We start from the raw sequence: 106,052 nt of genomic DNA, 5'->3' as shown, positions 1-106,052 counted from the left end.
GTCTGCTGCTGTTGTTACTAATTTATAGCACAGGCTGTGTTTTTCCACCAGTAGTCACTGGTTTGGGGAATGTGGTGGGGGCTGCTTCCAGATATTTGCTGATTGTTGGGCTCACACATCTGACTTAGGTACTCAAAGCTGAACTTCTCACTTGAACTTTATACAGATTTTTAGTTGCATCCCAGCCGTGGCTGCTGTCTTTGACTTAGGTTGTCTATTACTAGCAAAAGGCCAGCAGTTCAGCTGGTCATTCTCTAGGCAGCTCCTCAGGGTGACAACCACACCTCTGCTGTTCGTAAGTGACTTTGTCAGAGGGTGATTGTTCACTTGCCTCTTCTGGGTCTGGGTAATTCACAGGAGCACGTTGTGCTCCATTTCCAGGTGGGTTTCAGACTCTATAGGAATGGGGACTTCCCATTACAGCTCTGCCAGTTGTTTCCAGGTGCCCCTATAATTTTATATTTGTTCAGACATGGATGAAGCTTGTTATCAAACAGCTGCACTCAAACATGTCTCTATACTGAATTATGTTGTTTTATTTAATTTTTTTCTGTTCTTTTCCTTTACTACTCCCAAAATAGACCCTCATAAGAGGGATTACTAGGAGGAAGAGGAGGCACTGTAGGATGATACATTTTGTTGATAAAGTCGGTTGACATCTGTTATCCACATTATCTGCTGGTGAAAGGGGCCAACCCACTGGAAAAACAAGTGTTACCAATGAAGAGGTGGCTTTTGACACCACAGTGCCCTGTCAGCTGAGGTGACCGAGGAGAGAGATGCCAAAACCAGGTGCCAAAAAGGGAAGGCTGACTGTGCCTCTGTGTACCTTAATGACAGGGAGATGGAAGTTATGGATGCTGTGTGATGAGCTGCTGTTTGATGATCCCCTGGGAGGCCTGGATGAAGAAAACATGGCCACGGGCACATGAACTCAGGGACTGGTGAGAATGATATAAATGGTGATACAGAAGAGTATCTTGTGATGCAGAGTGATTTTATACAACAGGTATCCTGTGATCTAAGTTGGAAGAGGTGGAATTCCTTCACTTTGTCTGTTTGCTGTCACTACTCTTAGGGGAGAATCCTTGGAGAAAAACTCTTTTAGGTGTTGGAAAGTTGTTCTCCCTCCCTAGCTGCTGACACAGGCTGCCCTCATGAAGTTTCCCTCTGGTTCTCAGATTTGTGTCACTTGTGACGGGTCTGTTCTAATGCAGGACTTGGGTGGCTACTGACAGTGCCCAGCATATGCTTTAAATGGAGGAGGTCTGTCCTGTGCCAGCAGCCCTCTGATTGGAATTTTAATCTCCTTGGGACATCAGTTTGCTCTTTCTTGGCTGAAATTCCCTGGACTTACAAACCCGAGCAGGAAAGCACTTTCAAGTATAGGGTAAGCTTAAATATGGATTGTTAGAAGATGTATCTTACCTAACAGTGTGGATGTGAGGGTTCAGAACTGGCATTCATATTTCACACTGGTGAAAGCTGCTGTTACTGCCCAATCATGGGATTCTCAGTCACTGTGAAGTGTTGAGAGAACAAGTCATCTGCATGTATCAAGGAAAATTCCCCATCTCTCTCTCAGCATGTCACATTTTGGAAAAAGGGTGAAGCACATGAAATGACCTTGTGAGAAATGAATTCATAAACAGGAAGCAGAGCTGCACTTGGACACACAAATATGGTGGCTCAAAAAGAGCCTGTGGTCTTTCTTTTAGTCATTACTGTGCAGGTGGGAACAAGGAGTGGGGAAAAGCCCATCTCCAAGTGGCTCAGTCTTCCACTATGAAGAGAGATGAGCAGATGAACATTTGAAGGTGCTCATGTGTGACTGAACAAGAGGGTACAAGAATCCCTCTCTTGTCAGGTATAACTTTGTGTACTTGCAACCCCCATCTGGTATTTGCAGCTTATTAAAGGTAAGGGAGCACACAGAAAGTTAAGCCTATGATTGTGAAATTAAACAGAAACTTAGGAACTAGAAGACCAGAGCAGGTCAGCAGCTCCTTAGGGATCACTGTTGACTGTGTTGAAACATGGTGCATTCCCAGTACTTGAAAAAGATTTCAGGTGCCTCAGCACAGGTTATCAGAAACCTAACCCCTTTTAAAAGCAAACTTGGTGGGAACCATGCAGCACTGCTCTGTAGTAGGGTTGAAATACAGCAATCTTTTCACTGTTTGCATTTCACACAGCCATGTCAGGAGATTGTGCAACTTTTGGACCACCTTTCCCAGTAACAGGGAAAAGGTAAAATATTTATTCTCATTTATTCTGGTAAAATGAATGAAAAAATTACATTGTATGTTTCCATAAGATTGGACTAAAATGTAGGTATTTCAGTGTTGCTGATCCTCATGTTCATCTTCTAGGACTGCAACCTGTAGTGGAAGAGGACAGAAAATTACCATGAATGGAAAGAAGAAAAAACAAGAAGAAATCCCAGCTTCACCTTTGTACAGTTGTTAAAACCAAACTCAGTAATTATGTCCGTATTCTTTGCAAGTGTTGTGTGAGGCAATGATTCCTACAGACTGCCTTTTGCTCTTGGAAGGGAACAACAACGTGAGACAGAGTTCTTACATGGCCTTCAACTAGATTAGGGGTTTGCTTTTATTGCACAAATTGAACGGCATAAAAATCATAACCACACATGCAGGATGGACAGTCTGCTTAGGAATAGTGGAGACTTTCGTGGGCAGCTTCCTGTGTGGTATTTAATTCTGAGTATGTTAAGGGAATATTTTTGAAGTGTTTTAAATATTCATGTGAAATAACTAAGGAAATATGATGAGATAGGACTAAGTTTGGTTAGGTGATGCTTGATCAGTGATTTTTGCTTGTTGGTCTCTGCTAGGAGGTGTGGCAAATTTGTGATCAAGTTTAATATTGCAGGGAAGTTTCTAGGTCTCAGTAGAGAGAATCACTGGCTCTGCTGGTAACCACCTGGGAAAGGTGATAGAAATGTAGAAGGTTCTTAGGGTGCCTCTGTAGTGACTTGACTGCTTGTGTTTCTGTTCTGGATGGCTGAACAAGACTATTTAACCAATTACAGGATTTAACCTCGGAGTGCTGGTGTTCCATGTTTTGTGAGACTAAACCAACCAATCCAGAGTTCCTTGACATGTCTGAGATGGATATGGTTTTGAGTCCACGAGACTTTGAGCAGAGGAGTGTTCAAAGAGGCATTAGGTACAGTTGTTTGGGTAGCATGGGGTAGCTGCAGCCATCTTAGGATAGGAATTCTCAGTCAGTTCACAAAAGGACACTGTCAGAAGAGAAGGGAGGGTTGGCTGTGGTGACAGCAACTATGATCAGCTGGATTAGACATGTGGGAGGAGAATACTGTGTAGTTTACTTCTGTCCCTTTGTGCTTGTCATGGAAGGTGACCCTGATCAGAATTTCTCTTGGGACTGGGGGTGTCTGACTACACTGTGAACTGACTGGGTATTTCTCTTCCATTTCTCTTCATGTTTCAACATAAAGTGAGAGAAGTTTATAGTCTAAACTGCCTTCATGATGAGCTCCAGGCTGTAAATCCCTAAGGTGGAAGGCATTAAACCAGTTGTTTTTCTAGACTATAATTGTGTGTTACTCTGGGGGTAAAATTCCACACTAGAAAAGGCAAGAAGATATTTAAACAGGAAAAAAAATCTGCTCTGGGCAGTCCTAGAGCAGATGCAGCAGTCAGAGGTACATGTCTGTGAAGCTTTTGAGAACTGACTGATGTGGTCACTTTTTCTCCAGAGGGGAAGAAATGAGATGCAGCTGGATTTTTTTTTCCTGATTGGTTAGATAACATGGCAGGCTTACAGATGTTTTAGTTGAAAGAAAAAGATGATGTCAGTGTTACACATATGAAGCCAACAGGGACTGTTCAGCTGAGGAGAGACATCCTTAGTGTTCCTGTTTATGAACTGTCATCATCAATTGCACTGTAGAGTGCCTGAGCTCATGGGGGTGAGTGGAACACCAGCTTAATGTTAAACATGTTGACTGGTGGTTTGTGAGAAATTCCCAATAAGGCTTTCTTCTTGTCAGGGAAGACTTAACCATTCTAAGACAGTCTTAGAAAACATGCAGAGGAGGGCTACAAAGATGGTGAAGGGCCTTGGGGAGGAAGCCTTGTGAGGAGTGGCTGAGGTCACTTGGTCTGTTCAGCCTGGAGGAGACCAAGGGGAGACCTCATTGCAGCCTTCAACATCCTCATGGGGAAGAGGAGGGGCAGACACTGATCTCTCTGTTGACCACTGACAGGACTCAGAGCAATGGCCTGAAGTTGTGTCAGGGAAGAGTTAGGATATCAGGAAAAGGTTCTTCACCCAGAGGGTGGCTGGGCACTGAACAGGCTCCCCAGGGAAGTGGCCACAGCACCAAGCCTGACAGAGTTGAAGGAGTGTTTGGACAATGCTGTCAGACACATGGCGTGATTCTCAGGATGTCCTCTGCAGGGCCAGGAGTTGGGACTGATCCTTGTGAGTCCCTTCCAACTCAGGATATTCTGTGATTCTTCATATAGGCTTCTACATATGGATTCTGTAAGGCTACAGAAATGTGCAGTATGAGTGTGTGCAGAGGGTTGTGTGTATTTGAACTTGTCACATTGAGGCTGCCCTATCTGTAAGACTCCGTCCCTTATTAGACTTGCTGTCAGTGTCAACGGGTCACCAGTAAGATACGGTTTTAGAAAGTGAAAGGTTTTAGAGAGGCTGATTTATTAGGGCTTAATTGTAGTAAATCCAGGTGCCAAGAGGCTCAAGGATTTGTTTAATGTGGAGATGGTAAGAGAAGGATTTGGGACAGGACTGAAGAGGCTCTGGTGTGAGTGCCTCCACCGGGCTGAGCAGTCGTAATAACCTGCAGTTCCCTTGTAGTGAGTGCTTTGGTCAATGCCATCCAGTGTTTCCCTTCTGTTGTCACAGTTACCAGATCAGTGAGATAGGTCAGCTTTGTTCAGGATGCTGCTGATGAAGTGAAGAGTGGGCAAAACAACTGTACTTTAATTTGCAGCTGGTGTCACTGCATCCAGTACTTACACTAACTACAAAGGCTTTCGTGGGAGTGTGATCCGTAACCGTGGCTTGGGGCTTGTAGGAACTTCCTGGACTGCTGCTGCCATCCCTCCCTGGGGGTATCCTTCTGGGCGGCGCTCATAAATGGCACTGGATAACACAGGTGGAATTCCGTGTTAAGGATCTTGACCATTTGGGTACATTTCTTTAAGTAAAATAACATGTGGAGGTGGGAATGAATTCTGGAAGTAAGGGTGTGAAACATCTTGAATCTGGACTAGGGCCCTAAGCTCAAAGATTAAAGGAACATGTAAAATATGGGGGGAAGGGCACACATTTTGGAGGCTGGTCTGCAACTGTGTCTGAGTGAGTGGGAACAGAACAGCAGCTGGTTTTGCTGCTATGCCACTAGTCCTGTCTAGTTCAGCTCTGCAATTATAGGCATGAAAGGTGTCTTTGGGTCAATGCAAAGTAAATCTGTGGAGTTTCAACATCACATCCAGAGCATATAAAGCCTCAGAGGTGTTGCTGTTAGCTATTATTCTGGTCAGGCTCAGAGTATCCTGAAGTTCTTTCTTTGGTAAGGGTAGTCCTTACTGTGAATGAAGTTTCTAGCATATTTGGCTGTAGCTTGCCTTGCTATTTTAAAAGTTTCCAGAGGACCCTTTCTCCCAGACTTCTAAGTGTAAATTTGATTAAATGTCAAACAGAACTTCACCTGGAGCACAGGGGAAATAGAAATAATAGCTGTTGACTTGGCTCTTTTCTTTTACTGTACTGCTGTTGTCAAACAACTGAAAAGCCCACTGAACCCACAGAGGGTCATTTCTGACAGCATTCGTGCACCTCTGTGCTTGCATCTTTGCTGCTGCAGGATTGTCCCATTTGCCTGTGTAGTGTCAGGATGATACCTCATTTTGTTGGTCAAGAGGTTGTGCCACCAGGTTCTACCACAATCTCAAAAATGTAATAACATATTTTTATGAGGGGTGGTGGGAAAGAGTTCTTATTGTGTTCATTTATTTTTTAAAAGCAACATCTTTCTGCTGTTCTTTCTTTCCCCACTTCTCACACCACGTTATTCTGATGTAAAATGCATTTGGCATCAGAATCCTAAGTTGTTCATTTGTTGTGCTTTTGAAAACAGCCACTTGTGTATTTCTGAGAAGGACAGTAAGGCTTGCTACTGCAATAGCCTGCAATGGAAACAATGCTTGAGGCTCCCAACAGGAGATGATCCCCAGGGTCGATGCTATGAGGCGTGTGTGAGAAATAGGACAACAAAGGATATTTGCTTTCACAGGCAGGAGAAGAGTTTCAGTTTCTGTCAATATTTCAATATCATGGGAAACTTCTTCAAGGCCACTAGTGTTCTCCTTTCCAATCAGCATGGCAAAGATCTCTATCTCCAGTTCAACCTGCAGGCCTGCTGCCACCTAGGAGAGACAGAGAATGACTCACAGGTAAGGTACAAGTTTCATACATGGTCCCCTCCAGCAGTCCTTGGAGCTGGTGGTTGATGCCCCAAGCCTGTCAGTGTTAGAGGCATTTGGACAGTGTCCTTAACTATGCTTTAACTTTTGAAGTGGTCAGGCAGTTGGACTATTTCCAAATGAAATAAGATATTCTATTCTGTTCTAAAAAGGACATAAAGGTAGGGAGGTACAAAAAGGGCAGATGTGAGGAGGAAACAAGAGAATGGAAATGATTCTAGCCATCTAGATGGATTTCTGCATGGCCTTTGACACAGTCCCCCACACCATCCTTCTCTCTCAACTGAGGCCTTTAAAGATCCCTTCCAACCCACACTATTCTATGATTTTAAGTACTGAGTTGTGGCTAAGGCTCTGGACTAGGAGGTTTGATTTGCATTCTGGCAGTGCCTCTCTGCACAAGTCATTGCATCTTGATTCCATGCATTGGCAAGATATTGCCTGGTATTACATGGATGCTGTGCAGACAGTGGCCAGCACTTTAGTCAGACATAACAGGTGAAAAGAGAGACTGAACAAAGGCAGAAAGCACGAAAGCTTCCTATTTAATGGGATGATTTAATGTACTATGGTGCTTTGCTAGATAAAAAACTTAGGGTGGAGAACAGCTGGAAGCAGAAGAGGAAAGGATTGAGGCAATAGTTTACTAGGTTCAAATCCTGAAGGTATCAGGACAGGAAGTTAAGTCTAGGCATAAGACAGAGCAGATATAACAAACATTCTAAGCAGAAGGGAAAACTCAGAGGGGTAGAACAATCCTGTTAGCTTTGAAAAAGCTCTCTATAACCTCACTGCTTGACCTGCTGCTTTCCACTGAACATTTTTATCCCTCTGCATTCTGGCACAGGCTGAGGCTGCAGTGCATGGGGTGCTTAGCTGAAGGTGGCAGAGGGACAGTGGAAGACAGCATCGCTTCAAGTAACTTTAAACAAAACTGTTTACCCTGGCAGCTCTATTCCCTGACAGCTGTTGTCCCAGAAGGTGGCCTAGCTAGACTGAGGGCCAGCTGAGTCTAGAAAAAACCCCAAAAGCTCTCCTGTGTAACCTACAGGTCCTGGTGTGTACATCACTCTCAGTCCTGTGTGTGGAGGTGGCTGCTTCACCCGAAACCTGTCAGAAAGAGAAGAGAATCAGTTTGCCAGAAACTGTTTCAGACAGGAGAAATCACATCTAGGAAGCAGGCTGCCTGCTCTTCCTCTGCTTTTTTAAATGACAGCAGAATTTCTTAGCTCATCCTTTCCATCGTAATGTACAAGTTGGACTACAGCAGTATTCCTGGGCTTCTCTGCAAGGCTCAGGTTTCTAACAAAAAACCCCAAAGGAGCAGATGAATGGGCTAGAGTAAGCCTTCAAAGAGCTTGTTGACACTGCTTGGTCCTTACAACGGAATGTGAAACAGCAGCATTTTAAACCTGCACATTCAAACAGCTTCTTGGCAAACACCTGTGTGTTGCAGACCCAAAATCCATAACAATCTTTGTTTAATGTCCTTTGATATGATTTTATTGCAAGAAGGCATGATACTGGTATGAATTTTGTGCAAATAATCTTTAACTAAATGGTACCAACTAAAGGAGAAATTTTGCTTCCTCGTTTCTTACTGATTGTTTTACATTTGAGATTCAGTCCTTTTGTGAATTCAGCTTCCTACTGTTCAGATTTTTAAGGATCATTAGATCAGATATGACCTTTACTTTAGCATCGCTCTGGAACTGATCCTGTGGATTTCATTCCTCCCTGAACAAGTTTACCAGCACGCCCTTCTGGTGCAAGGCAGTAGAAGAGGCATTCCTAGGATATGGCTCTATCTTATGGAAAGCTCTGGCAGACCTATAAGGTGGCTGTCAGAATTCCTGTGCTTTCTCTGGAGTGGTGGCTCCACAGAAACTGTACTTGATTTTTGTCAGGATCTATTTGGAGAGATAAAAACCAGGGTACTAAGAATTCAAACTAACCTTGAGAAGTTCACACCAACATTCTTCATGACTACTGTGGTTGTATAGGTGCAGCCTGCCTTTAGCACTCCGAATGTCACCCTGGGTGGGATGAGATGGAAGCTGGTAAGATCCTGTCTTGTTGCAACAGAAGATATGCTGACCTTTCCTGAGGCCGGATCTTCTATCTGTGCAAACAAAATATGAGACGAAGAGAAAGTTGGTGGCCATTAAGTCAGGCAGAGAATTACTTAACTTATATTTGACCTCTGTCCACTCACCCTGAAGAATTACAAAAAGACATCCTAATCTGAGTAAAAAACTGAAGCAGCACATTGAATACTGCCTGAAAATTTATACTGGTTTGAGTTTTCAGATGTATTAAGCCATTGAAGTGCCTCAGGGAAAACGAGGGAAGCTCTGCTCTTTTGGAAACAGAGCTTTCATGTAGGTGCCTGATGCAGAATGAGATTTTCCTAGCAGTTGAGAGGAAAGGTACTTCTAGACTTGCCAGTAAACATAAATAAATTGCAACAGCCATGTTGCAATCTGTAAACAGATTCAAAATACCTTCCAGTATTGCTCCAGGATGAAGGTTTTATGGAAAAGAGATGACTCAGAGGATATGAATATTGACAAGAAAGATGTTATTTTTACCTTTTTGTTTGGTATGGTGTTTGGTTTTTTTCCCTGAAGGTATGATGGTAATATTACTTTCTCTTTTCTTGTCTGTCCTGTAACATCCACCATCAGACTTGGAACTTTATGTTGAACGGGCATCTCTTCTGCTCTTGCTGTCACATCTAGATCTGGAAGGGAAAGATTCCCAAAAGCATGAAAAAGTGACAGGTGGATTTAAATTTGTATTGCAAATATTGTGCCAAAAGTTATAAAAAAGATATACCAAGCTGCTGCAACTACATTTTGGAAGGCAGTGTACCTGTCGTGCCGCTGGAACCATCATCCTGTTTGGAAGGATCCTGCAGCGCAAGGCCAGATGAAAATGATGAATCACTTGTGGAATCAAGAAATTCAGCTGCTCAAGGGAAAATGATGGAATACTGAGTCAGGCGTTTCTTATGATCACCATCATTTCCATAAACACGTGAAACAAAGCCTTATTGTCTTTGGCACTTTAATTTAAGCTGTCTACATAACCATGAGAGGCTGGGAAAATTTCGTATGTGGCATTTTGCTCTACAGGGCCACAGAGGTATCAAAAATGCCTGTTGTATGATTAGTCATTTCTTGTTCTCTGGCTAACTAAACTATAAACCATAAAGGACTAAAAGACAATCCAGCACAGGTCTTATGGTGATTGAAAATGAGGAAATATGGGAAGTAGTGGGAGTCTGATAAAGTCCCAGAAAGGACTGTTTTCCTGATACGAATCTTTGATGTGTATGACTTTCAATCTCACTCTGTGATTTCAGTAACTTGTTGGGGCTGCATTTAAACAGAACTGAAGTATTCCTCTCAGTTCTGTAAAGCTCAAGCCTAAGGTAATGATTCCCTCTTTCACTGCTTCCTGTCACGGAGTCACTCCTTTCCTCCTATAGTCTCCAGTCTATCCTCAGCCTGCATGTTTCTTATTCCATATTGCTTTTGCACCAGTTCCTGCTTACCACTGAGTTTCATAATGAAATCTCCCTTATTTTTCCTACAGTCATACTAGATATTTTCTAAACTTGGCTCATCCACCCCTAACTATTATTTATTCCACTCAAGCTTTTCTTGAGCATTTTTCATCTATCCACTCCTCATTCATAGGCCAGTTCTTCAGCTTGGCATCCAAAGCTGATGGTTCTTCTGTATTCAGTGATGCCTGCAAGGGCTTATTCCTCCTGAAGAAGATACAAAACCAGTGCCAGACAGTTGATTACCTCCACTGGGTTCTCTTTTCATCCACAGAGGGCAAGTCAAACTTCCTTCTTTTTGAAGTGGAGGAAGTTCCTTGTACATTGCTTCCAAATCAGGAAACTAGAGAAAAGGAAGAAAGAGGGCTTAGGTTTCCCAACTAAACACTAGGGAAAACAGCCAGCAGACACCCTCCTCCCACTGCAAAGAAAGAAAGGAAAAAAATGTAAAAAAAGGAATGCAAAGGAAACAAATAAGCAGAACCTAAATGGTGACTATAAAAGGGATAAGAATAGTTACATGAGATTACAACCTACATTTCTGAGTAGGCTTTAGGCATTTACAGCATTTACCAGGTGAGATTACAGTAGGAAGCCCCCAAGATCATCTCTTAATTAGGAATGTTAGTTTTATTTATTCTCTTTCTAATAAACAGGGAGAGGGGTTTGAGGGGTAAGTAAAAAAGATCTGAGGTTGAGCTTTGCTCTGAATCCTCTCCAGAGTTTATGAAAGGAATTTTACAGAGTTTGTACTCAGTGAACATATACCATCTTCAAGATATGCTTCCTTTACATGGGCATACAATTTCCAGTATTAATTCTGCCACGGCTGTCTTTTGTAATGGTTTGTTGAGATAAACAGAGGCTGAGATATAAACCCAAAATTGTCTTTAGGAGTATGGGAGATACTAGCTGGTCTAAACAAAGCTCATCCAGTTTATGGCCACATTACCTCGTCTTGGAAAAAGCCCTTGCTGAATTCAGATTCAAAATATGGAGCAAATATTCTGTTTTTTATTGCTGCAAACGTAGTCTTCTGTTCATCCAGTTCTTTCCTAGGGATGTTTTTCACATTGTTGGTAAGGAAAAGAAAGAAAAAAAGCACTACAACCGAGTTTACCCTGCTTTTCAGTATAATGCATTAAGAAATGGAATTGGTAAAGGTAAGTGGCATTTTTTCCCTGGTTCATCACATGGAGTAATATTCTCATAACTGGCAGTTTTCTTAGAGGTGGATTGAGACTTGACTGATCAGAATGCACATGGACAGTGAGTTGCCTGCCATGAGGAGCTCCTCCTCAGAACATGCTTCATTTCTCTAAACCTCATGGAACCTGTCTGGGACTGCCACTGGTGCCTTTCCCACCTTCCAACAAACATTTCAAACTAAGAATTGGCATTCCAGATGCATTGCAAAAATTTTGAACACAAAACTCATCTAATTTCCTTATTTTATCCTAGAAAGACTTGACAGCTCTCTGGATACAGAAGAAGCTGTTCAGGCTTCTGAAGGTAAGGCTCACCAGAGTAAAGATAAGTCATGTTTTAGCTTGATTTAGCCCAGTTTTACACTACTAGAGTTTCACTGACTTGCAGGGTCTAACATCAGCTATGAAATTACCACTTCTGATCATACTAAGAGTTTTAACACTGGTTTTAGAGCCAGAATTGCACATGATGTTCTTGGATGCTGGCTGCTCAGATTTATATATTTAAAGTAATTTTTAAAATAGGATGCAAAACAGTGTGAAATGATATATTAAAATATAACTCTGAAACTCTGACAGGCTTTTTGATCTCATGCAAGTCAGAACATAATTAAGAAGCAATGTGGAAAGCCTCATGTGGAGCATTGCATCCACTTTGGAGCTGTCTGAGGCACAAAAGGGCCACAAAAATGATCAAGGGTTTGGAAGACCTTTCTGGTGAGGAGAGGCTGAGAGAGCTGGGACAATTTTGCCTAGAGAAGCTTTGAAGCACCACCATGTGACATGTGTCTGAAGTTCTATTTGAAAAAAGCAGCTTTTATTTATGGAATACCTGAATTTTAACCTAAAGCATCAACATTTGAAAATATTAATGTACAGTGTTTTCCACACTAATGGCAGAACCAGAAATGAAACAACAGGGCTTCTGATTTCAGCTTTGTTTTGCATACTGTAAGATAACAGTAAATAATTCCCCTCCCCAACAAAACCCAACAGCTGTTGGGTTTTTGGGAAAAAAACCAAAAACAAACCAAAAAAAAAAAACTAAGAAAGAGAATCAAACAATTTATTCAGCATTTCTGTTGAGCAGAAAATACCCATTATTTGCAGGCAAGCCACTAGACTATCACCCAAGACCTGGTGAAATCAACAAAATTCTTTACAAAAGTAGATTAAGCTGCCTCATAGAAGAACTTGATCCTACTATTATTATTACCTGGTCTGTTCTAGTTTGCTTTGCCACTTGGATGTTTGTGTTTCTCCTTCTAGACTGAATCACCCAGAACAAAAAAAGAGAGAATAATGGGAATGAGAAAACAAGTAGTCTTCTATAAATACAAAAATATTTACAAGATAACCTTGGAAAGAAAATGCTTTTATGAGAGTATGTTATGCAAACTCCTCAGGTGACTCCTGACTCGGACTTGTATGGTTTGCACAGAATTGTTTGCTCATACCTGCATTTTTATTAGATCACTAAAGCCAAGAAACATCCAAAATCCTTTCCCAACAAAATCTGCATTATCTTTCAGGTAAGAAAGGGAGGCATAGAGGGACAAAATAATACAGGACAAGATAGTAAAACACTGCCATATGTGTCTAGAGATCCAGGTCCCAGTCCCTAATGGCAGTCAGTAAAGCACAGTGCCTCCCCTGTGGCAAAGGCTTCCCCCTTTGTGTTATTTCCATTTGCACCAGCCCTCGCTGCTCTGTCCTACCTCTGCTGCTGCTCCTCTCTTTGTGCAGCCTTTGGGTGAGCCCGGGCAGAAGGAGCCACTGCCTTTTCATACAGCTCACTCACACGGGCTGCAAGGGGAAGGGTATTACTGAATGGGTGTGCTCTGCTAAGCAGTGCTAGGTGTTAGGAAGAAAAAAACGTCAGAAGACATATTTTTAATGCACCTTTCTGCCACTTTATGGAAACCTAATGGAGTCTTTGTTACTGTGAGGGAAAAGGCAGAAAGAACTTCTTTCCAAAATCAAGATCAGAACATAAACAGATAAGAAATTGAATTCAGTACTGAAAGGACAAGAAGCAGATTAAGTTCACATTCCCACCCCGTATTTCCTGCCATATCCTTACGTTCTTTCAAGATACAAATACCTGTGAATAGGAAAAGTTGCTGACATTCAGCCACTTTCTAACTGGAGTGCTCTGAGGTCTCTATCTACAGCTGAAGAAAATAACATGGGCTTTCAGAGACCCTTATTACATTTAACTTGCTTAAGCTTGCTTGTGCTTAATTGAGGCTGTGAAGCAGCCATAATCAACATTTTCATGGAAGAAACTACTAGTTCAATATGTATCATGGAGAAATGCCAGTCTTTCCACATTTAATATTGTGACCAGCTCTGGGGCTTTATTAAAGAGTTGCCCTGTCCTCTGACATATTTTATAAAGTGTGTTGTTTACTTTATACCTTGAAGCTAAATCATGGGTCCAAAGAAATTTCCTTGGCTGAAAACAATTTTCTGTGGCAAAATTTAGGAGATGTGAGTATTTGAGAGATATGATCCTACAGACTATGACAGTATCTCTTAGTGTTTTGGGAATTACTTAAGTTCAAACTTCAAAATGTTTGGGGTTTTTTTCCTGTCAGCTTTTTCACCATAAAATATGATTTTATTTTTCAGCTTTTTCTATTTTTATCTATTTCAAAGAGCTTTTCTTTCCCACTATCTTCTTCATTAGAAATATTACATTAAAATTGAAACGCCAATTAAAAGGAAACTGTTCAGCAAGCATTTGCTGCAGCAGTTTCTGTTTGCACAGTATGAGGTTTATTGACAAGTAGAAATACTCTTGACAAGGCATAAAGGGCAGAAAAATAACACTTTAAAGATGAGCATCACTATGGGATGGAATGTAATGAGCTTTTCTACAGAAAAAAGCTTATGAGTTTTTATAAAGAAACAGACATATTAATTTTTCTTTGTACATATTGAAAACATTAATAAATGTTAATAAATAGCTTGTGAAAACTTTAACAGAAATTTGTGATACATTGTTCCATCTTTTCCCTTAGGTAGGTGAATGTAACCCCAACATGTGATGGTTTGAGATTAGTTATGAAGTGTAATAAATAACCAGGATTTACTTAATGGCTTTGAAAATCTTGTCTGCAAAGTTGTTACTTGCATAAAAGTAGCTGAGTATTGTCACAGTTCTTATACCTAGAAAAACTCATACATGTGGAAATGTGAGTCAAAATGTCAAATACACATGGCTAAATCCAGGAATTATTTTCAGAGGTACTGGATCATTGATGCTGACAAGTTCTAATCATCTGTGTGAATCACACAGAAGCATGTACATAGCAGATAGATGATTTCACCTTTATATTCCCTCTTTAAAAATATTACAATAGTTTTAAACTTATTATGATATTTTAGATTTTAAAAACATAGATATTCAATTTTTATTACCTCTATCACTGAGCTTTTCAGTTGACTTCTCCCAGTCAGGGAAGGACTGCAATGAAGAAGGAATAACTGTGACTACGTGAGAAATAAAATTCATTACAACAGCATCATGGTCAAAGGATTTATATTGTAAACAAGTGCTATCTTGTTATCCCCATTCTTGTAGTCACATTGTCAGGTATTTCAGTGTGTTAGAACACATAAGCTGGGAAAAAAAGAAGTACAATTTCCCTGTTCTGCACAGGTATTTGTTTCCTTCTTGGTGACCCACTTCACAGATAGCTTTGTATCTTATATAGTTACTTTTAATTAGCTCAACTAAGCGAATTCCTTCTGCAAAAATTTTGAACAAGATATACTTGTATTGTATCAAACTTATATTGCTAACAAGTCAAATGGGAAATGTGTTCAACAATTTGCAGGCTTTGTTACTGAGGAGATCTCATGTGGCTGGCTTACAGTAAAGTGAATGAGGGTTAAGAGGCTCTAAAGTGTTTCTTTTATTCTCGTGCTGTCTCTGATGCAGTTAACTGGAAATCAGAGTTCCTGTGCGCAGGCAGTCCAGTTGTAACAGAGCTATTGGAGACTTGGGAGCAGTGTGACACTGATTCCTGGGTCACAGCAGGTGCACACTGAGACTGCTGCTCACAAAAGAGTTGTCCAGTGTGAAATCTGTAACTGCAGAGGTAGCCAGGACAATCAACAGTAATTAGTCACCAGACAAGTTCACTGGATCTGTGCAGCATGTGAGCTTCAGCACCTGGGTCTCACTGAAATAAATAAATGTTTACCTTGAGGATAGATGCAGATAGATCATTTCTTTGTCCTTTCCAGAAAAGCTGTGGTCCTCTTCTCCTATTTACCCACCTTTCCCATTACCTATTCCTCTCCTTTTTCTTTTTGTGCTCTAATAACCCATGAAAATTTATAGATTATATTAAAAAAATGCTGCTTAGCAGTAATAACAATATTTCTCCAGACTGTTTTTGTATTATCCCAAAAGCAAGGTTTCAATTCTTACTATGGAGGTTGCTGTGGTTGAAATAAAAGTCTCTCATGTGCAATGACAACAGACTGGAAACATTTTCATCCTGATGTTGGGGGATACTTAAAAAAGCAAATTACTGGAAAGTAATTTTGGTCTGTGTGTTTGGGAACATATCATTCAGAAGAGCCAAACTCTTGAACTGTTTTGAGCATTGCTTCTCCTACTGGCAGCAGTGCCCAGCTGAATTCAGACCAGCTGAAGGCTGAGCATGGCTCTGCTCTACCATTAATCTACACCAGAGCTGGCACTGTGCTACTCTGACATTTGCTGGTTTATTAATGCAGAATGTGTTTCAAGGCTCACACTTCCAATGCAATACAAGGATTTTGTTGAAAGAAGTAGTTAAAATTTTGATTTTTTTCTTACTCTCATGAGTTTAAGGAGACTTGCAGCACTCTCCTTTTCCTCTTCTGTTCTTGGTTCTTTCACATCTATCTCTTCCAGCTCATTTTCCTGCTTTAAGATGTTGTCTATATATTCCTGGTGAAACAATGACAAAGAACAAGAAAGATGCAGATGTAGGGTTAAAATAGATATTTACATTGACATAATCATATCAACTGCTACAGAAAAGAACACTTTGATTTTCCCACATTTCTTTGGATGGAAAAAAGGGTTTTAAACACACGGGGTTTCCATCCATCATTTGGATGGAAAAAAGGGTTTTAAACACACCACTCTGCCAGAAAGCTACATGCAGTACAGAACTTCACTAACAGACAGGTTTGCAGAAACAATCTGTTTCCAGTGCCAGTTCTTTTTCACTTCTTTGTATCTCTTTAATCTGATAGGAGATGGAGAAAGGAAGAATAATATTTTCTTTAGATCTTGATTTTGCTCTGACAAAGTGAAGGTGTGGCTAAAGATTTAAGATACTTTGTTCTGCAAAAAGAATTAAATAAATATTGATTTCTGAGCAATGAGAGTATTTTCATTGTACATTAATGCAATTATTACAACTGTTTTTTCAGTGCTAATAATTGCAGTTCTTCCTTCCCAGTGTAACAAACAGCATTTATCTTTCTCTAAAAATCAACAATAGATCTGGGTGATGGAGAGACTTCCCTTGCCATTTTGGTGTGGAACTTTTCCTATAGTGTTGCCTTTGAAAGATCAGTATGCTAATGAAAGAATAATTGTTATACATTTATAGACAGAAGAACTGGTAATGTTTTATTCTGATGGACTCACATATCCCAGACATGTCTGGGCTGGACAGCTGTCAGTGTTTTTCTATTGCAAGCATGTTTACTTTGAAATGTAATGTGGGAAAAAAAATAAATTATATAAGTGGCTACAATATGCTACTAGCGTCACAAATTTCATATAATGTTAACTTTCAAATTCAGTCTGTAATGCCATTATCAAAATAGGTTAAATGAATAAATTGCAGGACACATATTTTTTTTCTCTAATTCTTAAGTAACAATGGGGTTTTGACTTGAAAATCTTCTAAGAGCATCTTCACGATGTGAATTAAATAAATGAATGCTTTACACCAACACTGAGAAGGGCAAAGCTGCTCACTTCTGGATTCCATCTCAGAACACTGGCACAGGAGGTCTAGCTTGTACCCAGCTATGAAGTCACTAATGAGGGATGGCCACAGACTTTGTCAGAAGGCTACACAGCTATTTCCTAGACATTGACAGAGTAACAAAACTCAGACTGGAACCTGGCAATGTTCTACACTGATTTATGAAAACAAATATATAACCATGACCAGAGAGTGTCTCAAGTGACCAGTTAACTGTAGAATTATGGTGAGCTAGAAATTCTTGTTCAGCTTTATGGATTTAAATTCTTAATACTTTGGAAAGCAAAACAAACCCTAAGCAAAATAAAAGCAAAGTAACAGATATCAATATTGGCAGCAAGGAAATTATTTGTTAGAGTACTGTCTGTGATATATACTGGACTGGATCTCATGTATTTGCTCAGAAAACTAGGTTTCATAAGAGGTAAGTAAAACAATTTAACTTTTTCAGCAAAACACAGCACCTGTCTATATATGAAATAATTATTCTTCAAGTGTAGTAGAATTCTTTTTCTCAGGTACATACTACACATTTATCATACTCAATTTGTCTATTTGTCTGTTCTCTATTGCATACTGGAAGAATGAATAAAAGTGGTTGAAATACCTTGAGGGAAAGCTGCAGTTTTTCTCTCAGTTCATCACAGAGTGGCTTATACTGGAACAGTTGGCGGATTTGCAGTTTTTTGGGACATTTTCGCACAGGGCCTGGCGAGGGTGCTGCTCCAATGCTGAGACCCTTCCAAACATACCCTCTGGTCTCAGGCTGACCTGTGATCTCCCCCTGAACAGAGAGGAGCAAACAAAAAGGGCAAGAGGCTACTTACATTACCAAAAAATCCAGCTACTGGCAATGTGTCTCAGATGAAAAGCATGTTCTCTCCTTATGGAATCACAAACCTAGACAACAAAGCCAGTAGATTCCTGGGAGCAATTTATCTATCCTAAACCATCTTCATTTGGTAAGATAAACTCCCCTTAAAATTGCTATATCCCCTCACTAAGTGTAAAAGAATGGGACCATACATTCCCTTACACAGCCTACCCTTTGCTCTGTCTGCTTAATAAACCAAATTTGACATTCACATTGTTCAGAGCTTCATTTCCCCACAGAGACCAACATCTATTGCTTTAAAATGAAAGAGTTTTGAAACAATTATACCTCAGGAGGAGAAGATTCTTTCTGAGCCTCTGACTGAAGACATGGAGGAACAATACTCTCTGGCTCTTTCTTCATCACCCAGGGGGATGCTTCAGCCATAGGGCGGAGGGTGGTAATACTTGAAACACCTGGGTTAAAGACACATTTTGCTAAGAATCAGTTCAAATTTAAAAAATTAATGGACAAGTGTCTCAGACCTACAGAAAAAGCCACTTACCTATCTACAAAAAATCTTATTACTAACAGCTAGAACTCCATGTATCCATGGCTACAGATAGTATCAGATCATTGAGTTGATTATAGAATAGTTGTACAAGTCCAGATTACTCAGCCCATTTTTAACAATAAGCTGCTTATGCTACTTGCTTTTATTCTTGGTTAGCAGCTCAGTTGTATAGTGTGGGGAGTAGCCCAAACAAGGAAGAGCAGAGCATTGACCCATGTGTACTGAATACTAATCTCAGAAGTAGTACAACATATTCAGCACACACATAATTCTTCACTGTATTTTATACTTCATACTCTGATCACCGGATGGATTCCATTAGAGATGATTTATTTGTATTGTTTGCATAAATTTTAATGTTCTTCAAAATATTTTTTACAGCCCAACCCAAAAATTACTTAATCTACTATGATTTACCCCACAGGCGACCTTCAAAATGGAAATCACCACTGAGGTACTTTGTCACAATGATATAAAATTGTGAAGCCTTGTTGTCAGGGCAAATAGAGCCAGTATTGTGAAAGGTGGAGCAGGAAGTCTGGAAAATCAGATGTGCTACTATTACAAATGATAGATGGTTGTAAGTAAATTTGCTTGATTGGGATTTTGATGGGATATGTATCTTTTCATCTTCTGCATTTTTCTTGCTCTCTCTATGTCCCTTCTTTTTTCTTTTTCCCATGGCAGAATTATTTCATTTGATTTCTGCAATGGGGAACCAGTCATTTGTGTGAACAGAAGTACATTTAAAAATGTGCCACACCTTGTAAGAGTAGTAAGTGTGAAAGCTGTTTTACATCATATGCTTATGACATAAACCTATGAGAAATATGTCTTAGGATTTTATGGCTTGAAGCAAACCTCCCTTATCATCCCCTCATATCCAGGGGAACCATACTTTCCTCTCTTTTATAGATTTTTTTTTGTTAGCATCCACCTGTTACCACAGTGTCTTTTATAGAAACACAGCATCTCCAACTAACTTTACAATGACAACCAACAATTCCAGGATGTAACTTTTTGCATTGCTACTACAAGGTGCTTGGTATCATGTAGTGCTGGCTATTCCAGTCATGTTTTTTCAGTTTTTTAATATGTATCCTTTCCAGCAGACAGGCTAAGGGTCAACATCAGGGCATCACTGTCCTCACTGCTACACCATTAATGGAGACTGTGATACATTCAATTTTTAAAATTATAAACATAAAGAATATATTTATTTGGTAACCACCTTTATTTGTGTGACTGAGAGTGGACAGAGATATGCCATCTGTTTGCTCACTTACCCCTTAACAGCGTCCTTCAGTTAATTCTCTGCTTCCCAGAGTTTTCCCCCAAACTCCTTTCTTTCACTTCTAGAAGTGTGGCCCCTTATTTCCAAGGCTAAACACATTTCCTGCCCAAATAAGAGTTTTGAAACTTCGCAATTCTTTTTATCAGTAGTCTGTCAGAAAAGAAAAGTTTTCTACCTGGCTGTTCTTCTACACGATCCTGCAAGACTGCAGTGGCAGGATCCCTGCAGGCCTCAGCCAAAAACCTGTTTACATCCTTTTTTCGCAGGAGCTCCGTTCCAGAACCATCCGCAGAGATGACGAAAAACCTGCACAGCCAAACACAGACATGGGGCTGTGTCAAGAAAGCAGAACTCCAACGTGATGGCATCAAATGTGCAAGCACAGAGTATTGTGAGTGACCAAAGGGAGCACCAAGTTATGAACCCTGTACAAATGCTGTGTAGTAGAGAAACAAAAGTGTTAACCTGTGAGTGCAATGCAGTTTACCTGGGGGCATGCTCATTATAGGTGATGGGTTTGTTAACCTCATCTGCTGCTGGGCTGTCCTCCCTGCCATCAGAGCCGGTGCTGGGAATGCACACATCTGTGCTGCCATCAGCCAGGACCTACAGCAGAAATGATGTGAAATTACTTGAGTTAAAAGATCCTTTTAAAACAGTGACTTGCTGGTTTAACTTTAAAATAACCTAGCCCAGTGAAAGAGATAGAAAAAAACATTTCATGCTGATCAACTGGAAACTCAGAGGAAAAAGAAATAAAGAGGAAAACTGAAAAGACAGTAAAACCACCAAAACATTTCTAGAAAGACATACTGAATCATAAATATTAATATCACATGCTGATATTTAATAAATGCTCAAGGACTGTTAACAAAGATACTCACTCACTGGTCAAGCCAGGTAACTGTTTACTCAAGACAGACATTGATGCATACCTACTGAGTGCACTTCCACAGTATTTGCCTTCTTGAGAATACTATGTGCTTATCAACTAATGTGACATTGACATATTCAAACAAGATAACTAACAACGACCTAAATAGGAATAATAATGCCTTTTTCAAGATACAGTTTAAATAAGGATGATTCAAAAGACAGTCCATGAACTGAATCTGACACACCCAGTTTTTAATCCTCACTTGCAGAGCTGATTTTTTGCTATAGTACAAATCATGCTAATTAAGGGAACTTTATGGGTGAGGTAAACTGTACACCATGTGTTCTGTTTCAGTCTCTAAAAAGGGATAAATATTAAAAAAAAAGGATATCCATCACTTAGTCAACAAGATATCAGAGACCTCATTCTGGCTACTTTAAATATTAAATGTTACAATTTGAGTTTTAGAGAAGTTTATAAGATAAAATTAGAATGCAAAAACTAATTTTCTTTCATATATTTTACCTTGAAAGTATTTCCTTCAGGATCGGTCATCTCACAAATAGTGCTGGAAGTGTGTTTCATAATGTATCTCCCTGCTTGTTTCTCTTCCTTGCTCATGAAATCATAAACTTCATGGCTATAAACTACTGAACAATCTTCATCAAAGAAAAGAAAGCCTCCCTTGCTGGGTAAAACCTATGACAGCAAAAAGGGAAGAGATTCAGTCCTCAAAGGTGAAAACTTTAAAAGTACTCTGAAAATGAAGAACAGATACAAATCAAGAGGACAGCTTTTAGACATTCAATATGAATCATCCAGTTTAGGGGAATCAAAGGGAGAGAAACAAGGAAGATGATGTCCAAGAGGTAGGCTGATCTGAGTCTTTGTAATATTTAACTTCAGGAAATTTAAGACTGTGATTTAAATATACTTTACATTTGTGAGTAAGTATCTAAACATTGGCTAAACACTGACTATGAAAGAGATGGAATAATAGGATTATTGAAGACTATAGAGAAGGGCGAGGTGAGAGCTGCAAATGGCAGGGGACTTGGAATACAAAGACTAAATGTCACTGTCACAAATTAAAAATAATTCCCACCTGATATGTTCCCTGTGGCTTTGCTAGAATAGATGTCCCATCTCCAAAGGTAGTATAACAAGTACCATTCTTACAATTTGTTATAACAGTAGCAAACTCAGGATTCTCTACTCGTGTACCTTTCAGCGTTTTTCTGGCTCCTGAGGGTTCATCTAAGAATTAATAGAGCAATGAGACAGGAGCAGATGAATCACAGAAATGTCTTAGGATTCAATTTGCTTTTTCACTCATAGTGCTGGATCTTTATCTCCTCAGAGCAAGACCTTCATAAACTTCACAGCATCCTTTACCACATCTTTTAATGTTATGTAAACAATATGCAACCTTTGAAGTTCTGGACTGTGAATTCAATATAGGAAAACCCAGCAGCAAAAAATATCTGTAACCATCTGTTGGTGGCCAGGAAAGTACACTGTAATGTACCAAGTATGGTACTAACCATAATGATCTGGATATTTGTAATATACATTTGGATCACTGAAATTCTGTGTGCTTGTAATACAAGCTCTAAAATGTGAAGAAATTCCAATTCAGCGACACAAATCTTGGAAAACAAATGAAACAAAGATGTTAATCTGGTTATTGCCTTTCCATTGAAGAGACAGATCAGTTCAAGGGATTTTGACTTTTAAAATCCCACAGGGAGATATTCCTGAATGTTTTCTGCTAACACAATAATAGACTTTTCCTACACTGTGTTTGAACAGTCCAGACACCCACACAGTAAATGTCCCTTTCATTTTAATTAAGGAGGACAGGACTTGCAAATGAAGCAGTCATACAGAATACAACACCAGCCAGAAGAATCACAGACAACCTTTAGCCCCACTTATTTCAGGCAAATATAAGTTTCACTTTTCTCAGCAGGACAATTTCCACAGCCATATTCAGGTGTTCAGTATCTCCAAGGTTGGTGAGTCCATGGCTTCACTGGGGAATATAAGGATGCCTTGGTCCTTACACACCTCTTCAGTTAGAACTCAAAGCAGCTTCCTTGTTATTGTTAGGGCAGGTTGAGAGAGGGCAATGAACACACTAAAACTCTGGCACTGTGGTCTCATGGCAAAGGAGGACCATACAGGTATGAAAGAAGGAAATTTAATTACTTGCAACAGTGTAATTTTTGCACCGAATATACTGCTGAAAGAAAGCAAACAAACTAAGCCTAGACAGCACTAGTGGATCTGTTATCTAGGCTACTGGTATAAACCACCTTTAGTATATATTTTGACAACTTTCTGTTTCACAAGATATGTCAAGTACAAGAAAAATAAGTGCTCCCCTTTTGATGTTACCTGTTGTTTCCACACTAGCCTCTCGTACAGAAAGGTGTCCACATTTTTCATAAAATGTTGTGATCCTGGTACCATCAGCATGCTCTACTATTCTGTTACCATGCGGCTTCTCAACAATTATCACTTCATCTTCTCGTACAGTCATAATCTGGAAGAATGAAGGGCTTCTCATCAATATTGGCACTGGGATACTTGTGACAGCAGCAACAACAACGTAAGGCATCAGCACTGAAGCTCCAAAGAAGCTTGACTACCATATTTTCATCTGCTTCAGAGGCAGAGGAGTCACATTTTCTTGAAAACCCAAATCTACTGCATTTCTAACAGTGCAATAACACAACCTGTAGGATGTTCTCAAAGAACAAATCCTACAACTTATGTGATGGCAGCCCTGTCTCAGCTTATAGACAGTGCTATAGTAAGACAAAAGCAGTAATACCGTTCCATCAACCGGGCTAATGGCCTGATACATTAAGAGTGGCTTCAGATCCATTCTTGTTGCACCCTCTGTGCCCACTCGGATGCCTAATGGAGTTGTTGTTATCCAGGTTCCTGCCTTTGGTTGTGCAGAACTGGCCTTTTCAAACTCTTCACCCTTGCGTGAATGTAACAGAGTGCTCTTGTTACTGCCTCTTCCTGCAAAGACAAAAATTTCTTATATTCTCTAAGGCAAAAGACAAAGCCAGTAAAGTGCAGAGTTTGTGAACATTGCTTTTGACAGAATTTCAAAATGAACTATTTAACAGGCTAGAAGAAAATGACAGCTCCTGCTACTCGAAGACATGCTCCTGAACTAGCTTTATCTGAGGTGCTTCCTTACAGAAAAAGTAAATAGCATGCTGGTGCCATCATTCCTATGGTGCATCAGAAGAAAAGGATGAAGATCTCATTATGAAAGGCAGTTAGAGAGATCCTATTAAAAATGTTATAGAGAACTCTTGTCTCCTATACTCAGGAAAAATAAATTAGACTAAGTGAATGCGGAAGAGAAGAGCATAGTCCAGAGAGCAGACTGAAAGACTTAGAGCAAACATCCAGCAAAAAAACAGCCCCAAAAAAGGGATAAAACTCTTGACTAGAAATAGGTCAAGAATAAGCAGAGGAGAAGAAGGGTGAGGAAGGTGAAAAAGCGATCATAAATAAAGGACAAGGAATAAAGGACATACACTGGTCACAGATACTGAGAATTCATGTTAGGAAATGTCAGAGTTTATCAGATTTGTTCTCATCTTTGTAGTTATCTAAAGGAATATCCTAGAAAAAAAGACTAGACTTGACTCAAAAAGTCTTTTTTTGAGACACTTTTCTCTTTGGCAGCAATTTTTATTCACATATTTCCAATAAACTGTATGTCAGTATGACAGGTCAGAAGTATTCTATGTACTAAGTAATCCTGACAGCGATCTCAGACTACACTCTGAGGTATGAAGTAAAAATTATTTGGTTCTTTCTCAGTCAAAAAAATACAGTAAGAATGGCTCTATTACCACCAACCACAAGTCCATACAACCAATTGATAATGACCAATAGTAGGTGCCTTGGAATACACAGAGTGAGAAACAAACACGTATCTTCTGTGAGAGAAGCATTTCTTAATACAAAGACTAAAAACTGTAAGACAAAAGTAAGGATTTAACACTACTGTAGTTACAAGGATTTCTTTTAAGTCTTCATGTTCACTCTGATACCAATGAACCTCTTACATACATTTTTAATAATTAGAATCCTACTATATTAGGAGAAAAAGAAATCTGAAGTAGGAGAGATGATTTGCTATGAAGGTAACATAGCAGTGTGTAGCAGCTGAGTACAGATAAAATTGCATTTTCACACTGTCAGAATTTTCAGACTAAAGAAATATGCTCTTTATTAAGTACTGTCAGCCCTAATAACTTCATATATGTCCAAAATACAAGAAATGTTACCTTTCTTAGTAGTGCTGTTCTCAGGTAAAAGCTCTGATTCTGCTAAGGGTTGCATTTCATCTGGAATTGTAGGTGGTGGTAAGACAGGACCAGAATCAGGGCTCATACTCACTGTGCCATCAGCAAACAGAATCTACAGAAATCAAGGACATAATAGAGGTTAAAATCAATTCAAACACCACTAGAAAGTCTTAAAAGAATGTGTCACAAATGCCATAGTTACTAAAATACTGTGGGTGATGGAGAGGAATAAAGTAAAATCTCTCAGAATGAATACAAGAAATGAAGAAGCTATCTTAAAGAGAATTAATAGAACAGACTATTTCATTACAGTGATCACCTGGTCCAACTGCCTGACCACTTTAGGGCTGACCAAGTTAAAGCATCTTGTCAATGGCATTGACCAAATGCCTCTTAAAATGCTGACAACCTTGGGGCATCAACCACCTCTCTAGCAAGCCTGTTCCAGTGTCTCACCACCGTCTTGGTAAAGAAATGCATTACTCTGTCCCACGTGTAGGATCCAACAGTTGGTTTTGCTAAATTTCATCCCATTAGTCATTGCCAGGAGTGCTATTTGCTGCAGTTCATGGATCTAATTACTGGGGACTCTTCTAATGATAGAAAGGCATTATCAAAATAAACAATAACGATTTTTCTTTGACTAAATGGTCATAGGTTAATGACGTTTTTTTGGTAGCAGTGATAATGCATCTGTATTGACATATTGATCTGTACTGAGATATTCCACATGTCTAGCACTGCTGTGAATATTTAGCCACTATGATAGTTAACAAAAAGAAATCTTGGTTATTTATCAAATTATAGCTGGCTTGTGAGATCCATTACACTCAACTCTTGACATGCATGTTCTCTATGTGTCAGATAAACTCTAGAATTACTCCAACCATCCCTGAATTAATTTATAAATACAGTACAATGTAGAAAAGAAATGGATAACATATAGAAACAACTCTTGAAATTGTTACTGTAAGGAATTAAATATCTCTTCTTTTTTGAATGCTTATCATATGCAATAAATTTCTGATGATTCACAGACAGTAAGTTAATATTAAGAAGGATGCACTCAATCTTTTTAAACAAAGACTGCTGTAAAATCATGCTAAGCACATAAGATCTACATTTTTCTATCAGAAAAGAGTATGTTGAGAATATACAGATGTACAGAAGCTAATTTCCCTGCATATTTCTGAAATGTATATATTTCTCAGGATCCTGGCTAAATGTTTTAACATCTAGTGTCATGAATAAATGTAAAGAACTTACACTAGGCATTGCGGTCTACTTAGACAGGAAAAAGAAATTCAGGAAATATGGAATTTGCCAGATCCTAAGTCAAATCAGATGACTCTTCTTTTCATCTGTTTGTTAACTACATGTAGAGTCTTAAAAAAAAAGTTGCTTGTAGATGAATTACAGTATTTGTAGAGATAGCCTATACCACCTAATTCTACCACCTAAGCCTATACCAAAATTCTAGACAACCTAAGTATGTGTAAACAAAGCAGGTACTCAGGAATATACAGACTTTTTTTCCCTGAAAATTTAGGATACATCAAGGTATCTGCAGGACTGAACTATTCAGATCTTTTCTGGATCTCATATGAGTATTTAAACTGAAAAAAAAATGTATGAATACTACCGCATTGCCAAAAATACTCAGAGCTGAACTAATCCATGCTTCAGAAGCTTAAGTTTAGGAATTCTGAACCATATTCAGCTATTTCCTAATCACAAAGTTGCCTAAAATCTTCTTGTGCCTGAAATTTTCATACTTAAATCTCCCTAAGTTCTGACTCTGAACAAAGCCAAGAGTATTTTAGTCTTGACATAGCAGCATAATTCAGCATTACTTAACTCCATCTACAAACTGTACACTTCTTGATCTCAGTAGACAAAAACAAGTTTAGGAGTAATCTCCTTCCATCACATTGAAATGTACTAAACTGTACTGCTTGCAATGAATTCTACTGAATATACCTGGGTAGATCCATCCTTCAGGTGCTTTATGACAGTTCCTTGACTAGTGATGACTCTTGATACCTCTTGTTCTGTTTGCCTTGCCAGAGGTGAATAAAGATGAGAGCTCTTTACCACTTGAGGATAACTCTGTCTAACCATAATGTCCACAGTAGGCTGCTCAGCCTGTTCACTTTTGGTGTCTTCATGCTTTATTTCACCTTCTGTAACCTGATGTTTCTCCTCTCCACTTTGCATAACCTCTTCCTCCTCTCCGTCATCTGCTTTGGCCTCACCTTCCTCTACCAGCTCTTTCCCTGCTTCAGGGGCAGTGGCTTCACCTTTCAAATCTGAAACCAAACTTTGAATTACTTAATACTGCACAGCACACATTCAAACAGTGCTACATGCCCAGCATCATGGTGTTGACAGAAGATATGCAACTTCTGCTGAGTAAGAATAACCCTCCTTGGCTGAATCTGTAATCCACAGAATAAAAGACAGACTCTGATTTTAGAGCAAAGTTCAAAACAGTCACCTACTCAGAAACTGCATCCTCTTGTGAAGGTGGCTGTCTTTTCAATTGAAAACAAGGGAAATTTGAAGATGGATTTATTATGGATGCCAAACTTTTGGAAGACTAACATCAGGTGAAAAAAAACCAAAAAAACCTGAGTTTCACCAAGTCTGGATTTCATCAAGTATAGAAACCCAAGTAATATATTCTGTCTGCTTAAGCAACTAAGTTTCTTAGATTAAATGATGGCAATGTTTTGAGTATGCTAAGGGGTATAATTATTGTAATTTTATTGAGAGACTCCATGTAAGTGTCTGTAATTGTTCTGTTCACCTCAACTACTCAGCATTTCAACTTATGCTTCTTGCAAAACCATGTATGTTTGAGAACACTGCATGTTCTTTACCTCTTACCAGATTAATCAGAGTGCATTTACTGGGCTGTACAGATTTGTTGTACATAGGTATTAAATGACATCTGTTCATGGCTGTTTTTAAAACCAACTAGATGACAACAAAATTCACATTTGTCTGCTTCAAAACCTAACGGCATAACTAAAAACCCTCAAGATTTACCACAGTTTACAATATGCAAAGATGAACCTAACACTGATTTTCAAAAACACTGGAAAAATAATTATTGCAGAATATTTGTCAGGCACAGAAGCTCTAAAGTATCATATACCCCATCAGTCTTCTAAAGGAAACCAAATGATAAGGGCAGAAAGGCTTATTGTGAGTGTTTTCTCTGTATGTACTGGATGGCATAAACCAAAGGACTTCTGTGAAATAATTCCTGTTTGAAATTGATCGCATCTTTTAGAAAAGCAATAAAAAAACCTGACTGTAAAACATCCAGTAGCAGAGACTCCATCACAGCCTTGGTTAGTTTTGTTAATCATTCTAACCATTTATGAGTGTAGCATTCTTACCAAATGAGTATAACTCAAATCTAATACAAAATCCTAGTTGTCAGTGTCAAGCCCCTGAAAATTGTAATAATTTTGTATACTGTGTTTACAAGTTATCACCAAAATTCTGTTTCCTTGTACTTCCAGGCTGGCACCAGTCACTCCTTTGACCTTTTCTTTGGCAGTTCAATGGAGTTTTGTGGTGAAATTAGCTCATTATAAGATACATCTTCTGATACTTTAATCATTCTTGACAATCTTCCCCAAATCTTTCAAATTATTAACATTTTGTCTCAGGGACTTAAGTACACATGCTTTCAAAGGATTTGCAGATATAGGTAATGTAACCATCTTCCCACTGTCACTCAACATTCCTCAATAGATATATATTTATTTATTGAATTTGCTTGTTTTTCTTTGTTATTCCAATCTACATGCATATTAAAATGATTATCCAACATGACTCCCAAGGGCTTTTTAGGGTTGGTTCTTTCTTGCCCTCAATCTTTTATGTTCAAGAACTTGTGATTCTAGATTTTATATTTGTTTGAATAAAACCATATTATTCATGTTGCAAATACTATTAAATAGACATTATGACAGAATTAGCATTCTGACATGTTAAAAACACTAGAGTCACATCTAAACCCATCAACAAAGAAATAATTTTCTTCTGTAGTCTCATCTTCTCCTAAATTCCTTACTTTGCTGTGTCTCAGGAAACACTCGAAACCTTTCCCCAAGGAAAGTTAATACAAGTCCATTTGGATAGGAAACATTCAAACTCGGAAAAGCAGGAACATCTGACATCTCTTGTGCTTGGGGAACTGGTTCTTCCTTTCCCATCTACAGAATGGAAAATTAATTAAGTTCTATTCCACATTTCAAAATAAAATAAAATAAAAAATCAGAGTTCAGATTTAGTCTTTACAGATTCCCTTTTAACAATACTTTTTTTTTAGTGCTGTCGACCACTCATATTTAACATTTTCAAGTTTATGGATTCAGAAGTGGAAACATTAGTTATTTTCTTTGATTATGCTAACTTCTTTCATTCACCTTGAAGATTCACCCTGTCAAAAACCTGTGTAACAATGGACTAGACTATGCCAGTAGTCATAAGATGAAAAAAGTTTTGGGTTGAAGACACAGGTAACAGAGAAAGAACTTGTCCTGGTACTATCTCATATTCTTGCTTTTTAGGAATAGAAATATAGGGGGGAAATGGCAGTTATTTTGCCACCTGTTTTTGAGCATAAATGATGCTGTATATTTTACAGTTAATTTACATAACATTACTGGTAAATAAGGCTACTATCAATACTCTAAGACTGTAGTCACAGAATAGGGCAGAAGTAACCCTCAGCTGTTATCTACTTCTAATGGTAAAAACAATAATCAAGTATAACCAAACTGTTAGCAAAAATTTCTAATGTAATGTATTCTAAAAATTTCCTGGGCTGGAGATTTCCTGGTAAACTATTTCAGTGTTTTACCTTGATTAACCTTACTTATTTTCCCATTGATTGACTTGAATCACTAATGCAGAAAATTACTTTGCTTCTAAATACTTCTGATGATGATACGAGCTCACATAAGAGATGATGGGATTTTCTAGGTCTTTACAGAAGGCTATTCTGCCTCTCAACTCACAGCAGGCTATTCTGTCTCTCAAGATCAAACCCAAAACAATTCCTTTAAATCCTTCCCACTGGTTAAGTTTTCTAGACTTCTAATCTTCATGATTTCCTTAAAACTTTCATTGTGCCAATTTTTTTTCTGTGGTGCAGTATCCATAACTGGACACAACACTCCAAATGAGACTCTACCACCCCTAAAAGAACAATAACTTCACATATTTAGCAGGCTATACTCCTCTGTATTCACATCTCAGTGGTCTTTGCCCTTCTCACAGGAAGATGGCATTGCTGACTTACGGATAGTTTGTGATCCATGACAACTCTCTTATCTTTATACAACTGACACTGACACAATTGTTATCCATTCTGTAGATATATATACTGATTATTTATATATATTTGCAGACTTACTAAATTGTGTCCTATTTTACAGACCACGTCCATGTGAATTTATCAAGTTGGATTTGGATTCTAATCCTGTTCTCCGAAATACTTTCAGACTTACACAGACGGGTGCTGTATGCAGTAATATGGATACTCTCTATCCAAAGTAATTCCAAACCCAACAGTTAAAAGTCTTTTGGTTTAGAAGTCATCCTGACAGATTTTTAATTACACTTTTCTATAGGCTATTTTTCTATAAGGTTAGTTTGTGCCACACAATTGCTGTATGTTTTGCTGAGTGCTGTTTGGCAACTCCCTACACCACTTTCCATGCTGAAATTAAGTAAGGAGCCCTTTTTGTGGATATGCACAGAATCTATTTTACAACAACAGCCACAGTGTTACTTCAACCACGAGATACTAAAAACTACTTCAGAACAGAAATTCAGAATCTGCTTTCCAAAGACTCATTCATCCTTTCCAAAGATCTGTACTGTGACAGAAGTACTTCAGTTAAAGGAATAAGTCACTTCCTCAAATTGCTGGTCCCTGGCTTGTTATCAGCTGGAAAGACCAAATTATAGAACAAGATTCTGCAAAACTGTCTGCACTAATTTGCTGGTTGGTTAGACTTTTGAATATGGGTTTCAGGAAGCACACAAAATTCTACTCGGTTAAACTAAAAATTTAGCAGTTCTTGTAGCTGAGATATTAATATCAGGTTGGAAGGGATCTTAAAGATTGTCAAGTTCCAACCCCCTTCCATTGACAGGGACAATTTCCACTAGATCAGGGTGCTCAAAGCCTCATCCAACCTGGCCTTGAATTCTTCCAAGGATGGGGCATCCTCAGCTTCTCTGGGCATCTGTTCCAGTGCCTCAATCACCTTCACAGTAAAGAGTTTCTCCCTAACATTTGATCTTAATCTTTCAGTTTAAAGCCGTTTCCCTGTGTCCTGTCACTCCATGCTCTGGTAAGAAGTCCCCCTCCAGCTCTCCTGTAGCCTTACTTAGGTACTGGAAGGCACACTCTAAGGTCTTTCTGGAGCATTCTCTTCTCCAGGCTGAACAACCCCAACTGTTCCAGTTTGTCTTTGCAGGGGAGGTGCTCCAGCCCCCGATCACCTGCAGTGTAACAGCTGTAACTGTAAAGCCAAAATTCACCAAAGTATGTGGGACATGGCAGACACCCTGCTTTATGTCACGGAGCCATAAACACTAAGTTCATTAACAGCTGCCACTATGTACACCTGAGAACAACTGAAAGAATAAAAAATATCCTTAAGAGCACCAAAAATTGTTAGGAATTTGTAAAGACACAGCTCAAACCCCTCTGAGAGAATATATGTTTCTTTTACAGCAGTTCATGCATTTGAATTTTTGTTTGTTTCTTTGGATTGGATATTGTCTCTTCTCTCACTTTTTTTTCTTCTTGCTGTACCAGGTCATCAGATGCTCGTTTGCTACGGTTTCCTTTGAAAGAAGCTTTGGAAGAAGCTTTTCCTGATCTTCTTCTGTCAGACTTATCTCTTTTCCCTGAAGCTGGCATCAGTGTAATAGGAGGAACAGTTGTTGGAATTATGGTTGGAAGATGAACAGAAGGGATGTTCAGAATTCTTGCTAAGACAAGACTTGTTTCATCATCTAAGGAAGGGAAAAGCAATATTTTCAATGTAATTAAGTTTCATAAATGTATATGGCCACATTTTATTTTTAAAAAAGATATTATACACTAAATTTTGCCTTAGAAATAACAACCTCAATGGAGGAGTTTGTTACTTCAGATAGAGGAACTAAATATATAAAAGTATTTAGAAAATCATTGCACAGACTGACAACTTATTAGCCTAAAAGACATCTTGAAACTATTGCTTCCCACAAGTTGTCACTTGGTCATCACCTCAAAAATAAAAAAAATATGATTTTAAAATTCTCTTTTACCTTCAGAATACTTAGAAGTGGAGACATTCTGAATCTAGTATCTAGTAAATAATCACTATGTTATGCTTTATCATGGGCTGATCTAGCCCAGAGGGACTCCAGAAATTTTGTACTACATAGGTTTATTTTGCTATAATTCTTCAGAGAAATTCTAATGATCGAGACTTGATAAGACTCTTGCAATTCTTGAAGCCAAGATGAAGTCATGCTAGGCATGTCAACAGGAAGTAGTCATGTTGCCTTTCAAATCAATTTCTTGAAAATAAAAGAAATACAAACTTACATTTTTTAAAATTATTTCAACAAACTGACATTTCACTTTCATAGAAATTTTACCTATGCCTTTCTTTTGGTTGCCCCCAAAAATGAGAACATGATATCTGAGGGTAACAATGAAAAGGAGTGGATTGTCAAGACTGAGATTGAGGGCCTTTAGAAATCTTGAGAGAGATGTGAAATTCCAGAGGACTGTCTGTTAAGGAAGGTTTCCCTCCTTTTACACACGCATTCACATGTCTAGGACTTGGAATTCTACTCTCATAGTTTTGTCAAGACATAGAGAGCAAGTGCAGAGGTTCTTTAGTATCCAGAATCAAAAGCTCTGCAGGTGCTCAAGCAGTCCCGGATTCATAAAGAGACAAGGAGATTATTTCTAACATAAATGATCTGAAGTTAACCTTTGATAATGCTGGAGAAAACAAAGAATAATTCAAAACTTGAAGAAATATTAACACTTCTTCCCCCCAAAGAAGTTGTATAAAGCTGAAAAACAACTTGAGTCTTTTTGTCACATTAGTTTCCCCTAAAAGGAGGATGAAATAGATAAAGCGTGAAAAACAGTAAGAAAAATGAGAATGATAGACTTTCCAGAAAACTATTTTGGTACTGCAGGGAAAAAGGGTAATTTGCACACAATTTAACTGATCAGTGGAGAGAAACTGCAGATTTCATGGTATATCATTCTGCATTAGGGATGGATGGCATATGAGCATCATCTACGAGAGTAGTTCTGGTCGGAATTTTTATGAGCACTTACGATACGAAGACCCACAGGAATTTGGCATAAGCAAATGATCATAGAAAAACTGCAGGCAATCAAAGAATGCCAGTTAGCAGTGCTCTAAAGCTCAACATGGCAAGAATTATTCTAATGTAGAATAGGATGATTACGGTGAATGTGAAAAAGCCTAAACATCACAGCTGACATGTAGGGTGTTTAATCAGACATGTCTCTCTTTTATGCCAAAATCCAAGTCTTTGCAGGCCACTATTGTGAATGCTCTCTTGACCCAAGTCTAAAAAGTCTTTTTTTCAGTAATTAATTTGTAAAATATATTTGAACAATTAAAACTGAGTGTAGAGTTGAATGGTTTACCACAGTCCACACAAAGATGCATTCAATTAAATGTTTTCATATTTTAAGAGCTGAAAAATGCTGGAATTATTTTCTGATCAGAGAAGGGTTTCACTTTTATCCATAAGATCGTTTCAGTGGCCTTTCAAATGTAATGGAAACAAAAAGCTCTTGGTAAAAGCAGACACTGTTTTCACTGTGGTTTTCTGAAGCAATTGCTTCCAGTTGGTGAATGTGTTTATTGAAAGGCTGAGAGAAATCCCTCATTTATCTGCACAACTGTAACCTAAAGTCCAACTCCTAAAGTAAAATGAAAGTTCCATAATCACCTATATAAGTTTACAAAAATATTATTTCTTGGAAAACCAAGAAGACTCCTCAGCAAATCACATTTTCTTTGGCTCAAATTAATTGGCTGATTTTGCTGGGCTACTTAATAACAATACTTGCACTGCTCTGTTTTCACAGTAAGCAGAAAAGCTTGGAGACCTCCCTCCATTTTGAAAACTGAATCATAGAATATTCTTGACAATGTAATCTCATTTTGAGCCTTGCAGAAAATTCCCTACCATGTAGTAACAGCTGCTGAGAAAGGCAGAATTGTATGCAACAAATTATTGGGTTAAGCAGTGTATGAAGGGAAAAAAAAAAGGAAAAAAATCCCCCTATGGTTCTCAAATATCTTATTCTATTTGCTTACTTTACCTGCTGTCTCCCCTGTAGGTCCATAATAGCTCAGGGACAGCTGGATTCCATTTTCCAAGGTGGCTGAAAAAGATCCAAACTTGCTCACAGCTTTCTTTTGATTTTTCAATTTTCCTTAAAAAAAAAAAAAAAATTAAGATAGCAACACATACCAGAACCACCTGACCTGTAAACCAATGGCTTATATGAAAAGTGGGACATCAGTGAGGATGACTAACTTAAATAGACTAAATAGGGCAGGGAAAACCAACATTCCATTCAGAGGATACTATATAATAGTCAGTTTTGTGCAATACACCGGTGGGTTTTTACAGAAATAGAATTCTAATTAGCTGTAAAAAAAGCTGTTTACTGTTTGTAAAAAAAGGTTTAATAGCAACAACTAGTGCAAAGTCTTATGGAATTTAAGCAGCAAAAGAACCTAGTTCTGGAGTTACAGATCCTTGTTTCTCAGCTCACAAAAATGTTAAACTGCCCATTTCTATTGCATGTGGCCTATGCACTAATAAAATCACTCTCCCTCACATGTTGTCACAGGGACAGGAGCTGAACTTTGATTGTTCCTGAGGGTCCCCTCCAATTCACAATATTCTATGATTCTATTTGTGTATTTTGAGGAGAAAGTAAAAGAAAGGACAAAAAAAGAAGAGAAATTAGATCCAAAGACAGTTCTGGGATTTGTAAAAATGGATCAGGAGTCAAACTCACATAGAGGTGCAGATCAAGGTGTCATGTGCTGAGTATGTCATGATGACAACCACATGAACTAGGCAAGATACATCTCCCAGACACTGGGTCCTACCTTGCCTCTACTTCAGCTGCTACTGCCTTAAAGAAATACTCTGTTGGTAAGAGAAATACTTGAGATTTCCCATATGAAGAATAACTTCTTAAAATGGTGACGAGTAGCAGAGAAGACTACAAAAGGCAGGCCAAGCTATCTCCCGAACTCATCAACATGGGACACATGCTGAGACCTTGTCTGCTCCTATTTCTTGTCTGTCAATGCAATGCTTATTGCTGAATACTACCTGTAGGGTGCTGCTTTGGAATTCTGACTGCTTTACAAGTTTACCATTGTACCATCCAGCCACTGTCAAGTATCAGAGTGGATTGATTCTTGTCTTCCCTACTGCCTTTCTATAAGGTGCTCCTGTTTACATGGGAGGAAAGCCTCGTACTTGTGCCCAGTGAATACAGCTTGTCTCAGATACTCACACACTGGTGATTGCCAGTACTATCTGGCAGGTCAGGTCAGCTGTTAGTGCAGACAAAAAAATCTTGTCTGTGGAAGGGATGCAAATTTTGTATTAAGACAACCTACAGTTACATCGCTGGTAAGCCAAGGGGAGAAGCAAAAGCAGGATGCTTTCTAACACTGATGAAGATGAAAAGAACTAATATGTCTAAGTTATCCTTTTCCAATGCTCTTCTGTTTGGTGACAGCAATTCCATAATGCTTTTGGCAAACATATACAGAAATTATTACAAACTGGCTTCCTTCTTGGAAACACTCTCGCCTGGGTTCAGAAAGGATTTAGATTCAATGATTTTTGAGTATTAACAGTGTGTCAACCAATAGAAGTTGTTGCTGGATTGCAGAAAGATCTGTTTTCAAAGCAAAGGTCTTGAGGAGGCAGTAATGCATCTGACCCATAAAAGGAGGTCCACATCAAAAGGGGAAATCTTCCCTTTCAAGGGCAGGTATTTACTGTGGTCACAATGCACAGGGTTCAGTTTTCATCTTCTTAGGCTTTCTCAGGCTACTTTAAGATCTGAATGCATCGTCCACCAAAGAAGAAAACTATTTCCTTAGGGAATGGTGATTTCCTTGCTTTGGAAAAGAGATTGGTTTGCACATGTTGACCTGCACTGTGCTTCTACATCTTGTTAAGACCTCTCTATACAGTGCTTAAGTCAGCCAATTGGATTTTTACTTTGTTTCATGGAACACTTTTTTTACTCTTGGCCATTAGTAACAATACATTTTCTGTTAGTTGATAAGTTTCGTGTTCAATTCTTAAATATGTCAAACTATTAACTCTTTATATCAGTGACATCCACCCACTGACCTGATCTAATTTGCTGTTCTTCATTAATTTCTTGCTCTTCAGCTTCTTTGAAGTTTTTCTTGGGGTCTGTGATATAAATGAAGAAATTGTGGTTGTCTTTTATGACTTTCACCTTTATGAAAGTTTCTGTAAAGAAATAGAATACTATTATTGTTTCCACTAGGCTTCAGAACTTATTTGCACCCAAATAAATGGTGCACCTGCAACTTTAATGCAGTCAAAAAAGAAAATTGCTCATAACTGGACTTAATCATGTGGTAGAAAACCAACATGACAGAATTAAGGTTATCTGAATTTAGACTAAATATTCAAAAATTTCTTGATAATTAAATCTGAGAAGAATCTGTTGCTTAGATATATTGCATTTGACTGGAAAAATAATTTGAACATTCTGGAAATATCATGCCTCAGTTCCCATTGAACAAATAAATACAAACTGTTTTTTCTGCATTTCTAGTTTTCTAGTACTTAATTTATTTGTCAACTGTTAACATATTACAGGTAACTAAAGATTTGTAGTGATAGAGACTAATATGGAATTTCTTTAACTGAATTTTTACTGCTGAGACATGAAAAAGCATTTATGGATTAAGAATTTATTCCATCAGTTAGCACTGAGTCAAAGCAAAGCACAAAGAAATAATCACTTTTTACAAACTCTATCTTCTCTACTTGAATCTGTCCTCCATCGGATGGGAAAAGATATTGAATGGTTCCTGATACTTGAATGATATCCTTCCCTGTATTGTAGCCATGGAACTGGAAAAAACAAGTTTTAAATTATCTGTAAATGAGAAAGGCAGTGCACATGAAAGAGGTAAATGAAAGATCATCAGGATCACACTGTACTGCTCAGCATCTTTTGCTTAGCTATTTAACTAATGCAATAAAACCTTGGAGCAAATATCTAGCATGCTATTGTCATATCCAAATAATTTCCCAGTTATTAACTGAAGTAACATGTTACTTGTGAAAATCATCAGGGAAACTGAAGAGTAGCAAGTAGACCACTGGGTTAAATCTCACATACAGTGTGAGAGAAAGAAAAGTTCTAATCAAGTACAAAGAGACAAAGTACAGTGCCATGGGATCACATAAAGGGCAGGTAAAGATTCAGCTTTCTACCCTTTAGGTTTTGGAATTCAGATCCTGTAAATCTAATTAGATTGCTATTCCTTCCAGAGTGCCACAAGATGGCAAAAATTACATGACTGCATTCAAATAAGTTCAGACTGAAATATCATCTGAGTTTGAAGTCTCTACTTAAGCAAATTTAGACTCAATTATATTGATGTATGCAAGTTTTGGGTGCAAGACAGACTCTGCAAATATAAGGTGGTGCAAACTGCTGAAAAATTGTTTGAACAAAACTAGTGAAGAGCTCCCTCTGTTAGTGCAACAGACAGAAAAAGGGGAGCTGCTGTCTCCATTGAACTGTCTAGACATGAGTTCCTGGGGTTGCTAGGGACATGAAGCACAATTACAGTTTAGGTTTCATGTGCCTTAATCTCCAAGGGTGAGCTGAGCTCTACGTTTCCTGTTGTGCACATGCCAATGGAATTACTTTCTGAAATATGGGAAAAACTCGTATTTTAGATTGGGCCACTTCAAGAATTAATTTTGAAAGATGAAATGTAACAAAGAGTGATTTCCAGTGTGGACAGTCAAAATTTCAACTAGGTCTAGTAGTTCCTTACTATGGAAGATGGGGCAAGTTCTTATGTTCCCCTTTCCTATCCTTGCCCCCAAAAATCTCAACATGATCAACTTATATTTGTGTTCATGTCATATTACACTAAAAAAAAAAATAATGTGGTGTAGCATAATCTTGAACATCAAGAACTGCTTTTAAAAACTTTTAGAAAAGGATCTGCTTCTAAAACAATGGAGGTAACAAGACCCAGTTAGGCTTCATTTGCCCTGAACACAAATTTCATAATAGATAATAGCTCTGCTGTAATCTCTACTCTATATATGGTTAGTGCTTTTCTAATTTGGTAATAATACAACTCCTTACCTTATAAACTTTCTCAGAACATGGTTCTGAAATGCTATGATCCTCCTCAAGTTCAGCCATGTTTTTTGACTCATTTTGAGACTTCTCTTCAGAAGGTTTTTTCTTTAATTCCTTGCTTTCTTTATCTTTTACACCCTGACCTTTCTTTTTACTTTGTAATTTTCTTGCTTTTTCTTGTTTTGCTTCCTCTTCTTTTTTTTCTTCCTCTCGTAATTGGTCCTGCTCCATCTTCCAAGCCTACATTCAACATTAGGAATTAAACACTGTGTTTATCTTTGTACTACAAGATATTTCATATGTGCACGTTGAAAAGAGTAAAAGCAAACAAAACCAAAGTAATCAAAGTTCTAAGCTAAGACACGTTTCCAAATGTGTCAAAAGTCCTTCAATATTATGCACCAAATTTTGGATGAAATTATTGATTGATTCAATCTACAACAGCAGCCATTTTTGACCACAGGAGATGAATCAGGTGATTATTCATATCTTACACAATCAGTCACAGGAGAATCATTTTGTTGAATACTTTTCCACAATGTTTACAACCAAACCACAATGCATCACAGGTATTAGTTTATTCCCCAGATGCAACTGTGAGATAAAATGATTTTATTTTTTTTACAGAAAGAGGAATGAGGTGTCGATGCCAAAATTATCAGCTTGCATCAGGAAGACATTTGAGATTTTCTGGAGTATTTAGGGCTTTGTAGTCTAAACATATGAAAACAGAAGCATTTCTGGGGAAGAAAAGGCAAGCACTGGGAGTTACAAGTCAGGTGTCAGCCTCGATTGAGCTGTGACAGTTAATCTCATTTCCTATCTACATTCCATACCAGGACTTGAATTGCACAGCATTACACATTGTGAGGACAATGAGACATACTATGTCTGTGAGAAGTCAAAAAAATGCAGGGGAACACAATATCAATAAAACTAGATTTGTGCAGATTAATGGACACTACCAATGCTAAGACCTAAACAGCTGTGTGCTTAATCCATACCTCAGCCAGAAACTTACTATGTAAACCTGGGCAAATCAATTATTCTGTAGTGAATGGTCATGGACTAAATCTATAAAATGGGATTCTCTGCCACAAGGGAACTCTGAGGTGCCATATTAACATTCCCTAATTTCAAAGAGCTGCAGACAGCGAAAAACAGTTGGGTACACAAGTACTTCCATGAATCTGGATCTTATTTTTCCATATGTTTTAAATCAGAAAACTTCAGTAAATAGTAGAATATTATCCATAACTTTCATTTCCTAGTATTGCAACTATAAATTGTTTTGGAATGCCTAGTCTAACTCCAAATAGTCTTCCCTTAAGAAAACAACACGACTCACAATAAATAAGGAATAAATTAAAGCAAATAACATACAAAAAATAAGAGCAGAAAAACTAGGAGGACTCAGTCAAGCCCATGTAAAGAACAAAGATTTACCTTCCTAAGAAAGCAGTGCTATCTAGTCCATTTCAGAAACATATATATTTTTGCCTCACCTTTAGAGAATCTTCTCTGATAATGAGACTTTCTTCATTCTTGGATTGAGACTCTGTTACATTCTCAGGTTTGGATATGCTGGCTTTGAAAAGTGAAAGGGAGAATAAGTGAGGTTATAAATATAGGAAAATAGAATGATTTTTAAAAATGGGGGAAAAAAAGATGTGCAAGTAAATAAAAATTATATTTTAAAATAGGGAAAGCATAACAGTACAATAAAGCAAACATTAAATATACTTTGAAATAAAACAGAAAGTCTGTTTAGGTTAGAAGAAACTTAGTTCACATAACTGGGGACCAAATACACTAAATAATATATCAACAACATGTGTAAAGGCTGTCTCTCTGCTTCTTGCTATTGAAGGCTTTGCTCTAGCCGTTTGTTTGTTTGTTTTTAACTGAGCCAGCACAAGCTCAATACCAGAGTCATAGACACTGCAACCTTTCAGGACAAAAAAACCTAAATAAATGCTACCTGAACCTTCAAACCTTCACTAAAGAAACACTCACCATCTCCCTCGTTCACTATTATGGCTTTATAGCATCTATGACTTATGAAGAGAGTATCTTCTATAAGTGTAGTTTTATACTATCCTTGGATACCCCATATTTACCTTCTAGAAAAGATAATTTAATGTACACTATCAGAAAGTTCTAGTTAAATTGTTTTGTATGATAAAGTAGAAATTGCAGCATCAGTGAAATTGAAATCACCCAAGGACAGCGCTGCCCATCTGCGTGTTCCAGCTAAGAGGTGATCATGTCCTTTCAGCAAGTGACCTACTCTATGAATCAGAACTGTCACAAACCACCACATGGGCAAGATTTAATTCAAGCTCCTGTGACAGCTAGAGATGTACAAATTATGATTTAGTAGGCATAACTGCACTTTCAGTTTCCAAACTATAATCAGAGGTGTTAACTGGGTTGAGGAGTAATGTTTCTATTTTTGTAAATGCTAACTGCTAGCCCAGGGTTGTTTCCAAGTGCATTCTCAAAAAAGGTAAAAAAGCAAAGGTTAAACATACACAAATGTTAATACCCTTTAAATACACAAATAGACAATTTTGACAAATATTCCTTTTCATCAGTAGGGGTTTTCAGATTTTGCTGCCTGCTGAACAGTTATTGAATGGCTTACAATTTTCACCACCCAAAATGTTGATTGTAATTCAAGTTTGCTCTGCAGTCTTGTCAATTCAAGTTTCCAGTTTTAGCTTCTAGCCCACAGCTTCTGACTTCCAGCTTTTACCCTGCCCTTTAAAAAGGAATTTTCCTGAACTTTGTTGCCAGCTTTAACTACTGCTCACCTCTCATATGTTCAGTCATCTGAACTGATTCATATTTGTATGTAATCCTTAATCTCACTACGTAAGCACAGCTATTCAAAATGCAAATTGATACTAAATGTGTCAGTTTTCAGAACAGAGGAAGATGCAGAATATATAAATATATAGATTTAACTCTAAATATATTTATATGTATATATTATATAATAGTTATATCTATTTAATAATTTATGTTATTATATCGATACTATGTATTATTTATACTTATACATTTAATTCGAAATATAAATCTATAAACATATAGATTTAATTAATTCCAAAACATATTTATGCTTATACAGATGTCAAAACAGGGTCATCCTATGAAAAAACACATGCAATTCTACTCTGAACAAACCTGTGTCTCAGCACTTAGAGTGAAAAATTAATTTCCTAGAATACAATGAAAAGATACCCACTCCTGGCTTTCTTAGTAAAGCAATTTTTTTGACAGCACTGACAAACAATTCAAGAGGGCCTTCTGCCATGGCTTTTTCCAATTGAAGACTCTATTTCCTTACCCATCTTCTCTTTTTGGTATTTTTCTTCTTCTTCTTTCACCCAATCTTCAATTGAGTTGGCCACCAGCTCAAGATAGTTCCTGAAAAGCAAAACATCCCTCTATTTAACATAATACAGTTCACTAATATGATTTCAGATCAAACAAGATCACTTGGCTTTTCAGTGTCTTATACAAGTATTATTCTACAATCCTTGAGAAAAGACTTGTATTTGACAGGATTTCTCTCATTTTTTACAGGAACTGGTACTTTTGCCTGGTTGGTATTTGCTTAGTACATGTTATATTTGGAATTTTGGTTATCCTTTCTGCAAAGAAATGTAAGAAACTTGTCTGCCAAAGAACACCTGCTCCTAAAGAAAAATCCAGGAAATCAGAAACGTCAAGGCATTCAGTTCCAAAAGGTTTAGACTCATTCTCATCCTCATCCTCACTCCTCACTGTTTTATCACTGAATAACTTATTTTCTTAGTTGCTCTTGACTGGTGTTGATTTTTAGAATGTGCTTCATTTGTTTGTTCAGAAACTGAAGTGTTATTGCACACTTGCTTGTAATACAAGCTCTTCTTTACTGGTATGACAAGAAAGGTGTTTGGAAACTCATCCAAATCCAGATGGCAGAATCAGTGTACCATAACCTGCCATGAATTAAGAATACTCACAAGTAACAATTAAGTTGAAGTGAGAACTGAATGACAAACTGATCCAGAGTTTGCTGCTGGCACCTGCAGTTGCACTGTCTCATCTTCCAAGGGTGTCTGAAATGACTGCTAAAGTAGCTCACTGTAAACAACTGCTTTCAAAAAAGGAGGAAGCCTGGGAATCTTATATGCAACTGCCCCTCAACCCCTCATTCGGAGTTTTATCACAATTCTTGAAAGTGAAATTCTTCATGTGCGCAAAATTGAAAGGAGCTTTTGAAGAATGCATCAGATTCAGTTGCTGAGTCTTCATGATATTTTGTATTTACAAGTTCAAGATGATTCAATTGTATTAAAAAACTCTGTGTGGAGTAGAGGCTTTTGGATATCAACATGTAGACAATACAATCAATGCTTGACGTCATGTCAGTTTTTAAGTTCTTATTGCAGCAATATGTTGAATGGAATTAATATGTAGGTCATGTACACAGGCTGGAATACCCAGTTCAGGTATAGCTTCAAGATATACAAGCCTCTCCCAGGTTCTGCAGTGTAGGTGCAGTCTGCTTTGGGAAACTTGCATGGAGAAACTGTTGATCATATGTATACTCAGTAGGGAGATGGTTATTCTGTTTGTATCTGAAGAAAAGCGTACAAGCTATAAAAACCTATGGTGTTGAAAACAAAAGGCAAAACTAGTCTGGAACATAGAGTTGCCAGTACTGGAATAACTTGAAGATGAATATATGTTATAAATAAAAAAGAGACTATTAGTGTGGAAAATATTTTAGGCCAATGAAATAGTCATTCAAAGTCTAAAATACACATTCTATTAATATGTATTCTGATGTCACAACTGCCAATGTCTGACTCAGAAGCATTTCTTAGAAAGGATTATTCTTTTCCAGTAACTTGTGTAATGTGTTTACTATGAAACTATAAACAAATGTCATTAAGATTAACTTTGAGCAAAATAATGATTTCGATAAGGTCTGAATTCATTTGGCTTCCTGACAGAGTGGCCACTTATTCTGACCACAATTAAAATGTGTTACATACATATTTATCATTGCAGGTACATATATCCATGCCTACAGATTCCCTTACTCAGTGGTATCCATTAGATTTCACATGCAGCCTCCTGCTGCCTACTCTTTAAGCAGTATAATTTCTGAATTTTTGGATGTTCTATATGAACTACAGGACCTGATATCCATAAAGAAGAAGGAAGGTAATTGGGATCTCCAGGAGCAAAAGCTGCTGCAATGTCAGAAATTTGATTTTCTCTTGGCATGAGAATTTGTGTAACAAGACTCACTGCAATCAAAATGAAATTATTCCGTGATTCTGTAACCAACTGATTAGCAGAAAACAGATTTATATTCCAGACAGCAACTATGAAACAACCCTACAGAGATGGTCTGTAGTCTATAAGCTTTCACAATAAAGAAGTAACAAGTGAATACAGATAGAGAACTCTTATCAGAGAGATTGTCAAACACTGCATCAATTGAGTATTTGTAACTCTTCTGTGATGAAAGTGTGATTCTTAAAGCTATACCAAAAATTAGAATGATAATAATTTTAATAAAATAAAAATCCATAAATTGTTACTAAACTCACCAGGAGTCAGTTAGTTCATACAGAGGTAAAAACAAGTAATACTCTTAATAATAAGTAGAGTTTGTGCCTTTTTCTGGTGACTCAGCAGGATCTGGAAGCTAACTGCAGGCAATAGCTTGAAGCACTCCAGGTATTTAATGAGTGTCTTCCACAGAAGTGTTATGTTGCTTGGAAACATACACTAGCAAATGTTTATGATACTTTGTCTAGAAATCTGAAATGATCTTTAGCAATAAGGCTGATTAAAGTCTGAAAATGTGCTGATTATTTTGCAGAGTATAAGCAGGTATCAATGCCACATAACAGAACAAAAAGAGGACCCACAGCTCTTCAAAAATTCTAAGTAACACATATAACAGTGATGTTGATTATATCTAGGAAACAAGAGCAAAGCCAAAACATCTTGTTCATGCCATTTTCTGTAGGAACTCTTTGCTGCTTTGAAAAAGAACCTGGTGAAATGTCAGTGAACAAAGAAGGTATGCCCCAAGCAGAAGTTATCTTTAATGTCTAAACCTTACTTCCAAGGGATGTGGAAGAGTAAGAAGTAGAAAGCACACAGTTATTTTATCCACAACTGAATTATAATGCAGATGAGAAGCATCATTTCTCCTTTGGATGCAAAATTAGCAGCTTTTGCAGGTATGAAGAGCCTTTCCCGTCTCTCAGTTGATCTTGATCTATTTCAATGAATGCCCTTTCAAGGTGAGCAGCCAATCTGTGGTTTTACAACCCCAGAGTTGAACAGTGGTTGTTTCAAGGACAAATGCTTCCTGAGGAGGTCTGGTTCCTCCCTCTGCTTCTACAGCACCAATACGCTGTTGGGATGAGGCATTACTTAGTGTATACAAACAGCAGGTGACACTTTAGATGCTCTGGGGTGTGTGACCTGCTCTCTGGTGTTTGTTCCAAAACTGTATGGGTCTCCTATGGGTCTCATGTCACATGTGTCAACTCTGCCCAGAAAACTCAAATACACCAGGCAGCTGAAGTGGCACCAACTGTTTACGTTAAGGAAACTTGAACGAGGTATTTAAAGTCAGTGTCACAAAGAAATGTAAGAATGGCTGGCAGAGTAAAGAGCTCTGGGTGCCAACAGACTTCTGTGCAACAGCCCTCGGGACCACTGACCCTATGCTTGGGTCTGGCTGAATGCAAGACCCAGCTTTACCTGAACATGTTGCTATATAAATGCAAAATCACTGACCAGACATTTAGTGGGTCTGCCCAACACAACACAAAACTGCCAGCATTTTCTCAAAAGAACTTTGAATTTCTGCTGGTAAATATCATCTGGCTGTGGTCTTAGTCACTGCTACTCACAACATCCTGTTTTCATGGTAAATTATGTAAGTCTAAATGCCTGGAAAGCTGAGATGGACCTACATGGAGTTCCTTGACTGAGAGCAAAGATACAAATTACAGCTTCAGGAAGGCACATTTTCCCTATTTAGTATTCAAATCTGTCAGAATACATATAGGTGTCAACAAAAGTTTACTATAAAAATCCCCATAATCTAATAAATGAGGCACTACACTTACAAAAGGATACCAGACAAATGGGTGGAAGGCATTTTTATACCAGATAATTTGTTTGAAATTTTATTTGATAAATCTATTTAATCCACAGAACACCAGTGTGACATAGTTAAAGATACCTCAGCTGTCTCTCCATGGCATTTTAACATTTTTACATATCAGTACATGGACAGTTATTCTATTTTCAGTCAATTATTTGGAATAGTAGTTGCATCTACATCATCATTTGTATCGCTGCTTCAGTGCAAAAATGTGTTCCAAAATAAATACCACTAACAAAAGAGCTAATAGTGGACATATCAACCACTTGCACACCTCTAATTGGTGAGCAGATATTGATAAGAAATAAAGAGGAATGTGTTATTTTGTGGAAAAAAAATTCTAATATTAACTAAGGGATTTGAACTTTTCTCAAAAAAAAAAATTCCACCTAAATCACTCAATTTATGTATGTTTAGTTGAAAAACCTGGTAAGTATAGTTAGACAGAATTACTTCTTTAACATTCTTCACCTGAAATGTCCCAAGTACAATTTCTTGATGTGGTACTCCTAATATGATTTTGTATGTATGTGTACATTATTTACATTTTTATATTTGGTGATGAGGAGTGACACTCTGCATTGTTCACACTCAACAGACTTCTTTTGATACAGCATTGTTTCTGACCTGCAGGACTTTCTTTCTCATAAATGTGTTACATAGCCATATCTTAATTTCAAAGCTTTCCCCTAAGCACACCCATGCAGGCTTTAATTGAAAATGACTGTGAATGAGACAGGGAAGATAAAATCCATTACCTGAATCCAACATTAGAGTGCAGAGCAATATTCCAAGTCTCTTGGCACAGACGATGTTGATTCATAGGATTGTGAAAAACCATTAGTAAAGAGTTATCTTGAGTATGATAAAAGGAATCAATACATCTGTATTCTTGGGATGCTGTATGAAGAACCTGAAAAGGGAAGAAATAAAGGTACATCCTCCCTGCAGATGGTAGCATATGTGCAGAGGCTACACAGCACAGCTTTGAGCAACAGGTGCTCCAGAACACTCTTCTACAAGATGTACTCAGAGCATTTGGATTCCAGCAACCTGAATTGGTCAGGTAGGTGGAAACTGAAACTGCATTGCTATTCATGTTGAGAAGAGATACCAACTATGCTCCACCTTCTGACTGACCATGAATGAAAAAGTTCAGCTACATAAAATGCAAAAAATTAAAATATTAAACAAATACTTAAACAAATATATAAATAATAAAATTTTGATAATAATAAAATTTATAATAATACATTTTAAATATTTAAAGTTTAAATAATAAAATACTTAAATAATTAGTAAATAAAACCACAATTATGATATACCAGATAAAAAGAAAACTAATTAACTTTTTTTAATCTCAGTTGAGTTTACTTGGTATTCAATTTGCTATACCACGATCTGCACATCTCTGAGCTTTGCTGTCATCTACATTACTCCATTCTGCTCTGTACTGCCCCGTCATTTTCAATATTTATATTGCCCACAGGCTGCAACTTATTTTGTAGTCATAGGTAGAAGAAAGCCTTCCTTTAAACTATTATTTTTCAGAACTATGCAACTGAAGGTTCTAGAAGGATCTCTTCCACGATCTTCCCAGGAACAGAGGTGAAGCTGATGAAGTTGGTAGAACCCAGGTCCTTCTTTCTACCCTTTTAAAAGATGTTTAAAGTGTTTCTCTTTATCCAGTCATGTGGGACTTCACCTGACTGCCATGATCTTTCTTTCAAAAGATTATTTTTGGCTGCAATAAAATGATATTTTTTATTACTTTTATTTTCCATCAGTATCTTTTTACTAAACTCACTAATTATTGATAGTTGAAGCAGTATTAGCTGCTTATGTTGCATATGAAGGGATTCCCCACACATTGAAATGCATGACCAGACTTCAAAATTGTCACACTGAAGTGGTGCTGCAAAAGTCCAGGCAGCACTTCCTTCACCCATGTATAACATGTGTCAGGCTCAAATAAGAATTACAGCCTAGGGAGCTCAAGGCAGCAAAGGAGCTAAAAATCCGCTCCTCCCAAGAGGATGCTTCCCAATTCGAGCCAACTACACTTGAACATATCTTTCAGATTTCTCATTCTGTCTTTCTGCAATGTAAGTTTTAGTTTTTAGCTTGCAAGATTTCTATAAATGATGCTTTTAGCCCTTTAAGGGTGAAATTTGGTAAACCAAATTTTCTATTTGCCCATAAAACATTCACTGCATAGACATTTGCAAAGTATGCTTTCACATCCACTGCACTGAGTCCCAAAACTGTCACAGATGATCACCCCTAAGGGCAAGGTGGTTTTGTCTCCACCACAATTTCAGCTAAGAGACTTGCTACCAAATAGGACAGCTCCAGTTTGGCCAAACCAGGAAATAAAAACCCATTACAAACTAAATTTCACATGAAGATCTGAAAAGCAGCTAAAATACAATGAGTTTTGGTAAAAATGAAAGATAAACTGAATAATTTATTGAGCAGAAAAATACTCCAAACTCCACTACTACTACTTTATTTAGCTTTCTGAGGGAGGACTGTATACGTGAGATTGTCTGTTCACAGATACCTGACGAAGAACATGTGGTGGAAAATGCTCTTCCAAACTCCAGTCTGTCAAGCAACGCCTCTGTGTCTTTTTTATTTCTTCCAAACTTGGTCCTAGACTGTAATTTTCCTGACTCACCTGAAAATACAACAAACCAAAATAATGAATATCAACATTTCAGTGTCAGTATTAAATTGACTGTAATCTTGTTGGATTAACAGACAGCACCCCATGTTGCACCACAGTTAACTGCATAATGATGCATATGTGCAGACCCATATGGCACTGTTTAATAAAAAATACAATTACTCCCAAGCAGGTTTGGTCTTGGACTTTTAATGACAAAATAATCTAAATACTTTTATTATTAGCATGTATGTCTTTGAGTTCTGTAAGCAATTATGAGTATTCAAACATATCCTATGATGTGATTTTAAAATTGCTATGTTTATTATGGGATGTATGGCAGACAGGTGATTCCGAAGATGCCAAACTACACAGTTTACTAGTGTGACATAGTTTGACAAGCTCTTTTAAACTTTCACGTTTGCATTTGATCCCTGGTATTCAGCAAAACCAGCACGGAATTATCATTAACAGCTTCACTGAAACCCATCACCTTGGAATTCAAAGGAAGTGATTTCACAGTGCTTAAAAGTTATGTCAGTATCTGCCAAACTTCACAAAATTAACATTTGCATGCAGCATTGCAAAGGAATCCCCAGTAACACAGCCTGGCATTGAGCTGTATCTTCTGTTGCCTCACGTAAAGCCTAGCTGACTCCATTTCTCACACTTGCCATATCATCATAAAGAAGATCCAATTCTACATTCAAAAGAGGATGAACCAGATCATCATCTTCATCTTCTTCATGTTCTTCATCTTCTTCATGTTCTTCATCTTCTTCATCCTCTTCATCTTCTTCATCCTCTTCATCTTCATCACTTGTTTCTTTATGCTCTGGAAATTGAAAGCAGAATTTAAAGAATTGTTCCAGAAATTTCAGCCCTACCAAGGTAGGAATAATGCAATTTCCTTAGTCTCCCTGATAGGATCGACATCAAGTTGAAGCTTCCTTTTTTCACACTTGTCCTACAAATACATGATGAGCTCTGCTACACTTCTTTACTAAGAGAGCACTTTAAAATCCAGTGACCAGTGCCAGATAATTAAGTAAAATTAAAGAGAACGAGAACAAGAAAGAGAAGAATTTATAAAACCCACTCAAATCATCCTTTCCATCTGACCCATGTTGGCCCACTAAAAATGCTCTCAGAAGTATCCTCCAGATTCAGAAACAAAGAACCATTTTTCTTCATACTTTAAAAAGCAGTCCTTTGCACAGATGACATTAAAATAAAACACAAGACCAATGGTTTTGGTATTTTTGCACGTTTTTGACAAATGTAAATTTTAAAGTTTAAATTAATTTTGTTTATGCAGATCCATAAGTTACTGACAGAATATTACTTCTGAGAATCTGATCAGTCATTCCACTGTTGCAATGAACACCTGATATGAGCAGCATCACATGATGCTCTATGATTAACTTCTACAGCCTCTTAATTGAAAAAAATAATTTCCTTTTAATAGAATTCTTTATTCCCTAAGTTAAGGCAGAGGTCACTAATATTTGATCAAAATTCACATGTACAAGAAAATTACTCTTTCTAGTGGAAAATACACCACAAAGTATTTGTTTGTAAGTGTCTTATAACCAGCTCAACTTCTAGACATACATCTTTAGGCTCTGCTTCTCTTGGAAATTACTCCTGTTTACTGACTGCCTTTAGAAAATTGAAGAAACATGAAAGCTAATGTTTTATCTTCCTGGTATTTGCTTTTGTGCTGCAGAAGTGCTGAAATGTCGTTATGCTTGTTACTGCAAAATTTAATATTGTGACTAGTATAAAAGCAAAATAAACGAACACCCAAAGACAGTCCCCTTATTCAAAAGAGAAGCACATAAGCAGAACTTATTTTTTGTCTGCTCCAGCCTTCTAAGGAAAGGATCCCATCTAAGCTGCATGCTTAGACATCTCTATTAGGAAAGCATGGCCAATATCCCAAAGTACTGCATCCACTCTGGGGTCCTCAGCACAGGAACATGTGGATCTGTTGAAGTGGGTCCAGAGAAGGCAGTGAAGGAGATTGGAGGGATGAAGAACCTCTCCTGTGAAGACAGGCTCAGAGAGTTCAGCCTGGAGAAGAGAAGGCTCTGGGGAGCCCTTCTTACTGTGGCCTTGGAAGAGGCTTCCTAGTAGGACCTGTAGTCATAGGATACAGAGTAATGGTTTTAAAGGAAAGGAGGATAGATTCAGACTAGGTGTAAGGAAGAATTTTTTATCATAAGGGTGGTGAAACTCTGGAACAGGTATCCCAGAAAGGTGGTGGATGCTCCATCCCTGGAAGCACTGGAGGTCAGACTGGACTCTGAGAAACCTGATCTAGTTGAAAATGTCTATGCTTATTGCAGGGGTGTCAGAACAGACGACCTTTAGAGGTCCCTGCCAACCTAAACAATGATTCTATGATTCTGTGATCATGAACCTAGAAGTATAATTGCTTAAACTGACCTAATTTCCACTTTTCTTGCATCCTGAAAAAATAATCACTTGTTTTTAATGTTGCTTTTTGGCCATCTCACATCTCCTTTAATCAGGCCAACAACTTTTCATTATGTTACAATCTGCAGGAGAAAATGTAGAACTTCAGAAAATTCATTCTGCATAATCTACAATTGTTAATGCTGTAGTACAAAATAGCTTTTGTCTTTATTCTAGTATTCCTACAGAGTTACTCAATGTACAGGGTATATAATACCTGAAAATTTGTTCACAAGGAAGAAAAATCACATCCCTGCAACAGCAAACGATATGGTAAGACAAATAGTGGATTCAAATTCTTCAGGAGTAATGTAAACAGAAAGCTTTTTACCAGAGCCTCTTGGAGATTTCCCACTAGGCTTCTTTTCCATAAGCAAGAGTTGTCTCAGCTGTCTTGCAAACATGGCTGGATTATCCCAAGGGATATCAGACACTTCAGAATCACCTCCAACCCTAGATCCAGAGCTCTCCAGGAAACCAGAGTCACTCAGCCCAGTTAGCTTCAGGCTTTCAAAAGTAAATACTCTGAAGGCTCTTTCTACTTCAGCCCAACTCATAAGTTCTAAAAAAGAATTACAATCATTAACTGAAAACGTCCTTACAGCTCAGCAGAAAATAAATATAAGACTATTTAAGTGTATTGTTCTTGGCAACTCTGCAAAAGCCAACAGCAATTTCCCTAATGGTACTGGATCAACTTATGTGGGCTACATTTTACTCTGCATTCGAAGTTGAATGCTTCCAAATTCCAAAATGATATGCCCATGTATTAATCCATCTTAAATGAAGTGGTTCCTACATCTGAATACCTTCTGGCTCATTAACTTTATAGAAATGACGTTGATTTTAAAATACTGAGTAGACTTTATCAGGCCAGTTAGCAACTAGCTGTTTTCAGTTGATGAAATGTTTCCATTATCTGTAACTTCTCAAAAAAGTATCAAATTTTCCTCTTCAGACAGAATTTTACACATAATTTAAAGAGAAGTATGCAAGGTAGAAAGACAGTAATAAATCCTATTTATGCTTGTATGTATCCATGTTCATATGACAATGATAATCACGCAAAGGACTGAAGTTTAAGACAGGTAGTACAATGCCCAAATCACATAAAGAATATCTTCAGTTTGACATGCTCTCTGTTCAGGGTGGTTAAGCACCTAAGCACATCATATACCTTGAGAATGTTGGATCTCTCATCTTCTGTTCAAATTAATGATCTCCTTTGATGGAAAGGAGATGATTAATTTGAAAGCAAAGGCTTTGCTAGCTAAGTTACCAGTTAGGAGGGTTTGGCAGTACAGTATGGCCCAGTGAAGATCATCAAATTCAACACCCATCAGCTGGAAGACTATAGCAATAGTGAATACTTCAATAGCTTACTTTCCAAAATGAACATACCAACAACTAGAAAAAACACAGTGAAGTGTAAATTAATCCAACACAGGGAATTCAGGATGAAAGAGCTGGGAAAGTACCTTCAAATCTTGTGCCTTATATGATGACATGAATGTAACCAAAGGGATTTGGATGTTTATATTTCTTAATAACCTAAAGCAGACTTTTGATACTACCTAAGGGTATGTAGTCTTTGGGATTGTTTCCCAGTGTATGTCATGGTGGCAAGAACACTCCAAGAAAAGGTAACTGCAGAAGTGATTATGGTTGGAGAAGTGAATGTATTCTTGTTTTGATAAAGAGACTGTTATAAAGTAGTTTCATTATCAACACCAACAGCTCACATAGAATACATTCTGAAAAGCGTGTATTGTTCCACAAAAACTGTCCACCTAAGATACAAGTTCTTTACCACCAAAAGTGAGTTGCTAAACAAACACAGTTTACATCAGTGTCTCTCTAAATGCATTCTACATTATAGGACCATAATTGCCATTTTTACAGCTGTCTTTTTTCCTCAGAATTAGTAAGTGTTTGTATGTTAGCAATTATAAATAAATAAAGTAGTTCCAAGATACTTCCAGCTCATAGTTATGCAATATTTAACACTCATATAGTCATTCCCATTATGCATGAAACTGAGTCTGAAGTTAGGGTTAACTTGTAAGTAGGCTATAATTATATATAAGCAAGCATGTGAAAATGTGAAATTCTGCAAAGGTTTTCTTTGCAGCTTAAAAATCTTGTCTCAAAATTCCTGCTATTTAAGAGGATCATCAAGCAGAAATAAAAAGAATGGAAATTATATCAATGAAAATCATTTTACCAGTAGTAAAATAATGCATGAGCTCATGAACTCTGGCCAAGCGTTTAGTGTTGTTTTCAGCTGAAGGAGGGGTGAAATGGATAAGTTCTGTAAGAGGCAGTTTATCCATCATTTCACGCTCAATCTTTCCTGGATTGAAGTTCTCCTGGATCTGGAACAAAAATCAAAGTACCAGAGTTAAAGTAAACTTTCACACTATTCACTTTCCAAAAATTATGCTCAAATAAAGAAGTCTTTCTACAGCAGAAGACATTAGTATGTTCTTAAGTCAGCTGGACATAAACTTAAATCTGAACATGTGCCCACAGTGTGGTTTTGAATCATGGTGTCAGATACTGTATGCAGAAAAACATTAGACACATAAGAGAATGACTGACAGCATAATAACAGACATTTGTTAGAAGTTATTTGCCTGTGTTAGCAAAACTTAAAAATACAGAAATATGCACTGATCTATTCAGAGTGGCAGCAGGTACCTTCCATGTATCCTTCAGCTGCTCTGTGCTACTTTTCATAGTAATGAAATCCATAAACTTATTGATCAGTCTGTGACGAGAGGCATCCCTCTATATCGAAGGATTTACTTTTTCAGACGTAGTGGTATCTTTCAATTTCATTCTTCTTAGTATTACACACTTACAGTACTTTTTTCTTCAACTGCATATTCAAAATGTTTGTCCTCTACTCTTTCCTCAAACATTGGGCTATATCATGAATTTTCTCTTCAGCAAGTATATAAAATACATCACGTGTATGTCTGCTAAGAGCATCTCTCATGTTGATTACTCAGTCCTTCCTTCTTGAATACATCCAGTGTGTCAAACTTGAGTTATTTCTGAATAGTTTTAATGAATGGTTGTCAAAGTATTCCCCAGATAATTTGTAATCCATGAAGCCAGGCAGACACACCTTTTCTATGAAATCTAGAACTGTATTATCCCTTGTATTATTCTCAGTTAATTTTTAAAGTTTAATGGTAAAACTACGCCATGCCTTTGGAAAAATTCAAGACATTCACAGTGTTTTTTTTGATTCAGAAAGTCTGGGAACTTTATTACTTTGCAATAATCCCAAACTATGCAATCTCTGAACCTTTCTGCCTTAGAATTTGGCAGTACCTTGGTTACACACTATGCTGTAACTATTTAGCTAACCTGAATACATTTCTTGTGTTCATTAATAACTGCTATGTATTTTCTTCTTCTTCTCAACATTTTATATTCAGTCTAGTCTCCACGCTAAATCACCATTAACAAGTTAGCAACTAATTTTACATAGTATCATCAGTGTTTAACAGCAAATCAACAGTTCTATAATATCGTTCATCTATGCCAAAGGCTAAATATTGTCATTAATAATGCAAATATATCACTGAAATTAGTGTGCTTGTGCTCTATTTTTGTGCTCTATATTTGCTCTGTCAGTAAGTCATTGCTTCTTACGTAAACTAAACATGTTGGTAGGTCCACCTCAGAAGAAAAAAGATCTAGGATATGCTGTCCAGTTTTGTAAAAACACCACTCCTCCCCTTCTAGTGCATTCAGCATTCATTGCCTGTGAACTTTGGAAATATGTCTATATAAACAGGTTGAACTGTACCTTCAGCAGGTGCAAGCGCTGAGCCAGGGCATCATGGTAGTTAAACAGGAGAGGGTACTGGAGGGTGACAGTCTCTTGTTCAACATATTTAAGAGAAAAGTAGTCATACAGATCCTGTTTAAAAAGAAAAGGAAGAGGTATTAAACCCCCAAAATAAGATTTGTCATTTTAGGAAATGAACGAAAGACAACACAAACCTTTTTTTCACTCATGGGAAGTGAAAGAGAAGGAAGGACAGAGATTATGTGTTCTGCAATGGCATGATGCAGCCCATCTGCCTGAGGCTCCAATGCCACCAGACTCGGTGGTGTAAGGTCTTCTTCACTTGCAATAACCTGGCAAATACAGTCTATGTTAGCTTCCATCACAATATGACTGCTACTTAACTTTACCGGAAATACCAAGCAAATCCTGCTATAAGCTAAGCACACATCCATAAATTCTGTCAGGAAAAAAAAGCCCAAACTTTTTCTACAAGTAGCAGAAGTACAATTTTCCAAGTTAGTTTCTGCACAAAACAAAAATTATGGAAAACGGAATTAAATGTTTTCCCTATTGGTTACTTTTGAAAGGATGAGAAGAAAAATATTTCTAACTTGAAATGTTAAGAATTGTTAAGGAACACAGGTAATTAAAAACTGATTGTCTGTTAGTGTTGGACTTTGAGTATTCTTACCTATTTTCAGACTAAATTACAAAAAGTAAACCCCCCAATATTACGCTGAAATTTTACTCCTAAAAGAAGGAGGATTTCCAAATCATGTTGTGTGCCTGTTCTAAATCATAGATTGTGCCTGAACTCAACAGAAGTCAGATTTGTCTAGCACTAACATTGATGCTCTTACATTAGGCTTGACCTAAGACCTTTGATTGATTAAATCAGCAAAAGTTCAGTATCAATAACGTTGCTGTAGGACATGAAAATTTGTTATTGACTTAGATAAGAAATTCCACTTTTCTCTTCATTTGATTATATTCTTCAAAATATAATAAGACTATAAAATTATAGTCTTCAAAAATTAATTATGGAATAACACTACATATATATACAGGATAAGCGCACAATATGAAAGAAAATCAAAGTCTGCAGTTTTGACTCCTTTGTATTGAACCTCCTTGCTCAGTGCCTCAATGCACAGCCTCATATTTTAGGTTTAAAGAGATGGATTTATTGACCTTTGACAATTCATTATATTAGGTCTAGGCCGAAATAGCCACGGAAACTAAAAAGAGAACATTCCCACCTGCTCCAACATGCAGCTCAGCATTAAGGGTACAGAAAAGTACTCCTCAGGAATTTGACTCAGCAAGTCATTGTAATACCTCATGTCCACCGGAAGAATAGAAGTTTCTTCATCTGCTGTATTAAGAGACAACACATTAAGATGTTTGTTCTGAAATGCCAATTTATATTCCCAGTCAGTTCTGCAAGTTTGCAGATAACAAAAAACTAGGAGGAGCTGTTGACTCTCCCAAATGTAGGGAGGCCCTGCAGAGAGACTATGACAAATTAGAGGGCTGGGCAACTATCAACCTTACGAAGCTTAAAAAGCAGAAGTGTTGGATTCTGTGTCTGGGATGAGGCAACCCTGGATGTACAGACAGAGTGAGGAATAAGACACTGGAGAGCAGCATCACAGAAGGGGACCCAGGGGTCCTGTTTGATGGGAAACTGAATTTGAGCCAGCCATGCCCTGGCAGCCAGGAGGGTCAAGCCTGTCCTGGGGTGCATCAGGCACAGCATCGCCAGCCGGGCAAGGGAGGAGGTTGTCCAGTTCTGCTTTGCACTGGGGCAGATTCACCTCAAGTCAGGGGAATTTTAGTTTGGGTAGTAGAGAAATTTTCACCCAGAGTGTGTTAGGGCACTGGAACAGGCTCCCCAGGAAAGTGGTCACAGCACCAAGCCTGAAAGTTCAAGAAGCATTTTGAAAATGGTGTCGGACACAGGGTGTGAGGTCCTGTGCAGGGCTAAGCTGGACTCTTGTGGGTCCCTTCCAACTCAGAATATCCTGTGATTCTGTGAACCTTCAGACAACATTTATTAAAAAGAGACTAACAAAGTTAGAGATCGAACAAAATTACTGTGGTCTTTTAAATCTAACTGTGACTATGAACAGATAGGAAACGTGATTTTCTAAAGAACTTCGTTATCACCACTTAGACTCTTCCACAATGCATTCACCAGGATACACAACATCTTCAATTCCCTGCACAAAACATTTTGAGGATTTGTGCTGTCAGATAAATAAATGGTTTGACAGTGAACAACTACAGATGGATGCTTTAATCCTTTAAACATACTATCTGACAAAACTACTGTTGGCAGAATTTCTTCTGGTTTCTCTTTTTTCTTTGTAGGTGTCATCTGTCGTGCTGGTGCTGGTTGTTCCTATGAGAACAAAAGTTAACATTAAAAAATTAGAAACCATAAAACAAATGAGTATTGCACAAATAGCTGGGAGAACTTAATTTCATTTAGCTTTGGTTACTCACCCTAGACTACATGCTAAACTTGGGAAAAGATAGAAAGAATGTAGTGTATGTTCTAATAAGCTACTTTCTTCTGCCCACTTAAGCTTTTGCCTACTATGAATAAAGAAATTGATCTTGCATAGAACTAATAATCTTTTATTTGACAGTTCACAGACCTGCAATATTGCATAGTAGCTTTGCTCAGGCAAATTGATATTTCAGACAAAAGAATGTATCATCAGACACTGTTTAAGAAATTTTTACACCTGTGATACTGTATGCCTGTAGAATCCTTCCAATTTCCTTATTCTATTTCCCCCATGCTCAGCTATTTTTTTCCCCATTTTTGGGGGGTTTAAAATGCTGAAGACAAAACCACAAATTTCATTCACTGAAAATTACTCATAGTATGATGCTCCAAGGTGAATTTTTGAGTCAAAATTAAAGACATGCAATTCTACCCTATAATTAGTTATTCTCAAGAAGAAGAGAAGGGTCTTGCCTCAACTTCAGGTGGTTGTGTTGATTTGCTCTCTGGTAAAAATGATACATTAAAAAACTTGGTGTTTTCCAAGTAGTTGCAATGCTGTCTTCTCCAGTCCAGGCAGTCATACATCAGACAAGCAATGTGTTCAAACAGCAAAGTACCAAATGCAAGCTATGAGAGAAAATCAGATACAAAGGATGAAGTGTGCATGTAAAAGTGTCATGTAACAGGACAGGAGTCAGTAGCTCTTTAACCAGCAGATCTATATCTGTTTGTAAATTTTCCACACTTTCCTTTTTTCTCCACCAATTCAATCTGTTTTATATAATTACTCTAAAATCTCCTTCATTTTATTTGCCTTAACACTGCCACAGCACAGTATGGACACTATATTGCCTAAGTGCTTTAGTTGTTATAAAGTCTAACTTGTCTTAACTGTAACTGTCAAGGTCTGCTATCTTGTAGATGGAACTTCTGGGTTTTTTTGGATGGAAAGAAATGGCAGAGGAAAATTAAAGTATTTTGTAATGTGTGTACATTTTTACTAGTATCAACCCGCAGAATATGTGCAAGCTCCATCATTTCCCTGCTCTAGAAGGATGAAAAATTAAACCTCAGTCAAGTAACTAATATCATCTCATATTATTTTCTTTCTTTCTGTTGCCCTTTGCAAACAAAGAAAGCCTCAAGAATGGCATTCTGAAATCTACAGTTGTGAGTGAAGGAATGTCAGCATACTGCCCAAATGTCCAAAGGGAGAGCACTGTATCTGCTAAAGTCTGACAAGGAAAGAGTCATGGTTCTTGAGGTCATGTATTGTGGTTTTCACCAAAGCCTGGGAGGAATAAAAAGAATAATAGCAACTGCTATTTTAAATATTAAATGTTTTTGTACAAATACCAAAACCCTGTTGGAGACCACATGAAACAGTCAACTTTCAGCAGCTTTAATGGATGAATTCTTCCCCTGTACATCCTGGAGTTTGGGGAAAGGATGGAATTATTTTAAGTTTTAGACAATTTCTGTAAAAAGCTCTTTTCTGAGTGATTCTTTAACTGTTGTGAAAGTAGGGCAAGTCTTTTGTACTAAGAAGTTTGCCTCTCAGAGGTGGCAGCACAACTGACATTAGGCACTAAGAAAACAACAAATCCTTAAGAAGTATTAAGCATCTGCTTTCATCAACTCAGTGCCTCTTTATGACACTGGGATTTGGCAATCCCAAATTACTGATAAGTTATGGAATACTTGTCTCCATTTTCATAACATTTGAAGACTAGAAGAGACACTTGGAAAAGAAATTCTATTTGTGAAAACAGAATGCTTGTTAATATTCTTGCACCTTTGTTTTCTCAATTTAATATTCTTCCAAAGAATATTCACCATTTCATCCATATATTTCTTAAGGTATCACCAAAAGTGTGTACACTAAAGCCCATAAAAGTTTTATATACAATATTGGAGTGCTTTCAATGCACAGTCTTTTAAACAAAATGAGATTTTTTACAAAGTTGTAATTAACAAAACCCAGTGCTACCCAATGGCATCCAAGCAAAGTTTAGTATAATTACAATTTTGTAATTCAATTTGCCTGGTCTGAGAGACATAGAGACATTTTGATAAACACATAGGTGTTTATCAAAAGTTTTTCAAGTCTAACCATTAGTGACTTTTCAACAAAGAAAGTATTTTTAATGTATTTTCCTTTCTAAGGATCTCAAATCTGAGAGCAGAGACTACTTGTAATACGCAATACTCTGTCATTTCTATATTAATGTCTAACATTTTGTCCCAAGAATTTTCCTCCTGTGTATCTTGCACTTCCAAGATGTAGCAAGCTTGAACTCAGAGATTCTCCAGCAAGCCCACAAGAAGAGACTTACTCTATCCACATATGATTTCAGAACTTACATGGTCCCCACCTGTTTCTTAAAAAACTTAGAATCTTTCTTACTTCTGTAGGGCTCATAAAATTATAACTCCAATCTGTTGAAATGCTTCAGTGACAGATGGTTTTTCCTTTATTTCAGCTGTAATATAGGGGCTTGCAGGATATTCAAAAGTAGAAACAGTCCCTTGTAACATGTAATTACAAGGAAGATAAAAACTGTTTTCCCAAAAGAGGCTTGGCACAGTAAGATTATATAAAGAGTATAATGATAAGTAATATTATAAGTAGCAAGTCTACATGATTCCACAATCAAGGCATTTTCAGTGAATGCTTTGGAAACGACTCTGAGTTGTTTGTATACAGAATCTACTGTACTATAAATAAGGGTTAGAAAAATGTAGTTTAACCCTAGAATGTCCTTTAATCCTATAAATACAGTAGGTATTATTTTGCTTTAGTAGTTTGTATTTTTTTACTGCTGACACTGTAGATTGAAAAATATTGGACTCTTTTACCTCACTATATGTGAGAATCTAGGATGGAAAAAATTTCTAATGACTTTCTAATGAGTAATAAGTTAGAGCCCTGTTTTGGACAAAAAGAAGCAGTACTGAGTATGATAAAGCAATATCATATATCAAAAAGTATTCTTGCATTCAGCCATTTTTCTCATGTGACTATTCTGAGGTGCAGTAAGTAGGCCTGATGTTATGAGGACAAAAATATAACTTCTTTGTTACTTCATACACACATATGTCTCTTGAATGAGATGCAAACTGGGTCTATAAAGATGCTGAATAAATTTTAAACTATTTTACAACTCTTCTGCTGAGGCTTAAATATTAAGAAACTCCAAATCAGGCATTTTTATTCAAAGGACTCCTTGTAAACAAATGCTGAATAAAGTTGTTGGATACATAAGAAGTAATTTTTGTTTGAGGTTACAAATATACTAACTACTGCGGTTCTGTTTTAGAGAAGACTTGAGATTAAATTCCTGAAGTGTTCTTAAAAGTTACAAACCCTAAAGCATGCCATGCACTGTAAAAACAGAATGTACTGACCAGGTTTTTGCTGTCTGACCAATCAGGGGGAAAGTCACTTTCCTTAACTAGGTAATGAAGCCTGGCAACATCAAAGAGACTTGATCCATGCTTTCCACTGTTCAGAACGGGCTCCAGGAACTTCCAAAATGTTTCCAGGTCTTTGTTAGCTTCATTTTTCTTCCTTTTCTCTGCTTCTACATCTAAAATATATAAGTATTTGACAAATCATGGTACAATGTCTCCTTTTAACATAAAGCACAAATCATGTATCAGTCTTCTTTAGGTATTGTTAAAATATTTCTATCCTCAGAGTCTCAGCAAATATCTGACACCCAACTTTGGGATTAAAATATATCCCAACTTATATCTTGCCATCATCTTCTATTCCAAGTACAGTCATTGATCCTGAAAGGGACCTGTGGGGGTCATCTGGTAAAACTCCTCTGCTCAAGCAGGGTCACCAAGAGCAGACTGCCCAGGGCCACATCCAGATGGCTTTTGAGTACCTCCAAGAATGAAGACTCCATGACCTCTCTGGGCAATCCATGACAGCATTCAGTCACCCTCACAGTAAAGAAGTGTTTCTTTGTCTTCAGGTAATACCCTGTGTTTCCATTGCCCCTTGTCCTGTCACTGCACACCACTAAAAAGGGCCTGGCTTCCTTTTTGTTGTACATTCATTTCAGGCATTTATACACATTGATGTGTTCCCTCCAGGCTGTTTCTTCTCCAGTGTAAACATTCCCAGCTTTTTCAGTTTCTCCTCATATAAGAGTAGCTCCAGTCCTTTGAACATGCTTGTGGTCATTTGATGGACTCTGGTAGCTCCATATCCCTCCTGTACTGTGGAGTCCAGAACTGGACACAGAACTCCAAGTGTGGCCTCATCAATGCTGAGTGCAAACCGAAGTTCAAATCCCTTGACCTGATGCAGCCTTGGATACCATTAGCCTTATTTGTACAAAGCCTTGCACAAAGGCACAGTGCTGGCTCACGTGCCACCACCCCTGAGTCCTTCTGTGCAGAGCTGCTTCCAGCCAGTCAGCCCCCACCATGAACTGGTGCAGGATTTTGCCCTTGCTGAATTTTATGAGGCCCCTGCCAGACTATTTTTCCATCCTGTTGAGGTCCCACTGAAAAACAGCACGATTCTATGGTGTTTCAGCCATTCCTCCCAGTTCTGTATCGTAAGAGTACTTGCTGAGGAAACTATTCTGATCACTGACAAAGGTGTTCAGCTGGACTCATACCACCAATCCCTTCTGATAAGGGTATCAGGACATTCAGTCAGTTTTCAATCCCACTCAGTGTTTGCTCATTCAGGTTCTTTACGAGAAGATAGTGTCAAAGATCTTACTGAGTCAGGGCAGACAATATTCACTGCTCCCTCCTCCTCTACCAAGACACTAATTTTGTCATAGAAGGTTATCAGGTTGGTGAAGAATGACTTCCATTGGCAAATCCATGCCAAATGACCAATTCCTTGTCCTCCATGTGCCTGGAAATGTTTCCAGGATTAGCTGTTCTATCATCTTCCCAGAGACTGAGAAGAGTCTGAGTGGCCCTTAGATTCCTGAGCCATTCCTGCCATTTTTGAAGACACAAGTGATGCTTTCCTCCAGTATTCAGGCATGTTTTCCAATTACCACATTTTTTCAAAAGTAATTGACAGTGGCCTTGCAGTGACATCACAGCCAGCCTCTCAGCCTGAGTGAATCCCACCAGGTCCCATAGATTTATGTGTGTCAAGTTTGTTTAAGTAATCCCTAACGTGGCCCTTTTTCACCAAGAGACTTTCTCCAGACTTTCACCCTATCTCTGGGGCCTGAAAATTCCCAAGGCCATTCATGATCACAATCACTTCTTCTTCTTCCAAGGTCCTTTAGTCAGTCCTCATGAGGAGGCTGTTTGCTGTATTGAATAGAGTTTATTGGTATCTTCCTTGTACTGTAGAGTCCATAATTCTATTCTCATGACAGCCAAGCATCAGGGAACAACCACCACCCTTGACCTGCTGGCTATGTCACCACAGCCAGGATAGCCAGCCATCACTGATGACACGTTTAGCTTGCTGCTTACCAGAATCCCAGTTCAAGAAAGGTGTTACAGCCTGGGGACAGCTGAATACAATTAAAGGGCATTATTCTGTGCTATATTGTCCTGTGGCTGGGGCAGCAGCCAACTGTCCACTCTCCTTGAAATTACTAAACGAGCCAAGTTTTCTTACCAGTACACTTCCTAACAATTCACAGATGTATGCATTTGATAAAATGTTGTTCTTTGGTGGCTACTGTGGCTGCAAACTCTGTCTGCTTAGTCCGTCCCTCTTTCTACTGTTCAGTTTTTGAACTGGAAAACCATTTGGTTTGGTGGCCAACCAATGGCAATACTTTGTTGGCAGTGGCAAACACAGTTGCTCATAGGTAGCATGTACAAAACACAAGGCATGGAGAGGGAGAAAAACACAGACAGAACAGTCATTCCCCAGATGTAAAATTATCTCCTTTCTACACATTTTTTTTAATGATCAGATTACCTTCAGGTGAAATAGAAGATTGTCCTTCAAGTTTAGTTGCTTCTAAGTGTATCTGCAACGGTGTGTAATTCTCAGAAGAAATTTGAATTACACTTGAAATGTTAATCCCAAGGTCAGTCAAGACAGGCAACAACTGAAGATTAGGGAAACCCAGAATGATAAAGTAATGATGAGCACCATCATCTGGTTCATCATCTGTTTAAAACACAACAAAAACAGATTAGACCAAGAACATTCATCAGCTAAACAAAATAATTTTTTTACTTGACTATATGGGGTAATGCAAATGAACGTCAGAGAAATAGTTCTTTTATAATCTCATAAGGAAAATTACATATAAGTTCAAAAATTATGTGCACAAAACTCAGATCTTCTGCACCAAAACACCTAGAACACAGCAGGAAGAATATAAGTTAGAAGTAATGATTGTTTGGAGAAGGACCAGGAGAAAAACTGCAGAAGCTGATTATAATCAGAATGTTGTAACAGCATTTCTGTAACTGCTCCTCTCAAAGGAGTTTAGTGTCAGGACATATCCACCTGCTCTAATGGTAGTTTAAACTATCCTATTTCATCCTGCATAAAGCTGTACAGCATACACACAGTAAGTTACTGTATCTTACATGAAAGATTACCCAAGTGATAATAATTTCGAAGGATAAGCTGCAGGTGTCAGCTGACTCACTGCTGACTCCTCCTTACCCAGCAGGCTCATGTTCACTTTGTAGTTCTTGGCAAAGCCCTCATCAGCTGGTAATACCAGCTCACACTAGGCCTTTGGCAGGGGCATATCCAAATTCATATTAAAGTGCAGATGAGAAGTTTAATTGAGTGCCTGTTCCATTTGGGTTTATCAGTTATATAGAAATATGCATAGCAACATTTCAGTACCAAAGCAAAGGTTAAGCATGATGTAAGTAGAAATGAACTTTCTAGAAGCTCTAGAGTTGCGTAGTTTCCTTTTATGCCTTATGGAGAAATACAGGAAGTAAGACATGTACCAGGTGATTTAGTTCACCCAGTACAGTTATTTATCCTAAATTAACAGAAAGTGCCTGCTGAAAGTCCTGTAACTCTCCATCAATGCTGAAACACATAGAGTTACTGCAGACAAACCTGCACTAAAAGCAAACCACAGTTTTATACTCTATTTAATATTAAGGTCCTTTCTTATGCTTACCAACACATCACATACCCAAGTGCTTTACTGACTTCTCAGCTTGTGGCACTCACTTATCCAAGGAAGGAAAAAGGGAGTCTGGCATTGACATCTGCCTGTGCTCAGATATATGGCCGGGGCTGTGCAAATGCTGCTACCACCTGGAGCAGCAGGCTCTTTGTTGCTTGTAATATTAGCTAAACATACAATAACATAGAAATTTAGAGACTGACTGAGGAAGCAGCCACCACTGTCCAGCCTGTATATTGCATAAAGCAAAAATCAAAACCAGCAGAAAACTAGCTTATTATTTCACTCCTAGTATTGAAACTGAAGAACATAAATTTATGTCCCAGTTACTGCAGGAAGAAAAGGTATAAGTACATACTGGACATTAATAATTTTTTTAAAAGAAGACAGGTGTCTGCATAGTCACTTACGGAGATCCAAAAATTCCAATGTATACTTGCTGAAGACTGCTTGCCACTTGAAAATTATAATTACGATTATGCTAATAATCATGACAAGTGGATAAGCATCAGTCAGTTCTAATTATCAGTGACTAGTCCACATGCAAAAGAGGAAAGATATCAATGCAAGTAGTCTCAAGATTACTCAAAAGCCAAAATGTTTAATTTCAGAAAGGCGATAATGTATTAAGGATGAACGATAAAATGACTGCTAGCTACCAGAGACAGATATAGACTGTCTTTGAATTTAAGGCATGGTCTTCTTCTTTTTTTCTTTCTTTATACAGCTATATTAAAACAAATATAAAGAGGGGAAGCTTAGATTGGATGTTAGGAAAGGTTTCTTCACTGACAGGGTTGACACCTTTGTCAGCTCTGTTTTAAATTATAGTTTAAGGAGAAAGCCACCTACTGACACATGTAGTTACTCTGAAATCTTTCTGTAGGTTAAATTTTCTGGTTTTTGTTTAGTTACTTTCTATTAGTCTTACATATGACCAAACATTTTGATGTTGACATGCCACACATAACTTACCTGTATTTTACTTCTTAGACTGCCCAGTCCATCCTAACACTGAGCAGAACACAGTGCCCTCTTCAAATGCTAAGTGGGAAAGCTTTGATATTGCCAAATAGATCTTGACTTTTCAACATGGAACAAAAAAAAGTACTTCAAAGGTTTATCAGAAGTATATCATCATATTTTACATACCAATGTAATTGTCTTTCACTTCCACTTTTCCTCGTTGTTTCAATTTGGTGTCCTTTTTAAGAGAGGGTGTTGCCACCGACTTTTTTCCTTTACTATCTTTTCCAGATGTCTTACGAGAAGGTCTAGCATTTTCTTTCTCCTTTTCTTTCTGCTGCTGTTCTGCCTGACAAGACAAATAAATGAAGATCTCATTATAGCCTTTGTGCAGAAAAAAAGTCAGACTGCTGTAAAACTTTAGGTGTTCAATTTTTTTTTTTATTTTAACACTTTTCCCTCTCAGCTGCTACAGTATTCATGCGGTGGATCTGTCTTGCACACCCTGCTTTTTCCTACTCAAACACATCATTCAGTTCTTTATATGTTTTTACTCAGTCATAATGCTAAGACTTCACACTAAAAAGGAACTGGAAGAGGTAGCTAGACAGTATACCCACCAAACTAACAAAATATATATGGGTAGAAAGATGGGTAAAATATCCCTGTGCCTTAGTTTCTTTCACTACAGCACTTGCATCAACCAGAAACCTTCCTTGGACTGAGGGGAAATACAGCAAAAATTCAGTATCTGTCAATATCTTTAACATCTCTGTTTATACCCTTGACTATAGTGTAAAATGGTATCAGCACTATTTTTCTTTGATGTAAATATCTATCTAATGCAAACCAGAACCAAGAGTTGTGCCTTCATTTCACACGAGATATTACTCAGCCATTTTCATTATTTTTGCACAAAAACACCTACACAAAGCTCCTCCCAGTAATCTAAGACTACAGGATGAAAAAAGATTTTGTAAGTATCCCAAAGCCTCACACTATAAATCCAAAAAATCAAGAACCAGTCTAAAATTAAACAATCAAAAAAAAAAATATCTCAGGACGCAAAATCCCTCTGGGGCCCCATCCACACAAGCGCAGGGGTGCTCAAAGATGTGAGGGCTGAATTAAAACCTTTAGAGAAACTAAAATACATAAATCCACACAGACATGAGGTAGAAATGCAAGTTTAGTTTAAATAAATAGAGAATATTTTAAGTGCCTTAAACAAATAAGAGCCTGTATTAGTTAGTAAGAAAAGTCCTAAAGACTAGTTTAAAGTTCACATAGCATTGCCTTATGCAAAGTTAATTAAGTTCTAGTCATAATAAAACATAATGTAGCCTTGCTAGCATTCCTAGATAGAACAGATCGAGTTATATACGTAGAATTTGTAAGAAACTGCGACTATTTTCGCACATCAGTGTCAGGTTGGGATAGGTCCAACAAGGCAATAATAGAATCGTGTCTGTACCTGATTGGCTAAAAATAGAATAAAAACACACTGCTTTGGAAGAATTAGTTAGAGCTCACTGAACACAGATTATAGACGCTGCCATTGCTGCTGCTGCTAAGCTGCTGCCGCTTCTGCATGGGGCTTGGGGACTTTATGCCAGAAAGCTTTATTGGGCTTTCTGCATAATGGCATGAACTGTAACCTCCACCCTCATGAGGCTGATTTAGCCATGCAATAAAGAATGTTACAGCTACCCAGCCTTTTGGTCTTCAATGAAGATATGCCGCAATCTTGATGACAAAAATATTAAAGTAAAGTAGGTTCTGTAGAGCAAGGAAGTCTCCACCTTATTTTTGCCTAGCAGAAATGCTACATCTGAACTATGCAAATATTACATTTCAGGATTATAAAGCTAAATTAAATAAAACAAAAATATTAACAACTTAAATTTACAATCCTGCTGATGTCTAAAGGCTATTAAGGCAATTAGGAATGCCCTTCATACAAATGAGAGTGGGCAGTTAACTCTATAAAGTTGCTTTCCCTAGATCCAGCTGGAATGATGCCTAAAGTTTTAGCTTTCATATTTTCTAGATTTTGTACTGCATTAGTATGTAACTCTGAACTTCATATAAACTGTTAGCAAGTTCTTCTCACAGTGTAGTTGGACAAAACAATCCTTTTCCAGCCCGAGAACCAAGGACACCATTACAGCTTCAGGCCCAAGAAGTAGAAACAACAGCAAATCTAGGAGAGCAAACTGAGGGAATGGGACTTCATGACCTGAAACTGTAATTGGACAATCAACCCCAATATGTAAATGGACCAAAACTGATAAAAGTGTGAAACTTTGTAATCTGTCATCTATCTTGGGCGTAGCCTCGGCCGGGCTCTTGCACTGCCCAAGGTGTGTCTTGCAAAGGCCTTTTAATAAATACCTACTTTATTCCTTTATCACTCTACAGCTTCTGTTTCAGGTCACCTCTTTAGGCATCAGAAAAGCAGACTTTCCAACTGTGGAAGTTGCACTTTGTTCGAATTCAAAATCAAAATGGAAAATCTTTTCCTGCTTTTCCCTTCCTTCTTGAATTTCCTTTATGTAAAATTTAGAAATGTCTGAGACAGATTCTTGAAACTATTTCCACTGTGTAATGAAGGATTTGGAGGCTTTCATTATTTTCTTTCAAATTTGTTCCACCTTTGACATTTCAAATTATAAATTTTGATAGGACCTCTTTGAATTCTAAGCTGATTAACATACCAAACAGATAATACAATCATCATGCCACAAATTTCACAATCAACTTCATCTATTGCATGTGCATCATTTTAAGTAATTCTTAAATAAGCAGAGATATTTCTGAACTTGCCAAGATTCTAACAAAGAACATTACTTGACCTTAATACTTAAGAAAGTAAAAGCCTCTCCTTTCTTGGACTCTTTCCTTTTCCTTTCAATGTCATATTTTTCCTTCCCTACAAGGTGCAGCTTTTTCTGGAGTTCCTAATAATCCATTAACTTCTGAAATTTTGTTATTTTAAGCTTCACATTACAAAATTTTATTACCTCAAACAGTTTTCTAACTCAGAGACACCTCTTCTGCATAATATTTTAAATATAATACATGTGTCAATTTACAACAAGCTCTTGCTCCTAATGAAATACAAAAATTTCACAATGCCTTATTTTTGCTTATTTACATGATATATTAGTTCTGCTGATCCATTCTATTAGCTGATATCTATTTAAAAAAAACAAAACCCAAGGACAGATATGTTTGCTTTCTGAGAACTGATTTGCGAGTAAAATCCTGTTTTCAACACCCAGACTGTTGGCAACAGAACTTGTATTGTACAAGCTAGTTGGAAGGGATTAAAAACTTTATGGCAGCCTATTTAGAGATAGAACTCTAAATTAGAAGTCAGTTTCTTCCCACTCTGTACTACAGAGCATCCTCATATCCAAGAGCCTTCACATTCTTGACTCAGTCCTTCAACTGCTCCTTTTGTGTTTGCCTGTCACACATTGATAAAGATACAATTCAAAGGAGTTGACAACTTTTGCAGACAGTTTGGCTAAAACAGAGAAGTAACTGTAAATGCCAGAGACTCTTCAACCTTCAACATTGACTATCCTCAAATTAAACAGAGAAATGAAATTACAGTTACAAGACTAATTTTCCCAAGTCAAAGCTCTAGAGACTCCATTTTAATTTAAATTGAAGTGCCATTAAACTTCAAATTTTTTGACAGTTTACTTACAGGTATTGACTGCTAGGAGAAAAGCCATTTTTTCTCAATTCACTATTAACAAGCCATTCTATAGCTTCAGCCTCTCAATTTCTTTTTAGATTGAAACCCCATTATTTTGCCAATAATCTGCATATATTTCTGTCATTTAAATTATCATGTCCTAATAAATTGACTTCTGACACAATTTTAATGAATCACCTAGCATTTAATGTTTTTGTGATTCATCCACCAACTTCTCCCACAAATAAAATTGTTGATAAAGAAATTTACAGACTTTCCAGCTATACAAAAATCCCTTAAACTATTTTCTGCTGGCATCTTTTACATGCACAAACTTCATGTCATCACACTCCACATTAGAGTTTTTGATCAATTAACAGGGTAAGCTTACTGCAGCAATTATATGACTTTCTGATAATTAGCTGACTTTCTTTGGTTTCATGAATGTTGGAAAAGGACTATGGCAAAACCAACTGTTCAGTAAGTTGTTGAAATGCACCACTGACAACTCCAAAAGACATTAGAAATAGAGGTCTGATCTGTGATTCTGTGCAAGCTTGGTGAAATTCCTCCTAGAACACATAAGCAACCTGTTCGAGACAATACTGGAGTTAGTAGTGACAACCTTGGAGACAAATGGAAGCAAGTTTTGGGAACACTGGAAAATGTGGCATCCAGTTCTGAGAAGCAGACTTCAAAACATGTACTGGAGTTCAGGGGAGAGGAACATGCATAATAAAAAATGAACAAACCATGAAACATATTTGGGTTTGTTTAGTTAAATATGTAATAGATTTCTGTAGAATGGAGTGTAATGTTGCCTCCATCCACAGAGAGAACTGAAAAAGATTTAAGTGAGAGTAGGGTTGGTAGGATCAGAAACCTTTATCGAATGCGTGAGTTGCAGAGATGGTTCAAAAGTTAAGACTGATTGCCACAGAAAAGCAAAGATGCAGCACTGGAAAGTTTCAAGAAAAGGCTCAAGAAACATCTGTCAGGGATACTTTATGTAAATATTATCCTGCCTTAGTGCCGGAGGATGGAAGAGAGAACTTCTCCAAATTCTATTCAGAGAGGAGACTCATAGCAAGAACTCTGTCACAGTCTGCTCTGTGTCTATCCTTGATACCTCCCACATAACAACCTCTCCTACCTTTACTTCAGCAGGGATACATTCATGTTCCTAGCTCTGCTTTCAATTCGTCCTAAGACTCAGCTAAGCCATTACTAGGTCTCACTCTAGCCAAGACTTCTTCCACAGTATTTTTATTTTCTTTTTTTTCCCCACATTCTCACTGGCATTTGAGTAATTGAGAACTTCATCCACAAAACCTAATCAACATAAAAAACATTTCTAATCAGGTTTCTCTTTAACTACAGTTCTAGAAAGCCAAACATGAGAAGAAAGCTGAATTTATGGAAGTAACGCCAGAATAGAAGTGTCTTCAAAAATGTAATGTTCCAAGGGCATACTATACTACCTTCTTTTCTTCTTCTCTTCTGTTCAGATCCTTCTCTTTGAGACAAAGCAATTGAAATTTCAAAATCTTTCCAGTTAGTGTTACAGGAATTTCTTCACCCTGGTCCAGAAAGGCTTTGGCTAATTCCATCACCTGCAAAGGAAAAAAAAAATCACAACAAAACTACTACTTGCATAGTTTTAATACTGCACTCAACCCATATTTATTTGCATGCTGAAATGAGGAAGTGCTATCTCACATTGTATCATGTGTGGGTCAAAATGGCCACATTTCCAGAAAAAACAACATATCAGTAAGACATACCACGATTCTTCGGTTCCAAAGACCTCAAACAAAGTTATATCAGCTAGAGTATGAGATAAAACTAGAATGGAAAAACCTTCTATGATTTATGAGAAACTCAACAGACACAGAGTTCTCACAGGAAAATGTAATTTTCTTTAGGTTTTAAACAAAGAAACAACATTAAGCAACTACATATTATAAAGCAATAAATTAAAAAGCACGTAACAGATAGCAAATCAAGGGGAATAGTTTGCAGTACTGTTTACAAAGTGACCAGTGTCTGAGGGACTAGCCCTAAATGAAAGATAAAAACTTCTTGAAGGGAATTTGAGAGGGTCTGTCTTGGTGAAAACACACCCCCTCCCTGTGTAATTCTGATTCTGTAGGTATGCAGCCTAATTGGGGTGAAATAAGGCTATTGAGTTTTCTTAGGGTGATGACAGCAGCGGGAACATACAGCTGCATTGTCCAGATGTGTGGCATTGACAGGCTGTTTTACGACTATGTTTTTTACAGCTTGTTTCCACTAAATTTCATACAACTCACTAACATCTGGGCCGTTTTCCTTGGAGCCTCATAACCACTTTATTTACTGCGAAAAAAATAAAATAACATAAAAATACCGTTAAAAAGTTGTTATATGTTTCTTTTCACTTGTGTTGTCTCTGTAATAAAGTTCACCTATGTAGGAAGCCCTGTTGAGGAATAATATAACCATAATATTTTCTTACTTTTGTTTTTAAGCAACCATCAGCTTTATTTATAACCATGGGCTGAATTAGGTGTTACTCAAATGTTCTGACATGTTTCTCTTTTCTCCTCATGGAGCAATTACAGTTGGGCACATATGGTGTCAATTTTGCTTGCTAACACTGAGACAATGAAGGTGCACACTGCATCTCACTGAACTGTGTCTTGTCTAATGCAGACCCCACCATTAGCTTTGAGCTTCCATAGAGTCTTACCTAGTGCAGAATTTTTCACTTCTTACCTAAATGTAGCTACTAAAATGCTTCTCTGAATAAAGCAAAGCCAAATCAGAATCCAGACTATTTTATGCCAAATTATTTTTTCATGCAAACCAAAGCAAGGAGCAGGAAAATAGATGTCTAAAAATTCAGATTTTTTTTCCATGTCGCGTAACAGGGAGACAAACCAAAACATATGCATTTAAAAACCCTTGCAAAACAATCCTACTCCTGCCACACAAATAAATCTAATGATCTTAGCACACACAAATGAAGATTCATCACGATTAAACTGAGTTTTGCTTTGCATGTTTTATACTCAAAGTAAGACTGGTCACTAGCTCAACAAGCCAATGATAGAAGGCTTCTGGAAAGACCCACTGACATCAAAACCACAGCAGAAAATCAAGGACATGTTAAGAACAAGACTTAAAAATTACTACAGATGGTGGGCACAATAGGAACTACTAGGAACTACTATTAAAAAGAAAATAGGCACACAAATCTGTGCTCTGAAGGGAAGAGACTTTGGTAGAAATGCCACAGTAATTTCCCTTAGAGAGAAAAATTATCATAATTTTTTTTTTTTTTTTCAGAATTGATGTTAACAGCCTATGGAAAATGATGTTTCTCACTGGCCTAACGTAGATGAGTTGCACATTTCTTGAAACACAATAGAGGGGAAATGGAGGGATTCTGGAAGGATTCCTGAGAAGTGTATATATAGTAATCCAGCTCGATGGTAGTTGCTGATTTATTGTTCATGGAAGAAGAAAAAAATACTTAGATTCTTAAATCCTGTTCTTCCTGAGAATTTTAAAGTATTTTACCAGTCAAAAGCAATGGCTAATAATTATTCCTATTTCATAGATATTTTGTAGAATACAGGAATGAATGCAGACTTGATTAAGTAGAGTGGGTAGGAAGGACAATTTTTTTCATGTTAGCCATGAGAAGTATAACCAAAACTATTTAACAGGAATACATTCCATGGTTGTGGAAAGAGGTCACACAAATAAAACAACGACAGAATGAGTGCACTGCATTTGGCAATACAAAGAAAGCAAATATCTTTTCATGCAGAAATGTAAAATATGCTTTATACAGGAGGAAATTAAAACCAATCTTAAAGGTGGAACAAAGATCAATCCATGCACAGTAGGTAAATGAAATTCAATTTATTACACATCCATATATTTACTTCATCTGTGATACTGTTAATTATGCAGGTACCTGGCACGAACAGTTAAAAATCTACAGAGCCTCAAGTGAAAAAAAAAACCCAAACAAAAACCTCAAGACAAAAACTGGGTAGGAATACAGAAGGAAGTTTTTCGGATACTATGAAGTGGATTTGTTACAGATTGGCTGTATTTCATCCCACCAGTGATGATCTTTTTCTTATGTGAGAAACCATGGAAACTTGGATGGACAAACTCAGTTAGGTAGGGCCTCTTCTCCTTTAAAGCAAGAGGAAACTCAGCATTCCTTGCTCAGCAGGGGTCACACTGGTGAAGTGCAGAAAGGCCTTGGCAATGCAGTATTTGATCTCATATGGTGGCAGTCTGAACCACGCAGAGATTTAGCTGTCTGGTGCAAAGGGCATGTATTTCCAGCCACTCAAACACTGCATGAGTGCTTGTAAGTGACCCTACACTACTGACAGATGTCAGTGCCACTGAGATAGCAGATAGGTCTTAAAGTTAGGGAAACATTTAACGCCAGAGTCTTTGTGCTATCTTTCTTTGAAATGCCTCTTTTTCGAGATACAGAACCATTGTGGCTGCCAAATCATAATCAGAAAACCTTTCAAGAAAGATGAATTAGATTATAAACTTTTACAGCTTTATTACTACCTAGCAGCAGTAACATTGCTTGCTATGAACAGTAGTCAGCCCACTTCACAGTACAGCTCTGCCATACCCAGAGTAAGCTTTCTAAAGCCCTGTGTTCCCTCTTGTTCTTGAAACTGTGAGAAATCCAGACCATCACGTATGCCTCAGACTCATATAACACCTCCTAAAAGAAACATAATAGTTCCTAGAAGAATCAAGTAAAATCCCTTAGCTGCTGACACAGTTCAAGTTAATTTGAAGCAGGATAGTCATCAGTCAAGAGGCTCTGAGGATTACACAACCAAGTTGGTAATTACTGTTTAGATGTATTTTCCTGAGCAAAGTAATAAAAGGAGGAGAAAAAAGTGATCTTGACTTATTACAATATGCTGTCAGTCTTATGAGTCCTTCACAAGGAACTTTTAAGACAGACTAAGGCACAAAAGCTGCAGGTGTCATACTGCTAATTGTTTTTTTCTAAAGAAGACTTCTTTACACATACTATTAAATATTTCTGACTCTGCCAATGTCTTTTCATTGACTACAGCATACAAACATTTTGAAAGAATATCAGGAAGGATCTGAGTTAACAGAAATAACTTTTTTTTCAAATGACACCTCCAGTGTGTTGAAAGAATTCAGTTTCTCATATTAGACCTAACTTCACTTTAACTCTCAGAACCTCTTCCCATCTATGATGTTAAAAGACCACTTGCTTAATCATTACCTTTCACTAGTGAATTAATGACTCACAGTTCAAAGAGAGCCTAAGGACTCACATAAAAATCAATAAAACAATTGCATACTTGAGCAGAGCTCTATATAACACTTGTGTATCCATAAGGTAGACTGTAAAACCTACAATAAGCTAATCTGTGAAGATGTATTCGAGAGAATGAAAATAATTAAAGTGGATTTGATGACTCCTTATACCCCATGGAGTCTTTTTCAACTAAACCCACTAAAATGAAGCAGTACTGAACAAGCATGAATGCTGTTCATATGCTAAATATCTTCCTTTCTATTGTGAGAATATTTCTTAAAGCAGAAGATCTTCTTTACTTCTAGCTTGTACTCTAGAAAAATTACTTTTCACTCACATGAGTGAGTCTGGTTTTTTTTGCCAAAACACAACACAGCTTGATCTGGTTAGCTGAAACCTATTAGAATTATCCACTGTAAGAAAGTCTGTTCTCTAAACCTCTCTCTACAGAAAATCTGCAACCTGAGGGGATATTTTAACTGATTTAATCTCAGGGATGCTCTACGAGAATTTTCTAACACACATGTACAGCATTATGTCACTTAATGTTTTAAGAAATACAGAAATGGTGAATAACCTAATTTCAGTAAAAATAAGAAAATACATTACCTAAAAATAAGGAGGGCTTTATTAGAGAACTCATACAGGAGCTCTCACCATCGAGGATGTGCTCCTCCCATGGCTCCCTGACCATTAGCTGCTATGAAAACCAAACTGCTTTAAGGGATATGAATATCCAGTGATTGGAAAGATCAGGCATTAGCACTGCTATCTCAGGAAGGAGTTCTATGCACAGGGAAGGTTTTCTCATGTGACTTTTCATATATCTGTTTTCTTTTAACACTGACTGGGGGGAAATAGTTGAAACAGCATTTAAGTGATTTCAGAACTTCTACAGAACCCAGACCCTTTTAGAAAAAGAAGACAGGCCAGTCTGTTGTGATTTGTGCTCAGATGAAGGAATATATTGCTATGATCAAATACTGAAATGTTTACATTTCAGTGGGATGAATCTGCCCAGAAAATCTTTCCATTATGGCACAGAATATTTTAAGCTTCTGAGAAGTAAATTGTCTCCAGCAATTTCAGCCAACTGAATCTACACAATGAACACCACAAAGCTAAAAGATTTAGTCATGCTTCACTAACATTGCATCTGGCTAGGAAGAGAACCCAATCAGAGGTGGAACAAAAAGATTAAAAAACAAAATTGCCTCATCAAACCTTGTGCTGGCAGAACCCATCCAGCTGCATCTTGACAGAGTTTCTAAGACAGAATTATTTGGACCAGGTAGTTCCAACGGCCTTGGCACCACAAAACTGGGCAGGATCTTTCCACCTTGGTTGGTCCAGCTTTGCAATAGGGCTTTGAGCTTTTTTTTTTTTAATTTGGTGACAAAGGATTCTGGTATTAGTTGCTGTACTTGAGAAAAATGTCATACACTTTGTTGTCCTTAATGAACTTACTACAGTCCCTCAAAAACTTTGAAGACAAAAAACCAGAAGGCAGCATTGCCTTTGGCTACTTCAGAGTCCCTCTAACTCTTCAAGAATGACATTCTCATGTGACATAATCGCTGTTTCCTCTAGTTACACAGACATCTCAACAAAACCTGCACAGAAAAAGCAGAAATTTGCATGTATGCAGGAACTCTTGTAACTTCTGAAGCAAACCCAAAGTCTCACCAATGTTCTAAAGCAGATTTTAGGTAGGTAGATGAATTTCAAAAGGTTATCAATTTCCAAGAAAATAAATTGCCAACAATTTGAGTATTACATATAGCCTCAGGTCAAATAATTACAACTAACAGTAATAAAATAATAATGCATGTTTCTAAAGTCCTAGCTTTAGGATTCTATGAAGAGTCACTATTCTGAAATGAAACTAGAAGATGTGCACCTCAATTGCCTCATGTAAATAATAGACCCCCACCTCTCAGATTTTAGGAAACAAAACTAGAAAAAAAAAAAATTTCCCTGCTCAAACTCAAGACTTTTTCCCCGCAATTGTAACATTTAGAAACGCTGGTACTTCTTAACATGACACATTGTTCCTGGAAAGGGATACTGAACTGGAGACACTTAAACTGACTGTGACCAGGTACAATTTATGGAACTGCCTGGTTCATAGCAACAATGGTTTCCTCTCCTGGAATAATTAAATCTCAATGGAAGGTGTACAGTTTGATAACTTAAAGGACTACACAGGCCACTTGATCATGCAGTGGCATCAGATGCTCTGACAAATGGCAAAGGTTGATGCAAAGACATGCTAAACCTAAATTAACAATTCTTTCCCTAACATCCTTTTAAGTAGATTGACCTAAGTACTGGGAATCAGCAGGCAGAGTAAATCCTCCTCAGAAGACACTAAATATCTCAGGTAAATATACCACCTAATTTAGTGGATCATTTATAAAACATCCTATATTCTGTATATAAACTGGTAGGAGCTTGGTAACAGATAGAAAAGAGCTGAAAACAGATGAGTAGATAATGCCCGCAGCAGGATTTAAAGTCCCTTAACCTTCCCTGAAGCCGGTACCTCCCTAAAAGGCATATTCACTTTACAACAATTCCCAAGTGTACACATTAAACCTCTGTGTATCCACACAGTGTAAGGGCCAAGTCCTTCTGCAATAAAATTCTCTTCACTTGCATACACATGATACCACTTGACAAAGGCTGACTGGAGAACTGCTCCATTTTATTATGACATTTAGGAGAGCAGTACAAAATTTATTTTGTATTGGAATGAAAAATAAAATTAAGTCTTTCTATCCTTCTAGCTGTTCAGCATGACTGCCAAAGTTGTTTCTAGTGTCAAACCCTTTCATGAAAACAATGACACCAGACAAGTTTTGGCTCCTGAGCGGTTCCATTTTACATCAACTTCTAAAATTAATTTTGTTCCATTAGAATGAAAACAAAATCTTTCTAACTTGTATTAGGAAAAGAATTCTATTGACATGCGTACATAGAGTGAGAAAGTTTGGTTTTGATAGGGCTATCTTTACTTTTGAGAAAGCCTAATCTTGACCATAACCCTTGTTATGGTGTTGTGTCATAATCTATACACTTACACAAAAATAGGAAAGCTTTGATTAAATGTTTCCACAAGAAATAAAAAGGCTTTCTTAAAACCACTCCTGACAAGCATTAGGTTGCTAAACTCTTTCTTGAGTGTGTTTCTATTACTGAGTTTGCTCTTCTCCCAGTGCTAGACAACTCTTCTGAGCTTGTACTTGGTGAAAATAATCCTCCCCATAAGTGTTACATCTCTGACATGAAAAGTCCCCTTTCACATCAAGCAAAACTCAACATTTTTGAATTTTCAACGCTAGGATTTACTATAATGAACACAAATAAATGCATACTCCACGTCCCTAGTGCTACCCTCATTTTTTTTTATTTTTCTGAAGATATTGTTAGATACAACGATGAGAGTCTAAAAAAGGGACATAAACAATAGAATGATATAAGGTAATAGAAAGGTATAAGGTATTTAAGACCTACTGAAGAGAGGATATGAAAGATATTTAGATAAATATCTATTCTTAATTTTTAAAAAAATTAGATTCATGCCATCGGGGTGGGTAATAGAAGGTAGTTTTGAATAATTATACACATGCATACACATTTAAAAACATGTATTTAAATACATCTATTACCTAACAATAATTACATATAATAAAATAATATAATTATACATAATACAATATACAAATACATATAACACTTCATAATCTAGTAGGAGCATGTATCCTAGGAAACACACACTCAGTTCCAATCTAAAATGGACCTTCTCTCTACATCATAATGTGAAGAGCACTTCAAATAATCTTACCAGCAGCAACTCTTACTTCATAAGTCTACACTACACATTTCTAGCAAAGCATAAATTCACAGGAATGCTTGGAAAATGCTTTACATCCACTGCTTCCTGGCTAAATTTATTTCACCTTTTTTGACTTGGGCTTGTTAATTGTTATGTTTTACTATCCTACAGAAGTTCTTAATATCTTGGTTATATATTTTGTGTTGGAAGTGACAGAAGAGAAATCTGTTTCATGTACACCCAGAAAACTCAAGGATTCTCCTGTATCTGCTACAGCCCATTGCCTATTAAAGCAGGAAGTACTGTGGACATTATGCAATTTCCCAAGGATTATGGCATCACAATTTTAGGGGAAAAAACAACAACAGTAACAACAAACTGGGGAAAAAAACCCAACCAAAACATGTACAAAATAAATAATTTTAAAACAATAAGATTCTATTTCTAACCAATTACCTTCTAGTCCTTTAAATGAGCTGTACAAAGCATGAGCCAATTAAGATTTAAACGCAAGCACTCAACTCAACTGGATTTTAATGGCAAAACTATGCACGCTTGGCAATAGAGGGATCTAGTTTGGGGATCTCTTTGGTTTGTTTATTAGAACAGCACAACTAGTTAATATCTCAGTATGCCTGGTGATAAGAATTGGCTGTCATGTATCTTGACAGTAAGCGTGGAGTTTCTCCTGCTTTTATCTTTCCACAGGTTTGAGGTTTCTGAGCTGACACTGCTTCCCTGTTGGCAAGGAGGTAAGATAAAGTGAGGTTTTGTACGAAAACAATCTGCCATGCAGATCTGGAACAGGAGAATCAAAGAGGTCCTGTGTTCACCCAGTGATGACAAAATGTAGAATGATTTGTAGTCAACATTTTGTTTTATCTTCTGTTTAAATATTTACAGTTACAGCATGTGACTTGAAATCTAATGTTTGCTTGCTCATCATCTGAATATCAGAGATAATTCACATAAAACCACGTGGGATTACAAGATTCTGGATAGTGTAATTTAAAAGTCACCACTATTTCAGGCTCAATGAAGAATGGAAAAAAATAAGAGGCAACAGATGCCAGCATAGATATGGATGAGTTTATTTTTTAACTGTGTCAGAGAAAAAAAAATCATTAACATGGCATTGGTCTTGTATTAAATTGAAACAACAGAAGAGTCTATCTAAATATAGATGTAGGAAAAGTAGGGCTAATAAGTAATTATTCTGCTCTGTGTTCAGAAAAACTCCACGGATAATATGGTTGTCTCATTTCATTAAAAGCAATTATTTACAGCTTCATCAAAAGTTGCAAAAAGGCAGCTTTTAAAGCTAGGATCAGTAGACCTGGAAAATGTAATTAAAGTAATAAAATCAGGTAGCTGAGGAACTCTTTGGACTACAAGTATTGACTTTAACCAACTCTTGGAGAACAAGGGCAGTTTTACAGCAAATAAAAGAAAATATCACACCAATACTTTAAAAAGGGAAATTAGAATAATGTATATACTGGCAATGTTGTGCTGATCATTGCAGAACAACAAAGGAGATGTTATTTCCTTAATGTCCTAAAAGAGAATTCAAAAGATAGTAAATAGGAGGGTAAAATAATTATCAATTCTATTTTGTTCTCTTAAAGAAAAAAAATAAGGAGGCCCTTTCACAAAGAGAATAGCTTTCTATAGCAAGGCTGCAATTCTATTTGAAACAGAAAATATGATACAGTGAAAATCAGAATTCCCTAAACTCTGTGGTCTTGGATAGGAAAGAAAAAGAGGAGGAAACCGGCATCATTGCGTTGGCATAATTTAAACCTACACAGGGTGTAGGTTTAAAAAAAAGGAAAAAAAGTTATTTGCTGGCAACTTTCAGCTGCATCAACCACTTCCACTTCCACATCTGAGGTCCAAAGCCTAGGTAATTCATTTACCTTTTCCTTTCTAATATGAATGTCTTCTCCAATCACCTCCTCCTCCTACCTCCTGCAAGTTAGGGGAGATATATATACATAAAATTCATAGATACATATATTAATAATAATTATACACACACACATATATATTCTGCTATGCCCAGGACCTTTTTGAACTTGTATTGACCTATAATTGTCCTCATGGAATCATAAGTCTAGGAAGGAATGCTAGAATGCACTGCACACTGCTCCTGCTGCCTCCCATCCTGAAAATGCAGGAGGTGCCAGTAGAGTTAGTTATCAACCTGGTGATTAACAGCTGAGAAAAACTTATTTATAACTGATTTATGCTGCTGCAGTCTCATGGAATTCCAGGATGAGAATGGGACACAATTTGCATTTGGCATCTGATCTGATAATATTGTAGTTCGGCAACTACAGCAGAAACTTTTCTGGGAGAAACAATGACTAATATATTAATTCTTGTCTGGTGGTAGAATAAAGATTAATAGTTTTAATTACACCATTTTGGTTATACAGGATGACTCGTCCCAGAGATGAGCCAGAGCAGCATGGAATGATGCTTCTGTTACAAGATTTTAGTTCTGCCAACTTCTCAAGCACAAAGACACATTTTAAAGGCAACATTCTGGAATCCACAACCAAACAAAACTGCTCTCATCTCTACCAGTTGTGCTTTTTTCATCTTTCCATGAACCTTTTCCCCAGGCAACTCAGCTTACCTGACAGAACCACAAAACTCTTCCACATCTCTCTCATTCCAATCCCTCCCTCTCTCATGGCCATGACCCTTATTCAACTGTTCATTTCGAGCAACACTATCCATCTTGTTCCAGTCATCTCATGTGAAGGGGCTTCATGAGCCTCCATCTGCTTTCATAATCACCATGGTATTACCTTGCAGCTCCAGCTTGTTTCCTTATTAGTATGGGACATGATTCCTTCTCAGAATTTCCCAGGTAACACAAAGGCAACTTTCTGTTCCCTGCCCCAGTAAGTCCAACAAAACTGCAAAATAACTCTTACAAGAAAGAGAAATGCTTGAATAGATTTTCAAAATTCAAAGTTTGGAAACTAGAACACTTGTAAGTACTTAATGAGCACAGTTGCCTGTCTCAAACACTGTTAAGGCTATAGAAGGATTTTGCCGTGAGATTAGCACAGAAGGGAGTGACAGGATGGTGCTAGTTCCAGGCCTGGCGAAGGGAAGATCTGGCTGGCACATCCTGGGTAACATACTGGACAAAAATTCCCACTGTGGCAAACTGTGTAAAGAGGTAACTGCTCATAGGCAGATCACCAGTCAAACAAACATCACCCCAAGGTTTGGGAGAGATGGTATCTGCGGCCACCAACGGCCACCAAAGCCCCACCTAAATATTCCCCTGGATACCTGAAACTTGGAAGGTAGACAACATAAGATAAAGGTGGTACTATTGTCCAGGTGCTAGCTCAGACCTCAGGGGAGGTTAACAAAGCCTAGGGAAAACAATGTATCACTGGTAATGGACACAAATGGGGAATCTATGTGCTACAAGGTCATCCAACTCAGCAAATGTGCTGAAATCAGCTCCAACTGGATAAAAGGTAATTCTGGCATGGGAAGGTTGTGAACACTTATCCCAGAAACCCTGCGACTCAAGAGAAGAGGAAATACTGAGTATGCAGAGTAACCAGCATTAGAGGTGAGGTAATCATTTAACCAATAGCATAAGAGAACTGTGTAGCCAACAAGCATTAATTCCTTTGTTTGCTAAGATGTAGAGATAATGAAAAATTTTGAGTGACCTTGGGATCCTCCTCACCAAAAAGTCCGGAGTGGAGAAGGACTAACAGGATGCTGCTGGATCCACAGGTGGTGTAATTTTCTACTTGAACTCTCTCTTTCTCTCCCCTCTTTTCTATTTCTACTTCATTGTTAAATAATATCTGTACCATTGACTTTGGCATGTGGTCTTGTTTGCACCTTAATTTGGGCAGAGACGTCTCCCGATTATCAGCTCTTAACAACACCATCATATTTAGTAGTGGCAAAATAGCTAATTACACCCAATGTTATTAACCTTAATAGAGAACTGACCCAACAAACAGGTGTGCAAACAATAAATATACACACCTTGCTGATAAAATACATATATTTTTAGTTGTAGGTCTTGTTAGAAAAAATTGTACATGATAAATTATGAAATCTGTTGATATATTACAGGAAGCATAACATTTTCCCTTTTATATATAAGAGAAAAAATTAATTCCTCAGCGTTTTTAGGAGAGAATAAGCCTATCATCATTCAATTATGTGCTGGAATTAGTACAAAATGATCAAGCAGGTCTCCTACCCCCATCAAGTCATGTAAGAGTCAAAAAAGGTGTTAGACACCTAATTCTCCTGGATTTGGAAATCTTTTAGTTACGTTATTTATAAACCCTGCCCCGAGCCTCTTCACTTTGTACAATAAGAATGATATGAGATACAAAACAATAAAATGATAGAAAGCCTGAAGGGGAATAACTTAGAGCAGACAGCAAGAATTATTTTAGTATTATATATAATTAGCTTGCAATGTCTCATAAGCTGTTTGTTAAAGGTTCTTGACTTCTAGGCACTGCAAACTGCTGCAATGAAATTTATTAAAACTCCTACACTTCAGTGGATGCAAAGTGTAAGACCAATGGCATGGATAACAATATTACTACTAACACCAATAATAACCACATTATTATGCACGTCATTAGTCCTAAATTCACACACGTGTACATGTCATATGTTCAAAGACCATTAAACGTCAGGAATCTCACAGTACCTCTAAAAATGAATATGGAAACTTGTGGAAAGGGCAGCATGTTGAATCCTGCCGCAGAGAACTGTATGTGGCAATGGTAGAAATGTTCCTCTCAGAAGAATCTTTCATAGCCCTGTGTTCTGTGCCAACCCTGTATTTGTTTATCTTTGCTAGTGGAAGTGGTGAAAGCACTGAAAACTTTGACTGCTCAAACTGCACATGGAATGTATGTGAATGTTCAGGAATAAACCCTGCCCAGAGAGGTGGGATCTTAATGCTGTGGCAACATGATCGATCTTTTAATTTGCTACAGCCTGAACGGAAACTGAGTCCAAGCAAAAGGTCAGAACAGGCATTTTATATTCTGTGTTAAAGGAGGAGAGGAAAAAAATGTCTTTGAGGAGTAAAGTAAGTAGCTAATGAGACACAGCACTGACAGCTGGAATTTAATAAGTGTCCACTTCACAAGCAAAATTGCTCTTAGTAATTAAATACAGCTATCACACAAAGCTTCTGCTTAGAGCTAGGCTTCAAAATCCTTCTGTCAAGTAGGACTGAAGAAATTTTACATACCAGGTAATATAAAGGTGAGTCTGCATGGGAGGCTAGTCCTAAATGGAGAGGGGTAATTGCATAAAATTCACAGTCCTGTCAGTGGTAAATAATTCCAAAGGGACTTGTTCAGATAGTAGCCTGGCATTACTGAAAAACAGACCGTAGGTAAAAAGGACTGCTATAAAGTCCACCAAAACCCGAGACACATAAAAAGTTTATTAGTCATTGCAGAAATAAAACACAAACAAAGTCTTTTTAGAGGGATCCAAAATTCTTTACGCTCCAGGTCTGTAAGGACCGTAAACTCTACCTGAGAAAATTTTAAACAATCTTCTAATTAATAGCAGGATTTTATCACCTCTCACAAGCTGTAAGTAAAACATTAACAGGGTAGGAGGAACTGTTCTTTGTACTAAGCATGATTCTAAACCCTGCTGGCATAGCCCATTAGATGAATCAGGTTGCATCAAACTGAGATTAGAATGGGTACTAGCACACAGAATAGTGTTTCATATAGGGGACTGCATACCCATAAATGAAGGTATAAGTTTCTAAATTATTGGGAGCATCTAAGACAGAAGAGTCTGATAGGTTTTCTGTAATTTGAGACATCACCATCAAAATATGACCATGTAATATACCCTTCAATAATGAAACTCATATCCCTGAAAACATGTTTTGATCATCACTTAATCAGCAGTCCAACAGAATATTGCTGGTATCACAAAAACCAAGCAATTAAGTATCTAGATAGTTGAATGTTTTTACCAGCTACATCCAACAAATTTGCATTTACTCAAGAATGAATAACAAAACCACATGGCTGTACACACTTCAGTGTAAAAGAGCACTGGCTCTGCAATACATATTTTAACCTACCTCATAGAACACAGGCACGTTCTTAGCCTTTTTTCCCTTTTGACCCCCAGATTCTGCAATCTGCAAGTAAATAAAACATTCTACTGTGAGAAGATTTTATATTTACCCGAAGTACTTTACTCATCATTCCCTTTTGCAAACACTACATTCATGATCCAAAACAGTGAGGAATCATCTTATGGCAACCCTGTACCTTAGGGAGGGAGGTTTTTTGATCAGCACCTTGAAGAAAAGTCTGAAACAAAACTTCATCTACAGGGAGCAGGGCAGAGCAACTTATTCCATAAGCTTTTCTCCCCATTTTAAACTCCTATGAATTAGAGCAATGAAGCTGGTAAAATGTACAGAGAATAACTCCTATGAGGAGTGGATGAGGGAACTGGGGCTGTTTGGTCTGGAGAAATCCATTTCTCAGGGGAGACCGTATCACTCTCTACAACTCCCTGAAAGGTAGCAAGGTGGGGATCAGCCTCATCTCCCAGGCAACAAATGACAGGATGAGAAGAAATGGCCTCAGGCTGTGCCAGGACAGGTTCACGCTGGATATCAGGAAGAATTTTTTCACAGAAAAGTTTGTCAAGCATTAGAATGGGCTGCCCAGGGAGGTGGTAGTCACTATCCCTGGAAGTATTCAAGAAATGACTGCATGAGGCACTAAGTGCTGTGGTTTAGTTGATAAAGTGTGTTCAAAGGTTGGACTCGATGACCCTAAAGGTCTTTTCCAACCTTAATGAATTAGTGTAATTTTTGAAACTTCCACAGAGTTTCTCATTACCAGAGACCAAAGAAGGCAGGATCTAGAAGTGACATCAACTGTTTGGTCCATGATTAAAAGTTACTTTCTTGGAATACCTGTCTGTAAATGTCTTCACGCGTTACCACGCTGAAGAGCTTTCGCAGTGGCACCTGCACAGCAAGAGCCAGGGCCTGGGTGTGGATTTCATCCTCAATCCTGGTCCCAACAATGAAAGCGATGCTAGGCTTCCAGTCATCCTACATTCCAAAATAAAATACTTATGTAAATATTTATATGAAGTAAATATGAAAGCTCACGCCAACAAAACTTCTTCTCTGCAGTTGCAAAGAGTAATCTTGCAGAGATGACTTTTAAACATCACTGTATTAATCACACTGGAATTGCATGCAACCCGAAAAAGCCCCTCCTACTTTGTCCCAATTCTTTCTGCCATCAGGTGGCAGCATTATGCTATGGAAAACACATGTGCTTACCAACAGCCTTAAACCCTTTTGCAGGCAAATGATGCATTGGCATCTCACAAAGATGTACTAACTTTTAAGTGGCATTTGCAGATTTGACAGTTCAGGGAGCAAACAAGAAGTGAATTTTGAATGTATGTATTACTGTGATTATTTGACGTAGAAAAAAACCCCAACAATTTTTAGCTCCCTCATCTTGTGAATTAGATAATGCCCAGATACATTGTAGCATTATTTTAATGATGTTTTATGAAGGTATATTTATGCATAGTATGACTCCTGCAGGGTTTCACTAAATATTCTGAATCAAGAAAAATGACTTACCAATGAAGAGTTGTACACTACAATATTAAGTTAAAAACAGTTTTCAAACATTTGCAGTAGCATACACATTACTGTAATGTAAAAAAATGTTTTAGCACTAAAAAAATGCAGAACAAGAGAAGACTGGAACACTTTATTTAGTGATGTACATCCACAAAAGCTTAAAAATTATATAATTTAAGCAACTTTTACTGGTACTCTCTTTCATATTCCTACTGAAATCCTTTTTGCAGAGTGAGTCGCTATCTCGAGCACATCTACATCTCACTCTAGAGTATTCTTTATTAGTGATGGCTGAACTAGGTGCATTTGTAATGGTTGTGATGTACAAGAATCACCAAATTTATTTTTTTCAATGCATATCTGCATGTGTAAACTGCAACATTTCAAATGCAGCTGCTTAAAGGTAAACATGAAAAGTTTTAGTCAGATCAAGGCAGTCCCATGAAAGTCACATTAATCAGGACCAGGCTAAGCAAGTCACAGTCCTTGCATCATAGCAAGGAAAGATTTTAAGAGATTTAAGGCAGGGTGGTAAATTTAGGATATTGAATATTTTCATATATTTATATTACATACAAAGTCCTTGAGGAATAGGAAAAAAACCTGAGCTGAGTAATGGTAAAAAAGGACCATTCTAAGAAAAAGACTCAGATGGCAAGAGAAGCATCTTCTTCCAGTTTTATAGTACCCTTCTTCATTTGTTCCTTTTCTTAGCTGGTAAAAAGCCTACCCAAATGTCTGCAATTTAAATAACTGATGGCTTAGGATGGGAGAAAGCCACAGGTGACTTAAGTTTCAAAACAGTGTATGCTTGCATGGTGGGAAAGAGTTTGTCAAACACTTAAGGTAACAAAGGATAACATCACATGAGTATGCCCCATTTTTCTAACCACAGAATATTTGGAAAAATAAAAAACATGTAAAGATCACCTGGCTCATTAAGTGAAACTGCAAGGAGTTACACATCAGATAACTAATCCAAAAGGGTGCCTACAGCTCTATACATCATGAACTTCCTTGATAGTTTATTGCAGCACAAAATAAACCCCAAGTCTTTAAAACTATGAAGTGCTGGAGGGATTAAGCACATCACTGATGCTCTAGGAGTGTGCAAACATGGTGGAATTTATGAGTGTCTGGGGAGCAGACACTGCTCATTGGAGAAGTGACAGCAGTAGTGAGGACTGCACCAAGTACACTGAATTTAATTTGCCACTTTTAAGTCTTTCCGCCTAAAGCTGCAAGATAGCTACTGGTGCACAGCACTGCGAAAGAGCTCTAGGTATTCCAATATTGTCAACATGCACAGGAGTTGTAGCTAATCTGGATTAAAGCTATCACTGGATACCTGCCAAGAGTTGGACAGTAAAAACTTCAGCATTCCTTGAACAGCAAGTATTTAGATACCCATACTTGTGTGGAAATGGATAATTTTCTAGGCTCTCAGAACTGAGATTGAAATGTTCTCATGTGGCAGTATCCTGGTGTTCCCAGTGCTGACCAGCAGACATGGAATCTTTCGAATAGCCATCTACCTGTGGCATGAACTAATAGAGCATTTGTTATCACTACACTGCCCACTTCAGTGAGGACCACCAAGAGAGGGAAACAAGGTCCAGTAAGTCCCACAGAGAGATGCTGAAAGCTCAAGAGCAGCAGGAATCAGGAATGTCAGCTTCTACTCAGGATCCTATGGTAAGCATGGTCCAGCAGCAATACAGAGCTTACTCCCACAGATTCCTGCAGTTCTTCAGATATACAAAAAATATCTATCAGAGAGTTCTAAACCCCTGTCTTATGCCTTCTTTAGTTCCTCCTTAAAGCATGCTGATAGCTTGCTGCCCACAAATTAAACCTGCTTAGCACTGATTAATATCACTGCAACTGCAATGTCTGTGGAACCTGTCTTCCTTATCATCCTCTCTCTCCTTGATTTTTCCACCCCTTGGTCACAACTGTTCCTGGTTAATGTCTCCTTCCTCTTCCACTCTTTGTTCCTCACCTGGGTTACACCACTTGTCTTAATGTTTCCCTCAACTGTGATTTGCTCCCCAGTTCTTGTCCTCTGTCTCATTTTTCAGCTAGTCTCCAGTTTCATTATCTAATCCGACTTCAGGCTTTCTCCATCCTCAGATTCCTCCTCCAAATTCTTATCCTCTAGCCCATATAAAAATTCTCAGGTATTTTCAGAGTTATGGTTGAGCCTCTTTCACAAAAGTACTCAAAGTCTTTCTAAGACAAGAGAATTTTCCTTATTTCCACTGTGGTGCCCACATTCTCAGCAGCCTGTGACAAAGCATCAAAGCAAAACATCGGGGTAGGTCCTGCTCGTGCTAAATGAGTATGAAAAAAAAAAAAGACTTATGCAAACAAAATTATCCAAGTCCCGGTTTTTGTTATCCAAGAAGAAATTATCATCAGTGGACCACATCTTCTTCCCACTGAAAATGCTCTGCTTCAAAGAAACAAGGTGATAAAGCTGCTCCACAGAGCAGCTATGAGAATATTTATACTATAGGCAAACCATTGGCTAATACATTAAAACAAAAGACATGGTATGAGCCTCTACAAGATAACTGAACTGGTAGTGAAAATGATAACCTTACTTAATTCTACAGAAGTATCTGCAGCTCAATACAAGGTCTTTTGCACAAAAGTTTAATTATAATTAGATACAGCCTATACCTCCCTAGTACTAAATGAAGAAAAGAAACTGCTTTTCTAAAAAAAGTGCAATGCCTGGGAATAAGAGCTGGAAGTAGCTAGTAAATATCCAAAGCAGCTACACACATCTTCACAGCGAATAATGATCTCGACTTCCCGGAGTCATTAATAGCATGTCATCTATTTCTAGACTGACTGGTTTTGAAGCCCTTAAAGATCATTTTCCAGACAAGAAAACATGAATTGAAGTCAATAGTCAATGTGCAGCAGAAATACACAGTTTAAGGTGTTTAATTGATTAGACTGTTTTCTGAGGTTAAAAATCTAATATTTTTGCAATGCTGGCTGTATATTATCGATCCTGTAACAGTATCCTGAATGTTCAAGGCACTGAAAGGACAGAAAAGAAACAGACCCTGCTTCTACAGCTCACCACCTAAAATCACAACATAAAAATGTGAAGGAAAAGTAGTAAAATGTATATGGTTACTTTAAAAATATTTTCTCCCTCAATATACAACTGCTCCTCTACTTAGTTTTATTCTTTCAAATGTTATTGTAGTATCAAGCCTTGAGAAAGGATCTGAAAGAGGATAGATTAGTGACCCTAAGGCTACCTCAAATGACATTCCCAGCTTAATGAACAGGATAGAAAAAACCATAAAAATAACTACTGGAAAATCATGGAAACAGTCTAGGGAGGTTGCCACTGAGAATTTAACATGAGCACTACAGACTGCACAAATCAGACCACAATGCAGGGAACAGATATCCCATAGAATCAACAACGCTGGTTCAAATGTGAATTTTAAAAAAGTTGAAGCTGGAAATGTGGCATTGGCAACTGAATACTGTTCAAGCAACCTGAAACACACTCCAATTAAGGGCAGGTCAGATGGCTCTCACTGGAAAACATCCAGTGACCACCACTGTTACAAATGACACTGTCCTGCTTTTCAAACTCCTGGCCATGTCAAGAGTTGAAATGCACTGAAGTCTCTCAGTATTAGAAATAACCATCTGTGTGGGAAACTTCTGTGTCCCTTATTGGAGAGGCTCCAAATCTGCAAGATCAACCTAATTCTGGAAGCTCCATGTAAGCAGCAAATGGTTGTCCAAAATCCTTGCTTTCACAAAACACATGAGGTGCCTCACGATTTTGCTCTCAAGGCTCCATTGTGTTCCTCTGTAAAGTTAATTTTTCCAATGTTAAAAACCAGCAGACATTGCCTGTACATCTTCATCACAGTAGTATTGGAATAGTATAAGTGTGTTAAGAAAATATCTAACTTTAATTCACATTGAAGAAAAAAGCAGATGTAGCACAGAATTTTTTTTTCCTCCTTTTTATACTTATCTTATTTTCCCTGCTTCATTTCCCAGACACAAAAGACCAGCAGTTCTGGAGAAGACAGTTGAACAAGTCAGGTATATTGTTTATTTTTTCAGTACCAGTTTCTAGGTCTCTTTGGCCAAGAAAAGCATCAAGCAGCCATTTTACCCTCCTCCCATTCCCAGACAAGATGGGTATCTGTAATTTTCTTTTTGTGGTACTGAATGTTGTGGGGTTCACTGGTTTTTGTTTGGTTGTTTTTTTGGTTATTTGGTTGGTTTTTGTGGGTTTTGTGTTTGTTTTGCTTGATTGTTTTGGTTTTTTCCCTTAGGACAACAACCAGCAAGTTAATTTCATTACAGCATTAAAGAATTTCAAATTTACCTGTAAGAGCTGAGAAGAACCATTTGAAAATTCAAACTTAAAACATCTGAGCATCAAAAATATCAGTGATTTATGAACAATTAGAGTAGTAGCAACTCTAGCACCCTTTGCCTTCAACAGTGAGGGAGCTTGTACACCAGTAAATACTACTGGCATTACTTGGAAAGGTTGTTTATCAGGAGTTTTGTAGCCTTAAGGTAGGACATCACTGCTTGGAAATCTGCAGACCCACTTTCATTACCTGTTGATTGACACACCCACATTTACTAATGCCTTTTGCTCTTAAGAGCCTGAGCTTTTGCTGTACAACATGGGCACGTGAGAGAGTATCAAAGCTCAACAGAATGTTAGTTTTTCTCTGAAGAAGAAGTCATATGAATAGCAATCAAAAGTGGAGCTGTCCTAGTCAGAATATTTTTAGAGGTTTCACAAGGTTTAAGTTCAATTTTCAGGCCCTACAATGCCATTGAAATGAGAGAAATCATACAGATGGAAAGTCAGCACAGAACATGGCTTCCAGCTGCTATGCTTAGTTATACTAGTTAATAAGAACAAATAATAAATGACAGTTATTTCAATTAAGGGCTGTATTTGACCAGAATTCACCTTTCACTTAGCAAATACCACCTTTTAGCTACTTAACACATGCTAAGTTTAAAACTACTTAAGAATCTTAATTTATATCTTGCAATTTAATTCTGTAGTGAACCCAATCAAAATAGATGATAAATATGTGAAGGCAAATACAGTTTGCAACTCCATGTTCTTCTGCATAGCACATTACAAACAAGAAAGATATACATAAACTATAACGTGGGGCTCTGGAAAATCCATATTTCCTCTGTATGTGTTATTAAGTTGTGTGTTTGCCAGTTTTCACAGTGCATTTAGTAAAAGCAATTATTTGCTTAGTAAATACCATTTAAATCATATTTTAGTTAGTATACCCGTTCATAAAAATCTTAACAGCACTGGTAAAATGCTTTTCATAGATTGAACTAATAAAATAGTGCAAGTCATAAACACATTAAAATGTGGAATTTCATCACTCAGTCTATCTGGTACGATTTAAAACCAGTTCTAGTAAACTCCTTTTTCCTCCAACAAAGGGAAAGAATATTTTTCAAATTGATACAAGTAAAAGATGTAAAAATTCTTTACATATGAATTATGAAGAGACATTTATTTACTTGATAGGAGTTCCTGTCATCTCCCAAATCATTTCAGATTCATATGGTATTTCATATACAATACTGAGGACGAGTGAGAAATAAGTTTTGTGCAGTATGTCTGGTGAGATCTAAAATTCAAGCTGCTCAACACTCTCTTTTACAGACTGCTTTCAGCTCCTGAGCTTTATATATTTGAGTTTAAACTTCATACGTTATATGATTACTGGTGTAGGGTGCGTGGGGGAAGGGAAAGTGTGGTTAGACTATTTGCAGAATGAGATTTGATTTTTAAAAATCATGTTTATCCTTTAATAAAAACCCCTATGTGATTAAGTAGTTAAGATATTCAATGCCCTCTGTGTTCAAGAGGAAGGGATTAAATTTGGCAGCAGAGCTGTACTAGTGTCAAAGATTTGCTTTTACAGAGCATGTTTATTTACATTATGTACACCCACATTTGGCCACACTTGATGAATCTTGATTCACACATGCTCAGAAGAGATTTGCTGGCCTTTGACAATTTTGCACCGAGCGTGCTCTTGCCCATGGCTGTAAGAGCTGAACAAGAACACTCCTGGCAGTAAGAAATTTCAGTGGCTGCCCAGCATCTCAGAGAGCCCGAGTTCAAGCTGACCACAGCAAGGGGACAGCTTTTCCCAAGTTCCCAAGGCTCTGTGAACAGCACGGCAGAGAAAGTGAAATTAGCTTAACTGGAGCAGAAAGCAGCTAGATGATACCAGAATTACGGAAACAAGGAAATCTCGAGTCAGCCCCCATGGGTATAGGCATTACAATAATCTTTAATTAGGCGATCACATACTTCTTCCTGCAGAATTCTTGCCCTATTCAGTGAACACTCAACATTTTTTTCCATCTGCCTCAATGTGTGGTCCAGAAAATTACCAACTTTGACATTTCCTAAATTTTGAGCATTTTATTTCCTACCTTTAAAAATACTTCAATTAAATGGTTTGCATTTAAGAAATGTAATAAATTACATGCAGAGGCAGCAGGGCATACAAAGCACTTTGTTCAGTGAATTCACTGCACAGTATCCACAGCCACAATAAACACCACCATAAAAAACCATAATCACTAATTGGCACCTTGCTATTAAGCAGTGGAGGAAGACCAGGAACAGAGTAGGTGATGGAGATTAAACCTTCACCCCATTCTTACACTTCAGGGAGGTTTCCCAAGGGTAGGGACAAGATTCACAAGTAAGAAAGGGCTCAAGCACCTTAGAACTCTACTGAAAAATCTGTGTTCTAGGGAAAAATGGGAAACAACAGCCTAAGCTATTCAAAAAGTAGTCTTGTTTGGCTAAGCTTGTATTATATAGCTACTACCAAATAAAAGTAAAAGCAAGTAGTAAAAGCAAGTAAATATTTAAGAGATTTTTGGACACCTGTGGCTTTTTCAGGGAAAGCAATTAGCCAGTTTAAAAGCCTCCCCGTGAATTAAGTTTCTCATATTTAACTAGTGCTGCTGGCATATTATAAAAACAAACAAACAAAACAAACAAAAACCTCCCATAAACCCACATCAGCTGAAACAAAAAAAAGGTGGTGGGTTTTTTGGTGGTTTTTTTTTTTTTTTTTCTTAATAAGGCACAACAGGAATCCAGAAAACAAGGAAGCCACCCAAGCAATTTATCTCACTCGCAGAAGCCGTGCTAGATAAACACGTGAGATAAATATTATTGTTTGCTAAACTACCACTCTACTTTGAAACTGAATTCTCTCTTGCAAGTCGAGATTTATGAGAATTACATTGCTTACACAGAACCTGGAAACCTAAATATGCCTTTAGATCCTCACACTATGTAAAAGAAAAAAAAAAAAGAAAAAGAAAAAAAGTATCTTTTAGCTGCACTCAGGCAGGAAAATTACAGCCTCACATTTTCAACGCTACGGTTAATGCTGTGTCAGCACCTCCATCAAACCTCGCTGTTCAGCAGTTTATAAAAAGTTCACTCCGAGCCGAAACTTGGCACCCAGAGCCCAGAAAGGAAAGTGCCGAGGAGAGGAGGAGCAAAGAAACCCGCAGGGCCACGCTCGGTGGCGGGGCAGAGGGGCAGGGGGGCTCCGCCGCACATCGGGACCGTTCTCGGCCCTCCCCGGGGCTACCCTGGAGCCCCCCGGAGCCGCCACCCCCGGGGCGGGCGGGCGGCCCGAGCCGCCTCCATTCCGCTCCCCTTCCCCTGCTCGCCGGCCCTGCCCCCGGCTGCCTTCACCTCCTCGAGGCGGGCGGACACCAGCTCGGGCTCCCAGCTCGACACCACGGACGCCGGCGAACCCCGGAGGGACTTGGGCGCCTTGGGGCCCATGGCGGTGCGGCGGCGGCAGCGGCGGCCCCGCCGGCCCCACGCGTCGCCCCGGAGACGGCGCCCGCGGGCGGAGCCTGCCCGCCGGGGGAGCGCCGGGCCCGGCCGGCGGCATCGCTCCCACCGGGAAAGGCAGCTCCCCGCCGGGGGAGCTGGGCCTGCTCGGCCTCGGGAAGGCACATCGTCTGTAAATGTCTAAAGGGGGTGTCGGAGCATGGAGCCAGGCCCTGCTCGGGGATGCCAAGGCACAGGACAAGAGGCAGTGGGCAGAAACCGATGCGCAGGAAGTTGCACCTGGATATGAGTGTGAACTTTGCTGTGCGGGTGACGGCACACTGCAAATGGTTGTGGAGCCTCATTCACTGGGGATAGCCAAGAACCATTTGGATGCAACTCTGTGCCATGTGGCTCTAGGAGCTCTGCTCAAGCAGGGAGGTTGGACCAGATGATCCACTCTGGTTCCTTCCAACCGGAAGGATTCTGTGTGTTCTCTTGGGGCTTTTGGGTACTTTCATCATCATTTTTGGGACAACGAGCCACCCCCATCACGGCCACCCGAAAAAGCCTGGCCGAGGCCGCGTGGGGAGTGTTGGGTTGGCACATGGACACCAAGTGACACACCTCATCCCCATGGCACCCAGTGAAACACCTCATCCCCATGGCACCTAGTGACACATCTCATCCCCAGGGCACCCAGTGACACATCTCAACCCCATGGCACCCAGTGACACATCTCAACCCCATGGCACCTAGTGACACATCTCAACCCCATGGCACCCAGTGACACATCTCATGCCCAGGCCCCCATGGCAGCACCCGTGGCGGCTCTGGGCGCGCCCCTGAGGAGGGTGAAGGAGCGAGCTCCGGGCCCAGCAGCGGGGCAGGGCGTGCGCAGGTGGGGGCAGCCAGGTCTGCTCCCAGGCCCAGGGGTCTCTCCAAACACTACCATATGTTACGGCACTGGGACCAGAAGGGGAGAGGGAGGCACTGTTGGGAGAAAACAGGAGAGCTGCCAAGATAAAGAATTCATTACAGAGGAGTCATGTCGTGATCTCACACTAGAGACGAGTGAAATATTCTGTGTGATTTAACATTTGGTGAAAATATCCCAAACCACATGCTGCCCTTCCCCCACCCCCTATACCGACCAGGGTTTCTCAGAGCCTCCAAATCTTTATTTTCGTCAGAGCTTAAACCCTGCTGTGCAGTGTGTTACTGCCTAAGTCAGGATTTTGCTCTGGGATGATACTAACCTAGTGTTTGTGCTTTATAAAACACCTTTTATTCCACAGCTTCAGTGAAGAAGTAGGAATTTAGCTTTGTAGGGGATGCAACAGGCAAGTCTTTCATAATTTTAGTTTCCAGAAAGGTATCTTCCAGTGTTTGTAAATAGTGATGCAGTTGGTAACATGGGAAAGCTGCACAGTAGATTTGCCAACATCCATTAACATTTCCCCCCAGCTGATCTCTTGGCTGGTGTCCATTTTTCCCTTTTTGAGTTTTTCTTTTATTGTCCAGAAAAACAAAAATCACTTGTTCAAGGAAACAGGCTGCATGACATTGCCACCATATCCTTGTTCTCCACTAAAGTCTTGGATACACAGCCTGTGCTGACTGAGGTGCACTGACAGAGTATGGAAAGGAGAAATGGGGCAGGATCACCAGCTGATGAGGCAGAACAATAGAGGGGTTTGGGGTCAAACGCACAGATAACGTAGATAAATACCCTAACTATGAACAACCCATCAGATTTCAGGAACAAATATAATTTTTGGAAGGAGTGACAGGAGAGGGTTGTGCACCCAGATCTTTATAGTGTGGCTGGAATGTGCATTCCCATGACTTTGGTGGGAGATGATAACTGCTTAATTATGCCCATAACTGGATCTATGTGCCCAGATCATGGGAAGGTTAAAAACCAGAGAGACTGATGTCAGCCAACCAAAAGCTCTGAGAACACAAACGGTAGTTGTGAGAACCATAAACTGGTCTGTTTATGGGTTATTAGCCCAGTTTATGGGAACCATGAACTGGTCTGTTTATCTGCTGTGGGTTTGCTTGATGCATAAGGACTATTTGAAGGAAATTGTTTTGTTCTGCTGCTTATCACCTTAGTAAATGCATCTTGATGACTTGTTTATTGTTGGATGCTGTGGCAGATATGAAGTCCAACTAAAGTAGGACAGCTGATCACTAGGAGTTTATACCAGTTCATTTAAAATTACCTCTACCACTCTCACAAACAAAGGAGAGAAAGAACTTGTATTTATGCTCTGTTACAAAGTGTTGTAGTGTATACTCCTAAAATCTATCACTGAAGTCAGCTGAAGACATCTCCTGTTTGGCTGCTTGTCCTTGTCCATTCTGTTGTGCTGCCAAAGGTGCTTGTAGGCCAAGCTGTGAAGCAGATCACTGAAACCCCCTTGGTTGAATCCGGAAACAGACAGACAAATCAGAAATACTGGGAAACTACAATCCTTCTTTCCTCCAAAAGGTCTGGAGTGCACAACACCCAGCTGCATGTTTTGCAGCTGAGCCATCTGAAAAACTTCAGCCTCCTTCTGATAACTAAAATGTGAAGCTGCTGCAATCTCAAAACTTGTATTAGCAAACCTGAATATAATTCAGCTATACTGATAAGCCTCTGGTTGGAGGAATAGACAAATTTCAGATTCAGAGGGACATTATGCAGTTTGTGGTACCTTCTGCAGAAAACAGGAATGTGCAGATGTAAGCTTAACATTTCCAAGAAATGAAATTTGGCCTAGTTGCAAGAGTTGATGGGACTGTCTGTGATAGCTTTGTGTGTGACAAGAATATTTATGGAGATTTTCAGGGAGAGTGGCAACCTAAAAATGCCAAGATCAGCACTTATTTTTTTAGCTGATTAAAGTAAGAACCATCACCTCGGCTTTAGTTTGGAAGTAAGCAGTCTCTTTGCATAAGTCTTTAAGAACACACTTAATTACTTTATATTGCTTTCATAAGATTTAAGTGTTGCTGAAACAGGGAGGCTTCTGGAATTATGGCTTCAGAAAGTTGTTTCTGTTTTAGAAAACTGTCTAGAAAAGTTGTCTAGAAGAGCTAACATGGCCCTCAGCAGTGCTAAGGAAACAGCCTTGCATCCTCCTTATATTTCTAAAAGAAGAAAGGTATTAAGAAAAAAGAGAAAAGCACACTTCCTCCCCCTTAACGCCCCTGCCCCCCCAAGAGAACACTGTTCAGTCCTTTTTCCCCTCAGAAAGGAAGAAGGGGAGGAACATAAAACTCATTTTGCCTTCCTTTCCAGTTTCATAGCAGTGCAGCATCTGGGCTGGGAACAGCTTTTGCTTGAAGTTTGCAACCCCCCAGGACACAAGTGTCTCACAAGTTACACAGATTTGACAGCTATAGCATGTGTTACCACAGCCTCCCTGAACTCTCAAATACCAAGTTGGATGTAGGAGGTCTTTGCCTGCAGTTGCTGCTCTGGCCACCAAATGATTCTTTATAATTTATTTCTTAGTCTCTAAATTTGTTTATATAATTTGCATAAAGCTTCCCACATGGGCTGAATTTGCCTTGTGGATGTGGAGCAAGTATCTGTTTTGGCTTTAGGATCTAGAAAGCTTATTTCTTATATCGTAAATTATAAGTGCACGTGCCCCAAAAGGGATAAAGGTTAAGCCAAGTGTAAATATATTAACACATTCCTCTTCTGAATATGACATGGTGCTCTTGTTTTTCTAGTGTGAAAGGTCAGTAACTTCTTCATTAGACTGGTTTCTAATCATGAGACAATAAAACAGCCTCTCCTTCTCAGACTGTAATGGGCCTTCCTGATAAAATAAGGGTTGCTAGATGCTTGGTGAGCTGTGAGAACTTGCAGGGATGGTTAGAGGGAAAGGGAACAGCTGGAATGTAAAGACAATGCAATTCAGACAAATCCATCCACCACATGGCAGGGCCTGCCCTCCAGTTTTGGGCCACTCTATGCATGCTCTGGGCCACTCTATGCATGCTCTGGGCCAAACCTATTTAAGCTGGTCCATCTAGTAACATGGCCAAAAGCAAAGCAAGTTGTAGATATTCCCTTCTCCCTCCAGCTCTTGCATTTAGTGGGTGCCTGGCCAGTCAGTGGTTTCTTTGTCTTCACTCAAATGTTTCCAGTCAAGCTGAGTTATAAGTGTTTGTAGTCTCTGTTGTTTATCACAAGTATAACATACAGAACAGATCAAACTTTATACAAATACGTTTAGATTTAGGAATATCCACCAACTTTGTTTTACTGAGAAAAAATCTCAAAACTTGCAAGGCCCTGTATTTAATTTTAGAAAAGATGCTTTCCTACTTTGCTCTCCCACGTGCATGCATGTGCAAGGAGAATGCTTTTTCCTCTGTGTAGCAAATGGCATAAGGATTCCTGGCAAAGCTCAAAATGAAATCCATTATCATCTGTTAGTGACTTCCAAATTCCAGCTGGATGCTGTGCAACAGTCTCTTTAAAGAAAGACTCCTGCTTTTGATATTGTAGTTCTACTGTCTCTAGGTAACTGAATTCTGGAAGTAGTTCAGTGCTATCAGCCAGAAAAAAAGTCCAAATTCAGCCATCTCCAGTTTTATTCCTACCCCTTTCCAAAACAGATCCTAAGTTTTTATATTTCTGTCTAAAGGAAGAAATCCAAAGAAAATACTCGCCCAGTCTTCCAGCAAGCCAAACTCCGCTTCTCCACTCCATTCTCCTGCATTTTCAAACCCTGCATCATTGCAAGCTTTCTTCTGGCACAAAAGGACTAGTTTCCGTAAGGTTATAGTCTTTCATGGAGATCTGCTTCTATAGCAGTCCTTACTCCTACCACCATCCAGAAAGGGTGACTTGCACAGCAGTGCTGAGCACTAGCTGCTAACGTTTCTCAACAGCCAAACAAAGCAAAGTCTAAATAAGTGGGATTTGAAACATTATGCCATTACTGGTGGAAAAAAATGTTTCTAATCCATTAAAAACAAACATTAACACCATGGAGGGTAAACAGACTTGAGCTGTATGCCAGAGTTTGCAATGAAAATGTTGATGAAAAGAGGTTGAAATACATGGTGTGTTTATTTTTTTAAAAAACAAGAGATTATTTTTAAAAATAAGTGTAAGCTGTACTAGAATTGGAGTAGCTAAATGGCTAGGGCCATACTTCTTTGGCCTTGGTAATTTCATTGAGGGAACCTTTAGCTGGATAGTTTTTGACTTGATTTTCTTAAGGTAATGTCTAATGGCAAAATAACTAAATCACCACATTATAGACTATACTGAAACTGTTGCTTTGACTTTATTTCCCCCTCATTTCTTTCTAAACCATTTTCCTGAGCATATACACCCCCCAACTGATCTGTTTCAGTGAGCACGCTTTGGAAAGAAGTACATGGAACAATGACTATTTCCTGCTCTATTTTTGCTCTCAGTCATACTAGTGCCTGAAATCTGATTAAAGAAGAGCCATGATTAAACTTCCCAGTCCTAGAACTATGTCACAAAACACTATCATGCCTTATGGTGTCATCCTCTAAATCCTTTACTCTTTCACAAACATGAAGTGCAGCCACTGTCTCCTTGAGGCAGACTAGAAAAGCGTCCTGTTCTGCTGTCTTCCCCTCCTGCATCATTCCTACTTCACAAGCTTTTCTTACCCTGTATCTCCAGAATTCAAACCAGACCGCACACTGTGGCACCATAAAGAATCAAATCCAGCATTGCCCAGCAGGAGCTCATCTTTCACCAGCACCTCTCTCCTGCCAGTCCTTGCTTCCAGACACAGCTGCTCCGTCTGATCTGAGCTACACCTGCCAAGAACCCCGTCCTGTGAACTCCAAGCACAGTGCTCCAATGAACATATTTATGCAGGTGTGGTCCTCTTCCTCATCAGCTGTGCTGGAATGCCTCCTCTCTTGCTTCATTGGACACCCCGCTACCACCATTTCCCAGGCAATTATATGAAATAAAAGAACATGGGAAGGCTGGTTTCTGTGATAGCTGATGAGATGAGTTCAAAGCCTAAAATTTGTGAGCCCTCCTATAGAAAGTCTAGATAATTCCAGAACTTACTCCTAAGGGCATCAGGATCTAGCTCTGGATTGGTATAGTGTCCTCTGCAAATGTTGTAGCCCCTGTTACTAGGAAAAGGGTGGTGGGAACCAGGTGATGGAGATGAGCAGGCTACTGGCAATCTCTGCCTGCCAGGGCCTCATTTTGCACCCTCCTACCAAGACAGTGATAGTTGAAAAGTGTTATGAAATGTGGCTTACCTTTGTGGAGTTATCTGTAAGGAAGCAGCGTTCTTTGACTTCTCTGGAAGGACACTGTGCAGTTATGGGAAATAACCACAAAATAAGACAGCCACGTATGTATCCTTTGTGCAAGATTTTAGCAAGTCTTATACAATATGGGAAGTTGAAATAATTTGTGGTGTCTTTTTTTCTGCAAATGACAGCAAAACCAAGGCTCTGTCAGAGTGATTTAATTCTCAGAAAACTATTTATTTAAAAATCAAATTAAATAATTTTAGGAAAGATAAATAATATTTTCATCCCTATCAGATGCTAACATTTGCTTTAATGTAACAGCTCCACTTATAGCTGACAGATGTTGCATAATAAATAAAAGTTACAAAGATTTGGTAGTGATAGATCATCAACTGGATAGCTTCTGCCATGACTAACCATTCATATGAATTCAGTAAGCTTTAAACAAATAAAATGTGACAAGTTTTTTTATATTATATCATTGAAGAGATTGAGTTCAAAAGCATTTCTAATTAGCACTTTTCTTAGTTAACAAACTGTGTTTGTACTAATTCCCATCAGTCAAATTCCTTGACTCACATTAATAGCAGTCAAAATGAAAAAGCAGGCCTTTTTCCATCTCTCTCCATCTCATTACTTCAGACAAAGCAAAACATTTACTGTGGCAGGGCTGCAAGACGTGGAGGGTCATTAATGGAAAAGGTACGGTACATAACTAAAGTCTGGCCATGCTCCAGATGCATTGACTTGCTTGTGCCAGTGCTTTCAGATCATGCATCCTTAATAGTTTGTGTGCAGTGATTTTTAAGAGAGGTAGGAGTCAGCATTGGAAAATAATGTGGAGAGATTTGAGATAAACAGTTGAGCTCAGCAGTTTGGCCCAATGTACCAGCTATGGTGTCTGATCTCTAATTCTCAACTGCACTCTTAGGCTTGGAGTATGTAAATGTTGTAAAGTCTTTGTGACAGTCATTGGGTATGTCAAATTACGGCTGTGAGCAAAATGAAAGAAAGCAGATTTCTTAGTTTTCTTTAAGTTACATGCCAACAGAAAGCTTTTTTTGGTGAAAACATATTTTTTCACTTGCCTTGAATTATCTTTGCTTTTCTTTGTCATCCCACAAAATCCACTGATGACTAAACAATAATAATTTAAAGAAAACACTGACGAATTAGTTATTTTTACTGCAAACTCTCACCAGTAAACCTTAAGTGCAAATACTACCAGTGTGGATCAATGAACTGCAACTTGTCTGGTTTCCATGTAGACAAATAGCTAACATTTGCAAGATTTAATTGAACTTCTAATTTTTTTATTTTTATTTTTATTTTGTAACAGCAAATATTGTCTTCCTGGACAAAAGGTTAATTAACTGAAATTGAAAGTCTTCTAGTGTAATGTTCTTTAGACAACACTGGAAAGACAGAGCTACACCACCAAAAAGTGTGGGAGTTTGGATGGAATAAAAGACTTCTCTGAAAATGAATCACTCCTGGAGTCATTTTCATTTCAGAGGTGATGGAATTATATTTTGGACATCATAACAACTTTTAAACAAAGCATTCAATCAGCACTTTATGTTCCTTTTCAGAGCTCAGTACTTGAGATTCCAAGCTGGAGCAAATGTATCTCTGTTGGTTGTTTTGTGGCAGTAAGTTAGCTGTGGGAAAAGCTGATCCGTTCTGAAATAAGGAAATTATTGACTTTTAAAGCTCAACATTTCTTCATTCAGACCTTGCCGTCAGAGTTCAAGTAATTCTAGATGGTTTGAACAAGAGGCTGAAGCCCAGATCTGTAGGCACTGAGCTCCCAGGACACCTTGAGTGACCTGAGCTTTTGTACCTGCCTTGCTCATCTTTGCCCACGTGCCCTGGATCACTGGAGGGTATCCTTGCCTCTGATCAAAGTGCTGTCTGATAGGGAAAGAACAGGGCAGACTGAGGTGGATTACCCTTCTTTTCTGCCCAGAATGAATGGATTAGCAACATGCAGTAGGTAGGATTGGCAGCACTTTTCATCCAGTGGTTCTAGTAGATTTGAAGGAAATGTTAGTCGGTTGATTCACTACATGTACTAGGATCCTATTCAAATCAGAGACTTGGAGATCTTTCCTGCCAAGAACAGTGGAGTGCCCTGTAGAAGGTGCTGTCCTTTTTTGCTTTTCAGAACATGGTAAAATGATGGAAGACTTCACAGTGCCATAAACCTTTTTTTTCCCATAAGTGTTTGTGATAAAAGATTATTGCTGATGCAGCTTGGCCTTTGGGAGTCATTCCTCAAGGCTTCATGTATTCCACCATTGATATTTCATCAACTAGCCAGGAGCAGAGTGATCTTCTAAAGAATGAATGCATTCCTGATCCTGATTTTATCTATAGAAGTAATAGAAGATTTTATGTATAGAAGTGAAGGCATGGAGAAAACAAAGGCGTGACAGAGCTCAGAACCCTGGGAGCCACTGCATCACTGCTCCAACACACAAACAAAGCAGTCTGTACAGCTCAAAGTGTGGTGAAGGGTGAGAATGCACTAAAGGCTGGCATTTGAAGCTGGAAGGAAATAATTCTACTTCTCAATGCAAACACGCTACAAGTGGGGCATGGCAGTATTACCATTTGAGACTATGCTATGTGTTCAATGTCTTTTTAAATGGAGCTATCTTGACCTGCCTTAACCTATTCATTTTCCCATCCTCCCATGCTGGTATCTAGACCTCCACTTATGCATTTAGAATTTATAGGATTGCTGAAAGGAAGAAACATTATGCACACACTTTTATCCATTTTTTTTCCTCAAGTCAGTGGGGAAAAAAAATATTTTAATCACATTTTGAAAGGCTCCTAACCTGAATGGGAAGCCCTGGAACTCACTTGCATTAGACTTTTTAAAAGAACAGCTTATTAGCCTGATAAAGATCAAACTGGGGATATTTTTCCCAGCTGATTTCTGGGTTATGTATGAGAATCTGATGTGGTGTTTTTTGTCTTTTTTTTTAAGTGCATAAGACACTTGTGTACAGTAGTAGGTTTGAAACATAAACTTAGGAAAGAAAGAACAAGACAAAACAAAGCTAGTTGTAATGTTAAATTTCCATATTTTCAGTGTGGTTCATTATGCATTTGTAAAGCTGGAGGTGCAAAATACAGGCAAAATTCTTGATAGCAGTGGAAGAGCAAGACTGTTCTCTAAGCTAACAAATGCTCTGTATTTTGTATCTATGAAAAGAAAAGTACAAGCTTAGGAAAGCAAACATCAGTAGGGATTCCATCCTTCAGGTATATGTGTTACAGGTATATATATTACAGGTATATGTGTTATAGCACTTCGCCTGGAGCAGAAACAGTGGGATGTGTGCACATGCTGAATCATTAAACTATAGTATATCCTATCTTACCATTTGATTGATTCAAACTTACACTCATGACCTAGAGCTCTAGAAAATACTCCAAATAATGAAAATATTCTGACAAATCTGGTAAAAGGTAGACCTGTTTCCTGAGATAGAGCTTATGGTAGAGACCTTGATTGTTTGCTAGATGGCAGTAGAGTTTATTTATGTTTTGATGTACATGTACACTGTGTATCATACCACGTCAAAATTCAGCTTACTGTACTAGTGGAAAAGTTTCTAATATCACAGGTCTACTCATCTCTGCACTAATGCTGCTGTGTTCTGTTGCATTGAGCAAAAAGTGATTTTCATAAGGACAGTTCACTTGTTTGTTTCCATACTTCCTTCATATTCAGGGAATGCAAAACCAAGCACTTGTCCCTTTTCAAGAATAGACTCCTAACTAACATTATATAAATCAACCAGAGGGCTACTGCTCCAGGGCAGTGAAAGCTGTTTTTGCTCAACTTCTCGGTAGACTCTCCATTTATGTGTTTCCAGTGGTCCCTCTGCTTGGTTTGTACGATAGAGGATTTGAGCAGGGTATGGGCTTGGGTTTGCTAGTGTAGTGATGTGGGCTGATGATAATTAATCCTCTTCATGATGGGGACAGGAAAAGTTGTGCGAGTACCAGGACTTTTCTGTCTCACTCAGGACACTCAGGGAATGTCATTCAAGATGGTGGTTTAACTCCTCCAGCAGTAGAGGAGCTGTTGATGTGGGAGTCTCTGTATCTCCACAGAGTCTCCACATGCAGGGTGGCTGCAGCTGGGGAGATCTGAAGTTTAGGCAACCCAGCATGTAGGGGAAGCTCTGGCAGCCAGTCCCTGTGATTCCCAAGAATGCTAAGAAAACCAGTGATTTGCAGACCACATTAAGTATACTATGGCAGGATCCCTGGAGACTGAACTTGTACAAGCCCTGTGGTGCAGTGCCAGTCATCAGCCAGATGCTGGCAGGGCAGGGGAAACACAGACCAAATATCTTTCAGAGAATCAGGCAACATGCTGATGCCACCACTGAGTCACAGACCACCAGGATGATTTAGGTCTGGTCCACTAAACAGGTGTTGATGCAGCATGATGATATTATGCAACCTGGAAAGGAAAGGGCAAGGAAACTGCCCTGCAAGGGAACTTTCCACAGTGTCCTTGGCCTCACTCCATAGCTGACTTGGGACGCATTTCCTGGGGCTTCAGGGAATGGACACACTGAGATTCAGGCTTGGATCTGAAAAACCTGAGGCCCAGAGGAGCTGTTTTACATTCTCCACCTCCTCTTTGATCCACTGTTCACAGCATCCTGTGGAGCCCTCTGCTGCAGCTGAAGCTGGTGCCCCTCTGTAGCAGCAACTGCCTTCAGCCTCACTGCTCTGCCTTTGCCTTGCCACCTGTTGGTGGACGCGCTCTCCCAGGCAGCCTCAAGCCTGGGGAGATTAGACCCTTTCATATCTGAAATGACAGGGGAGTGAGAAATTTTAAAATGGCTTTTTCTCCTTAGTGCTGCTCCCCCACGGACCCCTGTCCCCCTGAGCAGCTGCCCCCTCCCACCCCCAAAGCCCCTTGGAGCAGCTGCTGTCCGTCTGGCTGCCTTGGCCTCCTTGTCAGCTGTTTGATGTCACCCATCAATCTTCCATCTTTCTTGCAAATCTCTGATGATCAAGTTTCACGTATCCAGGACTCTGGCCGTAAAGCCCCTTTCACTGGTATAATTAGTAATTAGAGGAATAATGTTAGCAAACTCCTCTTGGCATAAACAGACACTCAATCCCCATCTGTCAGGTCAGGAAATTCACATTAGGGTGAAGGCCCAATACGGATTTTTCTATCTGAGGTGAATGACCGCACACGCTCCGCACTACTTAATTAAGCCGGCCACAGGACATCAAGTGGGAGCTATTTATAAGTGACCACTTCAATTACAAGCAATTTTCAGTGTTTTGAAAGTCATTGTGTCTTTCCTGCTATGAATCCCCACGGGCTTTGAAAGGAATGGTCTCTCTCAGCAATGCTCTGTAACGCTCGGTAAGGAGCCAGGAAGTCATTGATGACTGGTGTTCAGGTCCATGGGTTTTTTTGGAGCTGCACTGCTGAGATGACACCATTCAGTGGAGTTACCCTGTCATTCAAGTGTGACAGGTAAAGCAAACTGAGGACCAGATCTCATGACTGTAGACCTCTTTACTGCAGCTACCCAACTCCTGATATTCTGCAGTGGGTAAAAGTCAAGACAGACTGGTTCAGACAGGAAAGAAGGCAGCATGTATTTAAGGAGGAACAGGCAAAACTGAATGTTTTATCATCCTGTAATGGACACTATAACTCAAAGATAAGATATTTAAGAAAGCCCTATGCTTTATGTTATGCAGGAGACTGGAGCAGGTGATCACAATGGCTTCGTTTGGCCTTATCATCTGTATTGTTTGGCTCCTCCTAAGAGCTACTTTTTTCCCTTCTGCAGAGGGAAAGATTCATATATGACTGAGGATCAAGCTTCTGGTCCTT

The 106,052-nt window shown here is 38.3% G+C and overlaps 1 protein-coding gene across 6 annotated transcripts; it reads right to left on the bottom strand.

The window, feature by feature from the left end:
* Positions 1-2,214: 2,214 nt before the first annotated feature.
* Positions 2,215-94,030, bottom strand: SPAG17 (sperm associated antigen 17). 6 transcript variants are annotated; one of them, XR_010079965.1, is made up of 48 exons: positions 93,797-94,019; positions 85,315-85,455; positions 84,463-84,522; positions 70,638-70,769; positions 65,634-65,796; positions 63,293-63,487; positions 60,775-60,956; positions 57,838-57,993; positions 57,165-57,252; positions 56,108-56,223; positions 55,061-55,198; positions 54,864-54,977; positions 53,265-53,415; positions 51,372-51,602; positions 49,234-49,394; positions 48,455-48,571; positions 46,650-46,804; positions 42,049-42,128; positions 40,199-40,281; positions 38,697-38,933; positions 37,327-37,438; positions 36,680-36,805; positions 34,608-34,721; positions 32,028-32,251; positions 29,289-29,430; positions 27,179-27,507; positions 25,178-25,310; positions 23,692-23,888; positions 23,253-23,400; positions 21,958-22,109; positions 21,378-21,551; positions 20,463-20,581; positions 20,151-20,281; positions 18,456-18,583; positions 17,901-18,077; positions 16,123-16,236; positions 14,712-14,757; positions 13,004-13,091; positions 12,502-12,555; positions 11,030-11,132; positions 10,324-10,420; positions 9,381-9,476; positions 9,098-9,249; positions 8,462-8,628; positions 7,556-7,616; positions 6,305-6,449; positions 5,038-5,210; positions 2,215-2,381 (listed from the first exon to the last, which is right to left on the bottom strand). XR_010079965.1 is itself a non-coding variant. In XM_063394273.1 (48 exons), the coding sequence occupies exons 1-47, from the start codon at positions 93,887-93,889 to the stop codon at positions 5,043-5,045; spliced, it is 6,396 nt and encodes a 2,131-aa protein (XP_063250343.1). In that variant the 5' UTR covers positions 93,890-94,014; the 3' UTR covers positions 2,215-2,381; positions 5,038-5,042. The 6 variants fall into 6 exon arrangements, 5 of the variants coding, with proteins under 5 accessions (XP_063250343.1, XP_063250342.1, XP_063250344.1 ...); XM_063394273.1 differs by having other exon boundaries at positions 5,038-5,176; positions 36,680-36,745; positions 93,797-94,014; XM_063394272.1 differs by having other exon boundaries at positions 5,038-5,176; positions 93,797-94,013.
* Between the last annotated feature and the right edge of the window lie 12,022 nt (positions 94,031-106,052).

Source organism: Prinia subflava, chromosome 3 (assembly GCF_021018805.1).
Source record: "Prinia subflava isolate CZ2003 ecotype Zambia chromosome 3, Cam_Psub_1.2, whole genome shotgun sequence".
Classification (NCBI taxonomy): domain Eukaryota; kingdom Metazoa; phylum Chordata; class Aves; order Passeriformes; family Cisticolidae; genus Prinia; species Prinia subflava.
This window is presented reverse-complemented; position numbering and strand designations above follow the sequence as displayed.

Bases quoted from the DNA above. Each gene is read 5' to 3' on its own strand.
- SPAG17 (XM_063394272.1), bottom strand. From the start codon at position 93,889: ATGGGCCCCAAGGCGCCCAAGTCCCTCCGGGGTTCGCCGGCGTCCGTG. The intron at 36,806-37,326 runs GTGATTATTTCT...ATTTCTTTACAG, and splicing joins GAAGATAGAGTTTGTAAAAA to AAACTTTCATAAAGGTGAAA. The intron at 10,421-11,029 runs GTAATGTGGCCA...CCTTTTCTCTAG, and splicing joins AGGGCTTTTTCCAAGACGAG to TTTCCTGATTTGGAAGCAAT.